The 144179-nt window shown below is 38.3% G+C and overlaps 1 protein-coding gene and 1 long non-coding RNA gene across 3 annotated transcripts; one reads left to right on the top strand and one right to left on the bottom strand.

The window, feature by feature from the left end:
- Nucleotides 1-16997: 16997 nt before the first annotated feature.
- Nucleotides 16998-31450, bottom strand: SLC38A2 (solute carrier family 38 member 2). 2 transcript variants are annotated; one of them, XM_020973699.2, is made up of 16 exons: nucleotides 31155-31450; nucleotides 29154-29436; nucleotides 28797-28878; nucleotides 28548-28663; nucleotides 26456-26529; nucleotides 26275-26367; nucleotides 25972-26053; nucleotides 24046-24128; nucleotides 23373-23431; nucleotides 23075-23248; nucleotides 22630-22709; nucleotides 22406-22506; nucleotides 21308-21432; nucleotides 20798-20942; nucleotides 20588-20685; nucleotides 16998-19975 (listed from the first exon to the last, which is right to left on the bottom strand). In XM_020973699.2, exons 2-16 carry the CDS (start codon nucleotides 29273-29275, stop codon nucleotides 19877-19879), a joined length of 1533 nt encoding a protein of 510 aa, XP_020829358.1. In that variant the 5' UTR covers nucleotides 29276-29436; nucleotides 31155-31450; the 3' UTR covers nucleotides 16998-19876. The 2 variants fall into 2 exon arrangements, with proteins under 2 accessions (XP_020829358.1, XP_020829357.1); XM_020973698.2 differs by lacking the exon at nucleotides 31155-31450 and adding an exon at nucleotides 30610-30948.
- Nucleotides 31451-43826: 12376 nt separating this feature from the next.
- On the top strand, nucleotides 43827-109763 carry LOC110199018 (uncharacterized). Its single transcript, XR_002321906.2, has 3 exons — nucleotides 43827-44397; nucleotides 102523-102587; nucleotides 109131-109763. It is a non-coding gene; the product is annotated as an uncharacterized LOC110199018 (long non-coding RNA).
- Nucleotides 109764-144179: the final 34416 nt, after the last annotated feature.

The following is a 144179-nucleotide window of genomic DNA, read 5'->3' as shown; positions in this document are numbered from 1 at the left end:
TCTCCCCTCTTCCCCTCCACTCTAAAAGCTTTTTCTTGCCTCTTTTATGGGAGATAATTTACTCCATTCTACCTCTCCCTTTCACTTTCTCCGCATGTTTTTTCTCTCTCCTTAAATTTATTTTTTAGATATCATCCCTTCATATTTGACTCACTCTTGTGCCCTCTGTCTATATATGCTCCAACTACCCTAATAATGAGAAAAGTCTTGAGTTACAAATATCATCTTCCCATGCAGGAATGTAAACAGTTTAAACTTATTAAGTCCCTTATGATTTCCCTTTCCTGTTTACCTTTTTATGCGTCTCTTGAGTCTTGTATTTGAAAGTCAAATTTTCTATTCAGCTCTGGTCTTTTCATTAAGAGTGCTTGAAAATCCTCTATCTCATTGAATATCCATTTTTTCTCCTGAAGAATTATACTCAGCTTTGTTGGGGAGGTAATTCTTGGTTGCAATTCTAGCTCCCCTGCCCTCAGGAATATCATATTCTAAGCCCTCTGATCCTTTAGTACAAAAACTGCTAAATCTTGTGTTATCCTGACTGTGGCCCCACAATACTTGAATTGTTTCTTTCTGGCTGCTTATAATATTTTCTCCTTGACCTGGGAACTCTGGAATTTGGCTATAATATTCCTGGAAATTTTCAGTTTGAGATCTCTTTGAGGAGGTGATTGGTAGATTCTTTCAATGACTATTTTACTTTCTGGTTCTAGGATATCAGGGCAGTTTTCCTTGACAATTTTTTGAAAGATGATGCCTAGGCTTTTTTTTTTTATCATACCTTTCAGCTAGTCCAATAATTTTTAAATGATCTCTCCTAGATCTATTTTCCAGGTCAGTTGGTTTTCCAATGTCACATTGTCTTCTATTTTTTCATTCTTTTGGTTTTGTTTTACAGTGTCTTGATTTCTTATAAAGTCATTAGCTTCCAATTGCTCCATTCTAATTTTCAAGGAATTATTTTCTTCAGTGAGCTTTTGGACCTCCTTTTCCATTTGGCCAATTCTGCTTTTTAAGATATTCTTCTCCTCCTTGGCTTTTTGGACCTCTTTTATCATTTGGCCTAGTCTGTTTTTTAAGGTGTTATTTTATTCGGTATTTTTTGGTGCCTCCTTTGTCAAGCTGTTGACTTGTTTTTCATGTTTATCTTGCATCACTCTCATTTCTCTTCTCAATTTTTCCTCTACGTCTCATACTTGATTTTCAAAATCCTTTTTGAGCTCTTCCATGGCCTCAGACCAATTTATATTTTTCTTGGAGGCTTTGGATGTAGGAGCTTTGACTTTGTTGTCTTCTTCTGAGTGTGTGTTTTGATCTTCCTTGTCACCACAATAATTTTCAGAGTTTTTTCCATTGTTTCTTTCTTTTCCCAGACTATTAGTTGATTTTTAACTCTTTGTTAAAGTATGGCTCTGCTTCCAGGATGGAGTATGCACTGTCCCAAGCTTCCGGGGTTTTGTTCAGCTGTTTTCAGAGGTACTTCTAGGGACCTGTAAGTTTTCAGTTCTTCTAAGGTGGTATAATCCAAGGAGAGGTATTTACTACTTTCCTGGCCTATCCTCTGGTTTATGAATGACCACAAGCACTCTTTTCTGCCCTGGCACTGTGAGGAGGGTTCCAGCTACACTGCTACTGCAAGCTCGGCTATGCTAGTGCTCCTCTTCACCCTGGGATTGCCAGCCAGGACTGTGATCTGGTTCTGAGTATGGGCAAAGCAACAGAGTCCTGCCTCAGTGCTAGCAAAAAGACCCCTGTAGTCTCCTTCTGACCAGCTGTTTGACACCCTTACCATCTATGGGCTGGGAGCTAAAGAAGCAGCTGCTATTGCTGTTGCTGATTTAGTGGCTCCCAGGGCCTGCTCTTGGTTTCCTGGGACCAGGGCTATGCTGGCATGGCCTAGGCTGAACTGCACTTCACTCTCCTCCAGGTGCAACAGATTTTTCTTACCAAACTTCCAAGTTATCTTTGGTGGCTATGGGCTGAGATGTCTGGAAACTGCTGATACTGTCAGTCATTCAGTCACCCTGAGGCGTCTTCCAGGTTTGCTGGGGCCAGATCTGTGCTAGCGTGGCCTGTGCTGGACTGCTCTCTTCTCTCACCTTTCCTGCTGACCTTCCAAGCTGTCTTGGGCTGGACCTATGACTTTTGATGATGATGAAATATTCCCTGCTGAGTCTATGAACATACTGATTGTGGTAGCTCCAATAGATTGACCTTATGTCAGCAAGACTGAAAAGGTTTTTATCAAGTATACTCACCATCAGAATACTTACATCCTTTCTACCCAAAACGTATTTAGCAAGGGTAAAAATAGCCATACTATCAATCTGAACATTAAATACAATTCTTTTTAGAAACTTCAGGGATAAATTTTAGATACCTACACTATCTCGATAAACATACCCCCAAATCATATTTCTTTCTGGAGGCCTTCCATGATGCCCCAATCAGACCCTGTGGTTACCTGTTAGTGAATGTAAGTGCACCCAAAGAGTATCAGTTGAGAATCAGCCTTTTTGAACCAGACTCTGTGTGTGTGTGTGTGTGTGTGTGTGTGTGTGAATACACATGTCTGAGAAAATGTTCAAAGAAATTTTAAAGAGTTTAGCACCCATAGTCCTAAAGAGGATGGCAGAGGATGAAATGGATAAATAGTGTCATGGATGCAACAAATATGAGATAGGACAGACTTCAAAGACAGAAGAGTGTGGTGTACTATGGTCCATTTGGTCACAAAAAGACATATGGGACTGAACAACTGAACATACTCTTCTCAGCCTCATCATTTGCAACTATACCATGAAATATTTCAACAAAATCTGAGCCTGCTGAAGCAGTATGTGTCAAGCCTGCACAAAATCGGCCTGTAGGCCACAAGCAGCCTGCCAAAGGATTTCAGGCAGTCCACGAAAAATGTAGGGGATGTAAAAGAAAGTAAAGATGTAATGAGTGTTTTGTCCGTGCCCCACTTAACCAGCCTTCCCTAGTCACTATTGTGTCCATCAGGTAACTTGGCGAGTGGCAGCCACTGCACACCCTCTCCTGTTTGTCACATGACCCACAGCAACCAACCATTATCAGTCTGTCTTTAGTCTCAGAGCAGTGCGAATCATCTTTTTACTATGTTTTCAATCATTTCTGGCATTGAACAAGGACAGAATGTGGCCACGTGCCAACGTAACTGACACCTGCTATGCGATGAGTGATAAGAACACAAGGGCTTCTTTCCCTGCCTCCTTGTGTGGCTGTCTTCTAAGCTACATGAGTGTTTGGTGCTTTCTCCAAGGTCAGTGCAGTATTTCTTTGTATGTGAGCAGTTGCTGTGGAGATTTTTTTGGTTCTAACATTAAAGTTTTTGGGGTGACTTTGTAAAATAGGTGATAAAAAGAAACAGAAGATCCAATCAGAACATAAAGTGTTTGATCAGAAGTGGAAAATAGATACTTGTTTACTCACATAAGAGACAAAATATGTGCTGTGTTTGCTGAGAAGTAATAGCCCTTCTGAAGGAATACAATCTCTGCTGACTTTTCAAATCAAAATATCCTGACTTAAGCAAATTGGACACCAATGAAAACAAAGCATCCAAATTACTGAAAAATCTCAGTGGGGAACAACGATTCTTCAAGAAAGTAAACTCAGAAAATGAGGTAGCTACTAAGGTTAGTTTTCAGATTTCTGAAGTAATCAATTTCAAACATGATTCTGGAGTATGATAAACTGATTGCTGACAAGAAGTGTAATATGTCCCATTAACTGAATGTAAACAGTAAGAAAACCTGAAAAATATATTAAAGCTTGTACCACTTAGCCAAATAATTTTTTAACATTAATGTGATTTCATGATAACTATCTTAAGTAATAAGTGTAATTAATTGATATTAATTGAAATTTCCTTTTTTAAAAATATGGTTTATTTGTAAAATAATTCAATCATTAATCATACCTTTACTTGGAAAGTGAGCTGCTAAAAACCTTTCTGCAGCACAAAGAAGTTTAGCCTATTTTAATTTTGGCCCCTACCTACTGCCAAGTTGTGCAGGTCTGGTATATGTCCTTAACAGAGAAAAGTTAGATAACCTGGTGTTAGCCATCAATGAACTCATTCTCAGCACAATGAAAGGCAGTAACTTCACCCTGTTGCCATAGAAGATACATATTTTTAAAAGGCAGTAAAAACTTAAGCAAAACCTGGATATCAATGGTGTCACCCTTAAAACCAAGAAATAGTTGGTGAAACAATTGAAATTTCCTGGAAGTGCTGTTGAGTTTTGACCTTCCTCTGGGCACAAGTCTCTTGACCAATTAGTGATGGAATACTCATAGAAGGCTATATCTGGTTCTCCATTACTAGATGGAAAAACTAAGGCATAGGCTCCTACTCCCCAAGAAAAAGCATGATCACTAACATAATAATAGTTGAATTCTGATATACAAGACACCTCACACTGGTCAAACTTAAAAGATTTTGAAAAGCTTAAGTATTATATGTCACTGATTCAGAAATATCTCACTTATGTCCCCAAGGTTGAACAAGAAAAGGACACCATAAACTTTTTTTTTTTAACCTATTGGGGATAACTCTATTGAGCTAATCCAACAGATGCTGGATGGAACAATATCTCCTAACTTGTATACTATGAATGCCACTCCAGAAAAAAAAAATATGGAGTTGCTTATTTACAAATTACAACACAAAGATGTTACATGATGGACTGAACAGGGATCATAAGTGGGAGTTTCATCTAGGGTCACTAATCTGACACATTTGGTCAAGCAGACTTGCATAGCCAATGTCCTCTCTGAAGGGTGAACTGTTTTACTGAGGGTCCTAACAGAACTGAATATATTATCTTTTATCATTGGGAACCCTACTACAGAAATCAGTTATGTTGTCTGAAACTGAAGTCACCTATATATATGGCATCTCCATATGGATCTCCATAAACTGGTGTCCCCCATATTCTCTCTGAAGAAGAGGTGACTGCTGACCAGGTCCAAGACAACTGTCATGAGGGATGAGACTGAGGGAGGGGAACTCAAGGGAAGTTTGGCTTAAGCTCTAAATAAAGATTGGTTTCTTTTTACATATAGTCCATAGTGTATTTATTTATTTATTTGTTTGTTTTCTTGGATGGAAGAGGAATCTGTATTGATGAGCTCAAGAGAGTTGTTTTGGTCAGAGATGAAAGGCAAAGGGTTAGGGAGTGGGAGAGAAGAATTCCATTAGGCATAATAAAATTTGTGACTGATGAGAATGCTTTATTATCAGCAGAGGTGAAAATTTTGAGAAGAAAATAGTAGAGACCCCCATCCTGTGGAATGATATGGTGTTAACACAGTGTTTCTCTTATAAATTAAATGACCATTTGGCCAATATTATCACTGATGATAAAGGTAAAACATACAATGGTAACCACAATGGTAGCTAACCTCTCTTGGAGCTGTCTATTCTGAAATGCAGTGTCTTCAACATTTTTTATTAAGAAAGGCAATGACTGATTTTGGAAAGCAGGAATCTTTGGTAAAGTGTCTATAGGAGTCAAAAAATCCCATTACACAATTTTCAGAAGGTTGATTTGTAAATCCCAGTGCTTTCCAAGAATAACTTTTCTTTTAGCAAGGGGTCACTAGGTATAAACATTCAAAAATCCTCTTCATATTTGGAGATGGTTTAATCAAATGGTTGAAGGTTGTAACATGCCTGTGATCTGACTAATATATACTAATTTCCCTGACATAGCTTCTTTCCTCTATCCATAACGTGGGGTAGGACGAGGCCTCTCCTTATTCCTTCCTTCAACAAGGATTAGCTTTTCCTAACAGGGGACAAAGATGTCCTCAGGACCTGATTGGCCACGGTTCCCCAATGCAGCTTCCTAGTCACTTAAAGATATAAAAAGTCCTACCCATGGGCATTTGGGGCCCCTCTGACTTGGAAGATTTCTGAAGACTGTGCAGGTCATCTTGCCCTTCTACTATATCCTGCCCTAATTACTAGACACAGTTCTGTATGGAGATGAAGGAGGCACTGTATTTTTGTTGAATAAGATAAATTAAACCTCTTTTAATTGTACAATGACTTTTAAGTGCCTCATTTCATCCCAACATCCAGTCTGAACTAAAGTGAGCTACCTTCCACATTTGGTTTTCTAATAGCAATTGGGGACCAGATGAGATGAACTTGTGGTTGCACTGCAGTTGAGTTAAGGGAAGGGACCTATAAATACAAAAGATGGCAGAATACCATACAGTCCCTGGTTACAAGAGTTCTGCTGAATATATATGGGGAGTACTTTCTGTGGGACAGAAAGCTGGCTCCCATTGTGACAAAGGAATTGGCTCAGTGGGTGCTAATGATTCCTGGGAGGGTAAAAAAAAGGCAAATCCAGCATTCCCTGATCATTGGCTGTCAGTACAAAAATGAAAGTAAACTGGACCAGTGCAGCTTTGTGCAATTAAAAGCTGAGGGGCAACTAATGGAGCTGGTGGCCACAGAGGTGAAAGGATCTCTCCTGATGGGGGTAGGGACTGAGAGGCCCTATCCAGGAACCAGCCTATGGCCCCTGGGGCAGAGGTTGAGGTTCCTGTTGAGATCAGAGCCATGAGACAGGGGAATAAGAGTGAACCAGAGGGACAGACTTGGGAACTCCCAACAGTGGTAAGAAAACACTGGGAAGGAAGAACACTGGGATTCTGGGAAGATGGTGGAGTAGGTCAGAAAATTCTAAAATCTCCAGATTTCCCCCACAAACAAGACAAAATAGCACCTCAAGCTGAATGTAGAGCAGTAAAAATAAACAACAGTTGGGGCAGAACAGTGATCCTCCTGGGACAACTGGACAAGATCCAAGAAAAAATCTCAGGATGGAAGTTTTGTCCCTGAAGTGTAAACACCTCCAGGATAGTTCCACTGAAACAGCAAGCAGTGCTGTTTAGCCCTGGGGCTAGCTGGATTGGGAGGTAGCCTCAGCCCCAGGTACAAGAATTTTCACTTCCTGGACAGTGTGGGGAGTCCTGTGTCTGAGCAGGGGAAGATTAAGGGAACCTCTGATAGCAAAGGGACACCAGGCCGAGTTGTGTTGCCAAGATGAGGCCCTGGGTAAGAAGGAACCAACATTTAGTGAGTACAGAATCAGTGGGGTAGGGACACCACTGGCTGTGGGCACTCACAAGAGGGTGGACTTCTTGGTTTTAGTTACAGGCCAGAGAGAAGAAATGAAGGAGGATCTAAGGTCAGAGGCACCATTCTACATACCCTACAATTAGACGTGATTACAATAATAAGTGGCTACAAATTTAAAAAAAAAAAAAGATGGCTAGGCAAATGAGAAAGAACCCAACTTTAGAAAGTTACTATGGGAATATAGAAGCCTGGATTTCATCTTCAGAGGAGGATACTGAAGCAAAGGAGGTCTCTCCTACCCTAAAGAGTAACATTAAATGGTCACTTGCCCAGAAAGAATTCATAGAACTTTAAAAAGACTTTAAAAATCAAATTAGAGAGAATGAGGAAATTTTAAAGAAAGAACAGGTCAAGAAAAACAAGAAGATTATGAAAAGAAAATCAAAAAAGAGATAAAAAACAATAATAATCTTAAGGAAGAAAACAATTCCTTGAAAATTAGAATTGGGCAAGTGAAGACCAGTGAGGTTGTAAGAGACCAAGAAATAATAAAACAAAATAGAATGAAAAAATAGAAGAAAATGTGAGATATCTCAAAGAAAAGCAACTTATCTGAAAAACAGATCAAGAAGAGAAAATGTAAGAATAATCAGACTACCTGAAAGCTACAATAAAAAAAAAAGAATCTTCATACAATAATACAAGAAATAATTAAAGAAAATTGTCTTGAAGCATTAGAAAAAGAGGGGAAAGTAGGAATAGAAAAAAAAATCCACTGACCACCACCTGAAAGAGATCCTATGAGGAAAACCTTCAGGAATATCACAGTCAAATTCCAAAACCCCTGGCTTAAGGAGAAAATATTATGAGCAACAAGAAAAAAAACAAAAACAATTCAAATATGGCGAAGCCACAATTAGACTCACACAAGACCTAACAGCAATGACACTAAAAGACTGCAGGTCTTGGAACACCATATATTGAAGAGCAAAAAAACCAGGGTTGTGGCCAAAAATATCGCACCCAGAAAAGGTAAACATAATCCTGAATGAAAAAAAAAATGGATATTTAATGAATTGCCAGACTTTCAGGATCTTGTTGCAAAAATAAAAACTGAACTTAAAAGAAAATTTAATGTACAAGATCCAAGAGAAATATAAAGTACACATCGAAGACTAATTACAAGGGACGCAATAAGGATGAACAGTTTACTTTTTATATGAGGAAATGTAAAACATATATTTAAGGTTGTTATTGGTGATTGAGTAGTTTGAAAGAAAGATTGGAGTAGACCTGAATATGATGTGATTCTAGAAAGTAAAACCATTTAGGAAAAGATAAAAAGAGTAATTATCTTATACAAATGAAGTTCAAGAGAAGGAATTGACAGAGGAATTAGATGGGGGAAGAAGGCTGGTGGTTCTAGAACCCTACTCTCATTGGGAATGGGTTAAAGAGGGAACAATACATACATATTTAGAAGGGCATAAAAGTCTTCTAAATTCAGAAAGAAATAAAAGGCTAAGGGGATAGGGAATGGGGAGAGGATAAGGGAGGGATTTTGAGACAGAACCCTACTCACATCAGATCTGGGTTAAAGAGAGAATAATATATGCATTTAGAAGGGAATAAAAGTCTTCTAGGTTTATAAAGAAAAAAGAGGGTGAGGGAATAGTATGGTGGGGTAGAAGGGTGTCTGGATTAATGGGAATGAGATAAAGATGGAATAACATATATATTTGGAAGGCTATAAAAGTATTCTAAATTCAGATAAAACAAGAGGGTAAGGGGAAAGGATAGGGGCGGGATAAGGGAGGGATCTTTGAGGGGTAGGTTAAGTAATAGGAGGGCAAAGAAGTGGATAGAAGTAAAGCAGAAGAGTCAGGAGGGATGTAAGGAAGTAAGAGATACAAACATAAAATAAAGATCAGGAGTAGAATTTATTAGGGAAAACTTATTAGGGGAAAAAAGCAGGGGTAGTAATCGTGACCTCAGATAAAGTTAAAGTTAAAATAGATTTAATCAAAAGAGAAAAATAGGGAAACTACAGTATATGTCAGTTATGTTAATCAATGTTTTTAGACTATTTAAAATAACTAGACAGTATAAGGTTGGAATATTGCTGGGGCGCATGAAATGATGAGTTGGTGGACTCAGGAAAAAATGGAAAGACCTAGACTCAGAAGGAAGATGCTATCCATTCTCAGAGAAACAGGACAAACAGGTATAGTAAAGTCTTACATAGATGTGTATGAGTGTATATGTCTATACGAGTATGATTATACATATACAAGTACATGTATACATATGTAAGTGTATGTATGAATGTGTATATGTTTGTGTGTGTATGTGTATATATATTTGTATGCATATACATGTATATATCCACATATATAGGCATATGTTTATATGTGTGTATGTGTGTGTGTGTGTGTGTGTGTGTGTGTGTCCATGCATAATTATAGCCTTCTTGGGCCGATACTCTATCTACTGTGCCACCTAGCTGTCCCCCATCTCCAATTATTTTTCATCAATCCCTAAGTAGGAGAGGAGGAGGTAAATGGTGGGAGTATCAGGGCTGAGGTCTGCGAAAGCAATAAGGTCAAGAAGGTAAGGGGATTCATGAATAGAAAACAGTGTAGAGTTGAAATAATATTGGTTCAAGATTAGAAAAGGAAGGAAGAGAAGTCAAAGCAGGGATAATAGAATGAGAAAATACTGTGGAATGGAGAGACTGGCAATCTGGATGAGGGTGAAGAATAGGATTACAAGGTGTGAAAGTACAGGGGGAGATGTGAAATGATACAAGGTTGTAGACAGAAGATAACAGAATTTTTAATTAAAGAAGTGGAACACATGAGTAATGGTGAGATCCAAGGTGTGAGTGGATATGTGTGACTGAGATATATTAAAGGAATAGGTCATGAGATTTAAGGAAGCTGAGAGGAATTGAGAGGGTAAGGAGTTTGAGGGAGCAGCAGCAATGTAAATATTAACATCTCCTAGTATAAGAGCAGAAGTTGTGGAGGAGAAGAAAACAGCAAACCAGCTAATGACCTTGAGAAAGGAGGGGAGAATGACCTGGGAAGTTAGTATGCCGTAACCACAATTTAGATGGGGTGAAAATTTCTTCCAAGAAGAGATTGCTGCATGATGGAGGTAAAGGGAGAGTCTGGAAGTGGCAATGAGGAACAAAGTGTTCCAGCTCCTTCTTTAGGACCAGTGTGTGTGGGGGGTTTGGGGTGGAAGTGCGAGGGGTGGGGGTTAGGAGTTTGGGATGGGAGGAATGAGAGTATAGCCATTGTTGTAATGTAGAGCATGCCCAGGGACACACTGTCATTTGGGTAAGTCGTGTCCCAGTGAGGGTTAGTAGATAAAAGGAGTGTGAGAGAAAGAATTCCAGGATCAATGGGGAGTTCCTCACTGTTAATAACTTTAGTAAACAGATCGTGACTCCATCAAATGCCGAGGCCTCCCATACTAGCTCATATACTACTGCTTCAACTAGGCTATTGCAACCCTGCCTATAAGGACTTGGATCCTGATTTCAGTTAGCTCCATGCTTTATGAGAGGCATGTGCTATTGGACTTTAGCAGCTATTAATTTGGTAATGGGATGCCCTGAATGACGGAGGTTCTGGTAAGTCCTTTTAGTGCGCTGAGCTTTTGGGTCCCATGGAGACTTAAGGGATTGTCATTCAGTCATTTCAGTCATGTCCAACTCTTTGTGACCCCATCTGGGATTTTCTTGGCAAAGATACTGGAATGGTTTGCCATTTCCTTTTCCAGCTCATTTTACACATGAGGAAACTGAAGCAAACAGGTTAAGTGACTTGCTTAGGGTCACACAGCTAAGAGGTATCTGAGGCCAGATTTGAACTCAAGAAGATAAGTCTTCCTGATTTCAGGGAGCAGCACCCTGTCCTATCACCTAACTACCCCATATTCTGTATAAAGGACAGATAAGTAGATAATATTTTCGTCTATAATGAGGGGAAGAGTCAACACTGATTCCTGAGAAATAGTTATCTTCTTGCCTATGTGGCTTGTACCTTGGAGAGAATAGGATTGATAATTACATGCTCTTTTCTTTGATGTTAGTACCAATGGAGGAATTTTGCTGATGCCTCCTTCTGCACAAAGTTCTTTGTGAGGTGTGTCAGCATCCACCAGATATATCGTGATCCTGTTGAACTGAGCAAATCAGGTTGTTCATGTTTATGAGAATGGCAGAGTTTGGGTAGTCAGCTGGACATGGGGAATATAATGCTATGATATGGTGAAATCAGGGTTGCCCATTTCCAAAAGATCTATCATGTCACAACCCAATGCAGTAACCAAAAAGCCTCCAACCAATCGGCTGTTTACATTGGCCCATTTTCCCTATCTCAGGGCAACAGGTTTGCCTTTACTGGAGTTGATACTTACTCTGGATATGGCTTTGCTGGGCCATTCAAGACTGTCAACACTGAACCCATCGTCCAATCTCTCCTAGAACATATATCCTTCTTCCTTTTGGGCTATCCTGCACAATTGCCTTGAAACCAGCATCCACTTCACTGTGAAGGAAGATGTACTGACAACATTTGAGTTTTCCCCCTCCTGTACTCAGGCAGCTGGTAATATTGCTCTTGAAATAATAGTTTTGTTTTCATGCCTAATTATTGGGGTTCAGCATCCCATATGCTAAATGCTGTGTCTTCAACACATCAACACCATTCTAGGAAATGACAGGACTCTCCATTTCTGAGTTTTTATGGATCCAGCCTCCAAAAAATCGTCCAGTGTGGATGGACCGCTTTTCTCTTCCTCTGAGTGAAGTCACCTGGATCTCAAGGTAAATCCCTCCCCCACCTTGTGTTGCCCACCTCCCCCCCCCCCAACTCCATACATCCTGGAGAAACAGCTCAGATCCTCTCAACTGGAAGCTCTTTCCTTGGTTCATAGTTACTTCACAGAAAGGGCCTGTGAGATCCTGGAGGTGGAATTTTTTGGAAATACTTTGCTTTCTAATCACATGGGAGATATTAAACTGTCTCTGATCAACTATGGTGAATGTGAATTTACCTGGAAGAAAGCAGATTCTTTAACTGACTTGGTGGCAATCCTGAGTCTCTGGATGAAGGTGAAGGAGAGTCCTTATTACCCAGGCCCTGCAGAAGGACAGAGTCCCTCATCAGAGACTTCTAAAGAAACAAAGATTTGGTATCACCCTTCTTACCTCTCTTCATAGGGTTCCCAAGGAGAGGGAACTTCTAGCTAGCAGGTAGGGGTGGTAGAGGGCAAGTTACATGCAAGAGACTTATGACCCACTCATCACAGCAGCTTTTCCAAACCTTTTCATCCATGGCTCCCCATTCTTACCTGAGGACTTCTCGTAATATTTTACTGACAAAAAAATTAGGCCAATCGAGCTCTTCATCTTACATCTCAGATGCTTTCCCCTTCTTCACCCCTGTCTTATGTGAAGAGATGGTCTTTCTCCTTACTAGGCTAACCCCTCTACACGTACAAGTAATCCCATTCCTTCTTATTGTCACCAGTAGATTGCTGCCTCTATCATTCCTATTCTAAACACTTATTTTTAATATTTCCCTGTCAACTTTCCTACTGCCTGCAAACAAGTCCAATACTTGATTGTTTCCCTCATCCTCAAAAAACCCCTCGCTTTATCTATCATATATATCTTTTGACCTTTGTGGACTGTGAGATCCAGGTGACTCCACTCAGAGGAAGAAAGCAGTCCATCCATACTGGACAATGTTTTGGAGGCTAGATCCATAAACTAAACTAAAAAAATGCCCTCTACAGCAGAAGCCTCTATTTTCTCCCCTCTCACTTTCTTCTTAAGTCCTTACAATCTGGCTACCAACCTTATCATTTCTCCAAAACTGCTCTCTCCAAAGTTACCAATGATCTCTTAATTTCTCAGTCCTCATTTCTCCTCAACCTTTCTGCAGCCTTGGACACTGTTATACTCTTTTCAACTTGATACTCTCTTCCCTCTGGATTTTGGGATACCATTCTCTTCTGGTTCTCCTCCTACCTGACTGCTCCTTATTAGTCTCCTTTGCTGAATCCTCATCCAGATGAGTTAGAGGATTCTCCTCCTCTAACCTGAGGTGTGTCCCTCCAGGTTCTGTCCCAGGCCTTCTCTCCCCTCTATACTACTTCATTCGGTTATCTATTCGACCTATATCCTACCCCAACCTCTCTGCTGACCTCCAGTCTTGCATCTCCTATTGCCTTTCAGACATCGTAGACTGGGTGTCCAGTAGACATCTTTAACTCAACACGTCCAAAATTGAACTCATTATCTTTCCCCTGAAGCCTCCTTCTTCCCCACCTTCCCTATTACTATAGAGGGCAACACCATCCTTCCAGTTCTTCAGACTCACAACCTAGGTGTCATCCTGGATCCCTCATTATCTCTCACTCCCATAATCCAATCTGTTGCCAAAGCCTGTTCATTTCACCTTTGCAACATCTCTCAAATACACTCCCTTCTCTCCTCTGGTACCCTCATTACCCCATTCCCGGACTATTGAAATAGCCTGTTTGGTGGGTGTCCGTCTCAGTCTCTTCTCATTCTACCATTCCAATCCACTCTCCATTCAGCACCAAAGTGATTTTCCTAAAGGATAGATCTATGTCACCCCTCTGCCCAGCCCCTCCCATAGACTCCAGAGGCTATCACTTCCAGGATCGAGTATAAAACGCATTGTTATTTGATCTGGCGCCAAAACCTTCCATTATCTAGCCCCCTCTTACCTACCTTTCCAGCATTTTTATACCCTACTCCCTGCCATGTGCTCTTTGGTCAAATGACACCGGTCTTTCTGCTGTTTCGCAAACAAGACATGCCACCTCAGCTCTGGGTATTTTCTCTGGCTGTCCTCCGTGTCAGGGACGCTCTCTCTTCAACTCCACCTATCGATAATGTCCCTGGCTTCCGTTAAGGTGCCAACGAAAATACTATCTTTTAAAGGAAGCCTGTCCCAATTCCTCTTAATTCTCGTGCCTTCCCTCTGTATAATTTCCTACTTATCCTACATGTAGCTTGTTTGCACATATGTCTGCTTTTTGTCTCCCTTATTAGATCTGAGGTTTTTTAAAGGTCAGGATTGTCTTTTGCCTCTTTCTGTAGTCCTAGTGCTTAGCACAATCCCTGGCACATACTAGATAGTTAATGAATGCTTATTGACTTACTACTCTCTGACTAATCCTCAGTCTTTCAGTTTTCTGGCTACTTCTCCATTGCCTAAAAACATGGCTCTCCCCCAATCTCAAAAAAACCCCTCATTTGATCACTCCATCCCTGTTAGCATCTCTGCTGCTGCACTCCTTCAGGAGACCATCACATTATTTCTTTTTTCTCCTTTTACTAGCAAAAAGCTCCTTCCTTCATTGCTGCCTCTTTTTGCATCCCCAAATCAGGTTTTTCCAGTAAGGACTCAGCGAGGTACTAACCTTGCCCTGTATTCTGGACTAGTTTTTCTCCTCAAAGAAAGGAAATCTGCTCTGGGTCCCAACTGGTCCAGGAGATGAAGGCTCAAGCCACTGACACAGCTTCCTGTTCCATGTAGGGTATTAAAAGGACAGCCAAAGAAGAGTTAGTGCTCCCCTCAGACTTGACGCACTGCCAAATGAATACACCTTTCTGACAGGATGCATTTCCATGTGGAGGCAGATTTGTGTTTACATCAAACACCCTTTCTATTTTTTTTTTTGGTTAAGCAATGGGGTTAAGTGACTTGCCCAGGGTCACACAGCTAGTGTTATGTGTGTGAGGTCGGATTTGAACTCAGGTCCTCCTGAATCCAAGTCTGGTGCTCTATCCACTGCGCCACACAGCGGCTCCTCTATTCTTTTTTAATGCTATGGTCAAGAAAATGTTTTGTTGTGTTGGATAGTTTAATTTCATTTCAATTTCAAGGTGGTTGAGCAGGTACCACAGTGTGAAGTAAGAATCCTTCACCTAGCATGTGCTTAGCTGTCAGATAGCTGTGTCTTTGTGTGTGTGGGTAGAGAGGGAGGACTGTAAAGAGATGTTCGGTTATTTCAATTGTGTCTACTCTTCATGACCCCATTTGGAGTTTTCTTCGCAAAGATATTGGAGTGCTTTGCCATTTCCTTTTCCAACTCATTTTACAGATGAGGGTCTGAGGCAAAATGTTAAGTGCCTTTACCAAGGTCACACAGCTAGTGTGAGGCCAAATTTGAACTCAAGAAAAATGACATTTCCTCACTCCAAAACCAGTACGGCACCACCTAGCTGCCCCTAGTTTGCAGAGATTAATCCACTGACTTGAAAGTCACTGAAATCTGATATCTTAACACTTACTACTTGATTTTCGTTCTCAGAGGTGAGGCAAGACTACCTACAGATGGGTCTACAGGTGGGAGAAGTGCATGAAGACCTTTTTTTCTCCAGCCCCCGTCACCACATGACACTTGTTTCTTTTTAGTTTTTCCTGAACTAGGTGACCAAATGTTCAGATACAACTGACATTACAACTCTGTAAGATTAAAGAACAAACGACCTGCCCTAGGTAAGGAATAGAACAATTTATTCACCAAGAACACCATACCCATAAGTAAACCTGGTGGAACTCCACAAAAGGACTCCCAGCATTAGGGGAAGTTTTGTAGCAACCACTTTTGAGTTCACTCCCCAGGGAACTGAATATACATAAATAGAGGAAAGTGTGGAAGGAAGATCTGGGGGGATATTTTCATACTTTAGTTTTTGTTATATCTTCTCAGTAAATATTCCTTGGCTTAATAAAGTCTGTAGAGGCAGCCTGACAATTTGGAAGCATGCTTAAAAAGTGACTAAAACGTCCACAGCCTTTAATTCTAGAAACCCCACTTTTATGGATACATGCCAATACAAAATACAGAAAGCCCCTTGTATAGCAAAATATAGTCACTTTTAGCAGAGAACTACAAATAGAGAATGTGCCTGTCAATTAGGAAAGGTTAAACAAATTGTGGCACATAAAAATTACTATGGCATAAGAAACTGTAATTAAAATTCAGAAGCATAGTGTCACATTTATGTGCTCTGATGCAGAGTCCAGTAAGTACAACCAGGAAAACAAACAATTGCAATGTAAAACATAAATAAGAAACTGAACCACTGTTATTAGGAACAAGTTTGGCCCAAGCTCAATACACTTTCCTCCCTGCACTACAGTGACAGTGGACAATAGGTATGGTGTATCACATGTGATTTAAACATATCTGCTAACAATTAATTTCTTTAGCTAGCCATTTATCAGACATAAAAGAAAAAGTACATAATGACAAATGAAAGTACATGCTTTGAAGATGAACTATGCCAGCTGCCAAACAGAATTTTTATCATAAACCATAGAATGGGCATTAGGTCTACAGAAATTAATTCAACAGTAGATAATCAAGTAATTCACATTTCCAGTAACAGTTTTAGTTTTCTTCCCCCCCCCCCCCTTGCTACAAGTGATGGAAAGATAGCTAGGTCTGGAGTTAGGAAGACTCCTTTTGAATTCAAATCTGGCCTCATTGACTAGCTATGTGACCCTTGTGCAAGTCACTTAACCCCATTTGCTTCAGTTTCCTCATCTGTAAAATGAGCTGGAGAAGGAAATGGTAAACCACTCTATTATCTTTGTGAAGAAAACCTCAAAAGGGGTCACAAAGAGTCAGACACAGCTAAAACAAATGAACAACAAATGATGTGGGATGGGGGAAAAGAAGGAAGAATATATTTGGAAATTACAATTAAAAAGGCATCGATAAAAACTAGATTTTTAAAAATCTACAACCAAATTAGATATATTAATATCCTGACAAACCCATTCCTACCAAAATAAAACATATTTGCCGATTAAGCACATATTTATTTTAGTTTATTTAAAACATACAATGTTTCATTGAAACGGTGAAGCACTCTTTGCCAACAAACCATACCTGAATTGTTGGACCTTACAGTACAGTGAGTATATACAATATGTACAGATTTTTAACACCTGGGTAGGAAGGCCTTTTTCAACAGATCACACTTGTAACTACTGCATGTTAAAAAATAAAACCTCCATTAAACAAAAATGAATCTGCTCTATTTTAATTTCTTGAAGGTTTTTGATTTAAAAGAGGCTTGTTTATTGCAAATACAATTTAAGTTTTAGTACGTGTTCTTACACAACTTGGTAGCTCATGTCATTGTAATTGTCCCTATGCCAATTTTTAGGGGGACGATACTTACAGAGGCATACCATCGTAAAGAAGGAATAAACTAAGAAGAGTATGTACATTTAAACCCAATACCTGAACCTGTATTATATACAACCTATTTACAAATATATACCGACACATGATATATGTACAGAGTATCATAAATATTGAAAAATATGTTAGCTTTAATGGATTAATGTTGTTCTATAAATTATATTACAGTTATGACTGAAATATCTGTGGAAGACAGTAATGCAAAAACAAGGTGACAAGACAGTGGTTTAATACTGAAGATTGCTCATTAATGAGGATATGTTTTAGGAACCTCAAAGGCAGACAGGTTAACTTGTAGGAAAAATCATGCATTGGAGTACAGCCTAGCCAAGTGGTAACAGCCAAAGATGATGGGGGAGACTTCTAACATCCTTCTGTTGTAAGAAAAGGAATTGTTATTTTTTTCTGTATTTTGCTGGGGGAAAAAAAAAACCCTAAAATGATCTCATTGATTTAAGTATGAGATATGTAAAAAAAAAAAATATTCACATGGCATTCCTCTACAATTTTCAGGTGCTAATTTTGCAATTATTTCCAAGAGCTCAAAGAGGAATGCCAATGATGCTTGGTTTGAACTTGGTTTGAACAGAGTTGGGCTCTGGAAACCACACAGAGTAGTGATGGCCCACTCAAAAATATATAAAACAAAACAGTGCATATTCTCTAGATTGTACCTACTAACTTTAAATACAAAATTAACCCTTGGTCTCATTCGCTATATCACTACTGGTTATCTTCCAGTTGCATGAGATCTATAAGTTATAGATGTTTGTGGTCCATAACCTTACCAGTCACACAGAATACATAAGAATGCTGAATGACATAAACCATGCCTGCCAAATTCTGACTCTTTCCCAGAACTGAACATAGTTCAGTTCAAGAGAAAATTTTTCAGTCAGATAATCACAACATTTGCTTCTCCCAACCACTAATAGAATTACATAAATTCAGGTTTCTAGACATTATGCCAAATGAGTATAGTACCACAATTGTTTGATAACATATTCACCATACACCTTAACACACCATAAATGCGCTCTTAGAAGCCAGGTTTAAATTCACATTTTTCTCTAACTGGGATCAAAATGAAACAAGTGAACATGCAGAACCACAAGAGCTTCTTTATACTCACACTGCACTAGTTTCTTTAGCCATTGATCAGACATAAACAATTCTAAAGTGAACAAGTATGAGATGACGATCCAGTGCATATGAGTTTAAAGAAGCATCACTGCATGAGTATCCTAATTGTCTGTACAAAGAGAACTTGTATCATAGACCAAATACTAGTATAACACAGGTATTAGGCCTCTAGTGTAGATAAGACAAGAATAGAACTAAACAATCATTAATCAAGTAATTCACACTTCCAATAGTGGATAATGAGAAATCCTGTTAGTTCAGAAGTTTCTGAATACAATGGTTAACACCTACAAGCAAGCAGATCCTAGTCATCCACTGCTGTAAGTCATTTGCAAAGAGCAAATGAATTTTCAGTTGACTGAAAAACCTAACCATAGCTGTCAACGTAACTCTAGAAATAGGTGGTGCAACTGAATAAACCCTGTTTTACCCAATTGCACTATTTGGTACCTCAAATTCTATATATTAGTTCTTTATTTACCATAGAGATATTTGTTTCATCACCTTCCATTTTAATGGGGATAAGTCTTTAAAAATTTCATAATTTGAATCTTCCAGGTATGGGAGATACAGGAAGAAGGAACACAAAAAATAGACTTAATATCTGATTTGGGATAGAACATCAATTAACAAATGTTTACTAATTATACTTTTTAATTAATGGAGATTTGAATGAAATCTATGTTTCTAGTCAATGATATATCTTTGTTCGCATTGGTTTGAATGTATAATTTTCTTTAAAAATTACTTGTTTTGGATTAAAAAAGTATTTGGCTTATTATGCCTATAAAAAGGCAAGTTAATTCATAATACTAATAGTTTTAAACACTAATGAAATGTTTTTATTTGGTCTACTGACCTTATCTGGATAAAGTTCAAAAAAGCAATTTCTTAAAAGTAAAATAGTGCTTTTGAAGTCTTTGTATTTTTGGTACAAAAAATAATAGTGTTCTCTCTAATGGTTATTTCAACACTTCACTGCAAATTAATAATTATTTCTTACATCAAATGGTTCCATTAGGCACATTCAAGTAAAATCATAAAATATCCAAGTTAAACAATGAAAAAAAGCCAAACATGTGGCTTGATAAAAGTTAAAGTTGTCCATTCTCTGGAATGGAATAAAATTGTCACTTCCCCTAGCAGGAGACTCATGTGGTATGTTGTTAATTTCCATTTCTTTCAGGCAGAACAGCTTCTTAAAGAGTTCATTAATTCTGCACAGGAAATAACCAGCAAAAAATCTGCATTGCAAAAGGAAGTGAAACTGCAAACATAAGTGAAGTTCCGTTTTAGTAGAGAGTTGACTGGTATTCAAGTTCGCCATTATGACAGCTAATGGCCATCTGAAGAGGCATTGTGGATCCAATCAAGAACAATCAAAGTCATGCTTCCAATCATTACAAAAATGCCACTTAGCAAGAAGAATACAGCCTAGAATAAAGGAACATTAATTCAAAAATTGGTCAGTAAATCTAGAGATATCCTTATCAAGTGAAATCTACTAAAAAGGGATCTGGTTATCACTGCTAGAAACATTTCTATAATTTTCTACAATACCATAAAAAAAAGCTTTAACTAATTAATAAAATTTTAACATCCTCAGGAGGCCTTAAGAACTCATCACCATATAAACTTTGAATTGCCAATAAATCATACTTTTGAGAACTACAATAATCTACAGAACAGATGAGGAAATTTTGAAAAACAAAAATTAAACCATGTTCTCAGAGGCAAAGTTAAATGACTTTATCCTAACAATTCTTTATGATTGCTAACACTCTATTCACTCTTTTATAAAACCATTCCTTTCAACTATCTAAGGTTATGGCTGGTTACAGGATGCAAGCCAATGAACCAATTATTTTACCTAGAAGTAATAACAGTATGACAGAATAAGAGAAACACACATTTGAGCTTTTCCAATGAACTGGCTGCAACCAACAAATTAAATTAATATCACTTCAAATAGCTTCATTTTATTTTGGATCAATCAGTCCGGCTATAAGCAACTAGTATTGGGTAAATTATTTTTTCCTTACTCACCCCAATCTTCTGCACAGATTTCATTGATTCTTTCTTTACCAGTTTGATATAAAAAGCAGAAGGCAGAATAAAAATCAACATGGCAGCAGCAGAGGCACCTATTTACAAAAACAAAGTGTCCATAAATTAAGTATTAGCATGTCGAGTGGTTATCAAAATCACACTTTCTGGTAACTAAAAAATGCTGAACCGATTTATTTTAAAACTTACCAATGAAACCAAAGATATCTCTAATGGTTGGGACAAAGATGACAAGCAAATTGGTAAATCCCAAGATGGACACAGTAATAAAACTATGACGCCACCAGCTGAAATCCTTTGCTGGGCACAACAACTGAATGAGTGAACTCCGAATCTATACACGAAAGGAAAAAGAGAATTGGCAGAAATACAAATAAGCTAGTAGAAAAAATAAGCTAGTAGAACAAAATGAAATCAAAGGAATATGAGAGAAAATGAAAATATTAACTACTTTTCCAATCTTTTTGCTCCCTCGGAAACTTGAGGTTTGCCTTGTTTCTGATCATACAAAAATGCCTCAGGCTGAGAAGTCTATAGTTTTGTTTTTTTTAAAAAGTCTTTGTAAAAGCAAAATAGCAAAAACTTGGGAATATTTAACAGTTTAACTTACGTATTTAAAAGGGAGAAAAGCCACACCAAAAAGCTCAAGTTCACATAAAAAGAGATTCATGATTACATTACTGATTCAACAATACTTACTGGGAAAATCACTACAGGTACTGTCAGTGTAACAGCTATCAATACTGCCAAACGGACGATGAGAAGAAGAATATCAGTACCCAAGACTGCAGAGTAAGTATGAAGCAGTTCTGGTTCAACATGTCCTATGAGGAAGATGAAACAAACTTAGGTCATGATGTGTTTTCAGAAGAATAAATCTGTCCATTAGATGCTCGAAATGACTTCAACAGGATCTGTGGACAAGTAACTGAGCAGTATTTGGCCCCAAAAGTTGGTAGCTACTCACAAAACAGGGCTGTAAGAGGCCAATAAGATTAATCCGGAATTATGTAGTTAATACAATTAAAAAAACATTAAGTGGCACATTTTCAAAGAATCAAGCTTAGATTTAGCCACATGAATTCCATTAAAAACAACAGGAGCCAAGTGGCTAAATCTTAATGCTTGGCTTAAAGTACTTTGGGGGGGGAGGGGAGTGAAGGGTGGAAGTATAGCTAAGCTGAGTTGGAAAAAGTCCCTTTAATTTAAAAGGGATTCTATTTAATTTGACTGTTAGCAAAAGGATAATACACTAAATCTGTAGGGTCTAAATTGCAGGATAAATTATATTATCCAAGAGGAAAAAAACCAAACCTATTTTAGGCATGCACCTTCAAACATGACAAAAATGTCATGTGAAAGAAGGATTAGATTTATTCTATGTTCATGTGAAAGGGGTTACTACTAGGTCCACCCTCCCTAATTTTAGGGCAATATAATAAGGAAGAGCTTCTTAATAATCAGCTATTCAAAAATGGAATGAGCTGATTTGCTGGGTAATTAGGATGCTCCATGACTAGCAGAGCAGGAGAGAGCTTATTGGAGACCTTCAGTACATTCATGCATGATACAGGGAAATTAGGGATTAGATCAGACATCTTCTAAGATCTTTTCTGAGTGGGATTTTATTATTCTGCAGTAGATCCAGTAATGCAAGTTCTTAGCTTTAAAATTTATTTCTCTTTGGGGTGGTGGGACTTTTGAACGCTGTATTTTTTGATGCTGGACTATAAATAAGGATCAATTTCACTGTTAACTAATCAATGATTTTTTAATTGTAAACTGGACATTATTTACCGTAAAATGTCAAGTATCCAAAGATGGCGGCAAGCAGGTACATGAGAAACATGGCAAAAAAGGAAATCTTGGACACATTCATCATTCTTCTACGACTTCGGCTATTTAATTGAAAGGAAACATGCAGATAGATCTTTAGCAATAAAAATGCACAGTAGGTTACCTTTTCCCATTTTTCCACTTTTGCGTGTAACAAATCAGTATCAAATACATAAAATGCTTACCCCTTCAGTTCTTCATAAATAGGAAGAATGGCAGGATGGCAGACAAATGAAAATGTCAGAATTGGCACAGCATAGACAGTCTGAAAAGCAAATATAAGAGGACCGAACATAATGATGTGATTAGCTCATCAATAGCTACTGAGGAAATACAAAGCTTAATTTATTTTCTTATTCACAAAACTCTAGAATTCCTTATCCTTCCAACTTGTTTACTATGTAGGTGACAGCCTAATTTTTCTAATTTCTAATCCTCTGTATTTATTTAAAAAAAAAACAACAATGCTTTCTATACAATTCTCAATAACTAATTAGTTTATCTAATCATTATTTAAACTATACAACCATGTTTACTCTTCTGATAAATATAGTTTCAGTCAAAAGATTTTATTGCTCTCTTAACTGTATACTCAGGCTTTTAAGAAAGAAAAAAATTACAGAAAGTTACCTGTGAGTTGAAGATAAAGTACCGTGGTTCGCAGGAGTCATCACTAGTCATGTTAAAAGAGGTTTCTGGTGAAGATGTAAAAGTTGCTGTCAAGTGCATCACCGTGCTATTTAGTGTCTCATTCATCAGTGTAGCTTCAAAAGGACAAGAAATTTGAAATTTCTTGCACATCACCTAACAATAAAATTATAGAGGTTTTATATTTTTGTTACTCTATACATGACAAAACATCATAAAGCAGCCCCATCTGAAAAGTGATACCATACATGATGCAGCTCAAAAATAAAATTATACCTACCACAATCAGAAAGAACACCATACACAGTAAGGAAAAGCCACTTGTATATCCTAGATATCCTGCAAGGGCATGGAGAAGGAAATGAACCTTTAGAGGAGATGTGTTTCAGACAAAGGTATTTTCTAAGATAAAAAAATCTTTAACCAAAAAAAAATAACCCCTTACTTTTGCTATTTGTGAAAAGGCTAAGTACTAGAGTTCACTAAAACATGGATATATTTTGTTAGTTTAGAAACTGGATCTGAAACCCAAGAGTCTTAACAAATGTAACTTAGTTATGTGAGCAGTGTTTTCAAAATTAAGAGGCTATAGTTTAAGAATTCTAAACTGCAAACAACTCAATTTCAAGATAAAAACTGAAATGTGGTTAGGACTAGGGAGTAGCATTTCTTATGAAACCTGCCAAGCAAATATTATTAAAACTAAACACTGAAGAGAAAAGCATCCTAAAATTGACTGAAGTCTTCTCTTATACACCACCCAGTAGCACTAATCTTTCAAAGCCCCAAAACTGGTCCAATCTTGATCTTTAACATACTACGAATCCCTAGTCAGATGCTAGGCTTTCCTGGGAATCCCTCTCCACCTTCTCCAAGTGACAGGGCTGTTTCTAGGTACCAGAAACAATTTATAACTAATGATTTTCCTAAGTGTTTAAGTTAGGATTACTTACCTAGATTTCTCAGCAATGACAAAGGAAGAATGAGCACCAACGATACCAGCAAAACTAAATAGTCACCATTCAGGTACCACTCTCTGAATAAAAAGAAAACAGTAATGTTCAAAACTGGTCACAAATGAATATTTTTTTCATCTGGCTCCTTTAAAACAAAATGCCTACCTCAATTTTGTGAACTTTAAAAGAAAAAACCTGAAGGACAAGTTTGGAAAAGCCTGTTCCTTTAAGGCATTATGGGAAAGTTATTCTAGGGAAGAAAAAATAATTACTATACTTCGCTGTAATAGAGGACTATATTCACTTAGTTGAGAAACTGGGTCTGAAACTAAGAGGGTTAACAGTACAACTTTTGTCCCGCTGTTTATTCTGGGAGCACTGCCAACTAATTCATAACATAAAATGTTCCTTAAAGGCTTGATACTAACGCCACAAACAAAGCAGCACTGTTAAGCTATCTTCAAGCACTTTTACAGAAGATTATACACCAACCTTGTCATTACTTTGGCCTGCCATTTTTGAAGTTGGAAATAAGTAATCTTAAAAGACTTTCATTTACAAGAATCTTTCATTTGTTAACTAATAAACCCAAACATTTCAACAAGAAAATATTTCCACACTCGGGGAAAAGGTATACATAAGCATGAAGCAAGAGCTCAAACTATTGAGAGGCTTACTCTTAACTCAAACAGCATAAAATTTTTCCTAAGCTTATAGGAAAAATTTATATTAGATCTGTTTACTGTATACTATGGGTTGTCACATTTCTATTGGAGCATCAGAAAATTCTTTCAATAACTTAATTTTTTTAACTAAAAAAAAAATACTCAGACTCAGCTTGTATTATCCTATATCATTCCAAGAATTTTATTTCTCTCTCTTGAGATGTTAGCATATCATAGAAAACTTATTTCAAGACTTAGGTTAACAACTCAAGTTTCTGAAAATTTACCACTTGCCTATCTTTTCAAATATTTAAATCTTACAGAATATTAACACAGAATGTATTACTCAGAGAAAAAAAAATTCTTCCCATGTGCACTTTAGATAACACAAGCAAAACAATTTTACTAGAAGAGGCAGTCCTCCATAGCAATAATCAGCACCTAACAAGACTGCCATTCCTGATATTCTCATTTTTCACAACTTCAAATTCTAGAGAACTGATTATGCAGCATATTACTTTGGACAATCAAAAACTTCAAACTTAAACACTGTGTTGGATTTAGTTTGTGTGCTAGAATACATATAATATGAAGTACCTATTAAAATAGTGTTGTCTAGCTTATATGACAACTACCACAACAGAAAAAAGTTAGAGTCTAAGAACTAGGGTGAATTTATTATCCATACAATTAAGTGGCGGATTAAAAGTTCTCAACTCATTTCAGTTCAATCTACTAGGGGGCTTTTCTAGACCATATCCAATTTCCTCATGGAAATTAGATGGTAAATCATAAATGTTCATGTTATAGCCATCTTTGCTGAAATTTATCTATCCCATAAAGTAATGATGCCTAAACAGAAATGGCATTTTACCATGGAAATTAATACTAGTAATTATGTGATAACTTGTGGACAAGCATTAAAATATATCTGGGCCCTAAAAATGCACTTAGTTTGAATTTTCCATTGTTTTCAACTTGTTAAGTGTTATTAAAATCAGGTTCTGCACATGCATAGCCATTTTAATACCAGCCAAAGAAACTGGAGACTTGCTACAGGTAATAAGAGTAAACTTGTGAGTCAAAACAATAAAACTTAAAGTTTCATCTGAGCTTAGTAGGAAATATAATGTAAAACCAGACTCAATTCCTGCAATTTTACATACTACATTTTTAACTTTAAAAAAATCCAAATCTCTATGTTGATTTTTCTTTTTAAGTCTATAATGGTTCTCTTATAAGTTATCTTAACACCTACCCTTTATTGTGTTCAATGCTCATTAATGCCTGGATCACCAATGGTAATTCATATTTCACTATGAAGAGGTAGCTTGACATAGCTAGAGGAAAACAAAATTATACCATTACATGTCTAGGAATCTACTATAGGGTACAAGTCATCAAACGGTGTCGATATTCAAATACCGAGGAAAGGTGTGCTAGGCCATAAACTGGGGTGGGGAGGAGGAGGGAAGGAAAGCAAAGGACAGCTCTACCAAGGAGGTTAAACCAATTTCAGTTAGAACACAGCAAGATTTAAATGACTTTTTAGAGCCCTTACCTCCAATGTTTTGCATTGTAATGGACCCAGAAGCTGCAAGTTTTCCAGCCATACCAAATGCTTTATGTCCTAACTGCTCATATAATAGAGACCCTGTAAATTTAAACACAGAGTTATAAATATATATTTTAACAAAGAATAGCTATAATTACCTTGAAAAAAATTAATAATTCTACTATACCTCCTTCATTAGCTGTCTTCAAAAGGAGATGAACAGAATACAGGGAAAATATTGACACAAACGTCAAAAGAATTCTGGTAAAAGAAAGCACACTCAGTCAGCTAATCAAAAAGTATAATCATATTTACATACTGTACAGAATTTGGCAAAACAAGTACACTTCTTTTATCCATATATGTGAGTGACGCATGCTTGCACACACATACCAATTACATACAAGAAATAAGATACCCATTAATGGGAGATTTTTGCAGTCCTTAAGATAGGACTGGTTATATTTTCCGTGCTAAACTTAATACTGTCCTTGAGAATTATATATTCACTTTTTCCAGCAGTAAGAATGAGTCTTATTTGTGCCTGGAACTCAAACTAAAATTTATCAAGGTAAAGACTGTCCATGATATTGCCATTTGCCCAAATCCTTCCTCTTCCCCTTCACTTGATTGGGCAGGGGGAAAAAATGCTGAAGAAGGAACTTTAGCACTGAATTTGACAAAGAACTTTCTTAATGTCCCCTACTTCTTCCTTGAGAGCAAAAACCAGGGACAACAGTTTAGTCAAAACAGACTTTCTAAACAGACTACTAAAGTAGGTATGATGGAAATCTGTTTCCTTTGACTTATGCAATCCCAAAGAGCTGGTTATGAATCTATATTTTTCAAAATTGAGGGGAACCCACTCAATCTCACTGATTCAATATATTTTTAGATGTTTTTGAAATTCTATCATTCCTGAACCACTAAATAAGAGATAAATTTTATAAGAGTACAAAATATAAAGTGATTTGTTTTCCAAATGGTTTTTATTTTCGGTTTTCATTTTGAAATGTAACAACTTCACTGGCAATACAAATCATATTTTTATAGTCACCAAGACTATATAAGAGTGCAGATTACCCAATCAGACTTTGAGCACTGCATTATGTATATACACACAGGTATGTACATCCACCCACCAGCATATCCACCCATACAGATAGACAAGGACAGGGACACACACACCCCCTCCCCCTTCTAAGTACCACAAGAGATCAATATATAACAATGATGTCATCTAAAATAAATCGAAGTGCCAACAATTATATAGTTACAAATATGATGCTCTGAAAAGGGCAAAGAAGCATTTAGCAAGTGACAAACTTTATGATATAAGGTTTGGGGCTTTTTTTTTCCTCCTTGCTCCTCTCTATTTAGAATACCTACCAGACGATCTTAAACTGTGGTATGCCCCTAATGAAATCAAGAGACTCTTAGAGTTTAGGGTGTTTTGAGTTTTAGGCCAGTGAAATTTTAACCCAAAGCACAGCTTTGCAAAAGTTAATTTGTTCAAAACATATTTTCCAATCAAATAGAAAGTTTTAGGCCAGTGAAATTTTAACACAAAGCACAGCTTTGCAAAAGTTAATTTGTTCAAAACATATTTTCCAATCAAATAGAAAACACAAGAAGACCGTGTCATAGTGTTTATGGTCAAACTACAAGAACACTTGTTTGAAACAATAAGACAAATACATATTGTAGAAGTTACAAAAACCAAGTCACTTTACTCCTCTGGATTTTAGGCTATAGATCAATCTCTAGAGCCCCTTCCACCTCTAACATTCAGAAACAGCCGATTCCAACTGGGACAACCTTAAGATAAAGTCAATTACACATTCACTATCTATTCTGACAAAAGGTGGCAGTCTCCAAACAATCAGAACAAATTCTATCGTATTGAAAAAAACTAGAATATTTCATTTAAAGCTGTCTAGATGTGTAAATATGATCACATCTTGCTCATTAAAAGTAGTCCATTTCTTAAAAAACTTAATACATGGTTAATACATTTGACTAGAAAAAACAGGAATAAACAAACATAGCAACAGCATAATAAAGTCCAAAGATGTATTATATATTCTGGACTTATGCCTTCAATAACTAGAACATACTCTAACTTAAACCACCTTATACAAGTACTGGGACATCATTATAATAAAAAAGATATTTTTGTTTTTTCAAAGGATCTTCAGATCCTTTTAAATGAAACTACAAAAAGTTTATTATGTTAATTATGCAACATAACTGAATATGCTTTTTTTATAGATACTTACACAAAAAGGGCAATTCCAGTGTTAGCCATGGCATAAGAAAGCCCAAGGATTCCACTGCCCACAATAGCATTGCTCAGGTTAAATACTGACATACCAAAAGAAGTCGTACCTGGATGCTGTCAATTCAGAGGAAAAATAGAAACCAAATTAAAAAAGAAAAATAGCACTAAAACTTTGAAATCTAAGTATAAAGCTATTGGTTTTTTTTGCCCAGAATGACACATAGTTTTTCTATTGCTTTTAACTTACAAAGTCTGTTTCATACTTCTTCTTTCCCAAATTCGATTCAAGCAAAAAGTTTTGATTTTCAGGATCCATGTCCACATAATGGCTGCAAGAAAAATTATTTGAAATGAGATTGTTTTGTAACAACCAACCATCCCAAATATGCCAGAACATTTTTTATTTAACACAAAAATATTATGTAGATCATTCATGCAAACAGTTACTTCAAGGGGAAGATTAAAAAAAAAGACAAATATTTTCTCTGTACTAAATTTCACTATGGGAAAGTGAATTCCCATATCCCTCCTTATGGAACTTCTCAAACAAGAATCCCTGGAAAGGCATTTTGAAAAGAAAGAAAAATGTTGAAGTTCTCCTGACCTCTTCTTCATAGCAGCTTGTTTGGTGGGATATGAATAGGTGAAATCATTGCTGTTGGAACTGTAGCTACTGCTGTCTTCATCTGGAGAAATGTTAAACCTGCCCATTTCTGCTTTAGTCATGATAGGATGTAGGGCGAGGAGAGTGTAGAGGAACCTGTCTTAGTTTTGTACGAAGTCAGTGGTCCCTTAAGTTCGGCTCCCTCTGTTTATGGAATCAACTCAAAGGTTCAGCTCAGCTCCTTTTGTCCTTTGCGGCTGGGTGCAGCGCACACTTGCCCGGGCTGGGGAAGGTAAAAGGGAAACGTCAATACTGCAGTGGTCTCCTAGGCTGGGTCACGTGGCAAGTTGCTGCCGCTGCTGCAGCCGCCGCTGCCGGGGAAGCTCATCAGGGCTGATTCATCCTCAGCCAGAGGAGTGGAAAAGTACCAGAAGAGAGAGGGGCGGGGGAGCTCGAGGAGGGAGAGGAAAAGTACAAGACACAGTCTATGGAGGAGAACAAAGATAATCTCCCACCACTACACACTAATATGATTCATCCTCAAAAAGGCAATACCCTCATGCTCATGCGGAATTTTATAATTACATCAACCCAAACTGGATCTGCCCAAGAAGTACTCTTGGGTTTTTGAGGGTTTTTTCCCCCCTATTCTCCCCCTTGGACATCGATATATAAGGGGTGTGTGAAACACACATTTCATACTGTCTTAGGTGTTTGCAATTTTGGTGGCCTCTAACCATCTACTTTATGATGTTCCAACCCACCCCACCCCCCACGTACTTTGCTGGGAACATGTGTAAGATTGTAGTATAATCTATGGTAATATAATTTACTTTCAAAAAATCAACTAACCAAAAGTTCCCATTCGTTTTTTAATAATGAAAAAATGCTCAAACAAAATAACTCCCGAGCTACACAGGCAGTAAAGGCCCCGTCTGTTTACACATTTACAGGAACAGGGTTCAAACACGACAGCTTCCCGGCCAGGCCTTTTCTACGCCAGGAAACTGATGCAATATTGATCGTCGATTGTCACACATCCTCCGACCTGCATTTCCTATCGCTCGCCCAAACCTCTATTCCCCAACTGCCCATAGAACCTGGGGCCCCAGGATTTAAAATGATAAATGCAAATTAGTCACAAGACCGCTCCAGAGGGATCACTAGCTTCGGGACTCCCCTCCCCCTCCCTTAAAAAGATGCAGCAGCAGCGGCGGCGGCTGCCTCCCCGCTTCTCCCCTCCCCCCCAGCGCCCAGAGGCTCGCGAGCCTCGGGCTGCCGGCCTTCCGCGGCGACCAACGCCCGCCCGCCGGCCAGGAAGAGGCCCAACAATGACCGCCGACAGGCAGACGCCGAAGGCGAGATTCCCCAGGCTTCCCTCGACCCTCCCACTCACACCCTTCTCCCCCCCCCCAACTCTGCCTCCTTCAGAGATGATTCAGCTAGGGGTTATTACCTTAGATGATTTCGGGGGTTCTTTTCTCTAGTTCCAAATCTCACCGAAATGGTTTCGCCAATTAATTCTCAATGAAACCCCAAACCGTAACACAAAGAACTACAAACGGCCCAAAACAAGAATCGAGCGGAAAAAAAAAAATCCTGAGTCCCCACCCAAATCCCGAGCGGTCCAGAAAGAAAACGGAGCGTAGGTAGGTGTTGGCGGGGCTGGGCGGACGCGTGGTGGACGGCGGGGCCGAGGTGGACTCCCCCGTAACACGGACAAGCTCGGAAACAACGTCGCGCGGCTCTGAAGAATTTCTCCGAGCTCCGGGTTATAGACTCGAAAGTAAGAGACTACGTCAGCGGGAGGGAGGAGACAGCCGCCCAGAGCTCTCCTTTGTGTATCAACACCACCTGAGCTCCGCCCCCGCCCCACCCACCCCTCGCCCCCTCCCCAGCCCGGCCCAATGGCCTGCCCGCCCCTCGCCACCCGCTGCCTCCTTCGGGCTCTCCCTCCTGTCCTCCTGCCCTCCGGGTCCCCCAGCCCTTTCATTCCCTTACCTTTTCTCCGTATCTCATCCGTTCCTTCTTGTCATAGGAGCTCTGTGACCTGGAGCTCCACCAGCTTCTTTCACAGAATCGAAATATTACACCCAAACGCTTCCCGTTGATAGTCATTTTCGACCGAAATTAAGTTGCTATTATTCTCCAGATCCCCTTTCTTCCAAGTCTCTAGCAGCAGCTTTCCAACACCTCCTAACCTGTTATTTAAAGAAATAGACACATACTGGTTCGTCTGGATTTGGGCGAGGGAGAAGGAGAAAGCAGAGGAGCAAGAGGAAGAACTTGACCAACAAATTAGAAACCTAGACAAGGTGTCTTGTGGGCTTCTCATTCCTCTCTATGAAGTATTGCATCATACTTTTGTCTGTTAACTTATCACCTCTTTCCCCACCCTTTTCCGTTCATTTAAAGAGGTTTTCCTTTTTGTTTTTTTTTACTCGATTTGTTTGAATTGGGATGTTTTTCTTCCTTCCTAATCATCTCTATCTGACCCCCTTTTCTTTATAATGGTCCTACTAAGGTACAACCCCCCACAGGTACCTGCATTTTGGAACAGGAAGGTCAAGATTCTCAAGGTTGGAAGATAGTAGAACCACTTAGATCTGACCAGTTGCTCTTTCTCTTTGAACCTTGGGAAGCTAGGGAGAGCACACAAAGATGGTATTTACTTTTAGAAAGGGGTGGTTCAGCAAGAATAATTGGTATAAAATATTCCCACCCCAGAAGTCTGTAACACACTTTCCTACAAGCACATATAGAGTCTGGGGTAAAGTGGGCTCAATCGGAGAATATATATGGTAAAGGGGTAACTCATATACTGGTTGCTGGAAGTCCTCTTTCATTCCTGGGGTGCTCAAGAAATTTCCTTTCAGCATGATGTAGCTTCTTCATTGGGCTCCTTGTGGAACTAAAGCACACTGCAATCAGATGTTTCAGGGTTGCCACTAGAACACTGATGGGGTAATGGGAAGCCCAACATCCTTAGGACCCTTCAAAGTTCAAAAGGTCCTGGCACTGGGGGAAGGGGTTTGAAGAGACCTAGGTGGAAGCGTCTCCTTACTCAGGCAGTTCCTTCTCAGAAGTTTGCTGAAATGCTATCTCTCCAGGCTCAGCTCTCGCTTAGAACTTGCAGATTCCAGCTATTTTGATGCTTCATCAAATCCTTCAACAAATTAGAACACACTTTTCAGTCATTTAGATTCATCTAATAGGTTCCAAAGACTTTTCACACTGGCTTAGGATTGAGATCCACTAATTGATTAAGCATCTTATCACTTATGTTAAATGGGGTGTGGTCATTTGTTTAACTCAATCACCTTACCTTTACACAAATATGAAAGTACTATTTAAATGTGAATTATTATTACAACTTAATACAGTACTTTATTATATATTATGTCTCTCTCTCTCTCTCTCTCTCTCTCTCTCTCTCTATATATATATATATATATATATATATAGTCTTGATTTCTCATTGTTTCATATAAGTCTTCTGCTAAAATCTCCTCTAATACCTTACTATGTTATGGAGATGACCTTAGGAAAAGCACTCTGGGTTGAAAGCATATGTGGAAAAAGTGATGGAGTTCTGGTTTCAAATCCTAGCTCTTACTACTTACATCACTGTATGACAAAAAAAAGTCACAATATGACTTTGGGCAAGTCATTTAACCTCCTTTGGCCTTAGTTTTCTCATTTGTAAAATGCTGGGATTGGTCCTTAAGGAATATTTCCCACTAAAATCTTATGCTATGATATGCCTTAAGCATGATGAAGCTTCACAAATTTTAGCTATTTTGTTTTGACCACCTATTGGGTTCCATTACAACACATCTTAAAGTCAGGAATCATTTGAAAAAGCTGTATAGCTTTGTCCTTTTGTCTTTTTCAAGATGATGAACACACATAAATTGGGCTGGAAGTTGGGGAACTTTTTTTCCTTGACAGTCATTCATAATTTTGACAGGGTCATTTTGAGGCACAACTCCTTATTCAGGTATTCTAACATTGTGTTCTAGAGCATCTGACTCTAGCTGACTTTGTGCTAGAGTGCATGTATAATCACCTAATTTCTAGCAAACTTAACCAATGAGTACCAAAGTGTATCTGGTCAGAAGCACTACAGTTTTATCTGATTCCTGAGCACACTCAAGATAAAGATTATCACCTTTAATGTCCTAGCAAAAAAATAAATGTATTCCCCAAAATACAGGCCAGGCTTAATAAATGTGATCTGAATTCAAAGGAATAAGTTATCAAGGAAAATTCTCAAGCATTTTTTTAAAATAACCTATGAACTTTTCTTTATTTTTCTTGGATAGTGTTAATGCAGTTTTGTCTGAAGAAGAAGTGTAAGATATTTACCAATGCTGGAACTAATTGTTCTTTTCCACTTTGTGTGAACAGCTATTCTTTAAGATGACTCTTAATTCCCATTTGGTTCAATACACTGAGCTAATACATAAAGTATTTTCTCAGTGTACATTATATTGATAGGGCTCTAGTATTTATGTACCCATAAGTCTGAAGGCTTGTGATCTACCACTATTTCTGGTGGCCCAGCCACACTTCACTTTACTTCCCTGTCTACAACCTTATTCTGATTACTGCCTTGCCTTTATTGCATATATTCTTCCACCTCCTCCCTACCAAATGTAGTTTTTGTTCAGTCTTTGTGACTCCATTTGAGGTTTTCTTGGCAAAGATCCTACAGTGGTTTGACATTTCCTTCTCCAGCTCATTTTATGAATAAGGAAACTGAGGCAAACAGGTTTAAGTGACTTACCCAGGGAAATACATTTGGTGTCTAAGGCCAGATTTGAACTTAGGAAGATTAGTCTTCCTTACTTCAGGGGCCATTGCTCTATTCATTGGGCCACCTAGCTGCCCCCTACCAGATCTAGAACCAAGATCAAATCTGTTCTGCCATTGCTTGTAGAAGGAATGTGTTAGTCTACTTTTTCATGGCCCCAGGGATGTTTATCCCTGGAACCAAAGTGTCTCTTTCTGGTCACAACTCTCATATTTGTACTGTCTCCCTCATTAGACTATAAATTCCATAGGGAAACAAACTGTCTATTCTTCTCTTGTATCCATAGCCGTTAGTACCATGCTTAGTACATAGAAAAGGGTTCATAAAATTATTTTCCTTCACCCATTCTTTCATTTCATTCAAATGCAAACAAACACCAGGCTAGGTGTCAGGTGCCATAGTTTCTAGAGATGTTCTATTCCAGATAGCTATATGCCCTAAGATTCTTAAACTGTTTGTGTCGCAATCTGCTAATATACAAAAATGGGGCTAATAATGTCTATCCTCTCCAACTAAGGGTACTTGTTTTTAGTTGAAAAAATTTGGTAATACCAAAGAGACAACAGGTTTCCAAGAGCTAGGGAAAAAAAAAGCCTCAGCACTAGGGTAAGGAGGACTTTACAATCTCTATAGAGACACCCACCCCAATGCCAGAATAGTCACTTCACAGGACACACTATATTTAGTTCTTCAGGTTCCAAATAGCGAGAAACAAACATAATGCAAAAATAATAGGCCAATATATTATCATATAAATTGACAAAAAAAGCATGTATCACAAGAAGTCTAAGATGTAAATTCAAATTCAATACATTTATTTTATTTAGGCAGTGGGGTTAAGTGACTTGCCTAAGGTCACACAGCTAGTAAGTGTTATGTGTCTGAGGCCATGTCCTCCTGAATCCAGGGCCAGTGCTATATCCACTTTGCCACCTAGCTACCCCTAATACATTTATTTTAAAACTTAAAATTAATCCATAGATCTTCATCCTGCTGTTTCTCCAGGATCCCCAGTAACCCAGCCAGTCACTATAGAAGTATGAATGTCAAATATTCTGTATCTCTATCTGCCAAAGTAAGGACTGAATCTTAGGCGAGCCCTCCAAGCTATAAGATTCTCTACATCCTTTTGTGATAAAGTAATAAAAAAAAAGATCTTCTAATAGGAGTAAGAGATGGACAAAAACAAAAGTCACAGGAGACAAGTAATCAATTAAAGTGAGGTGGAGTTACAAAAAACATTTTTAAAATTTAAAAGGGGTGATATAAATTCAATCAACACTCAACTTTGCACAAATTTATGGCCTCTAGACCTAGATAACAGAGCGTCTGAAGTCCTAGTGATGTTGTGCTAAGACATTTGGGGCACCTTGTATAATTGATCTGATCTGCCTGCTTTCTCCAAATTTATTTTCTTTAGTGCCATTTAAAATTCCTGTGTACGTGCCTCAGGGACGGTAATGTTCAGGTCTAATGTGGTGGTTCCACTGTCTTTGATGAACAAAACAGCTTGTTGTAATAACCTTTGCAAATCTTTTTCATTTCTCTACTTTCATTCTTGAATGCCCTTGGGATGATTTTGCTTAATTGTACAGCTTGCCAAGCCTTCTTTAGACTGGGTTGACTCTCTACTGCTTCCCTCTACTTTATGAGATTATACTGCTCATAATTATTTATCATCCTTCTTCAGAAGATTTTTCAGATGAGTTGTATTCTAATCCAGTGCTACCTTTGGCAACCATCTGTATTTGGCAAGGAAGTAAAATGTTTGCTAAGTTGTTTTCTGGAGTCTTCTGGCCTTCTTTTTGTAGCAATTAATTTATATGGCTTTAAAATCTGGAAGAAATTATTATAGTTGGTGTCAATGTCATTGTAAATTTCCCATTTTTGATTTTCATTATGGATAGGGATAAGGACTGTATAAGGTATAAAGTCCTCATTGTCACACTAATGAAAAATAGGGATACCATCTCTGTTTGTCTTGCTTTGGACTATCTGGCTTGTCATAAAGGAAGCCTTTGCAGTTCTATGCCTTGTCTTGCTTTTCCTTGACAGTGAAATTCTTGAAGTTTGTTTTTTTTTCTCTATACAAAAAATAAATAGTGTAAAACAGCAATCAGTTTTTTTTATTGTATAATAAGGCAAAAATGTTATGTTATCAAAACATTTCTTTAGCTTCTAAAGATTGACAATGTTTCTTCACAACAAACTTGTGAGATTCATAGTGAAAGCTGTATTATCCTCAATTAACATATGATGAAACCAAGGTACAAAAAAGCCAAGTGAATTTTCCACAGGTGCAAAGCTGGCATGTCAGAGCTAGGACTCATATTCAGGTATTTTTGACTCAAAGACCAGGCTGCAATCCACTATAACATGCTGCCTCTGAGGATTATAAGGATTTAGATTTGGAATAAACCTTAGAGATTATCTAGTCCAATTCCTTCTAAGTAAATTTATTCATTTCTCATCAAGCTGCACCCTGAACCTCTCCATTATGTCCCAGAAACCTCTTCATCCTGGAAGATCATTTTTGTCCTAAAATTTTCACCTCAGAAGAACCTTCCTCCCAGAGGCTTCTCCTGATCTGATGACTCCTCGAAGAAGGTCCATTTAAGGAGGGTGCTGGCCAACCATCTCTTCATTTCTATAGATGCTGCTCTTGGGACTTCTCCATTGGCCTACCCCCTCAAGGTATTTTCATCTTCCTTTTATATGTAGTCTTCCCCCATTAGAATGTAAGTTCCTTAAGGGTACTTAAGCCTTCCCTTTTGCTCCTATTTGGACACATAGTAAGTACTTAACAAATGCTTGTTGACTATAGTTTTTAAAAAAATGTGGCTATTATTAAACAACTTTTTAGTGGTTTGTGAGCCCCAAACATTTAAATATAATGTTAATTTATCTATTGAAGTTGACACCCTAAGCAGCACAAATAGTATAAGTGACATAGAAAAAATTAAATAACATAAAATGCGGTACTCTTCCTTTGGATTTTTTGGACACAGATGCACCTACCCCTCCCTCTCGTTTTCATGACTGACCCACCTATTTTTCCATCACACATTTCCTGGATTGCTATTTTCTCTTCTAATCGTAAGATCACAGATTTAGAGGTAGAAAGGATTTAGGGGCTATCTAACCCAACCTCCTCATTCAATGGATGAAAGAGAGGTCTATTAATAAATAGCAGAGCTAAGATTTGAATACAGGCCCTCTGTGTCTAAATCTAGCCTTCTTTTCTATTGTCCTATTCTGCTTCACATTGTATTTAAGTCACCTTTGGTCATATGTTGAAGCCTATATGTTTCTGTTTTGGTCACCCACAGTTTAATACTTCAGAAATTGTAGTTATTAAAGATTCATATTCCCTATAGCATCACTGGAAAAACATTTGTGTGAACTCAGTAAATCAATCATGTGTTAAGTACCTACTGGAGACCAGGTATTGTGTTAGGTCCTGGAGATAGAAAGAAAAAAAGGAAAAGTGTCTCTGCCCTCTAGGTATTTGCATTCTAACATGGGAAACAATGTTAGAACACTTACAGGTTCATGGTTATTATTGTTCATCCTTTGTTCTCCAAAGAGGACCAATGACATCACAAGGGTATTGTCTTGACTTGTGAGTGGACTGGATTTAAGTGAGGCAGAGCTGTGCAAAGGCATCAGTCTCACCCTCTCCTTCAGAGTCACATGAGTCCAGTGGAAAGACATGTCAAGATCACTGGTGATGGCATAGGATGCAGTGGAAAAGGGGCAGCTAGGTAGCTCAATGGATAGAGCACTGGCCCTGGAGGGCCTGAGTTCAAATCCGACCTTGGACAGTTACTAGCTATGTGACCCAGAGCAAGTCACTTAACCCCTATTGCCTCCAAGCAAAACAAAGCAAAACAAAAAGGATGCAGTGGAAGACCTTGGCCCTTTTAAGCTAACCTCTTTCCCAGGTCTCCATTTGTCTGAGGCAACACCCATTCAGTGATTAGGGGTTGGTAAGAACTGATTCAAAAGATAGCCTAGTTAGTCATCATGTAAGCCTGGAAGGGGAAGACCTTCAGAGTTTCTGGCCAGAACAGAAAATAACTGCTGTTTACACTTACTCTAAGCCATCAAAATCCAAACAATAAACAAGAGGTTTGGGCTGGACCTACTATTGGCTAATCCATGAAAGCCAGAATGATTTGGGTTTAAAGGCATAGTGGGGGGAACCAGGAGGGACCTTATGCAGAAAGTGGTGCTTGAGCTGAGTCTTAAAGGGAGCTAGATGAGGGCGAGCATTCCTACTATAGGGATAGCCTATGCAAAGGCACAGAGATGGGAAATGGGAGTATCATGTACTAGGGACAGCAAAGAAGACACAATGGCTGACCTCTAGAATATACGGTGAGGAATAATCTGTAAAAAGACTGGAAAAGTAGAATGAGACAAGTTTGTATAGAACTTTAAATGCTAGATAGAAGTGTTTCTATCGAATCCTAATAGGGATAAGGAACCACTGGAGTTTGCCGAATTAGGGGGATGACATGGTTAGACCTATGCTTCAGGAAAAATCACTTTGGCAATGTGTGCTGAATAGATTGGAGTGGAGAGAAACTTAAGGCAGGAAGACCAATTAGAAGGCTGTTACAATAGTCCAAGTGAGTGGTAATGACAGCCTGAACTATGATGGTGTCTGTGTGGAGAGGAAGTGACTGTGAGAGATATTATGGAGGTAGAAATGATGATATCTGGCAACCAGCTATTGGGACATATTGGAGTGAGTGAGAATGAGGAGTTAAGGATAACAACTGAGGTTGTGAACCTGGGTGACTACAGCAGAGGGCCCAGGACAGAGCTGAGGAGCAGTCAAGCAGGTAGGTATAAGGAAAACTAAGAAAGATCAGTGTTACAAAAACACACAGAGTGGGGCAGCTAGGTGGCACAGCAGATAGAGCACTGACCCTGGAGTCAGGAGGACCTGAGTTCAAATGTGGACTCAGATACATAACACTCACTAGTTGTGTGACTCTGGGCAAGTCACTTAACCCCAATCGCCTCTCCCCCCCAAAAAAAAACCGCAGAGAAAGGAATATCCAAGAGGAGATGGTAGTCAGCAGTTTCAAATGTAATATGTAAAAATATAAGTTCTATCACAGAACAGCTTGGGATCATTGAAAGTGCAGCAAATTTACCAAATCCAATCTATCTTGCTCCTTCTCTTATTCAATACTGGGTCCAGAATTGGGAGAACCTAGATGAGAAATGGATAGGATGAGAATATTTGAAGAGTTATACTGCATCCCTGGAGAAATTACTCATGTAGATGGATATGCTGAAATATTAAAGTATAATAAATGCCAGTTTTATGCTGTTAATAAAAAGTGTTTATCTTTCTCTGTTTGTGTGTGTCAATGTGTTGGTAATGCACATAGGCAATACTTATTCTATGATCTTATTTTTGACTTAACAGAAATTAATACTGATGTATTAAATGAACATATACACACATATGAATACATTTGATGCTGATATATTCTCTCTACTTAGAAATCAGATGCAGATGATATTTAAGAAACTGCAAGAAGCATTTTGGACATTATATTTCAATTGCTGGCATTAAGTTTGTATTACCAGCTTTTTTTCCCAAGGTCAATGGATTTTGTATCTAAGGGATATTTAGTGAGTTCCTTTATTTCAATAAAATAATTTATTTGCCCATTCATTATCCATGCCTGATACATTTACTGACTTCTGTAGTTTCTTGCACTAGTTCTTCAACGTACTATGAAATTTCACTTTTCTATGTTGAAATCTGAGCATTTTTAGTTTTTTCTCAGTGGAGACACAGCCTGTTGTAGTAGAAAGAATGATGGACCTGGATCCAAATCCTGCTTCTGACACTTAGTAACTCTGTCACCATGGGCAAGTTACTCAACCTCTCTGGGTCTCAATTTTCTCATTCACAAAACAGGCATTAAAAACTCTTATTGACTGCCACCTCACTGGACTGTTGTAAGGCTAAAATGAAATAACGTACATAAAAAAGTATTCATGATTACTAGGGTATTTTGGCGTTATGATCGTAGGATTTAGAGCTGGAAGGGACCTTTTGTCTTGTTCAGCCATGGCCAACTTTTCCTGACCCCCTGTGGGTTTTTCTTGGCAAGAATACTTATGTGGTTTACCATTTCCTTCTCCAGCTCATTTCAGAGATGAGAAAACTGAGGCAGTGTGAACTGACTTGCCCAGGGTCACAGAGCTAGTAAGTGTCTGAGGTTGGATGTGAATTCGGGAAGATGAGTCTTCCTGACTTCAGGGGCCAGCACTCTATCTACCTACCTAGCTGCCCTGAAGGGACCTTACAGTCTAATAAAAAGATCATCCTTTTATTTTCAGAACCTGAGATATGATTGCATTGTGAGAATTCTTTCACTCCATTCAAGAAACATTTAGGTACCTATCATGTATAAGGATGTACAGGATACAAAGCTACAGAAATACTTTCTCTCTGGTCTTGCTAGTTTTCTTGCTGCCTAGATCAGAGGACATGTCCTGTAGGTCTTAACTCTTTCAGATCCAGAACTCTTACTTTGACCTCAGTCCCCTCCTACATGCCTCATGTGGCTTCCTATATTTTGGCTAGTTCCAGCCATGTTTCATTTTTATCACCAGCAGTCTTGTCAGCTGCCTCCCATACCCTCCATCTAATCCTTTTCCAGTACTGCTATTCTTACTGGAAAGAGTGTCATCCTACTCCCTTATGGCTTTACTCACTCTCCTTGTGACTTTCCAAAACAAAACATCCCCCTGGCCACCACCCCTGTGTGTGTGTGTGTGTGTGTGTGTGTGTGTGGTCTCTCTGTGATAGAATATAAGCTCCTAAATGACAAAGATTGATTTGTTTCTGCATTTATATACTTAGCACAGTAGTAAGCAATTAATATGTTTGTTTATTTGTTAATGCTGTTCTTACCATCGAGGAACTTAAAAGTCTAGTGTGACAGGGGTTTGAGAACTTGGAATTTCTAGTTCACCAGGACATCGGTCCCCATTTAGGACTGAGAAGCAACTTGGAACTATCAGATATCTTGGAGCAAAAAGGCAAAAATGAGTTATGCCCCAGAGTTCTTAAAAAGAAAAAACTGGGTTCCTACCCTGACTAGAAACAGAACCTAGAAACTACTGATAAACTCTCTTGGGAGAGTATAAGATAGTAAGTATATGACATAAAGTGGGGTTGCTAAATTTGCATTTTGGATTTTCACCTCAATTTGGCACTGCCTAAACAAACTTCCCCAGGTCCATGCTATCTTGCAGGTCAAATCAGGATTTGGTCTCATCCTCCTGAGGGCAGTCACTTTATTGGAAACCTGGGGCCTCCTCTTTAAGAGCCAGTCATCGATGACTAAGGGACCCAAGATGTCCAGCCCTCTTGAACTCACAAGGTTGCCTTCTTGGCTAGCACTTAGGATCCTAAAACAAAGCAGAAAAAGGGGGGAGGCACCCAAGGCCCAGGCTCAACTGTTCTTGTCGAGGCCCCTTGCTCTAGCTGCCACATGCTTGAAATTTCCATTTCTGCCAAGGTAGGAGAAAGAGCACCAGTTGCCTCCTCCACCCCTCATGGGAAAGGGTGGGGTGAGAGAGAAAACTACTTGCCACATAATGAGTAGAAGGAAAAGAAGGGCTGAGGGTGGATCATTCCTTTTTTAAGGTGCACTGAGTCATTACCTCTTCCTGCTTCAAGGCCAACATAGAGATGATTTCTTAAAATGCAGTCTTCCAGTGCCACAGAAGTCCTCAGAGGTTGCTAGGGGAGCTCTGCAGGCCCACCTTTGAAAGCTCCCTGGGGTACAACCCCTGCTACACTTGCTTTGTCAGTTTTCTCTCTCAAGACAAATAAGAAATTATTTCACCTCTTTTTTAAGCAGCTCTTGAAAGTGAAAGGAAGGTCTTTATTATTTCATGATGTTATATACAGTATAAATTCCTTCCCTCTCTGCTCCAGGACTTTTTTCTTATTATCTCTTTGCAAAGAGATAGGGCATCAGAACAATTCTTATCACTGTCAGGAATTCAGATTATTAAGTACCTTCTGATGCAGGCTAAGAACTAATTTTTGATTTCTCTTCTAAGGGGGAGAGAACAGAAGAGCTAAATATCTGCAGGAGAGATCCTCATTTTTATTGTCACTATGTACTATATGCTAAACACTCAAAAACAACTTATAAGAAAACAAAAGGGAGTATGTTTCATACTTTTCATGCCATTGAACAAATAGCAATAAGATAGGAATTAGAAAAACTTACCTTATCCATATCACAAAAATGTTGCCATTGTAACTTGTTTTTGTAAGATCCTCTTGAGCAAAAATCCATTTTAAAGTTATTTTGCTGTTCTTACTACAGTACTGAAAGTCATTTTATTTTGAGATGTTCTGATAAAAAGTGTGCTTTTCTTCCTCACCTCACTAAAATTTTTTTTCTCAAATGCTCCTACCTTTTAAAAACAAGATTCACTTTCTTAGAAAAGAAGCCATAGCACGATTTCATTGTTTTGTTCCTCATTTTCAGTGGTTCCTTACTACTTACTTTATACTGACATTCAAGTTCTACCACAATCTGTCCCTAACCTACCTTTTTTAGCTTTATCTCCAACTAAACTTTTAAAGAATACTACAGCCAATCTGTAATTTCTCTTAACGTGCATTATGCTTCCCCACCCCCATAACTTTCCCAACTCTTTCTCCCACCAAGGAAGATTGATCTGGCATGTCATGGTTTACCTTTTCATGTTAAAAGAGAAATGACAGCAGTACCATGACACCCTTCTCCCCACCCCCCTTTGTTTTTCTCAAAGCTGAGCCTATTCCACAAGAAAATTACATTTTTGGCGTTGCTAGTCATTTCTGGATCTTTCTTTGCCTAAGGCCAGAAACCGGGAGTAGTTTTATTATCATTAACATACCTGCAATTCTTGTTCCCTAAAAGGAAGCCATGTATTAATATGGTTTGGATCTGAGATCCTTACTCAGGTAAAACTCCCACTGCTTTGGCTGAAGTCACTGGGACTTTTGCCAAAGTTAGACTGCTGCATCCCAGCCCAAGTGAACTCCAGGTGGTCTTCCAAGAACTTTGTTGTCCACTCTTTGCAGTGACACCCTGGGAAGTCTGTTTAACCTCCCTGGAAAAATCTATTAGTTTTTGTTGGGTTTCGAATTGAGTTTGCATAAAACACAAATGACTATCTCATATCTTACGATTTAATATGTGTGGGTCTCTTGCAGTGTTTGGACAAAAATGTTGCTGTCACAGGGAATTCTTGTAAACAGAAAAATAAATTGAGATAAAGATTATAATTAAAGGGTAGGAGAAAAAGCTCCATTATTCTACTGTTTGAGACCTGAGTTCATTGGTATAGAAAATTTCCAGTGGGGAAAGGTTATTTAGTCCTAAAGGCGGATCTGCAACTGCTCCGCAATTTTGTTAGTTATCTGGGACCTTGAAAGGTTAATTAATTTGCACAATAGCATCAAACTGCCAGAATTTCAGTGACGAAACTTTAAAGAACATATGTATTAAAAGCAGATCAGAAACAAATCCATTTTGGATCACCTTTTCAGTTTCTCCAACACTGTGTCCCCCTCCCCGGCATCAGTTAAGACCGGGGCACTACAAAGTGCCCCTTGCGGATCCCCAGCGGTCACTTGCTTGGCCAGAGGCAGGCCTCATCGCCCCGCCAGCCGCAGAGAACCTAGGCTCAAAGACAGGGAGGGCCGCCTGGCCCAGAAGCGCCAGAGTCGGGGGCTCGAAGCAGGATGGGGCGGGGCGAGAAAGACGAGCGGGGCAGTGCCGGAAGGGCTGGGACGTTGGAAGAGTGGGTGGGGCCTGCGGGTGGCTAGCCAAGACCTTCAGAAAATTTCCACTCCCGGTGGCGGTCCCAGCTGCAGGCCCTCCCTTTCCCTCCTTTTTCCGCACGTTCATGTGACCCGTGACTCAGTGGGCACCGCCTTATTGCGTCTGGCGGCGGGCTAAGGGAGGGGAAGCGAGTGTGCGCAGAGCCAGCGCTTGAAACGGGTGGCAGGTTGGGGCGGTTTGCCGCAGCTGCCGCACGCCGCGGACTGCTCCGTAGCGCCTGCTCTTGGAGAGGCTGCTGTTGCCATGCGCGCCCGCACCCGCCGGAAGAGAGCGCGTGACGGGAAGCCCTAGCGGGCCCTGCAAGGTCAGGAGGAGACTGTTCCTGGCGAGGGTATTAAGGCCTCGTAGCCTGAGATGCCAGTTCAGGACGGAGGCCGTTGAGCCAGAGGACCTCGGAAGCGGCCTAGCAGGGAGGTCGTGCTGTGGTCAGGGTCTGTGTTCGGCCCGGCTTCCCAAGGGTGGAGCTTTGGCAAGACTTCTGCTGCACTGGGGGCGGCCCGACATTCTCCTCGGAGTGATTCCTTGTGGAGTTCTGAGGGTATGAAACCCAAGGATTTGTGAAAGACGAGTTAAACTCTAGAATCCCCAAAGAAAGTACCTTGGGCTGCAGATATGGAAATTGACCCGAAAAATTGATTCAAATTATGTTCCCAAACAAGCCTTACTTTCTCAGTAAGAATTTAAAAATCAAGATAATTGATTAATCATTATAACCCTGATTGCTCTGACCCCTTACACTGAACATGACCACTCCAGGAAAAGTACAAATATTGATTTTTTTCTTTCCTTGTTCTACTACCAAAGTCCTGAAATATAGTTTTTTAAACATAACTTTCTTTAGGAAGTAAACAATATAATCTGTTCACTGCACCACCAATCTGCCCTTACATTTCTAATTAGAATATTAATAATTGGAATCATTAGCTTACAACATTTATCTTTTCATAAGAATTATTGTGAACTGAACTGTATACTGAACCATACAGAGCCAAAATGACTCACTCTAAAATTTGGATTACTGTTATAGCCCACCTGACCACTCCTTACAGTTTCATGTCCCAGTCTAACCTCTCATCACCACTTGCCGGGTTATAGCCATAAGGCCTTTAAGTAGTGCAATGGATGGAGTATCAGGCCTGGAGGCAGGAAGTCCTGAATTAAAAAATATACTCTCAGACACTTACTAGCTCAGTGACTAAGCCCACCGTTTAACCTGTTTGCCTCACTTTCCTCATCTGTAAAATGGGGATAATAATAGCACCTATCTCCCAGGGTATAAGGATCGAATGAGATAATAATTGTAAAGTACTTAGCACCATGCCTGGCAACATAGTATTTGTTGTAAGCACTATGTAAATATTGCTTATTAATGTTATTAGTCTCCTAGTTGGTGTCCCTTTATCCAGATCTTCCCTTTCTACAATCCATCCTCTATATAGCTGCTAAATTGATATTTCTAAAGAACAGGCCAGAACATGTCATTCTTTTGCTTAAAAAGCTTTAGTGGCTGTCCATTGCTGTTAGGGTCAAAGATAAAGTCTCCTATTTGGCATTTAAAAGCCTTCACAATTTGGTTCCTGCCTATGTTTCTGGGCTGATTACATATTACTTTCCCCATGCTCCAGCCAAACATGCTATTCTCCACATGGGACATGCCATTTCCTTTCTCTGTGTCTTTGCACAGGCTGTTGTCTCCCATGCCTGGAATTCTCTCCCTCTTGACCTCTGACACTGTCTTAAAAGTTTCGAGAGACATAATTTCTGGGTAATTAATCACTTTATTAATAATGCTAGCATATTACTAATAAAATGAGTCAGCGACGCTCTCAAATGCTAAAGACTAATCATGGTGGTGGCTACAGAAGAGTGGATATTCCTGAGGTTGGCAATGAACTCTGATTAACAATGAATGAGAATGAATATTGCAATGAAAGGTACACTATTCTAATGAGGGGCTGTTGGGGGAGGGCAATGGGGGACAGGAAGGGATATAACTTTGATTCTGTCATTTAATTCTAAATTGCCAAGTCTTGGGCAATCTAATCAAAGAATTTATCCCCACCCAAACCTGTGTAGAGCACAGTGGGCTTCCCCGTCAGAGTGGGGTCTGAACAAGATTGAGGAGAAAATTAATTCACTGTCATTATAAGCAATATCCTTCAGGGACTGAACAACCAACAGACTTCTGAAAAACTTCTCTTCCTAACTCAATAATTAGGGTTAGGGTTATATGCGAGAGAAATAATCTTTTCTGTCACCTGCAAGCCTCAGCTCAAGTGGCACCTCCTTCAAAAGGCCTTTTATGATTCCCCCAGTTTTCACCCCATTCCAAACCACTTTACATATGACCTATATTTACTCATCTGTAAATATATTTTAAATTTCTTAAATTTATTTTTTAACATTCTTTGCCTTTTAAATTTTGAGATCCAAATTATGTCTCTCCCTGCCACTCTCTCATCCACTCACTGAGAAGGCAAGCTATATAATATCAATTATACATGTGAAATCATGCAAAACATTTCCATATTAGCTGTAATTTTTTTAAAAAGCAAGAAAAATGAAGTGGGAAAATTATGCTTTAATTTGCACTGAGTTCAACAGTTCTCTTTCTGGAGGTGGATAACATTTTTTCATCATTAGTCCTTTGAGTTGTAGTGGATCATTGTATTGATCAGAGTAGCCAAGTCTTTCACAGCTGATTATCCTTAGAATATTGCTATTCCTATACACAATCATCTCCCAGTTTTCACTTCACTTTGCGTTAGTTCATATAGGTCTTGCCATATTTCTCTGAAATTACCGACCTCATCATTTCCCATAGCACAATAGCACTCTATTACAATTATGCCATAACTTGTTCAGCCATTCCATAATTGATGAGCATCCCCTTGATTTCCAGTGGTTTGCCACTACAAAAGAGCTGATATAAATGTTTTTGTACATACAAGGTCTTTTTCCTTTTTATCTGATCTCTTTGGGGTACAGACCTAGTAGTGTTATTACTGGGTCAAAGGGTATACACAGTTTTATAGTCTTTTGGGCCAAGTTCCAAGTTGTTTTCCAGAATGGTTGGGCCAGTGCACAGCTCCACCAATGGTTCATTAGTGAACCTGTTTTTCTCTGATCCCTGCCAGCATTTGTCATTTCTGAGTGGTGTGAGGTGGTACCTTGGAGTTGTTTTAATTTGCCTTTCTCTAATCAACAATGATTTAGATTAATTTTTCATGTGATTATAGATAGCTTTAATTTCTTCTGAAAACTGCATTTTTTGATCTTTTGACCATTTATCAATTGGGAATGGCTCTTATTTTTATAAATTTGATTCAGTTCTATACTCAGTATGTATATTTGATAAATGAGGGCTTTATCAAAGAAACCTGATATAAAATTTTTTGATATTGCTTCTTCATTTATAGTGTCTTTTAACAAATGTAATTTCCCTGATTATCCCTTTTAATTAGGTCTTTTGCTTTGTTTTAGATCATGATTGCTACCCCTGCCTTACCTTAGTTCAGCTGAAGCATATTAGATTCTGCTCCAACCTGTTACCTTTACTCTGTGTGTATCTTTTCTATTTTATGTGTGTCTCTTGTAAACAACATATTGTTGGATTCTGGTTTCTAATCTATTCTGTTATCTGCTTCAGTTTTGTGGGTGACCCCATTCACATTCATGATACTGTGTATTTCTTTCCATCTCTCTTCTTCTCCTCCTCCTCTTCTTCCTACTCTCTGTGTTTGGGTCTGTCTCTGCTATCCCTCCTCAAAATTCTATTTTGCTTCTAACTATTGCCTCCCTTAATTTGTGCTCCCTTTTATCACCCCTCCACACACTCACCCCAGTCCCTTATCCCCTTTTACTTCTATTTCCCTACTGGGTAATTTACATTGCTATACATAACTGAGCATGTATATACATTCTCCCTCTCTGAACCAATTCTGATGAGAGTGAGGTTCAAGCATTGCCCACCCCCCCATTTTCCTCTCCACTATAAAAGTTCTTCCTTGAGCACCTCTTCTACCTCTCCCTTCCCTTTTCTCCCAGCGTATTCCTCTTTCTCATCCCTTCATTGTTTTTGAAAATCATTCCAACATAATTTATTCACTCCATACTGTCTCTCTAAGGTAAACTTCTTTTAACTGCCCTAATAATAGTTTTTAGGAGTTATATGTATCATCTCATATAGGAATGTATTATGGTTTACCTTTTTATGCCTTTCTTGAGTCTTGTGTTTGAATGTCAAATTTTCTATTCATTCTGATCTTTTCAACAGGAATGCTTGAAAGTCATCTATTTCATTAAATATTCTTTTTCCCCCTGTATACTGTTTTGCTGGTTAGGTGATTTTTGGTTGTAATCCTAGCTCCTTTGCCTTCCAGAATATCATATTCCAAGCCCTCTGCTCCTGTAATGTGGAAGGTGCTAAATTTTGTGTGATCCTGACTGTGGCTCCATGGTATTTGAATTGTTTCTTTCTGGTTGCTTGAAATATTTTCTTGGGGTACTGGAATTTGGTTATAATATTCCTGGAAGTTTTCATTTTTGGATTTCTTATAGGAGATGATCAGTGGATTCTAGTTTTCCTGATAATTTCTTTTTTTAAATTTAAAATTTTAATTTATGGAATAAAACAAGCATTTCCACAATATAGTACAATTAAAAAAGATAATTATCATGTAAATTTCTTTTTCTTTTTTTTCTTCCCTCCCCCCTCCCTAGAGAAGGCTACCATTAGACACAGATAGATATATACATGTAAAATTATCCTATACATGTTTCTATTTATCAGTTCTTTCTTTGGATGCAGAGAGTGTCTTTTTTCATATGTCCTTTATAGTTAATTTGGGTATTTGTAATAGGCAAAATAACTTATTTGCTCAAAGTCGTTCTTAAAATAATATTGCTATTACTGTATACAGTGTTCTCTTGGTTCTGCTCATTTCAGTCTTCATTATTTCGTTTAAGTCTTTACATGTTTTTCTAAAACCATTGAACTCATTTTTTATAGCTTAGTAGTATTCCATCACAGTCATATACCACAACTTGTTCAGCCATTCTCCAATTGATGGGCATCCCTACAATTTCCAGTTCTTTGCCATTTCTTGAAATATGATGTCTAGACTCTTTTTTGCTCATTGCTTTCAGGTAGTTTCCAATAATTCTTAAATTTTCTTTCATTGATCTGTTTTCCAGATCAGTTGTTTTTCCAGTGAGATATTTTATATTTTCTTCTATTTTTTCATTATCTTGACTTTGTTTTATTGTTTCTTGATCTCTCATGGAATCACTAACTTCCACTTGCTCACTTCTATTTTTTAAGGTATTATTTTCTTTTGTGAGCTTTTGTACTTTTTTTTTTTCCCACTTGGCCAATTTTGTTTTTTAAGGAGTTCTTTTCTTCAGTGAATTTTTATACTTCATTTTTCATTTGGTCTTTTCTGTTTTTTTAAAGTATTATTCAGTTTATTTTGTGACTTTTTAAATTTACCAAGCTGCTAATTCTTTTTATAATTTTACTGCATCACTGCCATTTCTTTTCCTAATTTTATATCTACCATTCTTATCTCTTTCTTTACCTCTTCCAGGAATTCTTGTCGGGTTTTGGTCAAATTAGCATTCTTTGAGGCTTTATTTGTAGCTGTTTTCACATTGTTATTTCCTTCTAAGCTTATGGCTTGGTCTTCCTTGTCAGCATAGTAGCTTTTTATGGTCAAATTATTTTTGTTATTGTTTGCTCATTCCCCCCGCCCCTTCTTGAATTTGAACTTTATAACTTTATGTTAAAGTTGTGCTCTGTTCACCTGGGGGTAGAGAGGCACTGTACCAGCTTCAGGCTTTTTTTTTTTTTTTGGTGCTGCTGTTTTCAGAGCTCATTTTGAAGGTCTGAAAGTTTTTGTTCCTTCCAAAGTAGCGTTATCATGGGAGAAGTATGGTCATTATTCTTCTGGTCTGCACTCTGGTCTTTACTCAGGAAGGGCCCATGGCCCTCTGAAGCCATAAGCACTAACACTGTCTTTTTCTTGGAATTGCAGCCAAGATCCTTCTACCTTGTGACCAATTCCCAACACTCTTCTATACCCTGAAACTTTGGCCCAGAGCTGTGTATAGGCAATAGAGTTGCCAATGAGGGCCACCTATACCCAGTGCCAGCAAAGGATTCCCTGTTATCTTTTTCTGACTGGTTGTCTAACCTCCTTACTGTCTCAGGACTGAGAGCTGCTACTGCTGCTTCTAATAGGGGAGACAACATGCAAACAAATATAGACAAAAGCAAGCTACGTACAGGATAAAGAGGATATAATTGATAAAGGCACCAGAATTAAGAGAGTTTGTGAAAGGCTTGTAGTAAAGGATAGGATTTTAGTTGGGACTTAAAAGAAGCCAGTGAAAGTGGAGTTAAGGAGGGAGAGCATTCTAGTCATGGAAGTGAGCAAGAGAAAATGCCCAGAGCCAAGAGATGAAGTGTCTTGTTTGAGGAATAGCCAGCAGGCCAGTTTCACTGGATTGAAAAGTACATAGTAGGGAGTAAGGTTAAGAAGACTGGAAAGTTAGGAGGGGACTAAGTTATGAAGGGCTTTCAGTGACAAACAGATCATTTTGTATTTGATCCTGAAGGCAGTAAGAAGCCACTGGAGTTCATTGAATAGGAGGATGACATGATGTGACCTTTGCTTAAGGAAAATAATTAGTGGTTGAACGAAGCATGGATTGGAGTGGGAAGAGACTTGAGGAAGGCATTCGCATCAGCAAGCTATTACAGTTGTCTAGGTGTGAGGTGATGAGGGCCTGAACTAGAGTGGTAACAGAGTTAGAGGAGAGAAGGGGGCAAATTTGAGATATGGGAAGGTGAATCTGGCAGGTGTTGGCAACATTGGTTGTGGGGAGTAAGACATAGTGAGCACTTGAGGATAATTCCTAGATCATGATCCTGAGGGACTGAGGGGTGGTGTTGCCCTCTGTAGTAATAGGGAAAAAAGAATGGGGGCAAGGGAGGATTTAGAGGAAAAGGTAATGGGTTCAGTGAGTTTAAGATGTCTACTTGACATGCAGTTTGAGTTATCTGAAAGGTAGTTGGAGATGCAAGGTCAGCAGAGAGTTTGGGGTAGGATTAGATAGATTAAGAATCATCAGCATAGAAATGGTAATTGAATGCACAGGAGCTGATGAGATCACCAAGTGAAGGAGGGAGAACCCTTCTAGGACAGAACCCTGAGGGACATCTACAGCTAAAATGTCCAGCAAAAGAGAGAGGGAAGGAGTGGTCATATAGATGGAAGGAGAGCTAGGAGAGAGTGGTGTCTCTAGAGAAAAGAGTATCAGGAGGAGAAAGTGATCTTCACTCTAGTCCAGGGGAGGGGAACCTGTGGCCTCAAGGCCACATGTAGCCTTCTAGGTTCTCAAGTGTGGCCCTTTGATTGAATCCAGACTTCACAGAACAGATCCCCTTAATAAAAGGATTTCTTCTGTAGAACTTGAACTCAGTCAAAAGGTTGCACCCAAGGACCTAGAAGACCACATGTGGCCTCACAGCCACAGGTTCCCCACCCCTGCTCTAGTCCATCCTCCACACAGCTGCAAACCATATCATTCCTCTGTTCCATCAACACATTCCTCTGTTCCATCAACACAGTTGGCTTCCTATTACCCCTAAGAAAAGATATAAGCTTCTTCAGTTGGCTTTTAAAAGCTTAAAGAATCAGTTTAAGCATCATTTTCTACATAGTCTTTCCTAATCCCCTCAACTGTTGGTCCTCCTAACCTGTCTTGTATTCTTTCTCTCTCTTTATGTATGTGTGTGTGTATACATATATATATATCTACATAGGAATATATATATATATATATATACACACATATATATGTGTATTTATATATACACACACACAAATACATATGTATGTATGTATGTGTGTATACACACACATATATATTTACGTATATATACATTGATAGATAGAAAGATGAGGGTGGAGGTCATCCAGATTTTCATTCATTGGAGGTATGACCTAGGTGTGAATAAGACCAAAGTATCATCATTGAATCAGTCCATTAATTGCTCAACCCCATTTAAAATAACTATCTTAACCAGGTAAGAACATTTATAATGAATCAATAAATCAATAGCATTAGACTAAGGTGAAGAAGTCCTTGAAAAACCAATGATTGAAGAGATGAAATTTAATCACGTGTCACAGTAGATGTGTTTGGATTTTCTGAAGAAGGTCTTGCTCTGTGGATGTTGTATAAAAGAACAAGCTAGTTTGGGATCATTTTGCTACTGATAACCCCACAAAATACCCCCCAGGAACAGCTGCTATTCCCACTACTGACCCAGGATGGGATTATCAGAAGAGTGAGGATAGGGCAAAGAGAGACCACACAGTGATTTGCCTGTTAGAAGGACTAAGAACTGCATTTCAAAAGCAAGTAAATTTTTAAAAAATTAAGGAAATTACTCAGGGAGAAAAGGAAAACCCTGCCCTTTTCCAAGACAGGCTAGTAGAAGCTATTAAAAAGTATACAAATTTAGATTCTGACTCTATAGAAGGGGCAACAATCCTTAGGATGTATTTCATTAATCAGTCTGCCCCAGATATTAGGAGGATATTGCAGAAATTGGCAGTGGGACGCCAAACACCTCAGGCCCAGTTACTGGAGATCGCCTTTGGAGTTTTTAACAACAGAGACTTAGTAGCAGCAGAGGAAACAAAAAGAGGAGAAAGGGCTAGAGACAGAGAACATGCCCAATTCTTGGCTGCTGCCATGGCCAGATCCAAGGGTACTCCTGACAACTCTGGCAGTGGGAAAACCTGCTTTCGATGCCAGGGTCACTGCCAGCAGGAAGCAGTTTCAGAAGCTAAGACCTCCACCCCTTACCCCAAAAGAATTTGGGTTCATGTTTGTTTGAGAGGGTCACTGGTACAATAAGTACCCCTCTAGGGCGTCTCCTTGGAGGAAGCCTGTCAACTCAGGCAATGAGGGCTACAGGGAGGCTCACTGGTCCAAGGAATACCCCTTCAGGGCACCCCCCCAGAGAGAGCTCCCGCAACCAATGCCTCTGGGACTGTGCCTAAGATGTGACCAGGAGAGACATGGAGGAAGGATTGTCCTCAAGGTACCCCATCCTCCAGTTTTCTCAAGACTGGGAATGACGGGGGAGGCTAGGGCTTTGTAGCACTCTGCTTTTTCCATAGCTCTCAACCGAGCCCTGGGCAAAAATCAAGGCTGAAGGTAAGGTTACCCGCTTTATCATGGCTATGTTCTCTGTTCTCTGTTTTAACTAATTGCTCTGGCCCTACTTGAAAATTAAGGGATGTTGTGAGACATACCCTCTCCCCTGCCTATTTGAGGATCTGTTGTTTGAATACTCCCTCCTTATGCTCTCCTCTTGCCCTGCCCCTTTGTGGGGAAGGGACCTGATGGTGAATTTGGAGAGCCAATCTAGTTAAGCCTCCCATATCCCATTTCCCTCTGTTCACCAGAACTCCCCCTGTTCCCCAGAAGTGTGAGATGGTTGAGCTAATTGTTTGGCATCAGGGAATTATGTCAAGCAACTTTTCATAATTTGGTTACTGCTAAAATAATTTGATTATTGTTGGTTATTGTTTTGATGTGTAAACTTGCCAGAAAGCTTGGTTGGGTTTTGTCTTGCTGAGAATTTGCAAGTATATAGAAATAATTTCTAACTATTGGCTTTTTACACCAGGACAAATAAGTTTGAGATGTAAATCCTGGAAAAGTTTTTCTTAAGTTGTGATTAGTGAAACTTGCTGTTTGAAGTAAAAGCTCATGGGATTTTATTTTTATTTGTCTGATGGATCATAATAATCCAGCGATAATCAATAATCCGCCATTTTGAGAGATATGCCACAAGCTACTCAGAGAAGGTGATACTGGTGGGAAGTCAGCACTGGGAAAAGCTGAGAGGATAATTTTAGCCTCAGTCTAAGATGGGATCCTCCTGGCTCAGTTTCCCCATTATGTTCCTTTAAAAGGGAATGTTAACCACCTGGCTATTCCTGAGTTTGGCTATGAGGTGGATTTGATACTGCATGATTGGAAAACTGAATTATCTGAATCCAAACAGAGCTAAGGATGTTTTATCCTCTCAAAGTTGGGCCCTAAATCTAGTCCCTGCTTTATATCTGGGCCCTGCAGTTTTTTCTGTTAGATTTGTTTTCCAGACTATGGGCCATTCACCTACAGTTGGTAACAAACAGCGAGTACCAGCCAATGTTTCCCCAATGACTCCCTGGATAGAACCTTTGCCCGGTTCTGATGTGGTTTAGAGGTTCAGGGACCCCAAAATCATGACACGTGGGTCCTGCCTGAAAGAATTCAACCCAAATCTTCTTTCAGCCAAAAACAAGGTTTATCGAAGATTCACCATATTAGCCAGACTCTTAAGGAATCTGAGCATCTATGGTCTATTGGCTAGATTGTGAAAATCTGAGCAGTGGCTAAATTATAAGAATCAGAGCATCTTAATGGAGACAAGATGGATCTCATATACCGAAAGTCTGTGGGAGGGATTTCGGAGTGGCCAAGTAGTTTGGGGTGACGGGAGAAGGGTCCTAAGGAGATCTGGATGGGAGTGGCCAGTAAACTGGAGTGATCAGAACTCCTGGGACCTGGACAATGGAGCCTAGCTATGATTAAGTGTGGGAAATGGCCAGGGACCATAGGGAGGTAAGACAATGGAGGGGAGTTTGGGTGTAGCCACAGTGAAAGGCCAGTTGATGGGATTATAGCCTCAGGCAAACACCAGAGATTTGGCCATGTGGGAAAGTCCAGGGTTTTTCCTTTCTGGGGCCCAGATCCCAACCCCATCATTCCACCCTCAAACAAATGGGACCCAAACTCTTTTGGAGTAAGAGATGAAGGTCTCGGCTTCTGAAACTGCTTCCTGCTGGCAAGGGGTGTAGAGCTGTCCCTGCCTTGAGGGGGTCCCAAAGAGGAGGTTGATTGGATTATGACCCCTCAGACAACTCAAAATAAAATCCTTTGAGCTTTTACCTCAAACAGCAAGTTTTACTAATCACAGTTTAGGAAAAACTTTTCCAGGATTTACATCTCAAACTTAAATTTGTCCTGGTGTAAAAAGCCAATCATTAGAAATTTCTATATACTTGCAAATTCTTCTCAAGTCATACAACCCAAACATGCTTTTTAGCTCATTTACACATTAAAACAATAACCAACAATAGCCAAACTATTGTAGCAGTAACCAAATTATGAAAAGTTGCTTGACATAACTAATACAAAAAGTTCACCAATTTGAAACTTGAAACAAACCCATTACCAATCAGTTGACTTCAGTTTCGTTAAATTCATTTCCAAATTACTTTACAGATAATCGGCATCTCGTCTTTAACAGTTAAAACTACAGATTTAAAGGAGCATGCTTACCCAAGTTCAGAGGCCAGCTTCTTTACCTTGAACAGGATGTGCTGAACCTGGGTGATGCTTCCAGGCACAGGTTGCCCCAGAGCCCAAGGCCATTGCCAGTGGGGCCCATGCTGTAGCTGCTGCCCCTTCCCCCTCCTTCCTTTCTCAGGTGGGGGAGGGTGAAATCAAAGGTGAGGGGTAAAGGGTGAAACTCTCTTTTCCTATGAGAGGGGTTAACAGATACCCTCTTGACTCAAGGGAAGGGAGTGACCAGGTTGTACGGGTGTTTCAAAGCTCCTTAATGATCAATCACAAAACCTCCAGAATATGCCAAGATATTTTTAGCTGTTCTAACTTTCCCTGTAAACTCCATGAAGGAGAATTCAGAGGTGCAGAGGGAAGGGAGTAAGTAAGCCTCAGGGAACCAAAAAGCAACTGCAGTTTTCCCCAATTCCCTAGCTGAGGGAATTAATGGAATTGAGCATGCATTTCTGGTTAGGGCATCCGTCCTTGTCCTCTATGCTGCGGAAGGAGTACCCAGGTCCATGGCCTTGAACTGACTCAGTGGACCGAGAGCCTGAGAGCGTCAGGCCGAATGAGAGACTGCTTTGTAACTGTCTGCCTGAAAAGCACCTCCAAGCCTTGATGCTTAGAGAGCAACCCTAACCACAGAGCAGGAAAGGAAGGGGTGGGAGCTTACATACCTTCCAGTCTTGGTTGGAGAAGAACTTGGGGTTAGGCATTTTCCCCGTATGGGCTGCCAAAATGATGTAGTTTAGGGGCTCAGGGGTACTGGGACCCCAAAATCACAACACACAGGTCTTGCCCAAAAGAATTTGACCCAAGCCTTCTTTCAGCCAAAGACAAGGTTTATTAGAACATAGTCATATTGGGCAGACTCTTAAGGAGTCTGAACATGAGTGAGCAGCGGCTGGATTAAGAATTTAAGCAGTAGCTAGATTATAAGAATCTGAGCAGTGGCTAAATTTTAGGAATCTGAGCAGTGGCTAGATTATAAGAATCTAAGCCTCCACTATTCTGCCATCTTGACTCTGCCTCTACACCTGGTAAAAGAAGAAAATAAATCCTTTTTTTTTAACTTAAGCTGAAGCATAACAGATTGTGCTCCAGCCCTTTATTTGAACTTTGTTTGTGTTTCTCTTTCAAGTGTATCTCTTGTAAACAACATATTGTTCAATTCAGACTTCTAATCCATTCTGCTATCTTATTTATATTATGGGTGAGTTCATCCCATTCACATTCACAGTTATGACTGTTAACTGTTCATTTTACTCCATCCTATTCTTTTCTATGTATCCTTCTCTTTTTCACTCTGTGCCTTCCTCAAAAGTCTGTATTGCTTCTGACAACTGCCTTTCTTAACCTACCTTTCTGTTTATCTACTCCCCCTTTCCTTTTCCCTCTACTTCCTTTTAGCCCTTTTTCCTCCTACTCTTCTGTTGGGCAAGATGAATTTCTGTATCCAGCCCTGTGTGTGCGCATGTGTGTGTATGTACGTGTATATGTATGTATATATGTGTGATCTTTCCTCTCTGTATATATGTGTGTGTGTGTGTGTATATATGTATTTGTGTGTGTGTGTGTATATATCTTTCCTCTTTGAACCAGTTCATATGAGAGTAAAGTTCAAGCATTGACTGTTCTCCCCTTTTATTCTCCTCCATTGTATAAACTCTTTCTTGTATGTCCTTTTCACAAGATAATTTTTCTCATTCTTTTCCTCCCTGTTTAACCTTCAACCTTTGTGATTTCTCACTCACATTTAATTTTTATGCTTCCATTGAGTTCTGTGTTTGAATGTCAGATTTTCTATTCAACTCTGGTCTTTTCATCAGGAATGCTTGAATGTCATCTATTTCATTAAATATTTATTTTTTTTCCCCTGAGGGATTATATTCAATTTTTAGAGGTAGGTTATTCTTAGTTATAACCCTTGCTCTTTTGCATTCTGGAGTATTATGTTCTAAGCCCTTTGCTTCTTTATAGTGGTTAAATCTTGTGTGAGACTATCCTGGCCTGGGAACTTTTGACTTTGGCCGTCACCTGGGAGTTGTCATTTTGGGATTTCTTCAAGGAGGTGATCAGTCAATTCTTTCATTTTTCTACTTTGCCCTCTGGTTCTAAGATATTATGGTAGTTTTCTTTATAATTTTTCAACTATGACATCCACACTGTTTTTGGTCATGGATTTTAGGTAGTCCAATAATTCTTCAGTTATCTCTCCTCAATTTATTTTCCAGGTCAGTTGTCCTTTGTATGAGATATTTCACATTTTTTCTATTTTTTTTTCAGTCCTTTGACTTTGTTTTATTTTTTTCTTGCTTTCTCATGGAGTTATTGGCTTTTACTTGTGTAAGTATAATTTCTAAGGAGTTTCTGATTTTTATGGAGGTATTTTCTTCAGCATTTTTGGGCATCCTTTCTCCCCCCCCCCCCATTTGGTCAATTCTGTTTTTAAGGAGTTATTTTCCTCAGCATTTTTCTGTGTCTCTTTTACCAGGCTGTTAAAATCTCCTTTCATAATTTTCTTGGATAGCTGACATTTGTTTTCCCAATTTTTCCTCTATTTGTATGTGTGTGTGTGTGTGTGTGTGTGTGTGTGTGTATTCTTTAAAAATTTTGTTTCTTTAGCTCTTCTAGAAATTCTTGTTGGCTTGTGTTCAATTTACATTTTTTTCCTTTGAAGTTTTGTTTGTAGATGTTTTCAAGCCATTGTTTTCTGAGTTTGTGTATTGAGCCTCTCTGTCACCATAATAGCTTTTTTTGTTGTTCAAGTTTTTTTTGTTTTTTGTTTTTTGTTGTTCTTTGCTCTTTTTTCCTTGTGTTAGAGTTGGCTCCACTCATCTCTGGGAATAGGGGAGATTTCTGACCTGAGCCTTTGTCTTTTATGTCCTTTTGCTGCTTTCACAGCTCAGTGAGGGTCTATAAGTTTTTAGTGCCTCTAATGTGGTATGATCCAAAGAGAGGTCTTCTCACTGTATTTCTTTTTTGAGGTTTCATCTTTATCCATGTATGTTCCTGCTCACTGGAGACTGTGCCTGTTCCTCTCCATCGTGGAATTGTGATCTTGAACTGAGTAATGAGCAACAGAGTTGCCAGATGGCACCCTTTTCTGCTTCTAGTGTTAGTACAGTAGTCCCCTGGGATCTCTTTATGATCAGTGTTCAGTCCCATTACCATTCTGGGGTATGTTACCACTCCCCATTATTGTTGCCACTGCCATGGCCAGGTATTTCCACCACCACTCATGCTGCTTCTGCTTCTTGCTGTGCAAGAAGCCAACCCCTGCTGAAGTATCTCCAGACTTTTTTTTTTTGGTGTTCCTAAATTGCTCTGATCTGGAAAGATGACTCACAGTGACTTTTAATTGGCTTTCCTGTCCAAAATGTGTCTGTTTGATGCATTTTTTAGTGGGTTTTTTTTCTTGGTAGAGGGCATAGGGTGGGGTTTAGGGTTGGGAGAGCTTGGAAAAATTTGCTTTCACTCCTGTATCTTGATTCCACCCCCTAATCTACATTATTAACATTTTCCCTATCATTTTCTTAAGTCTAGACGATTGACTAAACAGTAAATCCTGATTTGTAACATTTGCCAGTTTCTCAGGTATAAAATGTTTATATTGTAAATGTAACAATCACCCCTCAGATCTTGTACTGGTTGGCTCCAGCTAACCCATAGTGTAACTGTGTTTTTGTTAGGGGTTAGTTGTATAAGATGAAAAAATTCTGTCGGGCTGCTGAATAGGAGAAGGATTAGAATTCTTACACCATATTCCCTTAGCCTCCATCTTTGAAATGTAACAATCCCCAATCTTTTCTTTTCCTATTGCATTTTATTTTATTTTTTCAATCAACGAAACACCTTCTGTCCCTTTTCCACTTCCCCCAGTTGAGAAAGAAAGAAAAACATAATCCTTCTTCTCTTTATCAGGAGGTGGGCAGCATGTTTCATCATTAGGCCTTATAATTGTGGTTGGTCATTATGCTGATCAGAGTTCTTAATGGTTTTGAAGTTGTTTGCCTTTACATTATTGTTGTCATTGTACAGATTGTTCTCCCTATTCTGTTTACTTTCTATCAATTCATATAAATTTTCTCAAGTTTCTCTGAAATTGTCACCTTTTCTTATAGCACAATAGTGTGCCATTACGTTTATATACTGACTTGTTTGTCCATTTCCCAGTTTTAAGTACCCCCTCAAATTTCCATTTTTTGCCATCTTAAAACTAGCTATAAATATTCTTCCATATCCTCAGGTTTTTTTTTTCTTCAGCCAGAGGAAAAGTTTATTAGTGATAAATCACATTGACCAGGTGACGCCCGTAAAGATGAGCGGGCATGAGAGGTTCTCAGCCTTGTGGGCCTGAGATTCTCAGCCGGGTGATGCCCGTAAAGACAGAATTTGTTTTTCTTAGGATTAATCCCTCCCTTAATCTGTCTGCCCTCTAATTCCTCCTTTCCCTTTCTTGTCTTTCGTTCTTGTTATTGTGTTGGGTAAAACGTATTTCTGTAGGTGTGTGTGTCTTCTTCCCTTCTTTGACCGTTTTTCAATCAGTAAAAATCCTCTTTCTCTCCTTTTCCCTGTACCCCCAATTGAGAATGAAAGAAAAACAAAACCCCATTTATAAATATGTATAGTCATGCCATTTCTCGGCCCTATCTAATTAGACTCCCTCATTTCACCTCTGATGATGATGGGTTCAAAGGGGATATTCATATCATTTCCTATATTAGAATGTAATCAGCTTATCCTTGCTTCATCTTTTAGCATTATTCATTTGTGTTTACTGTTTTATGTTTGTCTCAATTCTGTGTTTGTACTTAAGAATTTCTATGTAGCTCTGGTCTTTTCATGAGTAATACTTAAAAGTTTTCTATTTCACTAAAGGACCATTCCCTCCCTCACCCTTACCCCTCAAAAGATGATACTCCATTTTGCTGTGTAAGTATTCTTGGCCGTAAGCCTATATACTTTGCTTTCTGGAATAACATATTCCAAACTCTCTACTCCTTTATAGAAGTGGCTGCTAAATTGTGTGTGATCCTTGATACTTGAATTCTTTTTTTCTGGCTGCTTGCAGTATTTTTCTTTGACTTGAAAACTCTGTATTTTGGCCACATAGTTCCTGGAAATTTTCATTTGAGGGTTTCTCTCCATGGGTGACTGGTGGATTCTTTTTATTTCCACTTTGCCATCTGCTTCTAAGAGATCTGGCCAGTTCCCTTTAAGATTTCTTGAACAGTGACGCTCTCTCTGTCTCTCACACACACACACACACACATAACATTCAGGTGGTCCAATGAGTCTTAATATTTTCCTCCTTAATGTATTTTCAAGGTCAGTTATTTTTGCTGTGAGATACCTTATATTTTTATCTATATTTTTAGTCTTTTGACTTTGTTTTAATATTTCTTCTTGTTTCATGAAGTCATTGACTTCTTTGGTCCATTCTAATTTTCGGGGAGTTTGTTTTTGGATAAGGTTTTATACCTTTTGTGTCAGCTATTAATTCCTTTTCCAAGTCTTTCTTCCATAGCTTTCATTTTTTTCTCCCAATTTTTTCTTCAAGTACTTTTATTTCATTTATAAAAACATTTTACATTTTTTTTGTCTTTTGGTTCATCTCTTCCAGAAATCCTAATTTAATTTTTGTCTGCGATGTGTTTTTCTTTGAAGCTTTCTTTACAGGTATTTTAGAGTTACCTTCTTTTCTCAAGGTTTGTATCTTGAGCTTCCCTGTCACCATTGCAGCTTTTAAATTGTGAGATTTTTTTTTTCCCATTCTATCAGCCTACTTCCTGATTACATACTTGAAATTAGGGGCAAGTTCTGTGCACTTCCAAATATTTAGGCTGATCCTGTCACTGCTTTCTTGGGGTATCAAGTGTTGTGTTATTCCAGGCTCTCAAGGACAGCTCAGGCTAGGGACCAGCAGTCTTTCAGTGTTTTCAGCACGGTCTGATTCAGGGCAAAGTCTGAATGCTGACCTCTGGGTCAGATCTCTACAGATTCCTGACCTAAATCCTTCTTCTTTTTTCCTCCCATTGGATGCTATTCATTATGCTTGGCTCCCACTCAGGTCAGGGTCTCCTGTAGCATTGCTAGAGCAGAGCAATGGAGGTAGGCAGTATGACCTGAAGCAGCAGCTTTTGCATCCCAGAAAAACTACTGCCTAAAGCATAGGTTCTTAACTTATTTTGTGGCAGTCTGATGGACCTCTTCTCAAAATAATCTTTGTTTCCTACATTAATAATTGAAGGAAGTATTAAAATTCAGTCAGAAGTTAGTAAAAATGAATATAACAACCCTTGCCAAAGGGCTTGTTGGTGACAAAAATCCCATGGGATTTGTAGTTCTTTGCAAGGACGGGTAGGGAATACAGTTAAAAGAATGCTGGCCCCTGGAGTCAGGAGGACCAGAATTCAACTGTGAGCTCAGCTCCTTACTAGCTGTATGTCCCAGGGCAAGTCACTTAACCCTGTTTGTCCCAGTTTCTTCATCTGTAATATGATCTGGAGAAGGAAATGGCAAACCAGCGCAGTATCTTTGCAAAGAAAATCCCAAAACAACAACAACAACAACAACAGTAATCAGTTTGGGAAAAAATAAAACTAATGACATCTGACCAGACCAATGTCTCATCTGCCTCTTAGTCTGGTTGTGGTAAATGGAGATGGGGGCAACCTCAGTTGTGCTCCACACTTGTTCATATAGATATTGACAACTTCCATGCCTGTGCATACCTCATGTCTGCACTTTCATCTCTCCCAAGACTTCCTCATTAGGGAAGGTAATATCATCTGTTTAAGGAATAGTCTTTCAGTCTAATTTTGGCAAAAACAAAAAACAAAAATGCAAGGATTTACATCCATCTACCAGGTTTCATCCCAGCTATTCTCAATCCTTTTAGTTGAGATGGTACTGCATTAGAAAGGTCACTGAACTGGAATTTAGGAGATCTGAGTTCTAATCAGTTTTGCCAAGGAAATAGCTCTGTGAACTTAGGAAAGTCATATCAACATTATGATCCTCAGTTTCCTCACTTATGGTCGCATCATTCTGTGATTGTAAATCATTTTTAATGCATTAGAGAACAGGTTACTTAAAGATATTCTTTGACAAATCCTTCTCCTAATTTAACTTTTGTCAATATGAATATTTATACAATAGTTATACTTAAAATATTGTAATAAAACTGTGACTTTTCCACATTGTAACATTCACTTCAGATATTTGGCTCTATTTTCCACATTCATTCACCAAATGTTTATTGTCTTCTGTATGCTCAATGTTACATGCTGGGAGGGATAAAAGAATAAATAAACCATGACCCTACTGTTGGTAAAGAACAAGTTCCAGGCAATTTGGATTTTGTTTTGTTTTTCTGTTTTTAAATTTTATTTTTAATTCTTGGTTTCGAATTCTCTCCCTCCTTCCACTCTTTCCAAATTCATTGAGAAATCAAGAAATATGATACATTTTATACAAAAGATATTTCCAAATTAGTCATATTCTCTGCCCTCCCCCCCCAAAAAAAAAGCAAGAAAAAGGAAGAGAAAACAGTGCTTCATTCTATACTCTGAGTCCATTAGTTCTCTATCTGGAGGTGGATAGCATTTTTCATTATGAGTTCTTTGGAATTGTCTTGAATCACTGTATTATTAGAGTCTTTCATGGTTGGTTTATCTTTATATTATTGTTGTTACTGTGTACCTTGTTGTCCTGTTATACTCATTTCACTTTGCATCAGTTTATATGTCTTCCCACGTTTTTCTGAAACTGTCTACTTCATCATTTCTTACAGCACAGTGGTATTCTATCACATTCATGGGGTGGAGAGTGTGTTCAGAGAACTCTGGTTTGATGGCTGCTGAGCCCTTTTCAGGGCTGCTTTCTGGCTTAGATATCCATCTGATTCACCCAGCTATGAACTGTGGCTCAAAGAAGCTGCAGTGTGCATAGCAGCCACACTCCAGTAAACCATTTTGGCAGATGCGGTAAACCAGGTTGAGGGTAATTGAGGGGTCTCAAACCTTTAGGTGAGTTGGGGGGTGTCTACCTCAAACATGTGAAGATTTGCCTTGGTGGAATGGGCAGATGAGAACAGTTTGTCCCAGTGGCCATGAAGGCAGCTGAAGCAGGTACCGTGGAACAGTTAGAGCTGGTTAGACATCAAGGATTCCAAAGTCATCTACTGTATCATCCCAAGCCATCACCAGTTGTCTTGATTTTGTCTTGCTTCTGTACTCCAATGATTTTGGAAGAGAGAGTGAGGTTGATGACTTAAGCAACCCTGCCTCACTTAAATCTAATTTATACCCAAATCAAAATACTTTACCCATACCATTTTACCATTTTTATCTACCTTAAAGCCCTGTAGTGACAGGAAAGTGATGAAGCAGCAGGTGTGGATACACCAGGAGCTGTAGTCACAACCCTTCACACAGGCAACCTAGGCTACAGAGTCATCTTTTCACTGGACCGAAGCAGTAGTGGGATTCTGCAGCTCCCTTCATGTCTGAGCAGTCTTTTTGAAGGACCACACTGCTTACCTCCTGGTGTGAGGAAGGGACTAGAAAAGGTTCCCTAAAAATTGTCTGCTTCACCCAATCCTGCCCTCCTTACTGTGGCAGGTGGAGATCCTACCCTGTGGTCAAAACACAAAAAAAATATGAAAACTTTTGCAAAGATGATTCCACTCACCATCAGTACATGAAATATGTGCATGCTTACGGACAACACAAAACCCAGTAGACTTGAAAGATGAACAGCTCTTGCTGTGAGAGAACTCAATACATATCACCTCCAAGTAGCAGTCCTGAGTGAAACAGAGCTGGTAAATAAAGGCCAGCTTACCAAACTCTGAGCTGGACATATTTTTTCCAGAGTAGCCACTGTGATGGGGAGTGCTGTGAAGCTGGTGTAGATTTTGTAATCAAAACTAATCTAGTCAACAAGCTTGTATGCCTACCACAAGGAATGAGTTGTCACTCATTGCCACTTGCAGGAAAGTGCCACACCACAATCATCAGTGCCTGTGCTCCCACCATGATGAACCCTGATGAGGTCAAAGAAAAATTTTATGAAAACCTGGAGACCCTCATCATCACTGTACTGAAAGAAGACAAATTTATGATTTTGGGTGACTTTAGTGCAAGAGTAGGTATAGACTACTAATCATGGCAGAGAATCCTTGGGAGGAGTAGAGTCAGGAACAGCAACAGCAGTGGTCATTTACTACTGAAGACTTATGTGTCTCATGACCTTCTCATCACCAACACTGTCTTACATTTACCTAAATGCAATAAAACTTCATGGATGCACCCTGACAGCAAACATTGGCATTTAATAGATTATGTCATTGTAAGGAGAAGAGACAGGATGTGAAAGTGATGAAGGCAATGTGTGGCACACAGTGTTGAACTGATCACAGACTTATCCTCTCCAAGTTAAATATTTGTGTTCAACAGAAGTCTCAGCCCCAAGGCAAGATGACTTCAGGAAGACTTAATGTCACAGATTACAGCACTTCTATGAGTGGTAACAGTTCATTGCTAACTTGGAGGGAAAGCTGAGCAAACACACAGTTGGCAACAGTGAAGCAGAAAAGGAATGGGCAGCTTTCAGAGGTTTGGTGTACAACATCACATTTACTCATCTGGTCCAGAACACTTGCAAACATCGTGAATGGTCTGACAAAAATGATAGGGAAATTCAAAAGCTGCTAAGTGAAAAATGAGAACTCCATGGTGTTTACCAGCAGGATGGTTCATCTGTCTCTAAGAAGGCAGTGTTTAACTCCATCAATAGTAAAGTGCAAGTGAAGCTTAGGTTCTTAGCAGGGTTCTTAGCTCAGTAAGAAGGAAGATGAAATTCAGTTATATTCTGATAGTAACAATCCAAAGCACTTTTATGATGCCCTCAAGTCTATTTATGGTCCAGAGACATATGGTGCATCTCAACTACTCAGTGCTGATGGAGCCACATTGATTAGTGATAAGGACATGATCCTGGAGAGATGAGCTGAACACTGCCATCGTGTTCTCAATAAGCCATCATCAATCAATGCTGCAGCCATTGACTCTATACTTGAAGTCAATCCCTCTCTAGCTGAATTTTTAAATGAACAACAGGCTTTGAATGCCATTGAGCTCCTTTCATGTGGCAAAGTGTCTAGTGCTGATTCTATTGCTGCTGAGATTTACAAGGCAGAGGGTCCACTGATCATACAAAAGCTGACTAAAATTTTCTGGGTTATATGGCAAGAGGAGGTTTTCCCCCAGGAGTTCAAGCATGCCTCATTGTCCATCTCTGTAAAAAGTAAAGGAAATAGATTGTCCCATGACAATTACAGGGGGTTCTCTCTGTTAGTCATTGCCAGTGAGATTGTTGCCAGAGTCGTCCTTAATAGGCTGATCCTTCACCTGGAAGATGGTTATCTATCTGAGAGCAAGTGTGGCTTCAGAAAAGGTTGAGGAACAATCGATATGGTCTTTGCTGCCTGCTAACTCCAGGAGAAATTCCAGGAGCAGAACAGAGGTCTGTACACAACATTCATCAATCTGACCAAGGTGTTTGATACTCTCAGTTGTAAGGGCTTGTGGAAATTTATGGCAAAATCTGGTCACCTGGAGAAGTTCATTAATATTGTACATCATTTTCATAACAACATTCTTGCATAGATTTTGGAGAAAAGATGATGCTCTCCCGATTTCCCAGTCACCAATGGAGTGAAGCTAGGATGTGTGCTTGTTTCCATGCTTTTTAGCATGAGGACAAAAATGACATCAAGGTCAACTACTGCACTGAAGGTAAATTATTTAACTTGAAAAGGCTATTGAGCCAAGGCTAAAGTGGAGGGAGAGTTGGTGCATGACTTTTGGTTTGCAGATAATTATGCACTCAATGCAGCCTCTGAGATTGAGATGCAAGAGAATAGGTTTTCTGGTGCTTGTGCTAATTTTGGCCCAAGAACACGAAGAAAACAGAGGTTTTCCACCAGCCAGCACAACACCATCCACACATGGAACCATCAGTTACAGCAGATGGAGAAATTTTGAATACTGTGGATAAGTTCACTTACCTTGGCAGTGTACTTTCCAGAGATGGTCACATAGATGAAGAAGTTGATGCACACAATGCTAGAGCTAGCTCAGTATTTGGGAGGCTCCAAAGGAAAGTGTAGGAGAGAAGGGATATTAGATTGCCTACCAGACTGAAGGTCTATAGAGCCATTGTGCTGACCTCATTGTTGTATGCTTGTGAAACCTGGATGGTATGTCAGTGTCATGGCAGGAAACTGAATTGCTTCCATGTGAATTGTCTTAGGAGGATTCTGAAGATCACCTAGTAAAATAAGGTACTAGACACTGATGTCCTTTCTTATGCTAAACTGCCAAGCATTCAAACTCTACTAAAGAAAGCACAACTTCAGCTGATTGGCCACATTGTTCAAATACTAAATGTACATTTACCTAAAAGAGTATTTTACAGAGAACTCAACCAAGGCAAGTTCTCACATGATGGTCAGAAGAAGCAATACAAGGACACCTTCAAGGTGTCTCTGAAGAACTTTGGAATTGATTGCATGACATGGGGGATACAAAGAACTGCCCACCATGGTGTGCCCGCATCCAAAAAGGCACTGTGCAGTAGCTCAAAACAAATATGAGATGTGCAAATTGCCATTCCAAATGTTTGTCTGGATTATTTGTGCCTGACCTGTTGTAGAGCAAGCCTTCCAAGCTTGTATTAGTCTCATCAGCCATAGTCAGACACACTGTACCTTGACTCCCACATAGTGATGTCATTTTGGTCCTCTTTGAGAATGAAAGATAACAGCCAATCATTCTATTACATTCATACACCATAACTTGTTCAGATGTTCTCCAAGTGATGGGCACCCCCTCAGTTTCTAATTCTTTGCCACTACAAAAAGAGCTAATATAAATATTTTTATACATATAAATCCTTTTTCTTTGATCTCCTTGGAGTTTGTGACTACCAGTCTTTGGTGTCTCAGGGAGGTTATAAACTAATCCAGCTATGCAAGCAAATTCTGTCCCTATCTCAATTACACCCAGCATCCTCATATCCCTTCCCTTTCTTCCCATAACCAGATCACCACTCTGGGTCAGTGGCTAGTGTTAACAATCTTCTCCTCCCCTCATACGTAACATTTCATTTTTTTTACTGGAGGTGATGCAGTTTAGAGGTTCAGGGGTGCTGGGACCCCAAAGTCACAATATGTGGGTCCTGTCCGAAAGAATATGACCCAAGCCTTCTGTCAGCCAAAGACAAGGTTTACTAGAACGTCTATCATATTGGGCAGACTCTTAAGGAGTCTGAACTTTAGTAAGCTATTGGCTAGATTTTAAAAATCTGAGAGGTAATTTCTTTCATGCTCCCCTAACTTGCTTATATCACTCTGTATGTCTAAGTCATGTTCCCATTTTGAGTTTATCTTGGTAACTTGTGTGAATTGTTGGTCTGTTCCTAATTTCTAACAGACTACTTTCCATTTTTCCCAGCAGTTTTTGTCATATAGTGAGTTCTTGCCTCAACAGCAGGGATCTTTGGGTTTACCAAACACTAGTTTACTATATTCATAATCTATTGCACTGATCAACTGCTCTATTTCTTATCCAGTACCAAATTGTTTTAATTATTACTATATTTTATTATAGTTTGAGATCTGGTATTGCTAGTCCCCCTACCTTCACATTGTTTCATAAATTTTCTTGATATTCTTGAACTTTTATTTCTCCAGATGAATTTTATTATTATTTTTCATAACTATAAAGTAATTCTTTGGTAGTTTGATTGGCATGTAACTAAATAAGTAAATTAATTTTAGTGATATTGTTATTCGTTATTATTATTGAACATCCATCTTTTTTTCATTTTTGGTTAAGCTCAGATTTCTAGAGTAGGTTGGTTACTCAGGGCTGCATCCTGAGCTTCAGTGCTTTTTGGAACAATTTATTTCATTCTCTCCTGTGTTTTCTGGTGGGTTTAGAATAGTCTTGTTTTATCTGAATTTTCTTTCCTTTGTATTTGAAGGACTTTCTCTTGATTGCTTTCAGAACTGGTTTCTGCATTAAATAATTAAATTTAACCACCAAGTATCTTGGGGTTTTCAATCTTTTAAAAAATTTTTCCTGGAAATAATTTATGAACTTTTTCAATTGGTATTTCCTTTTCTGTTCTGGGCAATTTTCTTGTATTATTTCTTACATTGTTGTTTTGGTTTTTTTTTTTTCTGTTGTGTTTTCCTGGGAGATCTAAGATTCTTAAGTTTTCTCTATGCATCCTGTCTTCAAGAACAGTATGTTTTGTTTGGATAGAGAGCATTTTTTTTAAACATTATTTTTTTTTTCTTCTTCTAGATTGCCTTTCATGTCTGTATGTTTGCATTCCCAACCAATTGTTCTTTCTTTTGTTTCTTTAGTGAAACTTACCATTGCAAAGTACAGTTTTTCTGTTCTGCCTGTTTATTTGTTTACTTTGCTGTGCAGTCCACATATTCTGATTTCAGAATTTTCATTTATTTTTTAAACCACCCAGGAATAATGCGTTGTGGTTCCATGTTCTACTTAGATTCAGGTTCTCTGTCTCATCAGGTGCTGGATCATTTTCCTTTGTTTGGCAGTATTTATTCATAGACCTGGGGGCTATATTTCCTTCTGTTGTTAATTATTTCCCTGTTAATTTATATGTTTATGTTCAAGGTCTTTGAAGGGTTTTTTTCTTCCTGAGATATTTGGGTAATTTCAGTTTTTTCCTCTTAACACTATCAATTTGATTTTCTCACCCTTATTTTTCCCTGTTTCTTACTTTCTGACTTTCCTCTAGTGAGGCTAGTTTCCCTCCTTTGCTGGGCAATTCATGGTTCACCAGCTTAGTTCTTTGCTCCAAGTGGCTTCTAGGGGGACAGACCTGGCTCCAGTTGAGTGTTGGACTCTTTGCTAACCCTTTTAGTGGAAGGCTACATGGCCCCTCCCCCTCCATCTCCCTCCCACTCCCAAGCGGTGCCCTGTCCTCATTTCCTGCCTCAGTCCCTCTGTTCTTCGGATCTCTGGCCTGGCACTGGCAGTTCTATGGGGCTAAGTAGAACTGGACTTATCTAGAACATATGTAAGGAAAGAGTGAGCTCTGTGTGTAGAAAGGGGCCCATATATGGGAGCTGTCATTGTGTGACTCAGAGGGATACAGAATAGAAATTTCTAGCCTCTTTCCCTCCACTTTTTTCCAGAGTGGTCTGTAATTCATGCCAGGAGGGAAGGCAGGAAGTTGGGGCTGGAAGTCACTCTGTTCTTCTCAGAAAGAAGGGGGTACTGGTTTAGAATTATATCTAAGTCCTTAAATACTATTAGTATAGGGGACATGATTGGGTTCAATGTAGCTTCTCTTACTTTGTCATTATTATTGTGGAGAAGGGGGACCCCAAGATTTATGTGTAAATCTTGACCCCTTTCCCACCAAATAACTGGTTTCACAATGAGCACACATAACAGATAACAAAAACAAAACAACAAAAAACCCATTTATCCAAATTGGTAGCAAAACAAAAATCAGAGAAGGCATACACAGGAGAATATATAAGATAATACAGGTAATACAGAGTGGAAGAGTTTTCCCATTGGGAGTGATATAACTCAGCTCAACCAAGAAAGAGTTCTAGATCTCATCTAAGGAGAAACTCCCTGCAGTCTCTAGTGTAGCAAGCTGGGAACAAGGATGATGGAAACTGCCAGCTCCTCTCATGTCTTCCCAGAGTCTTTTTCTTTAGCAACCTGAATTGGGATGGCCTCTTCCATCTTCTTTCTTGATGCCAGAAATGCCCAAAGTGACTCACCACTTGAAGAGTACTGAAGAAGACTTGAAGCTTGAAGAGTCATCAAGGAAACCATAGCTTGACAAGTCCAGAAGAGCTCCAAAGAAGGCTGGAACTCTTCTTGCTCTTACCAGTTCTGCCCTGCCCTCATGCAGAGCCACGCATTTATCTCCACTATATCAATGAGGAGGAAGTCCCATACTGATGGGCTTTGGGACAGGGGTTACACATGTTTCTATTGGGTTGATTTTTATAGTTTGGGACTCCACGGTTCTATAAGAAGAGGGGATGGCTGAGGGTATGGGTTTGGATACTTTTTCAAACCTAGACATGTCTATTAACCCTTTTACTGTTTTCCTTAACCTTCCTGTAGAGATCTTTTGAAGCACAGAATAGTGCTATCATGTTGGTTGCTGTGGTCCCAGCAGACTTTCATAGCCCAGAACCTAGATATCCGTGGCCCTGGAAAGAGAGAGGAATAACTGAGTTGTGGGGTTGGATTTTGTTGGCAAGCCTGAGTCAGATGCTTGGGTCTCCTAGTGCAGCCTTGTTGCTAGTAGTACAGTGAGGTGGGGGAGATGGTGCTGAGCAAGTTCAGAGTAGATGTCAATTCATATACCTATATGATTTCATATGTACATATATATAAATTATATATATGAATTATACACACATATGTGTGTGTATGTATGTATGTATATGTATATGTATGTGTATATGTATATGTATATGTATATGTATATGTATATGTATATGTATATGTATATGTATATGTATATGTATGTATTTAACCTTTTGGGTTCCAGATATCCTAGACCATCGAGATACCTAAAGTTGCTTTATCTTTGGTCTACAGTTTCTGTTTTGGAAAGGTTGGAAATATCATGGTGATCAGAGAAAATGTCTAGTCCTCCATCTTGCTGGTCACAAGACATAGAAGGAAGCAATCATTTCTTGCTTGCCAAATCTAACATACTTTTCTTACTCCTCATCCTTGAACTTTATGAAGTCTTTGACACTGTCCATTGTCCTCTTCTCCTTTATGTTCTCTTCTCTATAGGCTTTCATGACAATTCTTTCTCTCCTGGTTCTTTTCCTTGTCTGGAGTCCCCCCAGGCCTAGACTAGCCTAGACTAATTTCTCTTCTTCTATACTATTCTACTTAATGATTTCATCAACTCCCATGGTTTTAATTATTATCACTATGCAGATGACTTTCTAAAGATACAAATAAATCTATTTATTCAGCCCTTACCACCAGTCTTGCATCTTCAGCCATCTATTTTATATCTCAGACTGGATGTCCCATAGATATCTTAAACTCAACATGTCCAAAATGAACTCATTATTTTTCTTCCCAAACCTCCCCTCTTTCTAACTTCTCCTTTACTATGAAGGGTACCACCATCTTCCCAGTCACCCAACACAGAAGAGATCTAAGTATCACTCTCTCTCTTGACTGTTCACTTTCTTTCCCTCCATATCCAATCTGTTGCCAAAGCCTATCAATTAAAAATCAGCCCTCATAACATCTCTTACCTTTTTCCCTCTTCTAACACTAGCATCACCCTGGTATAGGCCCTCATCACTTCACAACCTAGACTACTACAACAGCCTCAAGTCTCTTGCCACTGTAGTTCATTCTCCACTCAGCTGCCAAATTGATTTTTCTAAAACACAGGTCTGACCATGTCACCCTTTCCTATTCAATAAACTTCAATGGCTCCCTATTTCTTTTAACATAAATTATAAAATCCTCTCTTTGGCTTTCAAAGCCCTTAATAAACTCACCCCTTCTTACCTTTTCTTATAACCTCCTCCCTTCCTCACCTCCCACATACTCTTTGAACCAGTGACATTGGTCTCCTTTCTCTTCCTTCCACAAGACACTACCTGCAGACTCCATTCATTTCCACTAGCTTTCCCAGGCTTTCACCATGCCAAAACATCCTTCTTCCTTATCTCTCTGCCTCCTGTCTTCCCTGGCTTCCTTTTAAATCAAAACTGAAGTCTCATCTTCTGCAAAAAGCATCTTCCAGTCCTCAATCTTGGCACCTTCCCTCTAAGATTATCCACAATATAACTTGTTTGTACCCACTCATCTGCGTGTTGTCTCCCTCTTTAGTCTGTGAGCTACTTGAGAGCAGCTGTTGTTTTTATGCCTTTCTTTGTGTCCCTAGCACTTAGCACAGTTCCTAATACACAGTAAGCATTTGATAATTACCTTCACTGCAACTTAAAGTCTTAGAGTTTCCTAGAACACTGAGACACTGTGACTGTAACAGAATACACAGCCAGTATGTGTCAGAGGCAGGATTTGAACTTAGAGTTTCCTGCCCCTGAGTGAGGCTGGCTTTCTATTGACTCTTGTCATACAGTTTTTGAAGGAGGTGGAAGGGGGCAACCTTCCCCAAAACAAACAAACAAAAAAAGGAATCCGTTAAACTTTTTATCTATTTGAAATTTTGTTCAGGGTCAGCCTAACCTCCTTCATTCCTGTTGTTTTCTGCCTCCTTATTTCTCCCTTATTATATGGTGCTTTGCTTCTAGAACACAGAATTTATGTAAATGTATTCTGGCTATATTTTATGGGCTAGCCTGGGAAATTAACAATTTAAAACATTGTGTCAGTAGAAAATGTCATTATTAGTTTCAAGGAACCAAGTTTCACATTGCCTTTAAAAACATAACCCATTCAAAAGTGGAAAACTTATGTATTGTAGTTCATTATAAACAAATATAAACCATGTAAATGCTGCAATAAATGGGTCAGGAAATGAAACATTTAATGTTGTCAAGCAATAACTTCTCCATGTTATAAGTATTCATTTACTATGTCAAATGTGTAAAACTTTAATAAATGTTAGAACTCAAAGCAATATTCATGGGCTAAAAATTGTATTAAAACTTTAAAATGTATATTTATTTTAAAAATGCTTTAATGGGGGAAGGAAAAACAATTTGGGTATTGTCACCAGCTTTTTTTTTGTTGTGCCAATTTGATCCTAATTAATGAGATTGTTTATGGTTTTCTTATTTGTGACCCTTATGTATTGCTTCCCCTTCTTAGAATATAAGCTCCTCAAGGGCAGAGACTGTCTTTGCTTTTGCATTTATATCCTGGTGCTCACGGCAGTATTTGGCACATTGTATGTGCTTTTTCATCCATTTATCCATCCATCCATCCATCCATCCATCCATTCATTCATTCATTCCTTTGCCATCTATAGGATCTCATTCTTCTAATGATGAACATATTTTAGGCTACAGGTTTCCAAGACAAAGCACATTACTGCCAACATGATTCCTGAATAAGATGTTCTGGACTTTGGACCCATAGTAAGGTTATGTCCAGGACACATACCCATATTTCAGTGGGGGGTGAACTATGGTTGGCTATGTTAGAGATTCTTTACGCAGCAATTCTAGGATAAAGTGATTCCAGATGGGCCATCAGCAAATACTAGGGTACTTGTGTTTTTAACCCATTTAGCTAAATCCACTTTTGTAATTTGGGAAAGAAGAGAATTTTATTAGACAGAAATGCCACCTCAAGGTCATTTCATAAACTTAATTCCAAACGAATCATAATTTGTAGTATATTCAAGGTTAGACAAAGAAAATATATTTAAGAAGCATCTCTTCATCTTATGGGTTTAGTTTTGACCAAACTCAAGTTGTGGACGCTTTAAAATAAACTGTTCTTCATTTTGAAGATTGTCAGTGTGACAAGCCAGGCAGACCTGGATTCAAGTCCTGCTTCTGTCTTATGATAATTATTTGACCGTGGGCAAGTCACTTAATGTACTTTATGCTCCAGACAACTGTCTGTGACTATAAGTGACAGAGGACTTTGAAGTTTCTGCATTCTCTATATTTCATGAAATCACAGATCTACATAAAAATTCTGAAGATTAAATGTTATGGGATATGAGGTAGATTTTAGTTCCCAGTTGAATTTTTAAATTCTCTTTTTACACAAACCAGAATATTTTCAGTTGGTAAGTAGGTGGCAGGTAGGTAATACAGTGAATAAAACACCAGGCATAGAGTCAGGAAGGCCCAAGTTCAAATCTAACCACAGACACTTACTAGCTGTGTGACCCTGAGCAAGTAATTTAACTTCCATTTGTCTCAGTTTCCGCATCTGCAAAATGGGGACAATATAACCTACCTGTTAGGGTTGTTGTGAGAACAAAATAAGATAGTATTTTTAAGTGTTTTGCAAACCTTAAAGCACTATATAAATGCTAGTTAATATTATCTATCTACTAGGTATAGGTATAGTCTTAATGTCAACTATTTGATAAAGGAAGCTTGGTGTAGTGGGACAGATACAAGACCTGAAGTAAGAAGACCTGGGTTTGAATCCTGGCTTTTTCACTTACTAGCTATGTGGACAATTCAAAATAATATTAAAAATGTTGCTCAGTGGACCTACCTCCCCTCCCCAAATATACAAGGCGTGATGGTGCCCCAAAAGTCTTCGCATAGTTTTAAGCTAGTAGAGCTTTAAGCTATTAAAAGCTTAAAAACTGTTAGAGTTCTAAACTCCACTAGCTTAAAATTGCACTGACTTTTGAGATACCTTATATTTTTCTCTAGGTGATCATCACGTTGGCCCCCCCTCTTTCTGGCTTTTACTGGATTGATTTGCTTTTATGATCGAATCATATGGTTTTATAGGAGAACAATTGGAGATTATTACCTTTTACAATGGCCTACCAGAAGGCATGTGCTATCAGTGGTTTTGCTAATCCATTTGTTTAAGCGTGTAACTAGCCATGTAATAGATACTTGTCTAGAATTGTTTGGGGCTGTTCTTATTGGGTTATGAGGAAAGGCACTGCAGTAGATGACCCTTTAAGGCCCTACTGAACCTCATGGTTCAGTAAATACAGACTAAAGAATATAGCTTCTTAGTGTGTGGGACGGTGACCCTAACCCAGATGAAACTCAGAGACTTCTCAAGGTGGAAAGCAAAGGTTACCTTTATTACAGTCTCGCAGGATGGCTGTCTGCTCCTCTGGTTCACCCAGGAGAGAGAGACCTGCGGGCAAAAGAAACGGGATTATGTACCCTAACGCAAACAAGTCCCCACCCACCACTATCTCTTATTCCCATTGACTGGGAGGTGGGCTTACATTATGGGCACAAAATAGTTTCTTCCTATCCCCTTCTCCCTTATCCCAGAGACAAGAGAAAGGTGGGAAGCTAAGGGCAAACAGTTCAGATTGGGGGCAGAGTTTACTCTTTCTGTTATGTGCTTAAAAGCAGGGTCTGAGCGGGGGAGGATTTTGAAAGTAATAATTACGAATTATTGACCTTTGAGGAGGCTTCACTTCTAAGAGTTCATCTCTCACATTAGTTCTTTTCAAAAAGTTATAAACCATTGTTTTTCAATACTGTTAATATTTATAGTCACCATAGTGGGCTATTCATGCCTACAAATGTGGGTCCTTGCAATTTAAGGTGATGATGAAAGGTAAAATGCATTTTATTTTTATTTTGAACACATACTGTTATACTGTGTATAACATATAAGGAATGGTTTCATAATACATGGTTTATGGGGGGCTTCTTTTTTTTTCTTGTGAGTATGCCCCTTTTAATATTATCACAGCCAAATTCTTCACTAGAAATTTAATACTTTAGAATCACATTAAAATTTGGATTTCAACCAAAAATAGCAGTAAATTTTGATTCTTGGATTTGGACTGTATCTAGATTTGTGTAACAGTAATAGTGAGTCTAAATGTTGTAAGATATATATCATATAATATTCCCTGGCAAAGCAAGTATCATCATAAAAAGGCATTTGAAAGGACTTTGTACAAGTAAATGTTTGAGGCCAGATTTGAACTCATGAAGATGAGTCTTCCTTACTCCAAGCCTGGCACTCTATCCGCTGTGCCATGAATAAGTTTTCACTGATGTATAATTACTATTCAGTATTACTATGTTGAGAATTTATTTCCCATTTGTCTTATTTTGGTGGTTTTCCTTAGTTAGCCAATAATGGTTATAAAGATTCTCAATTGCTTAAAATGTAAATAATATGCATACTATGTATTGAGAACTTTGAAATTATTTTTGATTAAAAATACAAAGGGAAAAAACAATTAGAGGATATCTCCTTGTGCATAGTTAGGTTGAGGCAGTATGATAAAATGTCATTAATTCTCAAATTAATTTTACACACTATGCAGTTAATAACAACTGCCGTGTATATAGCATTTTAAGTTTTGCTATGCTCTTTATATTATTTGACTTGATATTCACAAGGACCCTGTGAAGTAGGTACCACAGGTATTATTAGCCTTTTTAATAGATGATAGACTTAAAAAGGTTAAGTGACTCGCCTATGGTCACATACCTTGTAAGTATTACAAGTAAGATTAAAACTAAGGTCTCTTCTGACTCCTAATCTAGTACTTATGTTACCATGCTATACTGTCCCTCAATACCAATAAAAATACCAACAAGTTATTTTATAGCATTAGAGAAAACAATAACAAAATGTATGTAGAAAAGCAAATGTGCAACAACATTGAGGGGAGAACTAGATATCTTTAAAGTCACAGCTCTAAATCTTATGATCCTATGAATTGTAAAAAAAAATTGATAAATGGCATTGATGAATCGATAAAGGCATTCACCCTGCCAGATGGTAAAATATATAATAAAGTAGTGATTGTCAAAGTTGTGCTTTACAGAATTAAAAAAAAACACACAAAAAATAGATCAGTAGAACAGAATTATGGACTCCAGAAATAGAGCCAAATATATACAATAGATAAACCCCAAATTACAGAATATCAGGGAAAGGAATCGTTCAATAAAAATGGTTGGGAAAGTTAGAAAGCAATGTGGCAATCCACATCTCACACTTAGTATTTATGATCATAAATTCCAGTTGTATCAATGATCAAAATACAACAAATTTAGAAGAATAAGAAATATTACATTTATCCTAGCTATATAGAGTAGAACAATATGTTCGTTGAATAAATGGAAAAAAATTATTGGGAGAAAAAAATCAGATTATAGGATCACAGAATTTCAGAGTGGGAAAGGAATCTTCAGTCGTCTTCAACCCACACCCTAAAAGATCCTTCACTGCAGCTTGCATGTCAGAGAGTCAATCAGCTTCTGCTTGAAGACCTCCAACCCCATATGAATATTTTTTCCAAATAGTTTATATAGTATTGTAATTAATTGTTCTTTAAATGTTTGGTATAATTCACTTATAAATCCATCTGGCTCTGTAGATTTTTTCTTAGGGAGTTCATTGAGGGCTTGTTCAATTTCTTTTATTGAAATGGGATTATTTAAGTATTTTATTTCCTTTCTGTTAATCTGGGCAGATTACATTTTTGTAAATATTCATCCATTTCACTTAGATTGTTAGATTTATTGGCATACAGTTGGGCAAAATAGCTCCTAATTATTGTTTTAATTTCCTGTTCATTGCTGGTAAATTCAACTTTGCATTTTTGATAATGTTTGGTTTTCTTCTTTCTTTTTTTGAAATTAAATTAACCAAAGGTTTATTTATTTTATTGTTTTTTTCCCATAAAACCAGCTCTTAGTTTTATTTATTAGCTCAATAGCTTTCTTAACTTCAATTTTATTAATCTCTACTTTTATTTTCAGAATTTTTAATTTGGTATTTAATTGGGGATTTTTAATTTGTTCTTTTTCTAGCTTTTTTGGTTACATGGTTAATTTATTGATCTCTTCTTTTTCTATTTTATTCATGAAATCATTAGAGATATAAAATTTCCCCAAGAATTGATTTGGCTGTATCTCATAAGTTTAGGTATGTTGTCTCATTATTATCATTCTCTTGGGTGAAGTTATTGATAGTTTCCATGATTTGTTGTTTGACCCACTCATTCTTTAGGATTAGATTATTTAGTTTCCAATTAATTTTTAGTCTATCTTTCCATGGTCTTTTATTACATATAATTTTTATTGCATCACAATCTGAAAAGGATGCATTTAATAATTCTGCCTTTCTGCATTGAATTATGAGGTTTTTATGCCCTAATACATGGTCAGTTTTTGTGTATGTGCCATATACTGTTAAGAAAAAGGTATATTCGGGGCAGCTAGGTGGTACAGTGGATAGAGCACTGGCCCTGAAGTCAGGAGGACTTGAGTTCAAATCTGGCCTCAGACCAAACACTTGATACATACTAGCTGTGTGACCCTGGGCAAGTCACTTAACCCCAATTGCCTAAAAAATAAAAAAAGAAAAAAAAGGTATATTCCTTTTTATCTGCATTCAGTTTTCTCCAGAAGTCTATCTTATCTATCTTTCCTAAAATTCTATTCATCTCCTTAACGTCTTTCTTGTTTATTTTGTGGTTAGATTTATCTAGTTCTGAGAGGGAGAGGTTGAGGTCCCCCACTAGTATAGTTTTGCTGTCTATTTCATCCTGTAACTCCCTTAACTTCTCTAAGAATCTGGATGCTATACCACTTGGTGCATGTATGTTTAGTATTGTTATTACTTCGTTGTCTATGGTACCTTTTAGCAAGATGCAGTTTCCTTCTTTATCTCTTTTAAGTAGATCTATTTTTGCTTTTACTTTGTCTGAGATCAGGATTGCTACCCCTGCTTTTTTTACATCAGCTGACATATAATATATCTACTCTAGCCTTTCACCTTTATTCTGTGTGTATCTCTCTGCTTCAGATGTGTTTCTTGTAAACAATATATTGTAGGATCCTGGTTTTTAATCCATTCTGCTGTCTGCTTCTGTTTTATGGGAGAGTTCATCCCATTCACATTCACAATTATGATTACTAACTTTGTCTTTCTCTCCATCCTATTTTTCCCTCTGTTTATACTTTTCTCTCTCCTTTCTCCCTTTCCCTTCCTGCTTCTGAACACTGCCTCCCTTAATCTCCCCTCCCTTCTATCAGCCCCCTTCCCTTTTGTTTCCCCTTTCCCCTCTTACTTCCCTATAGAGTGTGATAGGTTTCTATAACCAACTGAATGTATGCTATTTCCTCTTTGAGCCAAATCCAATGAGAATAAGTTTCAAACAGTGCTAATTCTGCCTCTTTCTTTCTCTCTACTAGAATAGGTCTTTGTGCCTCTTCCTGTGATATAATTTACCATATTCTGCCTCCTCCTTTCCTCTTCTCCCACTACAATCATCCTTTTTTCCCCACCCCTTAATTACTTATTTTTATCATTACATCAAATTCAACTACTCCCTCTGTCTATGTATACCCCTTCTAAATGCCGTAATAAAGATACAGTTCTCAAGAGTTACAAATATCATCTTCCCGGGTAGACATGTAAACAGTTTAACCTTATTGAATACCATCATTTTTCTTTCTTTCCTGTTTACCTTTTTATGCTTCTCTTGAGTCTTGTGTCTTGTATTAGGAGATCAAATTTTCTGTTCAGTTCTGGTTTTTTTGTTTGTTTTTTGTTTTTTAATCAAGAATGATTGAAAGTCTCCTATGTCATTGAATATCCATCTTTTCCCTAGAAAGATTATACTCAGTTTTGCTGGATAGTTGATTCTTGGTTGTAATCCAACCTCCTTTGCCTTCCAAGTTATCATATTCCATTCCCCATGGTCCTTTAATGTGGAAGCTGCTAAGTCCTATGTAATCCCAACTGTGATTCCATGATGTTCAAATTGTTCCTTTCTGGTTGCTTGTAATATTTTCTCCTTGACCTGATAATTCTAGAATTTGGCTGCAATATTCCTTGGAGTTTTCCTTTTGGGGTCTCTTTCAGGAAGTGATTGGTGAATTCTTTCAGTGACTATTTTACCCTCTGGTTCTAGGATGTCAGGGCATTTTTCCTTGATAATTTCTTGAAAGATGCTGTCCAGGCTCTTTTTTTTTTTTTGATCATGGATTTCAGGTAAACCAATAATTATTAAATTATCTGTCTTCAGTCTGTTTTCTAGGTTAGTTGTTTTTCCAATGAGGTATTTTACATTTTCTTCTATTTTTTCATTCTTTTGCTTTTGTTTGACTGATTCTTGATGTCTTATAGAGTCATTAGCTTCCACTTGCCCAATTCTAATTTTTAACAAATGTTTTCTTCAATTAGGTTTTGTACTTTCTTTTCCATTTTTGCCAATTCTACTTTTTAAGGAGTTCTCTTCAGTGAGTTTTTGTACCTCCTTTTCCATTTGGTCAATTATACTTTTTAAGGAATTGTTTTCTACAGTCAATTTTGTTTCTTCCTTTTCCAAGCTGTTGACTCTCTTGCATACCTTATTTCTTTTCTCAATTTTTCTTCTACATCTCTTATTTGACTTTTAAAATCCTTCTTGAACTCTTCCAAGAAGGCTTTTTGGGCTTGAGACCAGTTCATATTCCCTTTTGAGATTTCAGGTGTGGGTATATATTGACATTGTTGTCCTCTTCTGAGTTTGTGTTTTAATCTTCTCTGTTATCATAATAATTCTCTATGGTCAGTATTCTTTTTTGCTTTTTGCTCATTTTGTTTGCCTATTTTGTGGCTTTTAAAATTGAGCTCTCCTGCTGGAGCACAAGGGGCACTTCTCAAGCTTCTTTTGTTGGGGTTCAGGGGCTTGGTCACTAGCTTTGTTCCCTGGGGCCTCAGGTGCCAGCTGCTGGAGGTTTTAGGTGTCTGGAAGCTTACCTGGTACTAAGCTGGGGTCCTAGTGGTGGGTGTCTGGTGTGTGCTAAGACCAGGTGAGGTTTTTCTGCATTTCCCATGAGCTGTGCTGAAGCGCACAGTCTATGTGAATATTTATTTTTAAAATGTTATTGATATATCTTCTTTTTATAGTGCCTTCATTTTAAATAGCCAAAGCTTTTTGTTAAGTGATTGCTATGTGCTAAGCACTGTGCTAAATACTGAGAATACAAAAACAAGGAAGCAAGACAGTGCCTATCCTCAAGGGGCTTATATTGCAATGGGGGAAAAGAACACAGAAAAGGAAGATAGATAGTAAGGGTTTATAGGAAGGTGGCAAGCAGAGGCATGGTGTGGACGAGTCTGGGAAGTAAAGACAAGCAAGATAAATGAAAGCTCATCTACCAGTGCTAGGGACCCTGGGGCAGAACATAAGGTTGTGGTTAGATGGAGAAGAGGACAGTTAGAGTATAAGTGGCATTATGAGGAGATGGCTGAAAATAGCAGTGTCCTAGTTCTGAATGTTATTCCTCCCTCCTCCTCACCCAGCAGCCAACCCTTGTAACTATTTAATACACTAAGGGGTTTACTATCTCAGAGCCAGGCTGCTATATCTCCTGTTTAGGGGTTCTAAAACCATCTTTGTGGGATTGAGTATGTCTCTTTTCTAATGTTATTGACTCAAGCCCCCCAGTGTTGCCCCCACCATTGGCCACCAGTGACTCACTGGTGGTTCAGTTTCTTCCTAAAGTTGAACATCTGATCATGTTCAATCTTCCCCTTTATCTCCCTGTACCCCCAACTCAGTAAAGCTGTGGCTCTTAATACATCCAGCATCAAATATAAAATCCTCAGTTTGGCTATTCAAGGCCTTCATAACTGAACCCTTCTGACCTTTTCAGTCTTCTTACACTTTATTTCCCTCCACATACTTTTCAATCTAATATTGTCCTTACACAGGATATATTCCATCTCCATTTCTGTGCATTTTCATTGGCTGTCCTCTGTGCTTAGAATGTTCTCTTTCCTCACTCTTATATTCTGGTGTCCCTGGTTTCCTTCAAGGCTCAGATAAAATCCTACCTACTGCAAGAAGCCTTTTCTGGTCCTCTTTAATGGTGGTACCTTCTCTCTGAGATGAGGTCCATTTATGCTGTATGTATTTTCTTTGTACACAGTTCGAGGAGGCTAGGGAAGCCAGTAGGTAGAGAAGGGAGAGCACTCAGGCCATGGACCCCAAAGCTGATAGAATGTCTTGTCTGTGGATTAGCAAGGAGGCCAGCGTCACTGGATTGAAGAGTGCTTGGCAAGATGTAAAGTGTAAGAAAACTGGAAAGGTAGGAGAAGGCTAGGCCTTGAAGGGCTTTGAATGCCAAATAGAGCCTTTTTTATTTGATCTTGGAGACAATGTGGAGCTACTGGAATTTACTAAGTGGTGGTAGTGGGGCAGAGTGACATGATCTGACCTGCATGTTAGGAAAATCTCTTTGGTGGCCAAATAGAGGATGGATTGGAGTGGGGAGAGACTTGAGGCAGGCAAACCCATCAGCAGATTATTGCAGTAGTTCAGAGGGGAAGTGATGTACCATTTTGATGGTAGTGTCAAAGGAGAGAAAGGACTGAATAATAGAGATGTTAGGAAGGTAAAATCTACAATCTTTGGCAGTAAAATGAATGTGGGGCAGGGGACAAAGTAAGAAATAGTGAGACATATTGGACATTTAATAAATAATTGCTGCCTTGACAAACCTAAAAATTCATAATTGAAGTAGTCTGCTTCTACTGTTCTGTCCATTCTCCTCAAGTAGTTTAGGCCCAGACCTTGATTTTCATACTTTCTCTTTTCTCCCCATTTATGATTCACTCTTTGAAGTTTGAAGTAGTTTTGCTTGTGATTATTCTATGCTACTAACTTGCCTTGACTTTTGTTCATTCATTCATAAGTGAGAAAGAGAAATAGCATTTAAGCTGGGGATTTACTAGCATTGAAAGGTCCGGTAGATATTTTGATGACTCTTTTGTGCTGCTAAGTCTAGATTTGGACCTAAGTAATCTTGAAAATATTCCCATGCTAAAGATATGTTTTAAAATTATAAAGCTTTTTTTTTTTTGCAAAGTTGACTTTTCAGTCGATGTATTTTATCTCTAGATATAGATTCCCCTTTTATCCAGATGAGTTTTGGGAATAAGTAGGTTGCTTAGATTACAAGGGCAGAGAATTTCAATGGACCCATACCTAGAAAGGAACCCCTCCATGCAGCTTTGCTTGTGAGTGAGGAATTTTACATTTTTGCCTTCATTATTTTCTTTCTCAGATGTTTTACAATACCTATTTTTCTTAAATATAGAAGCATTCAGTATTGTGATTCTGAAAAACAAATTAAATGCTTCAAAACCACAACCTTAGTGTTTTCTATATTTTTGAACATGGTATAGGAAGTTTTAATTAAAAAAAAAATTCTGAACCTGATGCCAGAAAGGAACATTATAAAATACAAAATAAAACAAAGGCAAGGATTATATGTGAAACTATGAATCTCTATTATGTATAGCTTGTTTTTTTAAAAAACATACAATAAATGTAATATGTTACTTTTGGACTTGTTCTGCTTATCCATGTTTCCTTCTGAACTTCCTTCTTTTCATTAAAAAATATTTAATGATGCTCTATACCATTTTTTGGCAACACAATAGCTAGCTTTTCTCTCCCCAGCCAAATCTCCAACTGCCAATTAAAACCTGTGTAGCCAATAATCATAGTCAGGCAAAAAAAAGATCCACACGTTGGTCCAAGTCCAAAAATGTATATCATATATTGCAATGTAGCCATTCCTCAACAGATGAGTGCCTTCTTAGTTTACAATATTTTGGTACTATGAAAATATTTGCTGTAAATAATTTGGTACATGGGTCTTTTTCTTTTTTCTTTAATCTCTTCGAGTATTGTATCACTGGATCAAAGGGTATGTACCATTTAGTAACTTTATGAATATAGTTCAGAATTGTTTTTCAGAATGACTGGATTAATTAATATATAACTTTACTAATAGTCCATCAGTGTGCCTGTATTCCTACAGCCACTCCAACAATTATGATTTTCCTTTTTTGCTTTTTTTTTTCCAAGCTAATGGTGTAAGGTTGGACTTCATAGTCGTTTAGTGTGTATTTCTCTGATTATTAGTGATTTGGAAGACTTTTCATGTGGCTGTTGATAGTTTGTATTTCCTTCTTTGAAGACTTCTTACTTGTATGTCCTTTGACTGTATTTAATCAGTTAGAGATCAAGATGCCCAAAGAGATCAATCAAGGAAAAGAATCATATGTAGAAGACTATAGCAGCTTTTACAGTAAAAACAAAACAAAACTGTAAACTAAAGTTATGTTCATTTGGAGCTTATTGTAAACCTAACTTTCAAGATTGCTTTCCAGTTTTCCCAGTAGTTTTTGTTGCGAGTAGTTAGGGTCTTTGTGTTTATTGAACTTTATATTATGTTCATTTGCTTTTGTATGTTGTGTATCTAATCTGCTCTATGATTGACTTTCTTTTTATTTGACTAATACCATAAGTCATAATCACATAAAATTAAAATGATTGCATGAACAAAATTAATTTAGCTAAAAACTAAAGGGAAACAGTTAATTGGGAAATAATCTTTGCAGTAGACTTCTTTGATAATAATTTCATTTCCAAAATGTGTAGAAAATTTACTCAAATTTGTAAGAGTAAGAGCCATTCCCTTATTGATAGTCAAAAGATATGAAAAAATAATTAACATAGGAAGAAAACCAAGCTACAATAGCCACAGGAAAAAAATTCTCTAAATCACTAATAACTAAAAAAATGCAAATTAAAGCAAATCTGAGGCTCTACCCCATACCCATCAGATTGGCAGTGATGACCCATAAAAGGGAAAATGACAAATGTCCAATGGTCTGTGGGATAATAGGCCAATCACTGCACTGTTGGTGGAACTGTGGTTTTATCTAGTCATTCTGGAAATTGGTTTGCAATTATGAACAAAAAGTTGATAAACTACATAATCTTTGATCCTGTCATACTACTATTGTACCTATCCTGCAAAGATGTCAAAGAAAGAGGAAAAGTACCAACATGTACATAAATATTTATAAGATGTGCCCATCAACTGGGGAATGACTGAACAAATTATGTTATGTGACTGTACTGCAAGGTTGCTATTAATGTGAGCTTAAATAATATGAAATTCAATTTAGTGTGAATTATAAAATGGTACTTAATGTGATTCAAAATTCAATAAATGCAATGAATGAGAGCTAGTTGGTGGTTTTTAAATACTGCTGTATCATCATTATTTGCCTACTGTTGTGTGTGGATATGATATGCTGTTGTATACTAATCAGTCAATTAATATTTATTGAATACCTACATGTTCAGGGTACTGTGCCTGTGCACATTATCAACAGTTTAAATTTTTTTTAAAGCTTTTTAACAAAATGGACAAAAGGAAGAATACTTCAGATGGAAATTCTGCCAGCACAAAAAAGGAAGAGACTTGATATAATAGAACAACATGAATGTTGTCATAGTAAGCTCTAAAATAGGATAAGGTATTGGAATGTCTGAATCTATAGTATATAGACAGTTTTAAGACACACAGGTGAAATAAAAGAAAAAGACAAAATTATATCAGCTTTTTGGTTCACAAACAACTACAAGGAATAGAAGTGTTACAGTGGTAGAAATGGAGTGTCTTTTAATTTTATGGATTGACAACTACAATAAAAATATGTTACTCTTAATAAAGCAGCCATTCAGACAAAAGCTTCATATTTAAGTCTGTGAAACAAAATGGAAATGAATTGGATAGTGAAGAAACTTTTACTGCAGGTGTTGGTTGGTTCAATTGCTTTAAAAATTATGTTAAAATTACCAGAGAAGTGGCCATTGCAGATGAGGACATAGCAGCAGCTAAATATGCTGATGTTTTAAAGAAAATAATAGAAGAGAGTATATACACTGACAACAATTTTTTTTTTACGTAGATGAAACAGGCTTATTCTGGAAAAGGATTCTTTCTAGAGCTTAGATTTCTGAGGAAAAAAACAATTTGGATTTAAAGGATTGCCTAACGCTTTTATTAGGAGATTATGTAGATTATGTAGAAGGGGATTTAAATTAAACCCTTGTTTATAGGTCTCAAAATATTCAAGCTCTGAGAGGCTACAGTCATTGATCACTTCCAGTTTTATAAAGGGATTTGTGACTAAATCTGTTTTTGAAAACTGGTTTTCAAGTTACTTTCCCTCTCAAAGCAATACTGACTTAGAAAATATGCCAGGTCATCCAATTACAATAAGTTCATTGTGTGAGAATGTGAGCATGCAGATTTGCGTAGTGACAATAAAAATCTTTGCACCTACTAGAATATGTTTCAATTAATCAATCAATAAACATTTATTAAGCATACACTACTCTGTGCTAAGTACTGGGACTACAGAAAGAGGCAAAAGACAGTCCCTGCCCTTGCAATCTAGATTGCAATCTAATGGGAGAGACAAACATGCTAACAAATACTTTACAAAAGAAGCTATAGATAGAATAATTAGGAAATAATTAACAGAGGAAAGGCACGAGAATTAGGGGGAGTTGGGGAAAGCTTCCTGTGGAAGGTAGGATTTTAGTTGAGACTTAAAGGAAGCCAGGGAGGTTGAAAGAGAAAATAGTTCAGTGTAGACTGCTAAAATATTTTAAACGATTATGACATTTTTGCACATCTTCAGTACAGGCTTATTTTTAGGAACAAAATTCAGAATTTTAAATCTTTGAAATTTTGTTTTCTATAACTAGTCTTTATAGTAAATTTAAATAAGAAATACATTTTTATGTTATTATGTTAAAGAGATAGAAGCTTCTTTAAATATTTTCCATTGCATTTTCCATTATAACTTCAAGTAATATGAATTTGAATGAGAGCACTTAACAGTATTCATTATCCATTCTAATCAGAACCTAGCTATAATTGAATACTATATTGCTCTAAGAAAAGATTTTAAAAAATGCTTTTAGATAAATCTGGAAGACTTGTATGAATTGATGCAGAGTAAAGTAGGCAGAATGAGAACCAATTATACAATAATAACATTGTAAGGCAACTTTGAAGGATTTAAGGATTCTGATCAATTCAACTCCAATAAGACTGGTAATAACTACACTGTCCACCTCCTGACAGTGATATGATGCACTCATAATGCAGAAGGGGGCATATTTTTAGACATAGCCAATGTGAGAATTTATTTGTTTTTCTTGACTGTGCATATTTGTTATAAGGGTTTTGTTTATCTTCCCCCCCCCCCCGGGGAAGGTAACTAAGTGGTTTGGAAATTCTTATTAATTGAAAAATAATAAAATAAAGTTATTCTCATTTGTCTGGTATGTTGAACAGGGGAATGCGACTAATTAGGAGTTTGAAGGAGGTTAAAGAGACATTTAGAACCCCCTCTATTTTGCAGCAAAGATATTTATCTGATAAGAGGAAAGGAAACACTGCTCAGCCCAGTTTTCCTTCCCTGCCCTTTAGCCATACTCTGCTTGACCTGGGAGTGACGATCAAGTCCACTCTATAGGAATGTCTGAGACTTCAAAATCCTTATTATATAACCATTTAGCAAGGAGACTAATATTTGTGGTACGATGGAAGTACCGCTGGTGTCTGAATTAAGAGCAGAGCATAGTGTAAGAAAAAAGCACTCTCTGCTCCTTGCCATAGGGAAATATACCTGGAAGAATTTGTTGGTATGTGTCTGCTAAAATTTCTGGCTCCTAGGTTCGCCTGCCCTGTCCAATTGCAAATAATTAACATGAAATAAGTATGAAATTCTACTTAAATATGCATACTTAAATATTTAATAGTCTGGTAGCATAGTGCATGACACACAGTGAGAACTTAATAAATGCCTATTGATTGACTGGCAAATGCCCTCAGGATACTGAACTGAATGTTACAGTTTAGTTGGAAAATTTGCCTACAGAAGCCTCTTGAGTCTTAATTAAGTGGCTTAAGCATTCTTCCAACATTTTTGATAGATCTGCCAATATCTCATTTAGTTCTAACATGTAGTAGTATTCCTCTAGTCCTTGCTGAAATTTTTAAGCTTATTTCTTCTTTTATGTTCTGTGAGATGATGCACTTGTAGTGCATTTGATTTTCTCAATGGAAATGCAGATTTTACACAATGGTTAGGTGGTGCTTGGAGGAAAGATCCAAAATTGTTAACAAGGCAACCAGATAGTCTTCTAGCTTTGGGAAGCCACTATGTTTTCTGAGATCTAAGGCACTGGTCAACAAAATGGGGCTGGGGCTTTTCCCTGTAGGGTTAGTGATTAGTTAAATCAAAAGGTGGAAGTATGGATTGAATCTCATTCCTCAACCTTACCCCTAAGAAAATTGTGGGCTTATCTAGTATAATTATATCACCCTTTTCAACACATCTCTCCTCTATTCCTTCCCAAGAATGGGCTTTGTGATTCTACCAGTCTTTGGTGTCTCAGGGAGGTTATAAACTAATCCGGCCCAGGTGTCAGAAGTAGCTATGCAAGCAAATTCTGTCCCTACCTCCAATTACACCCAGCATCCTCATATCCCTTCCCCTTCTTCCCATGGCCAAATCACTGCTCTGAGTCAGTGGTCAGTGTTAACAACCTTTTCCCCCTCATACATGACATTTCATTTTTTTTTTCTGGAGATAATGTAGTTTAGAGGTTCAGGGGTGCTGGGACCCCAAAATCAAAACACACAGGTCCTGCCTGAAAGAATATGACCGAAGCCTTCTTTCAGCCAAAGACAAGGTTTGTTAGAACATCCATCATATTGGACAGACTCTTAATGAGTCTGAACATTAGTAAGCTATCGGCTAGATTATAAGAATATAAGCAATGGCTAGATTTTAAGAATCCTAGCATCTTAATGGAGACAAGATGGACCTCATATACAGAAAGCCAGTGGGAGGGATCTCAAAGTGGCCTGGGGCCATAGGGAGGCAAGACAGTGGAGGGGAGATTGGGTGTAGCCACAATGAAAGGCCAGTTAATGGGAGGGGAATGCCAAAAATTTGGCCATGTGGGTTTTTCCTTTCTGGGGCCCAGATCCCAACCCTATCTGAGGAAGAGTGAATAGCACAAGATGAATAGGCAGGAGTGGATTGTGATTACATTATCTTTACCCCCAATACCACTTCTATTCTGAATTTGCCTATTTCTGGGGAGGACATCACCATTCTTCCATTTCTCAGTTTCTTAGTCTCCTTGTCCTTACAATCTTACTCAATAGAAACCCAACAGAAAATTGGGCAGGGGATGAGGGGTGCAAGAAAGCTTTATTGTTGGCATTCAGTTTCAGGATTTGGAGTTGGGACAAAAGCATCAGGAAGAGCCCAGGTCAGGTTGGGCATGAATGGAATGCTGAAATAGTGAATCCCCCTCGCGTAGGATCCTGCCCTTATGTTTCTCAGAAGCTGCCTTGCTGAGAAAGCAGGGTGTCATGAGTAGATCAGGTGACAGAGCCACATCCTGTTCACCAGGATTCTATCCCTCCTCAGACCCCCTCCTTAGTTGATGAAGCAAACCATTCCCTGTTTCCGCACCCTTTCTGTCCTTGGTGCTGGGGAGAAGTTTCTATGCTTAGATTGTGAGGTCCGAAGCCCAGCCAATGGGAAGAAGAGCCAGTGGATGGGTGGGGGTTCTGGTTAGGGTCTATATAAACTTGCTCTGAGCTATGCACACACACTCCCTTGCTGGCGCCATCTTAAGAGACACTGGGTGTGTCCTTTCTCATGAGAAATCAATAAAACTCCTTTTTGCCTTTCCTAAGAAAAGTCTCTAACTGATTATTACAAGGGGGTTCATAAACACCTCACACAGGCAGAGAGGTCCAGCTTCTAGTTGTGTTTCAGGCTATCCCTCTACCAGATTCTCACCCAGCCCAGCCTGGAGGCTCATTTGCTAGTGGCTCTTCAGGAAGTCACACAGTTATGTTTCCTTTTGGCTGGAGATTAGGGTACACAGCTTCAGTAGGGTCAGGGTAGCCTCCATGGTATCCGGACTATGGAGGATAGTATGGGCCCAAGCTCTTTCTAGAAATATTGAAGGCACTCAGTGTCCTCCTGTTTTTCCTTTCCCAGCTCACAGAAAAAGTGTGACATTCCAGGGAGGGCAACATCATCCAGGTCAAAATAGAAAGTCAGGAACAAGTAGGAGGCCCACAAGTTGGTTAGATGGTTGACAGTGCCCCCAGCAGAGAACTTTTGGTGGATATGAGAGACAGAGCTCATGGCATCAGAGGCAAAAGAGTGCTGGTTCTGGAGGGAGACAGGGAAAAGATGGCTTGAATAGCTGATCTCAGGGATCGGAAGGTCAAATGTGAGGGATTTTGGGGTAGAGCAAACCTTTGATATATTTGTTCCAAACACTGCTGAAGCAAGAAACAGAGCCCACATGATGCAGTCAGAAAAAAACTCTGCATTTTCCAAAGTTATTATTGATCTCTTACTAGCCAGATCTAATGGTGCTTTTTTTCAATCTTCATCCTTCTTGATCTCTCTGTAGCATTTGATACTATTGGCCACCCTCTTCTTCTGAATACTTTATTCTCTCAAGATTGTCCTGACACTACTTTTTTTTCTCTTTCTTCTTTTTTTTCTTTTTTCTTTTGGTTTACCTCTTATCTCTCTGGCCATTTATTAATCCCCTTTGCTGGCTCATCAGCCAGAGCATACCTCACTTGATTTATCCATTATCACTTATTATTGTCCTTTATTTCTTCTTCCCTTTTTGTGGCTAAACCACTTGAGAAGACCATTTATAATATGTACCTCTACTTCCTCTTGCTCCTTAACTGTCTACAGAGCTTAGCTTCTGGCCTCATCATGCATCTGAAACTACCCCAAAGTAGTCTTTTAATTGACAAATCTAATGGCTTTTTCTCACTTTTCATCTTTCTTGACCTCTCTGCAGTCTTCAACACTGTTCACCACACTGTTCTCCTTGACACTCTTCTCTCCAGATTTTCATATTCTGGTTTGGTTCTCCTCTTGCCTATCTGGCTACCCCTTCTTACTCCTTTGCTAGATCTTCATTGTCACCTGCTAACACAAGGGCCCTCTTTATCCTGGGCCCTCTTCTCTTCTCATTCTATGCTATTTCATTTAGTAATCTCATCAGTCCCATGGATTTAATTATCATCTCTTATTTAATTATCACCACTATGCAGATGCAACTCTAGCCTCTCTGCTGACTTTCAGTCTCATATTTCCAACTGCCCATTGAACTTATCAAACTGAATGTCCCATAGACATCTTGAACTCAAATATCCACATCTGAACTTATTGTGGTACTGCACCTCCCCCTACTTTCTCCCTTTTTGTCTTCCTTATTAGTGTGTCGAGGGTACCACCAACCTCCCAGTAACCTAGACCCACATTTATCCTTGGCTCTGAGCTCTTTCTCACTTTCCATATCCAACCTTTTGCCAAGGCCCTGTTAATTTTACATTCGTAACATTTGTTGTATACACTCCCTCCCTCCTCTGACACTGCTGCTGCTGGGCAGGCCCTTCTCACCTCACACTTAGATTACTAAAATAGCCTGCTGTTTGGTCCTCCCCGCTTCAAGTCTCTCCCTCCTCCAGTTCATTCTCTGCTTAGCTGTCAAAATAATCTTCATGAAACACAAGTCTGACCACACCAATTCCATCTCACCCCCTATTTATTAAACTCCAGTAGCTCCCTATTGCCTCCAGGATCATATATAAAATCCTTTATTTGGCATTCAAAGCCCATCAGATTAAACTGACTTCTTATCTTCCTATTCTTGCTTTTCATGCCTCACCCTGTGATCCATACTCTGTGATCCACTAACATTATCCTTGCTGCTCCTTGAACAAAACATTCTGTTTCCCAACTCTGAGCATTTTCGTTGTCTGCCACCGTGTGCCTGGAATTCTCTGCCTCCTCTTTTCCACCTACTGGCTCCCTTCAAGTCTCAGCTAAAATCCCAATTTCTATGAGAAGCCTTTCCTGACCTCCTTAATGCTGATGCCTTTCTCACGAGATTATATCCAGTTTATTCTGAATCCTCTTTACATCTTGTTTGTTTTCTTATTATCTCTCCCATCATACTGTGAGCTCCTTGAAAGAAGGGACTATTTTTGCCCCAGTGCCTGGCACATAGTAAGCACTTAATAAATGCTTGTTGATTTAACTCCTGAGTGTGAGTGTATCCTAAGGTTTTGTTCTGGGCCCTCCTCTCATCTTTCTTTATATTCTCTCACTTGTTAATTTCATTTGCTGTCATGGGTTTAATTAGAGATCTATATAACCAGCCCTAATCTTTTCCTTGAGTTCTAGTCCCATCCCCGCACTGCCTTTTGGACATTTCAAACAGGATATTTTGTAGCTGTCTTAAACTGAATATGTACAAAATGGAACTCACTCAGATGCACTCCTCATCCATACTTCCCTGTTTCTGGTGAGTGTACCAACACTCCTCTCAGTAAACCAGATTCTCAACTTGGAATTATATTTGATTTACCACCTTTCTTCTTCCCAAATGTACATTTAGTTGCTGAGTCTTATCATTTCTGCTTCCACAGTGTCTGATAGCCACCACGCCAGTTTAGCATATAATCATCTCTTATTGTATTAGCCTCCTAATTAGTCTTCTTGCTGAGTTTTTACACAGAAGTCATAGTGATTTTTCCCAAAGTTCAACTATATCACACACAACCCCTTCCCACCATTCAATAAATAAATCCATTGACTCTCTCATGTTTCTGGATTCAGATACCCTCCATTTTGCATTTAAAACTATTCAGAACCTGGCCTCTTCCTTTCTTTTGAGTTTTTTTTTTATCCTGTAACACCTCTCCATGCTCTTTATGGCCGAGCCATACTAATCTGCTTGCTGTTTCTCATATAGAATTCTGTGTTTCCTATCTCAGTGTCTTTGGATTGGGGTTTCTTCATACCTGAAATGCTCTTCATCCTATCCTCTAACAGAATCCGTGGCTTCCTTTATGAGTGAACTCAAGTTGGAAGAGGCCTTATCTGTTGCCTCCAGCAGCTGGTGAATTCCCCTCTAAGGCCACCTTCCATCCTTTCTGTAATTACCTTGCATCTGTCATTTTATGCATATGTTGTTTTCTCCTCATACTTCTGTGTGTTTACTTGGGACCAATGATGGTAAATCTGAGCATGCTTTATAGAAGGATAGGATGATTCCCAGCACATGTGTTTCAAAATGAGACAAAGCAGGGCAGCTAGGTGGTGCAGTGGATAGAGCTCCAGCCTTGGAGTCAGGAGGGCCTGAGTTCAAATTCGACCTCAGACACATAACACTTACTAGCTGTGTGACCCTGGCCAAGTCACATAACCCCCATTGCCTAACAAAAACAAACAAACAAAAAAAGAGACAAAGCATGGAAAGCCTAGATGTGTATGGTAAAAATCAGCAAACATAAAACAATCAGCATACCATGATGCCAAAGAAGAATACTATGTAATTTTAAGAGAACACATTTCTTGAGTATGGTCTATCACCTGAACAGTTTCAATGTTGATGAAACCAGTTTATTTTGAGAATGATTGCCAACTACTACCCTTGGCAAGTACCAGTAAATCAAGTACTCCTAAATTTAGGCAGAATAAAGATAGGTTGACTTTAATTGCATGTGCACGTTTTGCAAACTCCCATAAAATAAAATGTTTGCTAGTTAGAAGCTTTCATTGTCTTAGGACTTTCAAAGATTTTACATACACAAGCTTATGGTCCACATGGATAGAAAATACTTTTATTCTAAATTGTTCTGTCATCTTTTTGTATCTTCAGTGAAAAATCATTTCAATAGCATATATTTACTTCAAGGTAATAAGTTTTTATGTCCTAAACGATGTAGAATTTCTCCTAGGGAAACTAAGGTTGGGAATATTTCTACTCTTTTAAAAACATTTAAAATTATATTGTAGTTGTTTCAGTCAGTAAGAAGCCACCATCTCATCTGAATTCCCTCAGCAATAAAATAGATAAATAAAAGAAAATCAAAACCCAATAAAATATGTATAGTCAGTCAAAACAAATTTCCACATTGGCCATGTCCAAAAGCTGTTTGTCTCATTCTACATTATGAATCCTTCACCTCTCTATCATGAGGTGTAGCATGTTTCATCATTAGTCCTCTGAAATTATGGTTGGTCATTATGCCGATAACAGATCCAAGTTCTAAGTTGTTTGTTGTTAACCATATTATTGTCATTATATAAACTGTTCTTTTGGTTCTTTTTCCTGTACTGCATTACTCCATATAACTCTTCTGAAGCATTCCATCACATTTTTTATACCATAACTTGTATATTCATTCCCCAATTTAGGGACAGCCCCTATTCTTTGTCACCTCAAAAAGAGCTATAAATATTTTTGTACATACTTAGAATTTAGAGTTTATTTTGCTTAGAACTAATTCCTTCCTTAATCTACCCTCTCCATAGTTCTCCCTGCTGTCTTCTCCCCTTTATCTTTTATTAACCTGTTGAATGATAGAATTACAGGCTGTTCTTTGGTCTGGGATTCCTGCCCTGGTTATTTCCCTACAGGCTGGGCTAGATGCAAGAATTGAGACTCTGTTCTGCTCCTGGGGTCTGAGCTATACCACTTGCTTGCTTTTGAACTTTCTCTTTTCTCAGTACACCAGCCAGAGCTACCTGCCCAATAACTCCACCCATGTGTGGAGGTCCCCTTCTCAGGCCTCCCTGGATCTGTGACCGAGAGCTGGGTAGTGGGAGACAAAGTTGCCATTTGGTACCTGTCTTCATTGCAGTGCCCAAAGATTGATATAGTGGTGCCCCACTATGATTCTTCTCATGCCCTGGTCACAGGGTATTGGAGTATTGGAGTAAATGTAAAATGTACTCCCTACTGCAGCCCCTAGTATTTGAAGATGTATTTGTCTTTCTTCTTATGCCAAGCTGGGCTGAAAAAACAGATTTTTTCTGGATTTCCCCATCAGGATTCTAGTGCATTTTCTAGATATGTGTGAAGGAGTTTGGTGGAGAGGAGCTCGACTGTCTAGCTTCCTTCAACTCTGCCATCTTTGTCTGGGAATATTTTTACCACATGCTTCTTCCTGTTTCTCTGTTGTCACCTCACATTCAACTTATGGGTAAAGGAGTTATTCAGAATATCAAATATCATGATAGAAGAGATTTTTGTGAGAAATTTGGTATGTCATATAGACACTAAATAGATTCAGTCTTATTGAAATATTAAAGATGTAGCTTTAATTATTAGATACAATTTAGATCAATTCTAGAAGTACAGAATCTCAGTAACTCTTAAAGGACTTTTGGTCTAATCCATATCTAAGGCAAAATTCCACTCTCTATCTTCCTGGACATAAGATCATAGTCTGATGTTAAGGAACTACTGTTGGGATAAAAGGGGTTGTACCCACTCCTTCCCAAACTGTCCTTTTGCTCTGGACCTTTGCATTAGGTCTACACTGGATATAGTGGTGGGGAGCCTTTATTCTCTGACAAGACAGTGCCTGTGCTCCCTTTTTTTCACATTCTGTAGCTCATTTGCATTAAATTGCCACCCCATAAGCCTGGGGAAAATTATTTAAATTAATTATTTAAAGCTTAGGTTTAGACTGACATCTAAGGTTTCCCCCAAAAGGGAAGGGGACAGCATTATGCTCAATGTATGGTATAAATCATGTATAGAACTCTGATTTCCCACACTTAAAAGAAATACTAAAACAAAAAATAATCACAAGTACAAATTGATGCAGCTTAAAACAGTGTTCAATAACTTAACACATAACTACTGTTATAATCTCTCAGGAAGTTTATACTTATATGTCATCAGAACATAAAGCAGTTTTTCAGATTGCTGATTAGGCATTTTACATTTCATCTTAGCTCTTCACTGCCTAACACTTCCCAATGCAGGTCTGTGGGTAAAATAGATCAAACTTGGGCCAATTCATTTGTCAGTGGTTGTCCTTTCCAGTGCAGAAGGTTCCCCTGCTTCTGGCCTGGTCCATTCATTGTACAAACCTCTAAAACTTTCAAGGTTGTTTACAAGCCTAGATTTATCAAACTCATGGGTGATGTTCAGTCACAAAGCAAAAAAGGTAACCAAGGGCTAGATTCAAACTTGCCTAGTACATAATTCTACATGGAGACATCTGAGGGTTATGAGAAAGAACATAGACCATCTCCCCTCTCCCTTCTCCCCTCTCGCTACCTCCAGCCTCTAGAGAGAAAGTATTCTACTTAACACACAAGAGAGATGGAAGTTGTTTCTTTTTTGAATTGATGTACCTCCCAATACTTCTGCTGTCCTGAGGCTTGGGGAAGACCGAGTTTGACATGTCATGTAAAGATGCCAAGCTTTTTCAGGACTAGTTCACTACACACAAGAAGTAACTAGGGAGTTTGTCATCTCTAATGCATCCAATGCTGAATCATACATGTAGTTGGCAGGGGATATCTGAGCATTAGTATAAGATGATGAGATGATAGGTATAGAGCTGGGTGGGACCTTAACGGGAATTGAGTCCACCTCCCTTTTTTCAGATGAGAAACCTGAATCCCAAAGAGTTGAAGTTATTTTTCCAAGAGCACAACAGTATTTAGTGATGGGACTCTACCTTGTGGGCATGCCATCCCAGTTTTGGACAGCTCTGATTATTAGGGAATTTTCCCCTTTACATAACACAGAACAGCTGGTTCTAAACTTAGACATACCTCCATGTGTTCTTCATTGAATGGCCACTAATATATTCTTACCCCAAGCCCTATGTTTTACTGTCCTCAGAAAATGAACTGGGTACAGTTAGGTAGGATTGAGTGCTGGACTTGGAGTTAGGAAGACCTCAGTTCAAATCCTATCTCAGAAACTTACTTACCGTATGACCCTGGGGAAGTCACAGCCTCTGTCTCCATTTACCCACCTATAAAATCAGTATAACCATAGCAACTCTCAGAGTTGTTGTGAGGATAAAATGAAATAATATTTTTAAAGTGCTTTGTAAACCTTAAAACACTATTTAAATGTTAATTATTATTATTATTACTATATTAGGATATTTGAGTATACCATTGCTATTTATGAACCACATCACACACATGAAAGGAGCTAAAAGATTCAGCATAGGGGATAGAAAATCTTTGGATCTCTAGACAAGAACATTTGGAGCCCTAGAAAGATGGATACTTCAAAGCAGACAGTTTTAGTGATTAGCTTTGTAGTCTGCTTATTAGATTTTTCTTAGACTGTGGAGGGGAGGTTAAAGTCCTGCATTATTAAGGATGAAAAGGATCATGAGTTGGCTGCCCATGACTCTAATCAAAGGTTGGAATGTAGTAGGTCACAAACAGGCCTGTATACATTACCTGGGTTTGAGTAGTTGTACAGATCAAATTTCAAGGGAGGAAGTCTCTAGGCTGTAGAGTAGATAGGGTTATAAACCACGTGAGAATTAAGGGATGCTGCTGACCAGTAGCTACTAGAGTATAAAGATTTCTTTGTTTCATACATAAAGGAAGAGTTTCTGCTGGTGATGTGGTCCCTGGCATCCCCATGAGCAGAATAAAAGCACTCAGTGAGAAGCCTTGGCCTGTTTGGACCTGGCAGAATTTTCCACTCTGCAGGGTCTGAACTCACCACTACTTTTCATTTTTTTCTGTGGAGAATATGGGAAACAAAGGGAAAATCTTGGCACTCATCAGAATTGTCACCACATCCTGGCTTTATTTGACAACTGTATCCTTACAGTAGCTAAGGAAATCTTTTATATCCCTTTTTTATACCCCCTTCTTATGCCAGGTCAGTCATACCACTTTGATGTCTGGGTTTAGGACAGCTGCCATCAGCCATCCTATGACACCCACTTAACTGGCACACACCCAAACACACCCACAATGGTAGGAAGAATTAGCACAGACATAAAGTACATTGGTGGTGAGGTAGACACATAGAGAATATATATGTACAAGACAGTTCATTCCTCTAGTACTGCAAAGCCCAGATGTCCTTTTTATTTTCATAGTGTCCTCATTCTACTCCCCCTTGAGCCCAATGTTTCTGCTGGGCAAGTCACTCAGCTGGGTTCTCTGAGCTTTTCTTTCTATATAGTTCATCTCCATATGGACAGGGCTAGCTTAACTGCTAGAGACCACATTCCTCAGAGCTGTGTCCTGGCAGCCCAGATTACTGGGCTTGCTCCATGCTGGGTATAATGCTTCCTACTGATCAAGTAGCTCCAATGAAAGAGATCATAACTGATAGGAGGGAGAGAGGAGAGAGAATCTTACCTCTCTTCCCCCCAAACCCATCCCTCAGTTTCTTCTTTCGTAGCTGGCTTTCCTCCAGACTGTCGGGGGTAATACTTCTCAGAGTTCTTTTGCCTCAGCTATCTCCCAGGATAATATATCCTGCTTTTTAAAAGCTACCAGGGGTGTAGCCTATCTTTGGCCTGCCAATATCTTGCTGCTCTTCTAATTCCATCAGGGAGAACTTTTGTATAAAGGGGCTACAGGCTGAAAACTGTTCTTTGCATTTCACTTAACACATTAACATCTTGGGATTTCTGTTACTTGCCCCTTCTATGATTTTGTTACATGGTCTGAGGGAAGATTTATTATGTGTCCCTACCCCAAAGATAAAGAAAACAAGGGTGGCCTATAAGCACTTTTATTTTTTCAAAGTTATATACTATATATGGATATGTTTTTCCTTCAAAGACACCTTATTTTAGGGATGTGGCTTATATTTTGACCCATGTAATACCAAAAGACATTTTTACTTTTAAAAATTGTTTCAAAGAAAGTTAGCACATCATTGAAATAGGAAAATTCCTATTGTAATCATCCTGAAAAATCAGCCTATAAAACATCAGTTTTATTACACATGCTTAAACTAGTAATTCATCAGCATGTTCAGACTGGCTGATAAGCTAGTCCTCTACTTGAATTTTTTTTTTTTGACTAATTGGCAAGTATGAGGACACCAATGCTCCACTTTTTCTATGTGTGTTATTTGAGTAACCCTCAACTTCCTATGGGCCTTTTTATTTTTTTAAGAAATGGAATAATTACTTTCAAAAATTTTATATGAAAAATAAATGAATGTTTAAAAAAACTTTCTTACAATTGAAAGCATGCTAAGCAGGAAATGAGGAAAGAATCAATTCAGAAATAAACGTAATATAAAAAATAGGCATCAATAAAAATAAAATCCAGCTCAAAAACTATATGTAGTATAGTAAAAATATGACAATCTCTTTTATTAAGATGAAATCCATTAAAACGTAAGGAATAGATATATTCATTCCTGAGTATCAGAAAATATTCTTATTTAACTGAATATAAAGGAATATCTTTATTAAACTGATAACAGTCAGTTATGGAACATTTTCTAAGAGAGGAAATATAGCTATAACAACCCCCATGAAGTGATTGAAGAGCTCCACAGAAAAAGGACATGCAGCAGGAAATTCCTGACTAGTAGTGTAATTTGTTGCATAAATGTGCTGGGAGATAAACAGATTTTCATCATTTTGCTTCTTTTTGCTTTTTAATAGTTACGTAAGATATCATTTTCCTTAATTTATTGGAATTTCATTAAAATACCATTTACTATATAGAAAATAATCCACATCCTACCTCTGCTGTACTACTATGTAAGGGGCTTTAGTTACTAAAATGTCAAAAAAAAATTGTTCTAAGGCATCAGGCCCCTCCTCTTCATTGCTACAACAAATACCTGGTTTCAGACTTTCATCTTTTCTCACCTAGATTACTGGAATAATTGGTCTTCCTGCCACCAATCTGTCCCTTCTTTATACCAAGGCTTGATGTATCTTCCTAATACATTGACTGTTGCTCTATTCAAAAACTTCTAGTGATTCCTGAAAACCACTCCCTATCCCCACTTTTTAATGGTCTAGAAAGGGTATTGGACTTGAAGTCAAGAGGCCTGAATTCTAATACCACCTCTGATATTTACTAATTATGTAACCACAAGCAAGTTGATTAATCTCTTGAACCTCAGATGCCCAATTTGTGAAAATTGGAATATCTGGACTACCGATCTCAGAAAATTCTGAGCATAAAATGAGATAATGCATTAAAGTGCTTTGTAAACCATAAATTAGTGTTATAAACGCCAGCTATCATTATTATTGATTACAAACTCCTTATCCTACATTCAAAATTCTCTGCAACTTGCTTTTCCAGTTCTGTCACACATTACTCCCCATTCACATACTCTGTTTTCCAGCCTTTGCTTTGTATGTAGGTAGTTATGTGATGAAGTGGATAGAATGCTGGATTTGGAGTCAGGAAGACTTGCATTAAAATTCTGCCCCAGATACTTATTTGTGACCTTGGACAAGTTATGTTAGCCTTAGTTTCCATATTTATAAAATGGAGCAACTATCTCATGGAGTTGTGAGGATTAAATGAGATGACATATATAAAGTTCTTTGCAAATCTTAAAGCACTGTATAGATGCTATTATTATTATTGTCATTATAATAGGAACGTAGATGAGAACCTTGCCTCATATTTTATAGAAAAAATTGAGGCCATTCACTGTGACCTCCCTCTTCTCCCCTCTTCCTCATCTTCTATCACTCAGATGCCTTCTGCCACTTTCTCTTTCTTCACCCTTGTCTTAGATGATGAAGTGGCCTTACTCCTTACCAAGGCTAATCCCTCTACCTTTTAAAGATATCTCATTCCATCCCATCTCCTCCAACAGATTGCCTCTTCTCTCATCCCCAAATTTCTTTCTTTTCAAATTCTCCATCTCTACTGGTTCATTTCCTACTAACTACAAACATGTCCATGTCTCTCCCATCCTGAAAAAACCCTCACTTGATCTTTCCATCCCTTCTAACTATTGTTTTATATTTCTTCTGTGCTTTGTAGCTAGACTCAGAAAGGCCATCATCTACAATAGCAGTCTTCTTTCCTCTCGGTCTCTTATAATCTTGCTTCCCACCTTACCATTCCCCCAAAACCGCCCTCTCCAGTTACCCATGACCTCTTAGGTGCCTTTTCTCAATCCTCATTCTATTCTCCTTGACTTCTCTGTAGCCTTTGACGTTGTTGATCACTCTCTCCTTTTTGATACTCTCTTCTCTCTAGGCTTTTGGGATACCATTCTTTCCTGGTTGTCCTCTTACCTATCTGGTCACGTCTTTTAAATCTCCTTCGCCAGATCATCTAGATCATGCCCTCTAACTGTAGATGTTCCTCTGGGTTCTGTCCTAGGCCTTCTCTTCTCCCTTATATTATTTCACTTGGTTATCTCATCAGCTCCTAGGGATTTAATTACCATTTCAATGATTATAATTCTCAAATCTACCTGTCCTGCCCCAACCTCTCTGCTGACCACCAGTCTTACATTTCCAACTTCTTTTCAGATATCTCAAACGTGTCCAAAACTGAACAAATGATTTCCTTCCCTAAACCCTTCCTGCTTCCACCTTTCCTATCACTGCAGAGGGCAACATTATCCTCTTAGTCCCTCGCCCTTGACTTCTTACTATCTCTCAACATCAGTCCCACCCCCCACCCCCAATTCAATCTGTTGCCAAGGCCTGTTGATTCCACCTTTGCAACATCTCTTGAATATGACTTCTTCTTAACTCTGGTACTGCTACCACTCTAGTGCAAGCCTTCATCATGTCACACCTTAATTTATTGCAATAACCTGCTGGTAGATCTGCCTGCCTCAAGTCTCTTCCCATTACAATCCATTCTCCATTGAAACAACCAAAGTTGTTTACTAAAGCACAGGTCCAACCTTATCACCCTTCCCCTTCCCCCCCATCCCTTATTCAGTAAACTTTAGTGGCTCCCTATTGCTCTCAGGATCAAATCCAGAATCCTCTGTGTGGAATTAAAAATCCTTCATAACCTAGCCCCCTTCCAGCTTTCCAGTCTCCATACATTTTACTCCTCACCGCACCCTCTTTGATTCTAGTGATACTGGCTTATTGTTCCACACACTGTCTCTTGGCCATAAGACTTTCTTTGGTCATCCTCCATTCCTGGAAAGCTCTGTCTTTTCAACTCTGCCTGCTGACCTCCCTAGCTTCCTTTAAATCCCAACTAAAATCTCATCTTTTACCTTTCCCGACCCTTCTTAATTCTAGTGCTTTCTCTCGGTTAATTATTTCCTATTTATCCTGCATGTAATTTGCTTTGTTTATATTTGTTTGTATGTTCTCTCCCCCATTGGACTGTAAGCTCCTTGAGGGCAGGAACTATCTTTTGCCTCTTTGTATTACTGGTGCTTAGCACAGTGCCTGGCATATAGTAAGCATTTAATAAATTTTTGATTGATTGATATTCCTCACCTCACCCCATTATATTGAAGCTGTACTCTTCAGAGACAGTTCAAGGACTACATCCTTCATGGATCTTTCCCCAACTTCACCTTCTGGGGTAGGAATATCTGTTTTACTCAGTCATTCATTCATTTGTCTATCTATCTATCTATCTATCTATCTATCTATCTATCTATCTGTCTGTCTGTCTGTCTGTCTGTCTGTCTGTCTGTCTATCTATCTATCTATCTATCTGTCTATCTATCTATTTCTATTGCATAGTGCTAGGCACATAGTAGGCACTTGATAAATGTTTATTGACTATGTTAAATACAAACTACTCTCCCTGTTTAAGAAGTGTCAGGACTCAAAGAATAATTTTTTTATTTTCTGCCTTACTAGGAATAAGGAAGAGCTCCTTGACAGGATGGAAAAAAATTCAAGAAGTCTTTTCAAGACTTGAAAAGGTAAGTGAGAATTGAAATGTCATTTTTACTACTAGTTCTTTCAGTTGAAGGCTAATTTCTTCTCCAATATTTTTCTTTTATGTTAGAGAAAAGGTGAGAGATAGTTTGTCAGACACAGGCTAGGAGAGTCCTTTAGATGTCCCCACTCTCCCAGAAACAGAAAGACAGGATTTAGATGTTTAAACTCAGAATTTCAGTGTTAAAAGGGAATTTAAGTATTATGTAGAGTTCAGACTCCTCATTTTACAGATGAGGAATTAAAGCCCAGAGAGATGGAGGAGTCTGACCACAGTAAAAGTAGCAGAGTCAGGTCTAGAACCCAGTGCTTTGCTTGCTTGCTTTTTTTTTTAAATTCAGTTTTGTTTTCAGTTCCAACTTCTCTACTTTCCACTTCCCTCTACCTTACCCATTGAGATAACAAGAAAAATAAAAACAATCATAAATTTGTATTGTCAAGCGATTTTCACATTAACCATGTCCAAAACAATTATGCTTCCATCTGTATTCTGAGTCTATCACTCTCTGTCTAAAAGGTTGGGTAGTATATTTGATTGTGAGTCTCCTGGAACTGTGGTCAGTTCCATTGTTCGATCTAAGTCCCTAAGTTTTCCAGAGTTGCTTGTCTTTACACCATGGTTATTGTATAAATTGTTCTCCTTCTCTTTGCCATCAGTCCATACAAGTCTTCCCAATTTTTTTCTGAAACTATCCCCTTCATTATTTCTTAAAGCAGAATTGTATTCTGTCATATCTGTAATATACCTTAATTTGTCCAGCCATTCCTAAATTGATAGGTAAGTAATATGTGTTTAGATGCCCTAAACTGGTTTCTTTTTGAGGGAGCAAGGAGGCTATCCCTCAGGATTTGGTTGGTCTGGAGATCTGTGTCTTAAATCACTAGCATGACTTGTCTTCTGAGATATAAATACCTGAATCTATGAAGAATTGATATTCATGGGGTTTCACAAAATTCCTACCACCTTGTGGGATGTCTTTTTGACCTGGCAATACTCGATGACCATGGGTTTGGCTGAGTGATTTGGGTCTGGAGGGAACAGGTCTGCTTAATCAAAGGTTCTGCCCTTTGGGGTCAGGACCAATGGGGAATTTTGCTGATGCCTCTTACTACATACAGTTGTGGGGCATGTTGGTGCTCATCAGAGAGATAATATGTCTTCTGTTGAACTGAGTAATCAGGTTGGTTGTATTGTGTGAATGACAGAGACTGTTCCCTAAGTCCATCATCAGTCTGGATATGGTGCCGTGATGTTATGTTGCAGTGAGCAGGGGATCATACGATTCCTTTAAGGATGAGGTAGCTACTTCTATTCAAAAGACTCCTCAAGTCACCTGATAGACATATGCCCTTGAAAGGTCAGTATGGCATGATGCCAGATGGTTTAGGGCCTGCCTCCACCTGGCAAATTGATTATATTGACCATTAGGGAATCTCAGGGCAAGAAGTTTGTACAATTAATATTTATTCAGGATTTGGTATTGCAGTGCCATTCAAGTTTGCCACAATAACAGCTACCACAAAAACTCACAAAATAGATAATTCTTTTTCATAGGCACTTTTGCACCACTGCCTTAGAGCAGAGAATCCATTTTGCTGCCAAGGAAGTCTGAGATAAATCTAAACACCATCACATCCTCAGGCAATTGGTATTATTGAATACTGGCATGAATTCTCAAAACAGCAACTTTGTCATCATACTCCTTGTCATAGTTTGGATGTATCACTTTCCACAAGCTGTGTGTCATAAAATAGCAGCATCATAGGATGGAAGATAGTTCTCCAGTCTAATAGTTTCTTGGATCAGGTTTCCATGAGGACTTCCCTGATTAGGATAAATTACTTTTAGACATAGTCTCAATTGAACCCCTCCAGCCCTTCCTTATGCCATCTCTTCATGGAATCAAGAAGGTTTTTGCCTACTCCTGCTTCTGGAGATGTCTAGAAAGGGCTTGGGGGACCAATGGGTAGATTTTGGGGGAGGTTTCTTGCTTATCTAATGATATGGGGAGGTGAAACTGCATTTAGATGATTATGGAAAATATAAATTCACCTGGGATAAAGAGTATCATTTAGCCAATGTAAAACAATACTGATTCCCTTAGATGAAGATGAGGGGGAGCCTTTATCCAGCTACCACAAAGAAGGAGGCAGGTACTTAGTAGAGGATTTTAAAGAGGCAAAGATTTGATATCAGTTCCTAATAGAACTCCCAAAAGGAGGGAGGCTCTGGCTAGTCAGCTAGAGAACATTGAATGGTGGTAAGAAAAGAGTCTTAGTGTCAACTCAGGCCCTTCCCATGAAGAGGATCAGTGACCATGTCAAAGGTATGATGTAGTCCCAGTGCTGTCTCCAATTCATTATCACTGCTTTTCTTTGGAAGAAACACTTTGAATTGTCCCTAATGCCATCCACACTGCATAGACTACTTTTTTTAGAGGACTTTTAAAATTTTGGTTTTTAAAAAAAATTTTTCTTTCACTAAATTCCTTCTCTAGGCTCTCCATCTCCAAGGTTAGAGATGCTTATTAACAATCCTGAGGCCATTTTATCAACAGAAAATCCCATGAAGATTTTGAGGACTTTACCACCAAGGAGTGGGATTTGGTAACAGTATCTATTTTACACAGGCTAGACTGGTTTCCCTTTAAGGGAAAAGTGGGATATCCTTGGGATTTGGTTGGTCTTGAGGATTAGAGCTTGAACCAAAGTCAAGGCTTCGTTGTTGCCTGAGGCATAAAAATCTCAGCCTAGGTGGAATTAGGTTTCCTGAAGTTTGATGACATTTCCCCGTTGCCCTAAAGAGATGTTGCCTTGGCTGATGAGGAGGCCAAGAACAGTTTTTGTTTCAATTAATAATTATATCCCTTTTCAGATCTTATTTTGTGTGTATTTATTTTTGCCACATTTTAGGGTTCACATATTTTACTGTGTTCTAATCCTGGGCCCAAATGACTGGCCTGGTCTGAGCTAAACGTAGACCATAATACTCTGTCATCCCAGGTAAGTGATATCTTCTTCCTGAAATTTCTCATAGTACTTTGCCTAGACCCCAACTTTACACTGATCTTATATTTCTTGGTATTACAGTTATGTTCCCTTGTCCAACACCACATTGGCTTGTAAGCTTCTTGAGAACACAGTCTGTGTTGTATCAATCCTTGTATTCTCAGTACCTGATACTGTCTTGCATATAAATAATGTTTAATAAATTTTAAAATTTCATTTCTTAAAATTGAATGTAGTCTCAAATCATGTATGTTAAGAAAGGTGCTGTAGAAACATCTTATGGCTCCACCTCCTCCCATCCTCTCTGCAGAGAATCCTGCCTCATACTTTGCTGAAAAAGTTGAGGTCATTTGCTGAGAGCTCCTTCTTTTCCCCTCTTTATTATCTCACATCATCCAGATGCAGAATATCACTATTGCCTCCTTCATCCCTGTCTCACATAATGATGTGGCCCTTCTTGTAAAAGCATGCAAAAAGTGCTACGTGCAAAAAGTGATCCCATTCCACCTCATTTTCTCCAGCAGGTTGCCCCTCCGTCCTCCTCTCACATGTCTTCAATATCTCCCTGTCTATTTGCTTCTCAGTTTCGTAGAAACATGCCAATATCTTCCCCATCCTCAAACAGGCATCACTTGATCCAACCATCCCCACATCTCTCCTGCCTTTTTTGTGGGTAAGCTTTTTGAGAAGGCCATCTACAATAAATTTAGGCAATTCCTTTCCTTTCTCTCTTAACTCTTTCCAGTCCAAATTCTGACCTCACCATTCACTGAAACTGCTTCCTTTAAAGTTGCTACTAATGCTCTTTTTTAAACCTTTTTTCTTTTAAAAAATATCTGTTTTAAACTTAAAAAAATTAGTTCCAAATTCTTGCCTTTCCTGCTGCTCCTCCCTCACCTGCTGAGAATAAGATGTAGATTATACATGTGAAATCATGCAAAATATATTTCCATATTAGTTATATGCTGAAAAAAAACCCAAAGAGGTAAGAACACTATAATTCAGTTTGCACTCAGACCACTTCTTTTCTCTGGAAGTGGTTAGCACTTTTCATCATGAGTCCTTTGGAATTGTCTTGGATCATTGTGTTTATAAAAGTATCTAAGTCTTTAAAAGTTGATCATCATTATAATGTTGTGGCTCCTGGTTCTGTTCACTTCACTTCGCATCAGTTTATATAGGTCTTCCAAAGCGTTCCTGAAGCCATCTCCCTCATTTCTTATAGAAAAATATTACTCTGTCACAAGCATATGCCACAACTTCTTCAGTCATTCCTCAGTTGATGGGCATCCCCTCAGTTTTCAATTCTTTGCCACCACAAAAAGAGTTGCTATAAATGTTCTTGTACATATTAGTCCTTTTCTCTTTCCTTTGATCTTTTTGGAGGTACAGAGCTGGTAGTCATATTGCTGGTCCAAAGGGTATGCAGTTTTACAGCCCTTTGGGTATAATTTCAAATTGCCCTCCAGAATGGCCGAACCAGTTCATAACTCCACCAACAATTAATTATTTCTCTTATCTCTTTCAGCATTTGTCATTTCTTTTTTTTTTTACTTTTTTTTTTAAAGGCAATTGGGGTTAAGTGACTTGCTCAGGGTCACACAGCTAGTAAGTGTTAAGTGTTTGGTCTGAGGCCAGATTTGAACTCAGGTCCTCCTGACTTCAGGGTTGGTGCTCTAATCCACTGTGCCACCTAGCTTCCCCTAGCATTTGTCATTTCTGATAGGTGTGAGGTGGTACTTCAGAATTGTTTTAATTTTCATTTCTCTAAGCAATAGTGATTTAGAGCATATGACTATAGATAGCTTTGATTTCTTCTTCTGAAAATTGCCTGTTAATATCTCTTAACAATTTCTCAATTGGAGAATGACTCTTGTTTTTATAAATTTAACTCAGTTCCCTATAGATTTGAGAAAAGAGGCTTTTATGAGAAAAATGCTGTAAAATTTTTGGTATTACTTCATTGACTGTGGCTCCACAACATTTGAATTGTTTCCTTCTAGTTGTTTGCAATATTTTCCCTTTGACCTAAGAGTTCTGTAATTTGACTATAATATTCCTGGGGGTTCTCCTTTTGGGACTGGTGGATTCTTTCAATTTCCATTTTACTCTCTGAATCTAAGATATTAGGGCAGTTTTCCTTGATAATTTTAAAAGAATACGATGCCTAGGCGCTTTCTTTTTCTAATCATTGCTTCCAGGTAGTCAGTAATTCTCCTTGATCTATTTGCCAGGGTATTTGTTTTTTTCAATGAGGTATTTGACATTTTCTCCTATTTTTTCATGAGCTTGCAGTTGCCTAATTTTTGTTTTTAAGATAATGAGATATTTTACATTTTCTTCCATTTTTTCTGTCTCTTGATTTTGTTTTATTTTTTCTTGATTTCTCATGGAGTCATTAGCTTCCACTTGCCCAATTCTAATTTTTAAGGAATCATTTTCTTCAGTGAGCTTTTGTACCTCTTTTTCCATTTGGCCAATTCTGCTTTTTAAGAAGTTTGTTTCTTCGGTGAATTTTTGTGCCTTTTAAAAAAACCAAGCAGTTAATTCTCTTTTTATAATTTTCTTGTATTACTCTCATTTCTTTTCCCAGTTTTTCCTTTACCACTCTCATCTCTGAGTTTAACTCTTCCAGGAATTCTTTTTGGGCTTGAGTCCAATTAGCATTTTTCTTTGAGGCTTTGGTTGTAGTTGTTTTCATTTTATTATATTCTTCTGACTTTGTGTCTTATCCTTCTCTTCCACTGTAGTAGCTTTTTATGATCAAATTCTTTTTGTTGTTGTTGTTTGCTCCTTTTCCCAGCCTATTTCTTAACTTTCAACTTTATGTTAAAGTTGAGCTCTGCTCACCTATAGGTGAGGAAGCACTGTTTCAAACTTCAGGCTTTTTTTGAGCTGCTATTTTCAGAACTAATTCTGGGCATCTCCAAGTTTTTGGTGCCTCCAAGGTGATGTCATCTAGGGAGAGGTGTGGTCATTACTCTCCTGTTCTGTGCTTTTGTCTTTTCCCAGGAAGGGCCCTTGCTTCCCTGTGTCCACAAACACTAGTGCTCCTCTTGGCCCTCTGGCAGCCATAAGTACTAGTGCTCCTGTCTACCTTGGAAATGTGACTAGGGCCCCTGCTCCCTTATGACCAACCACACATGCTCTTCTCTATACTCTGCAGCTGCAACGTAGGCAATATAGTTTCCAATCAGTGTCAGCCACACTCAGTGCCAGCACCCCCTCAACCCCCCCCTTTCTATCTCTGGTTGCGAGCTCCTGAAAGCTGCTGTTGCTGTTGCTGCCTCTGAGTGCATGTGCTCCAGATAGGCTCCAGTATCACAGACCTCTCTTACAAACCTCCTAAGTTTTCTTAGGTCAGAAAAATGTCTCACCCTGATCTTTGTTGGCTGTGCTGCTCCAAAATTTTATGTAGGTATTATTTTAAAGTGTTTGAAGGGAAATATTGAGAGAGATGGACTGGGCCACCTCTCAAACCCATTGCCTTTAGAAACTTGCCTCTTTCTTCCTTTCAGATCCTCAAGGGGAGCAGGCTACAATGAGAAATCATCTTCATGGGGGCTATGTGCAAACATCTCAGACACCTACAAAGAGATAAAGAACATTCCTTATCTGGAGGCTCTAATAAACTTAGTTGACTCCCTTAAAAGTATGTCCTCAGAGAACTCCCCCAACCTGCGGAAGTCTGCTAATAGTGGCTCTAATTGGCCCCTTTAGAGTATGCCCTTAGAGCCATTGTTCCTGTGACTCATCAGGTTTCTATTTGAACTTCTGTAACCACAGAAGCTCCTATTCCCTCAAGGCAGGGAGTCATCCAAGTAGCTGTAGCAGTAAAAGGATAATTCTGGAATTTTCTTACCATTGATGGGAGTTCCTGTGTCTCATAGCTCTGATCTCAGCAAGAACTTGAACCTCTCTGTCAAAGACCATAGAATGAGTACTTGACAGTTGTCTGTCAGTACCTGGTACTTTTAGGAGAGATCTGTTACCTGGCATCCATCAGCTCTATTTGCTGCCCCTCAGTTTACACAGTCCCTAAGAGCAGAGACTTGTCTCTCTAGTTACTAAATTCATTGTCCCTGTTCATTTTCAATTTTATGCTGATAGTTCAGCTTATACAGAACAATAAACAACCAGGGAATGCTGGACTTGACTCTTTCTTTACTTTCCAGGGCGGTCTTTTCTAGTACCCAATCCTTGGGAGCAAGAGCCTGCTCCCTGTCCCACAGACAGGAAAGAGAAGGGAATAAGTATTTATGCACTGTGTCCAGCCACTATATTAAGTGCTTTACAAATATTACTTCATTTGATCCTCACAACAACCCTGCAAGGTATGTACTGTTATTATCCTCATTTTGCCGTTGAGGAAATTGAAGTAAACAGAGGTTAATTGATTTGCAGCTAGTCACATAGCTAGTAAGTGGTTGAGACTGGATTTAAACTGATTTCAGGCCCAATTCTCTGTGCACTGTGGCACCACCTAGCTGCCTCTGAACCTCCTAGCTGCCTAAGTAGACTAGACAGGAGTCCTCATATACAAGTAGGAGTATTCTTGCAACCAGGAGCCATTTAAAGGGACCCACATCTGATCACGCCACCCTCAGTATTTTCAGCTCTCTTTTGCCAACACAAACAAAATAGAAACTGCAAGGCCATCTTGTCTCCTCCTAATCTGCTGACTACACTAAATGTTAGGCTATAGTGCAGTTTAACTTTCCTGGAGTCTACTCTTCTTGTCTCTACATGGAAACTTTTCTGGTCAGCAGAGAAAGATAAGTGACTTGTATGGTCTTCAGAAATCCACCAATACATAGTCACCCTAATGCCAACTGAATGTGACTTTTTAAATGCCCTTTGGTGAGCAAGAAGTTGTTGTAAGGGTAGAAGGAGTCAGTCAAGTCCCAGGGGCAACTTTGTTACCTTTTAGGGAAAACTAATTCCCATTGAGGAAAACAAGGGAGCCCTAGTCCAACCACAGATAGGATGTGAAAAATATTATGAAGGTAGAAATTGCAAGATTTGGCAACTGATTCAATATGTGGCTTGAAGGAGAGTGAAGAGTCTAGGATAAGACTATGAACCTGAGAGATCAAAAGGATGGTAGTGCCTTTGACAGAAATAGGAAAGTTTGGAAGAGAGGAGGGTTTAGGAGAAAATGTAGAAAAGACATAAGTTTGGTTTTACACATCTTAAATTTAAGTTTACTGGAACATCCAATTTGAAATGTTATTAGGCATTTGGTCATCCAGAGTTGAAAGCTTGAGTCTAGTTGGACATAAAGATCTGGTAGTCATCTGCGTTGGGTTAATAGTTAAACCTATGGAAGCTAATGAGGTTATCAAGAAAGTGAGACTAGAGGGAGAATAGAAAGGAATCCAAAACTGAGCCTTGCAGAATACCCATAGTTAATGTTTGTGATGTGAATGATGAGCTAGCAAAGAAAGCTAAGGCATGGTGAAGTTAAATGACTTGCCTAGTGTCATAGAGCTGAAGCAGGATTTGAATCCAGATTTTCCTGACTTTAAGTCCAACATTTGATCTACTACTACTACTTACTTTTATTCTGAGTTTTCATGTAGCCATTGAATTTTAGAAAACTGGGGGATAGAGTTTCAGTCAAAATGGTTAAATGAATAGGACCAAAACAACACAATTTGTACCCATGTATTCCCAAAAAGATAACCAAAAAAAAAAACCCACTAGCACAAAAGAGGAAACCCAGATGCCTATAGGTGATTAAGGAGATGTCCTAGCCAGAAGAGTTGTACTGAGAAAGCACAGTACTGAGAGGCCTTCTAGTTAGACAGCATTGGAAATCAGATGACCCCATCTTTTGTCATACCTGACTTGGCCAATCCATCAATGAAAATCAATTGAAGATCTGAATGCTCTACCAAGTAGGCCCTATGGTGGAGGTCTGGGATAGTAGCTGGGACAAAGTTACTACTAAGATAGAAAGGTTGATCAGAGACTCTGAAAATTTTTAACAGCTTGACATGAACCACAAATCCTTGAAGATTTCAAGTATCCAGAAGATATGGGTGAACCTGAGACCTGCCAGCACTTTGCACATAGCAGATGAGAAAAATGAAGAGCTAACAAGAGGACCCCAGGCAATACATATTAGGACCAAACTAGGGCCCATCATCTCATTCAAGTAAGCAGGAGCAATAGGAACCTGGCCTTGACAAAAAGTCTTAATTTAGGAAGTAAAGCTGAAAAGATGAATAAACAGAGGGCATTGATGATAAATAAATTTAACGGATACAGGGACTCTCAGGACACAACCCTGTCTAGACTATTCTACTTCCCTACCAGTAGCCTTGCTCATCTCAAGATTCCTTCACCCTGGGGCCTGCTCTTCTGATTGGTGAGTCCCTGACCAGGATCACTATTTCAGAAGATGCCCTAGCCATGTTCAATTCACTCTCTAGACTGCTCCACTTCCTCACCAGCAATCTTGTGTCTTCCCCACTTTCCTTTTTTAAATTAATTAATTAATTTATTTTTAGTTTTCAATATTCACTTCCGTAAGTTTTTGAGTTTTAAATTTTCTCCCCCTCCCTTCGTATCCCCCTCCCCAAGATGGCATTCAATCTGATATAGGCTCTACATATACATTCTTATTAAACACATTTTTGCATTAGTCATGTTGTAAAGAAGAATTAGAATGAAGAGGAAGAACCATAAAAAGAAGAAATAAAACAAAACAATAAAAGAAAAGGAGAGCAAATACTATGCTTGCATCTACATTCAGACTCCATAATTCTTTCTCTGGATATGGACAGCATGTTCCATCGTGAGTCTTTTGGGGTTGTCTTAGATCCTTGTATTGCTGAGAAGAGCTAAGTCTATCCGAGTCAGTCATTACACAATATTGCTGTTACTGTGTACAGTGTTTTGCTCACTTCACTCAGCATCAGCTCGTATAAGTCCTTCCTGGTTTTTCTTAAGTCCACCTGCTCATCATTTCTTATAGTACAACAATATTCCATTACATTCACATACCACAACTTGTTCAACCATTCCTCCACTTGATGGGCATCCTCAATTTCCAATTTTTGGCCACCACAAAAGGAGCTGCTATAAATATTTTTGTACAGGTGGGTCTTTTTCCCATTTTTATGATCTCTTTGGGATACATCTCTAGAAGTCGTATTGCTGGGTGAAAGGGTATCTTCCCCACTTTTCAAATCCCCTTTCTGGTTTGTCTTCTAGCAGGGCTCATGAGAGTAGGGACTAGAGCTATACTGGTAAATGTTCCCTAATACACATACACATACACATACAACACACTGAGTTTTCTCTACCACTTTCTTAAGTCTAGAAAATCAGCAAAATAATATCTCAAGCCTTGGTTTGAAGTTTTTGCTAATTTCTGATATGTAAATGCTCACACTGAAAATGTAACAATTAGCTCTCTTAAGCTGTTATGACCTGACTCCACACTGCCGATAGAGATCATCTTGTTTTCTTGTATTTGTATCTCCATTACTTATCATGGTGCCTGGCATATTTGTTGTTCAGTCATTTTAGTTGTGTCTGACTTCTCTAGCTCATTTGGCAGATGAGTAAAAACTAAGATAAACAGGTTTAAGTGACTTGCCCAGGGTCACATAGCCAGTAAGAGTCTGAGGCCAGATTTGGACTTGGGTCTTCTTGACTTTAGGCCTGGTGCTCTGTGCATTGTTCCATCTATCTGCCCTGCCTGGAGTATTGTAAAGTACTTAACATGTGTTTTATTTATCTAGAGGAAATAGCCTCTAATCATAGCCTCCATAGGCAGAGCTATTCTAATAAGGTCTATTAGAATTACTGGAAGAGATTTTTTTTTTTAAAAGAGAGGGATTAAAAAGAATGTTATAAATTAAAAGAGAACTCCAGAGGAAATAATTGGAAGGAAATAAAGAGTTTAGTAGAAGTACAAAATCTTGTCAGAGCAATGGACTCCCTGAAAATTAGAATGGATGAAACAGAAATTGATAACTTCATTAGACAATCAGAAATATGACAACAAAATTTAAAATTTGAAAAAAGGAAAAAAATACAAGCCATATCCTATTTTTAAAAAAATTGTTCTAGAAAACAGTTCAGGGAGAGATAATTTAAAATGTCAGACTAACTGAAAACCATGACCAAAAAAATTCAGAATTGGTCAGAACTTTTAGAACCAGAGGGCAAGGAGAAAATAGAAAGAATTTACCTCTTGAAAAACGCCTAAGTGAAAATTTCCAGGAACTTCATAGCTAAAATCCAGAAATTCTAGGTTTAAAAAAATACAACTAATAACAAGAAAAAAAAGCTAAAGTTTAAAATCTAATAAAATAGATAATAACTAGTTAATCTGATTAAAATAGAGCAAATTGCCAACATCAAAAACAAAAAAAAACCGAGAATTCATCACAAATGAAGATTACATAAAGGAAATTACCAAAATTATTTTTGCCCAAATATGTGCCAACAAAATAAGAAAGAGATATATATATATATATATATATATATATATATATATATATATATAATAGACTATTTTAGTAAGAAGAACAAGATCACATAAATTTAGCAATAGAGGCAGAAAAAGCTTTTGACAAACCCATTTCTGTTAAAACATTAAAAACAATAAGAATAAGTGGACTTTTTCTTATTATGGTAAATAGCATATTAAAAAACCCAAGGCCAACATTATATGTAATAATGAAATGCTAGAGGCCTTTTTAATAAGAACAGAGGTTAAACAAGGATATTCATTATCAACCCCATTATTTGGTGTAGTGTTAGAAATGCTAGATAGATCAACAAGACAAGGAAAATAAATCGAGGGAATAAGCATAAGCAAAGATATAAAACTATCACATTTTGCAGATAACATAATGGTCTGTTTATGAAACTGAAGTCTGATTGAAGCAATAATTTCAACAAAGTTGCAAGATGTAAAATAAACTCACATAAATCATTGATATTTTGTTTAGTATTATCAACAAAACTCAGCAGGAATGAGATATGAAATCCCATTCAAAGCAGTAGATTCTTGAAAATTTTTGAGTCCACATAACGGGATACATGCACAGAAATTATATAAATACATCTATAAAGGACACAAACAGAAATGAAGACCAACTTAAATAATTTGAGAAATATTAACTACTCATGGTTTGGTTACCCATATAACAAGAAATTAAAATATTACCTAAATTATTTATTCAGTTCCACACCAATCAAACTACCAGAGGATAATTTTAGAGAGCTAAAAAAAAAAAAAATTCACTGGAAGGAAGAAATGCTTAAGAATATCAAAGGAAAAAAAAATTTAAAGGTAAAAGGTACTAAGAAATGGAGCCTAGCAGTATAACACTTATCAAACTGGACCATAAGACATTAATCATCACAACTCTTTTGTACTGGTTAAAAAATAGAGAAGCTGATTGTTTGAAAAAAGTTGGTATACAATATTCAAAAGTAAAACAACATAGTAACAAAGTGTTCGATCATCCAAATACCCCAAACTACTAGAATAAGAGCCCACTATTGATAGAAAAAATAGAAATTAGTCTGACAAGAATTAAATTTACACTAATGTCTCATACCATATGTCACAGTAAACTGCAAATAGATAAATGACCTAGATATAAAAGGTTATATCATAAAACAATTAGAGAATCAGGGAAGGAAATACCTTTCACAGTCATAGATTAAGGAAGAATTTATGACTGAACAAGGGAGAGAGGATCATAGAAGAGAAAATGGAGTATTTTACAATCCCAATCACATAAAATTGAAAAGTTTTTGGCCAAACAAAACCATTATAGTTCTAATTCGAAAGCAAACAGTTAACTGGGGTGTGTGTGGGGGGAATCATTGTAGCAAATTTCTCAGATAGCCAAGATATATAAGGAACTGATTCAAATATGGAAGAACAAAAGCCATTTTTTATAGATAGTCAAAGGATTTGAATAGCCAGTTCTCAAAGGAAGAAATCCAAGCTACCAACAGCTCTATGAAAAAAGTCCTTCAAATCACTACATCTCTAATTAGAGGATAATTAGAGGTAATGTCAATTAGATAATTAGAGAAATGTCGATTTAAACACCTGGGGATACAAAGAAAGACAAAAGGCAATTCCTGCTCTCAAAGAACTCACACTTTAATGAGACAAAATGTAAATAATTATGTTTAAATGAGCTATAGATAGGATAAATTGGAAATAATAAACAGAAAGGAAGCATTAGAATTAAGGGGCATCAGGAAAGGATTTTTGTAGAAGATAGGATTTTACCTGGGATTTGAAGGAAGCCAGGGAAGTCAGGAGGCAGAGATGAAGAGGGACAGTATTGCGGGCATGAGGAGCAGCCAGTGAAAATGCCTGGAGTCAGGAGATAAGTGCCTTGTGTGAGGAACATAAAGGAAACCAGTATTATTGGATCTGAGAATACATGGTTGAGAGGAGTGGTGATTTCAATTATAGGAAGACTGGAAAGGGAGTGGGTAAGAAGGGCAGGTTTTGAAAGGTTTTGAATTCCAAACATCAGATTTTATATTTAATACTGGAGGTGAGAGGAAGTCAATGGAGTTTATTGAGTAAGGGGGTGATATGGTCAGACATCAGGCTTTAGGAAGATCATTTTGACAGTGGAGTGGAATATGAACTAGAGTGGGAAGAGACTTGTGTCAGGAAGACCAACCAGCAGGCTACTGTAGTAGTCTCAGTTTGAGATGATGAGGGCCTGTACCAAGATGGTGGCACTATCAGAGGAGAAAGGAGGCATAGGCAGAGTAGTTATGAAGACAAAATCAACAATCCTTGGCAACAGATTAGTTACAGGGAGTGACAGACTAAGGTTGCAAACCTAGGGGAGTGGGAGGATGGTGGTGCCCTTGACAGTTAGAGGGAAATTAGGAAGAGAGAAGGGCTCAGGGAGGAAGACAATGAGTTCAGTTTTGGACATGTTGAGTTTAAAAAGCCTACAGGACATCCCGTTTGAGATTACCAATAGGCAATTGGAGATGAGACACTGGAGGTCAGTAGATAGGTTTAGAACTGGACAAGTAGATCTGACAGTCATCTGCATAGAGATGATAATTGAATCCATGGGAGCTGTTGATGTTGTTCGTCCTTCATTCAGGATGAGGACCAACAACGTCAGGAAGAGGATGTCTTGACTTGCAAGTGAGTTAGATTTGAGTGAGGCGGAGCTGTGCAGTCATTAGCCTCACTCTGTCCTCCAGAGTCATCCAAGTCCAGTGGTAAGACATATGTCAGATTGACTGATGATGGCTCTGGACGCAGTGGGAGACTTTGGTCTTAAGCTAAGGTCTTTCTCAGGTCTCAGTGTGTCTGAGGCAATGCCCATTCAGTAATTAAAGGCTAGGTAAGAATTGAGGCAAAAGATGGCATAGTTTGCCTTCACAAAAGAATCAGTCTTTCTCCTTCTATGGGTACTCTGACCATGGGAGTTAATGAGGTCATCAAGGAAAATAACATAGAGAAAAAAGAGAAGACTGTCTAAAATAAAGTCCAATTGTATACTTATTGGTAGTGGGTATGACCAAAATGAAGATGCAGCAAAGACACCTAAGAAGGAGAGGTCAGGTAGGTAGGAGGAAAATCAGGACAAAATATTGTCATGAAAACCTAGAGAGAAGAGGGTATCAAAGAGAAGAGGCTGATCAACAGTGTTGAGAGAAATTATTATTTTTCTATTAATAATGAGGTTTTTTTCCTTCCTTATTTAAAGACTCATCCTTCTAGGTCAGTTTCTGCAGGACAGGGCTGATAAGATTGGTCTAACCCTCCAGAAACCCTCTCCTCTGTCTTGGGCAGGACCCTACCCAACTAGGAGAGCTTATTTCTGATTAAAGGGTAAAGAGAATCTAATCTAGATGAATTCCAGCCCTACTGCTCATCCTTGTCCTGGGACTGTGACTCATGTATGCAATGCAATAGAGTCCTACACCTAGTGCTAGTGATCTCCAAGGTTGGTCTTTGGTTACCAGAGAAACCACTGACCTCAACTTATTGATTATTTGCTAGTCTAATTAATAAATTGGTTATTAATTACCCAGAAACTTTACCTCTCAGATTTTTCATTTGTCTCAGTGTTAAAGGCTACAGATAAGTCAAGAAAGATAAAGATCAATAATTAGATTAATTAATAAAGTCATTAGATCTGGCAAGTAAAAAATCATTAGTAATTTTGGAGAGAGTAGTTTCAGTTGAATGATTAAATCAGAAGCCAAACTGCAGAGAGTTAAGAAGACAGAGACAAGGAAGTGCCTACAGCTGTTATAGATGGCCTTTGAAAGGAGTCTAGTTACAAAAGGGAGGAAAGATATAAGACCATATTTTAAAGAGAGGGGAGAAATGGACACAATAAGCTATTGGAAAGCTACCAGTAGACAGGTAGAAACTGAAGGTAAATTAGATAGTGGAGATGATAGACGGGGCAATCTGCTGGAGAACTATCATTTAAATGAAGTGCTTGAAACATCAGTATCCATGCAGTTAAAATAAGGAGCTGAAGCAGAATTATGCTCAAACAATACATATCTTTTGACCCAGTCATACCACTACTAGGCCTAGATCCTAAACAGATCAAATCAAGGGGAAAAAGACCCATATGTATGAAAATCATCATAGCAGCTCTATTTGTGGTAGCAGAGAACTGAAAATAAAGTAGATGCCTATCAAATGGAGAATTGCCTTACAAATTATGGTATATGAATATAATAGAATATTAAGACACAGTATAAAAAATGGTGAAAGGGATAGCTCCAGAGAAACCTGAGAAAAGTTGTATGAACTGATGCAGAGTGAAGTGAGCAAATCCATGAGAATGAGCCAAACAATAGTGATATTATAAATACAAATTACTTTGGAAGATTTAAGAAAATTATTAATGGGAAAATTATATTCTGTAGGATTGTGTAGTAAAGGCAGGGACTACCTCAGTTCTCCCAAATTCCCCTCCAAAGAACTTTAAATTAATGCCTCAAAACGAACTCTGGAGCAGCAGAAACCAAAAAAAGGGTAAAACAATTTTCGAGCCCAACTTAAGGTTGGTAGGAAAGGTCTGACTCTTTGGGGTGAGAATGGAGTGCAGTCCAGCTATGCCCTGGTAAGCCAGCAGCAGGCCTTGGGGGTGACTGAATCTGTAGCAGCTTCCAGAGCTCTCAGTCCACAGATAAGAAAGGGATCAGACAAATGGACAGAAGGAGATTACAAGGCCCTTTCCTGGGATTGGGTGCAGGACTCTATTGCATTGCCCATACATGGGTCACAGTCCCAGGGCAAGGATGAGCACTAGCATATTAGAGCATGCAGTTTTAGGGGAGCGGGGACACTGGTTACAGCTCCAGGCCAGAAGAGTGCTTGTGGTCTCTTATGTGTCAGAGCACAGACCAGGAGAACAATGACGACACCTCTCTCTAGATCATACCACCTTGGAAGAACTGAAAACTTATAGACCCCCAGAACTAGCTCTGAAAAGAACAACAACCAAAAAACCAACTAACCAACCAACAAACAAAAAAACCTTAAAGCTCAGGACAGTTTAAGATTTCCCTGAAAAGCAGAATTGGTCAAATGAAAAAGGAAGTACAAAAGCTCACTGAAGAAGAGAATTCCTTAAAAATTAGAATTGAGTAAGTGGAAGCTAATAACTCCACGAGAAATCAAGAAACAATAAAAAAAATATTTTTTAAAATGAAAAAAATATAAGAAAATGTGAGATAGCTCATTGGAAAAACAAATAACCTGGAAAATAGATCCAGGAAAGATAATTTAAGAATTATTAAATTACCTGAAAGCCATGATAAAAAAAAAAAAGCTTATAACTAAAGATCTAAGTTATGTTGACAAGAAACCCAGTCAGATCCAAAGATTGATGTAAGGTGTTTTTTTTCACAGTTGCACAACTCAAGCAACCCATACGTCTTATCTGAAAACTGGCCTTGTACTGATCAATCAGTTATTGTTAATATGTTCCTTTGATTGTTTACAGACAGCTGGGGGAGTGGGAGTCCTCTTTTTCTGATTTCAGAGAATTCCACTTGTTCACAATTCCCCTCCCTACTTGGAAAGTCCCTAATTTTTTTAAAATTAGAAATCAGATTATCTAATGTTATATTGTTTCCTTTTAGTTAATTGGCCTTATTTGATTAATTGTTTTTTCACTCATAAACATCTGTCTCACCGCATAGTTGAGATCCAGCCCTAAGCTCAGGAAGGGTCCTAGTCCTTATTTAGTAGGCAATTGGCATACATGGCGTGGTTAATAAATCAAAATGCTTGGGAACTCCAACCTTTGTTTTCTCAGTAATTTCATCTTTCATCCACCATAGCAGGCAACACTTGAGCTTTATTCTTTATAAGAATTGGCTCAAAGAGGGAATAACATATACACTCAGATGGATACAGAAATTTATCTTATATAGGGGAGTTGGAGAAGAAAGGGATAAGAGAAGAGGGGGGCTGATGGAAAGGAGGTTAATTGGGGGAGATGGTGGTTAGAAGAAAAACGCTTCTTTTTTTTTTTTTTTGGTGAGGCAATTATGGTTAAGTGACTTGCCCAGGGTCACACAGCTAGTAAGCGTCAAGTATCTGAGGCCATATTTGAACTCAGTTCCTCCTGACTCCAAGGCCGGAGCTCTATCAACTGCCCCACCTAGCTGCCCCAAGAAAAACACTTTTGAGGAAGGACAGGGTAAAAGGATAGAAAGAAAGCTAAACGGGGAAAATAGGGAGTAATCATAACTGTGAAAATCTTTTTTACAGGGGGGTGGAGCCAAGATGGTGGAGTGAAAGCAGTGACTTGCTTGAGCTCTCCCCCAAACCCCTCCAAATACTCATTAAAAATGGCTCTAAACAAATTCTAAAGCAGCAGAACCCACAAAAAGACAGAGTGAAACAAATTTCCTGCCCAAAACAACCTGGATGAAAGGTATATCGCACTAGGCTGGAAGAGGAGTGCAGCACGGTGGCATGGGTGCAAAGGCCACAGCAAACCTGGAGCAGGCATCAGAGGACTGAATCAAGGGCAGCTGTGGTGGTTTCCAGACTTTGCAACCCACAAATGCCAAAGACAACTTAGAAGGTGAGTAGGAAAATCTGTTTCTGCAGTGCTGAGAGAGAAGCAAGGTGGTCTCAGCTCCATTCCCCAAGCACGGCCTGGGGCGGGGGCTGCCTCCTGAGCTTCTGGCCCACAGACTGAGGGGGAATCCAGTGGCTGATCAGAGAGGGATTGCAGGGATCTCTTTGCCAGTGCTGAGGCAGGAATCTCTTTCTTTGTCCATGCTTGGATCTTGGTCACAGTTCTGGGTGGTGGTCCTGGGGTGAGGAGGAGTGCTGGCGTGGTGGAGCTTGTAGTGGCTGAAGAGAGAAACCCCTCCTCGCAGTTACAGGACAGAAAGGAGTACTTGTGGCCACAGGCCATGAAAGGAGTAAACACCCTGCCCCTTGTCATACCACCTTGGAAGCACTGAAAATTTAAAGGTCCCTAGAAGTGTCTCTGAAAACAGTTGTATTTCCACAAAAAAGGTCCAAAAAGCCAATGAGGAGAAAAATGCCCTAAAAAGAAAAATTGGCCAAATGGAAAAGGAAGTCCAAAAGATTACTGAAGAAAATACTTCCTTAAATATTAGAATAGAGCAATTGGAAGACAGTGACTTTATGAGAAATCAAGACACTGTAAAACAAATCCAAAAGAATGAAAAATTAGAAAACAATGTGAAACATCTCATTGGAAGAACAACTGACCTGGAAAATAGATCCAGGAGAGAGAATTTAAAAATTATTGGACTATCTGAAAGCCATGATCAAAAAAAGAGCCTAGACATCATCTTTCAAGAAATTATCAAGGAAAACTGCCCTGATATATTAGAACCAGAGGGCAAAATAGAAATTGAAAGAATCCACCGGTCTCCTCATGAAAGAAATCCCCAAAGGAAAACTCCTAGGAATATTGTAGCCAAATTCCAGAGTTCCCGGGTCAAGGAGAAAATATTACAAGCTGCCAGAAGGAAACAATTCAAGTACTGTGGAAACACAATCAGGATAACACGATTTAGCAGCTTCTACATTAAGGGACCGGAGGGCATGGAATATAATATTCTGGAGGGCAAAGGAGATAGGATTACAACCAAGAATCACCTACCCAGCAAAACTGAGTATAACCCTTCAGGGGAAAAAATGGTCATTCAGTGAAATAAAGGACTTTCAAGTATTCTTGATGAAAAGACCAGAGCTGAACAGAAAATTTGACTTTCAAATACAAGACTCAAGTGGAACATGAAGAGGTAAACAGGAAAGAGAAATCATAAGAGACTTATTAAGGTTGGACTGTTTACATTCCTGCATGGAAAGATATTTATAACTGATGAGACTTTTGTCAGTATTAGGGTAGTTGGAGGAAAAAAATTATGTGTACATAAGATAGATAGATGGATAGATAGATAGATAGATAGATAGATAGATAGATAGATAGAGGGCACAGGGTGAGTTGAATATTAAGGGGTCATATCTGGAGAATAAAATTAAGGGATGAGAGAGGATTATACTTGGAGAAGAAGAAAGGGAGAGGTAGAATGGGGTAAATTATCTCACTAAAAAAAAACCAGAAAAGAAGAGTCTCTTACAGTGGAGGGAAACAGGGGAAGGTGAGAGGGAATGGCTGAACAAGTTGTTATATACAATTGTGATGGAATGCTGTTGTACTATAAGAAATGATGAGCAGAATGCTTTCAGAACAACCTGGAAAGACTAACATGAACTGATGCTGAGTGAAGTGAGCAGAAGAAGGAGACTAGTGTGAGAGATGAACTCTCAGAAGTGAAGCCTCCTCAAAAGGTCAATAATTCTTTATTATTACTTTCAAAATCCTCCCCCACTCAGACCCTGTTTTTAAGCACGTAACAGAAAGAATAAGCCCTGCCGCCCAACCTGAGCCATTTGCCCTTGGCTTTCCGCCTCTTTTCCCGTCTCTGGAATACAGGAGAAAGGGGGGTTGGGGAGGATTTTGGTTTCCTAGGAATTGCCTAGCTTTTGGGCATTCGGCCCTAAACCCCTCGCCCCCAAGCCCCTTGCCCCCTCTTGATACGTCAGCATCAGGTTTACTGAATGGGAGCATATGTGCTTGGATTGGCTATACCCCGTTTCCTTATCTTTGAGGTTGGAGCTTAGAATGTAAGCCCACCTCCCAGTTAAGGGGATAGGAAGAAACTATTTCATGCTTATAATGTAAACCCACCCCCCAGTTAAGAGGAATAAGGGATAATGGTGGGTGGGGACTTGTTTGCATTAGGGTTTATAAGGCATCTGCTTTTGCGTGCTGGCCTCTCTGTCCTACATGCATCGAAGGAGTAGACAGCCCTCTTGCGAGATTGTAATAAAGGTAACCTTTGCTTTCCACCTTGAGAAGTCTCTGAGTTTAATTTGGGTTAGGGTCGCTGTCCCACACACTAGTGTGCGCAGTAACAGAAATATTATATGATGATCAACTGTGAATGACTTCGCTAGTCTCAGCAATCCAAGACAGTTCCAAAGGAATTATGATGCAAAATGCTATCTGACTTCAGAGAAAGAATGATCAAAGTATGTCTTTTATATTATGTGCATGCCTGCACATGTATAACCTATATCAGATTGCATGTCTTCTCAATGAGGGGAAAGGGGAGGGAAGGAGGAAAAGAAGTTGGAACTCAAAATTTAAAAAAAAAACACCTAATGTTAAGATTACTTTTGCATGTAATTGGAAGAAAATAATCTTTTTTTTAAAAAAAGAAACAATAGTGATCAATGAGATGGCCAACCATGCCTCCAAAGGATCTATGATGAAGCATGCTACCCATCTCCTGATGGACCCAAGCTACAGAATAAGACATAGCTATTTTGAAGTGACAAATGACTTATTTGACAATATTTATTTGTTACAAGGATTGTATTTTTTATTTATTATTTGTGGTGGTTTACAGGTGGGAGGGGTGAGGGGAGCTATTGATAGTGCAGCCAAAAAAAAAAGGGGGGGGTTATTGAAGCATTAAAAAGTACACCGAAGTGAACAAAAGGAAGTTCGAAAGGAAACAGATTTTATAGGATAGCTTTAAAGGAGCATATTGTATGTAAAAGAGGATATGGAGACCTCCTAATGTAAAGGGGAAAGCCTTCAGATAAGAAAAGAGATGTTGCCCTGCATTAGAAAAGGTCTTAGGTTTGAACAGTTCAATTACATATGAAAAGGTCAGTGATACAATGAACCTGTTTCCGAGGAACACAGAGTTTACCTAGAGGTGACAAACAACCTTGAAGCCAAGATTCTGGAAAGGAAAGGCTTCTGCTGATAATAAGCTAAGTGCCATAGCCCTAACTGAAAGCTCTGTAGCACTCCAGCTATAACACTTTGGATGAAGAAAGTATAGTACCACCCAGCCAAGCCAGGAGCTGAAGGTGAAAAAGGCTGTCCTTTGAAGAGCAAACCAGGGAATCCAGTGGATTGACCTGCCCAGTAAAGATACCATGCTCTGAGAAGAGCCCAGTGGTAGCACAGCCTTCCTGGATTGGTCTGGCAGTTACTGTCCACTGGCTGTGTGGACTTCCCAGCCCAGGCCAGCAGCAGCCAAGCCCAGTAAGGAGGCAGGGTAGTCACCGACTGACTTCCTTGACTTGATCCGGGAGGATGCCCCATCCAGCCTAAATACCATATCCTATAAAGACCAAGCCTAGCTGAGCCATCTGTACAGTAGCAATGCAGTGCTCTAAGAGGAATCCAGCTCTGAACAGCAGAGCAACTCATTCATCCCCGTGCCTCATAGCAAATACTGTGAGGACCATCCAGAGAAAGAAAATACTGCAATTTCAGAGTTGTGAGTGGACCATGAGTGTTAAGCTTACATTGTACTTTAATTTTATACTCACTCTTTCCTCCATGGATTTATGTGTGTCCATGGGAGAGTGTACCTCTGGTTTGATGAGGGGGATGCTTTGTAATTACTATTCTTGCTATGCCTCTTTGAATAAATGCCTTTGCTAAAATAACAGAGTCTACTGGATTATTATGAAAGAGAAGCACATAGGTGGGTGCTTCTAAACAACTGTTAGGAGGATAGCCACCCACAGCATTACCCCTAAAACACAGAAAGTAGTAGCAGTCACCCCTTTAGGGACACAGTCTGCTAAAGCCAGTGCAAGTTAGGGGAGTCAGTGTGGCCACTGGGGGCAGGGAGGAAAGTGTTCCTTGAATTTATTATATATGTGTCATATATGTAAAAAGAAAATCAAGCTATATGCAAGAGATTTTCATTTTTATGTGTATTTATGTATGTTAATACAGCTACTTTGTATATGTAAATACCTATTTTATTTGGTATTTATTAAGTTCAGAATAAAAAAATTAAAAAGAACACTGTGCGATAGACTGATGAATACTGTGATTTTTAAGCATACTGTTAAAATTTGAGTGCAGATGGTATATAATGAATGTCCTGGCATGTTTTACTCTCTGTATACTCAGTAAAGACTTCCTGTTCTAAATAAATTTAGCTTCTGGGTTTGCAGTTATGGGGGGAAGAAATAAGCTATATTTTAAGTCCTGGAACCTGTACATTCATGGATACCAAGTCACAAGTTTAATCAAAGATTGACTATACTTCTATAATAAAAAATCATAATTTAATATACTTTTAATCTTCACCTCCAAAGCAATTTAAGCAATAAAGATTAATTTGAAGATCTTGGTATGACAATTTATTTTTAAATGCCCTAGCATTTCTATATTAATCACTACTTAGGAAACACATGCTCAAATGCAAACATCATATTGTCAATTTTATGGAATGGGAAGAGAATATATCTTACTCTGTGACTGAATCAGAATATCTTCCAGACGAATAGGAGAAAGATACCTACTGTTAGGCACATTCAGCAAGATATTTGTCAGGGTCCTAATGCCAAAAAAATATTCAAGAATATAGTGATACTAATAAAACAATAATAATAAGATTGAATTCTGATCATTTTAGCCATGGGAATTAAGGCAGAAATCATCTCAGTACAGAACATCTCAACACATGTCAACATGAGCAGTCAGAAAAGAAAGATGAAATTTTAAAATAAGTATTTTGAGAATGACATAGAATGCAGTAATATGGACCACAGGATTTTTTCATTCTACAAGTACTGCTTATTCACTTGCAAATAATGGCCTCTTCTTTCTCTCAGCCTATAATTCTAACAGCAAGCAGCAACCTAATCTAATCATAGTTTAGAGACAGAGGGAGGGGAAACCTCAGAGGACATCTAGTCCAACCCCTTCACTTTATAGCTGAAGAAACTAGGGCCCAGGAAGGATAAGTGACTTGCCCAAGGCCACACATATAGTAAATAGCAGATGTGGGAAATGCATTGCTCTTTCCTTTGTATCATGCTGTCAAACTAGATCTCTATCTTTTGACATCTAATTTCTCTTGTTTTACTCACAAATACATGCACAGAGTTCTTTGATAATAAACATAAACTTTCTAGACCACAATATTTACTTTATCGCATGTCTTTCCTCCCTAGGAGATACACAGATTACCAAAATGGTAAAAACAAACAAACAAAAAAAAAGGGAAAATCTCATTTTGTTCAGTTTAATGAGTTTAGAACAGTAGTTGAATGAGCAGACCCAAAGAGTGCTGATAAATGGATCCTTGTCAACCTGAAAAGACAACTCTAGTAGAACCCAAAAGATTGTGCCTTTGTCCTAAATTTATTTAACGTCTTTACCAGTGACTTAGATGAGTTTAAGAAGGCATGGTTATCAAATAGGCAAATGGCACCACGCTGAGTGAATAAATCCATCAGATATAAAACTGGCAGCCCCAAAGTTCAAGAGCAGCTGGGCCAATGAGCCAAACCTAATTAAATGAAATTTAATAAGGATAAGAAGGAAGTCTTACATTTAGATTAAAAAAAAAATACCTTCTCAGGTACAAGATTGAGGAGACTAAGCTAGACAACAATTTATGTTAAAAGATCCTCAGGATTTTTTGTTTTGGAACAGTATCATATGAAAGTTAAAAGTTAATGTGATTTTAGACACATAGAATTCAGAATGAAAAAGGTTGTAATTCAGCTTCAGTCTACTCTGGTCATATCACATGTATAATATTATATTCGTTTCTGAGTTCCATATCTTAATAGAGAAATTAAAACACATCCAGAGAAAGGTGACCAGAATGATTAGGGTGATTTGAAACCATGCTATAAAGGGCTTAGTTAAAGAATATGGGGATGGTTGTTGTGGAGGAGATTTAGGGGACACACCATAATTGTCATCAAATATTTCAAAGGCTGTAATGTCAAAAAGGAACTGTATTTGTATTGCGTGGTCTCAGACAGCTAATGGGTTAGAAAGAGACAGACATCAGCTTGATAGGAAGAAAAACTCCTTAACAATTAGGACTGTCCAAAATTGAACTTCAGTGGGAGTTAGTGAATTCCCCAGTGCTGAAAGCAGAGTGTGAATGACATTTTTTCAACCAAGTTGCAAGGAGATTACTGTTTAAGGGTAATAATTCAGATGATCATTTCATGAGTTAGAGTAGATGCCCCGATACTCTTTTCAATTTTAAGATTACACGATTCTTCTTTACTAAAAGAACATAAGTCATAAAATATCATGAGCAAATAGAATACCTATTAACAAATCTCTGTTTATTGAGGAATTATCAATACATAAAAATGGTTATTTGTGAACCATACTAAGATCATCCCCTATCAAAGTGGTTTATAGATTAATACAGTAGTTAAAAGCCTCACTACAAAATCTGCTTTTGGTTACTACTAATCTGCCCTTGTCCCAAGTTTGTTTAACATCTTCACCAACAACTTGGATGAAGCCAAAAAGAGAATATGAGGAAAAGAAGTGGAGGCACCTATCGTAGAAAGCTGTCTCAAGGAGTTTAGCCAGAGAAGGGAGAAGAGGTAATGATGATAGCTAGTAGGAATAGGTGGACCAAGTTAAGGTTTTGGAGGGTGGGGAAGACATGTAGGCAGTAGGGAAGCAGCCAGTAGACTAAATGAGAGAGTAGGGATGATGGAGGTGGCGATCTATTGGAGAAGATAGGATGAAATGAGATCACTTGTACAAGTAGAGGTGTTTACTGTTGCAGGGAGATGGGCGATCGTTATTTGAAACAAGCGTGAAAGAAGAGATAGTGGCAGAAGGCACCTGGATGATGTGAGATGAAGAGGGAAGAAGAGAGAGCTCTTGATGAATGAGCTGTATTTTTTTTTTCAGTCAATTATATTAGGCAATGTTCTCAACTGAAAGGGTAGAGGAGAGTGAGAGATGGGAGTTCTTGAAGAGGGATGAAAATGTTTGGAAGAGCCACTGTGGTGAGTGGGATAGTGACTAAATGGGGAGATGTAAAAATGAGGGCCCATTAAAGTAACGTAACATAAATTTGTAGTGGGCCCAGTCAGTGCAGGTTCATGATTTTCTCCAGCTTTCACTAGTGAATAGGAGCCAAGGCTTTCTACTAGAATGGTGGGAATGATCCAGGGCTAAGAGGTCTAAGAGGTGTCACAGTAGATTGAGCCCTGGGCCCAGAGTCCAAATTAACCCTCAGAGACTCATTGTGTGATCCTATCACTTACCTTCTGCCTCCATTTCCTCATCTGTAAAATGGGGATAAATAATAGCACCTACCTCCCAGGGTTGTTGTGAGGATAAAATATTTTAAGGTGTTTTATAAATTTTAGATTGATATGCAAATGCTAGCTGTTATTATTACTTTTCTACTCCATCCTTTTTGGGGAAGCCCTAAATGTGAACCTAGACCGTCTTTAAATAATTTTTCTCCAGAGTGATGGGGTCTCATTATTGCCCATTTTACCAGCAGACTTGTACTGAGAGTTATGTGAGCAGTGAAGAACTAAGATGAAATGTAAAATGCCCAATCAGCAGTCTGACAAATTGCTCTTATGTTCTGGTGAAGTTGAAGTTTAAGCTTCCTGAGAGATTGTAACGATAATGATGCTATTGAATATTGTTTTAAGTTGTGTCAATTTGTGCTTGTTAATCTTTTGTATTTTATTATTTCTTTTATAGGTAGGAAATAATGTTCCATACCTGATTTATATTGTTCCTTGACCTCATTTCTACTTCTTCCCATGTCCAACCGTTTTTTGGGGAAACCCTAGATGTGAGTCTGAACTTCGGTTTTAAACATTTTTTCTCTAGGGTTATGGAGTGGCAATTTAATGTCAACAAGCTACAGAATGTGAGAAAAGGGAGCCTAGGCCCCTTTTAATTACAGAATAGAGGCTCCCCAGGACTATACCTAGTCTGGCTCTCATGCTTAGGTCCAGAACAGAAGCAAATAACTTAGGGAGAAGTGAGTACAGTGCCCTTTGTCCCAACAATGGTTTCTTAATATTAGACAATGGTCTTATATGGCTGGAGTTAGAAAGGAGTATCTTGCTTTAGAAATGGAATGGACTAGAAACCCCTTCAGGGTAAATGAGTTTCTTTAATTCTAGAATTGATCTGGGTTCTATTTGATTTGAATAGGAAGATATAAAACATTTGGAGGAGGAAGAGGGTATTGAAAGAGGGGTTGAGTGTCTAGGAAGGCAGTTTCACCTATATTACAATTTTGCTTAGTGTTGGTTCTGGAAGTACACTCTCAATTGCTTTTGCCCTGTTCTGTTGACCAGGATCGCACATGGCCTTGCCTACATAGTTACCACTAGAGGAAAGTGAAGATAGGTGAGGGAATCAGTCCCTGGTAAATTTGAGGAAGAATATTAAAAATTTTGTGAACTAATGAAATTTTTGTGGCCCTGAAACTTTTCTGCTATTTTTGTTTTGTTTTGAAAGCTTATCTGAAAGTATAGAACATGCCAGAATTATTTAGCTTGCTTTACTTTTCAAATGTTACAGGAACATTTTGTGCTTATTTGTAAATACTACATTTGTGGATCTTTCCTAATAGTCTGTCAATAGACTTTTGCTCCTTATTGAACTTTCACCTCTCTCTCCCAGATTTTCCAGAAACATCAATCACATTGTTTCCCTCTCTCTCCGTATCCCACTTGTGAGTACCACCATCCTGTGGAATGCATTGGAAATAGTGACCTAAAAATAACCTGTATCCCATGGGGTCTGGAGGTACAGAAAGAACAGGCTGTGGGGTGCCCTTCTCCTTCCCAACTGAGTTCCCATTGCTCAGATCCTACTAGGTACCAGACATCTCCTCCTAGGTGGATGGTACTCCCTCAATTCCCATCCATGTTGGAGCTAACCCAGAGGTCTGTTTATTCTAATACTCAGGTCTACTACTCTATTTCCAGTAATAAGTAGTTACATGGTAACTCACATCTCTTAACTGAGCACAGTCACTAACTATAATCCTCTCAGGAAGATGGTGGACCACTGAACCTTGTCTCTGATCTGACATTGCACTGGGGGTATTCCTGGACTTAATCATCTGCTTGCCACTGTATGCTATAGACCACTGGGCCTTTTCATGTGCCCTACAATTGATCCTTCTTATGTGTATTGTCTCTTCTAATTAAAATATGAACTCAATGAGAGTGGAGACTGTATTGCTTTTCTGTTCATATGCTCAGCATTTAACACAATGCTTGGTATATAATAAGAGCTTAATATAATAAGAGCTTTACTATTTCATTGCATTTAAACATATTGTGGAGGTGGGATGGGTCAGAGAAGGGAGAAGGTGAGAAATATCAGAACTATTCTTTGTTGTGTGAAGAAAGTGAGGGAGAAGTCTGGTTATTTGTTAAGTATTCTGAACTAACTTGGACAGCATTCATGATTTGAACTAATCATAATATCTTATAACCATCCAGGGAAGGGAATAAGCATTTATATAGCACCTGCTATTGTCATGCATTGTGCTAAGTGCTTTTCACAAATTTTTACAAACATTATCTCATTTGAACCTCACAACACTTCTGTGAGGTAGATGCTGTCTCCTTCAGTTGAGGAAACTATAGCTGAGTAAAATGACTTGCCCAAGGTCACACAGCTATTAAGTATAGGAAACCATATTTGAGCTCAGGTCTTCCTAACTTCAGGCCCAGCACTCTATCTCCTGTGCTACCAGCTGCCACCAGACTAAAATGGCCAGATTCTTGAAGTTTTTAAATAGTATTTTTAATCTTGGAAATGAGATATGTAATTTCCTATCCATGCTGAGATGAAGAGCAGATGTCTGGTTAAGCTAGTGTACTTGAACTGATATGGAAAAGCACTGCAGATATATTGTGCATACATATATATTTATAGGTACATGTCCAGATATTTTATTTAGGATTGAATCTATGCTTTCTTTGCTATAGGGAATACCTAATGAGGAAATTCCCTCTATCAGTGCAGATCATCACCTGCTCTGCAATTTATAGTTTTTGAGGGTTGCCTGAAACACTGAAGTTAAATGAGTTACCTGGGTTACAAAGCCAGTATATCACTGACATGATTTTAACCCAGATCTGACAAATATCAACTACATCATGCCATGTTCCTGCTTATATCTAGTCATGTGGGTTCTAAAATAAATTAGGATATCTTTAAAAAAAATTGGAATCCATAGAAAAATGAATTTAATGTACTTTTTGCCCTTTTAACATTTATTTTGTTTGTGTGGTTTTAAAAATGGATATTTGTGTTGAGGGCAGGTCTTTAGAGATTTAAAGAAACTTAATATTACCTTTTTTCCCATTTTTCTTTTGATTTTCAATAAATTTGTATTTTCTGCCCCTCCATTCAAAAGAAAAACAAAGTCCTTGTAACAAATATATATAGTCAAATAAAACTAATTTATACATTGTCTATGTCCATTGTGTATGTCGCATTTTGCATCTTGAATCCATTACTTTTCTGTCAGGAGGTGGGTAGCATAATTCCTCATCAGTCCTCTGGGATCATAGTCGTTCATTGCATTGGTTAGAGCTTTTAAATCTTCCAAAATCATTTGTTTTTACAATATTGTTATTGGATAAATTGACAGTATTGTCTTAACTTGATGATCAAGAGGAGGAAATTTCTGTGATGGGCTGGAGGGATGATGTTGGCAAGTATGGATGGAGTCAATCTTAATTTTATAGTATGATGGACATTTTTGTGGGCTCATAGATATTTTGTAACTAAATACCAAGATCCTTCAGGAATGATGAGGTTTTTCCTCTTCTTCTTGCCAGATTTTCAGTATCTTCATCTCTATGATACGCATCATTTTGCTTTTGTTCAAGTTTGAGTTTATGCCTTCTAATTTACCCTTTAGGCAGTAATTCACTCAGGCATCATTAGGCATTTTATTTATGTCAGGCAACATAACTCATGATGTATAACATAACCAATATAACCCATGACATATAATTGGCTTTTTATGTGGACAGATGAAAAAAACAAATAAAAGAGGTACAAATTCAGACTGCCATTCCCCTCTAGGATTTTGGTCATTTGAGGAAAAAGAAGGGCAACTACTCTTTCTTAACAAATACTTTTAGTTCTGGCAGTACCTTATGTTTCAAATGTCCAAAACAGATGGTAGGTCCAGAAACAACAGTTTGAATGAATGGCCTCCCTCCATGCTCTGTAGAGACCAGTGTTATTTCTGAGCCATAGCCAGCTTTGAATTATGATGAAAACAGATCCAAGATCTTGCTGGAGTTCAAGCTGGTGTTGAAGTTGGCTAATGGATCATTCCCACCAATCAGTTCCTATAGAAAATAAAGCCTAGATCTGAGGGGTGTTCAGTGGAATGTCGAGATGGTTTTTTGTTTTTTTTGGAGAGAGCTTAGATTGTTGACATTATACTCTTGGCACGTTGGTTCATTGTCTCCAAGGAGATTATCTTTTCTACTTAAGATTAAATTCAGCAGCCATGGATTCAGGTTACAGCTGTACTCAATTGAAGATAAAGATGGCTGTGAATCTAGCTAAATGTTCAAATGTATAAAAGTGTCTAAACTGCTTACAAACTTTGATTGGAGTCACTCTTGAGAAATGAAGAGAGAAAACTATTAGAGTAACAGCAAAGTTCTGGGTTTATGTGCAGAATTAAGGAGTTTTTTTCAATTAGATACCTGAATTTAAAGGAAGCTAGGAGCAGAGTGGAAGAGAGGCCCAAGTTCAAATGCGACCTTAAACATTATTAATAGGTGTGTGAATCTGGATGAAAGACCATGGACCTCATTTTCTTCATCTGTGAAATGAGTATAATAATAGCAGCAGTCTGCTAGGCTTGTTGTGAAGATAAAAGGAAATATTTGTAAAACATTTTACAAACCTTAAAGCATTATGTGAATGTTAGCTTCTACTGCTATTGGAACTGGAACTATCACTACTGTTATGTTTCTATGGGAATTAACCTGAGTCTATCAGAAACTATACCAGAAGATTAGTAGGATGTTTTGATGTTCCTTTAAATCTAGAGCATAGCTATCACGAGAAATCTTTTTGCTAATTATGGCTGATATTCAAGCAAGCCTTTCATAAGTAGAATTGTAGTCTTGGGCTTTTTAATTTTATTACCATTCATTTAAGGATATTGTGAAGGAAGATAAATAATTTTTCTGAAGTATATGTGTATAAGTAAATGTCAAGAGACGGAAGTAGTTTGTCCAGGCCAGTCAAGTCAACAAGTATGTATAGAGCACCTGTTGAAAATGGTATTGTGATGGGCACTATATAAAATCAAAGTAAAAAAACAGTTTTTGCTCTTTATAGCTATAAAAAAGAAATACAAGGAAAATAATTGTGTGTCGATACAGAAACAAAAATATATTTAGAAAAATGTCATTCCTTTTGGAGGGAAGTTTTGCTTTGCATATATGTATGGATTTTAAAATATGTTTTAGTGATATATTTTTTTAAAAATTCCTTGTCACTTTCTTTCCTGGTGATTCCCATTCCTTCAGATCTAAATAAGGACAATATCTGTTTCCTGGGCTCCTGAAATTGTTTGTATAAGGGGTGTGTCGCCATTGTATACATCCACATGTGTTGCTTAAATAAGGCTTTGAATGGTAGTAGAGATCTTTGTTAGATACCGCAAGAATCTTGCCTCGCCCTTTCCATATGTGATTTTGCTTCTTGCTTAGAGGGGCCATTACATTAGCTGGCTACCCCCCTTTCTTCAGCCCTTCAACATTGGTAGGCTAGGAGAAATGATTTTTTTTTTTCTTAGAGTCAAGCTATTTTCCTAATCAATATGCTTTAAAAGGGAAACATATCCTTGGTTCCTTTCCACCAGTCAGTCAGTCAATGAATATCATTTATTAAGTGCCAACTATGTGCCCGTTACTGTGAAAAGAACTAGGGATACAAAGAAAGGCAAAAAACAGTTTCTGCTCTCACACAGTCTAATGGAGGAGATAATAGGAAACCAACTACATACAAATAAGATATATACACTTTTCAAAGAACCAGCTTTTAGTTTTGTTTTAATTTATATATTTTTTTGTTTCTGATTTATTTCTAATCTGATATTCAATATCATCTCCTTTGTGTTCATTTGGGGTTTATTTATTTATTTCTAATTTTTAAATAAAATTTGAGCTCATTAATCCTTTGCTTTTCTATTTCATTGATATACATATTTAGCAGCATGGTTTTTCCCCTGACTGCTTACCTAAAGGAATTTTAGTCTAATGTTTCATCATTATCATTATCTTTCAGATAATTGCTGTCTCTGTGATTGTTCTTTGAGAGGGGTAAATTAAGATCGGAGGCCTCCTCTAGCAATATTGGGAAGTGAACTTGTTGGGGGTGAATGTTTTGTAGCAATTTTTAGTGGCTTCCAGCCTATTGTCCCCATGGACCAAAGTGATGTGGGAGAGAGTGTGCCCCTGGGCATCCAGAGAAAATGTTTATGCTTCTGTGCTTGCTATATCTTGTCAGTAAATACATTTTTAAAAAAACCTATTTATGTTACTTGGTTAAATGATATTGGGACACTAATCACTGATGATTGATATTGGGGAAAACATATCATAATGGGGATTCAAGTTAATAGCCCTAGAGAAGAACCCCATAACTCTCCAGTCCTAACTCAAGAGCTCTCATCAGATATAGTAGCCATGGTCTGGGGACCCAACTCACCAGTGTAAGTGAGAGTTGGGGTAAGGATCCCCAGAGCTCATAAGGGTTATGTATATCAAGAGGAATAAAGGATGTCATCTCAGAAATGTAGTTGGAAAAGGAAATGGGCTGGCCATATAGCGGAGTGAGAGATACAACAAATAGATAGCCTGAATGTTGTCTTAGTTTTCATTAAATGTTCAGAGGCTTAAAGGAAGACCCGCACTGTGTTGGGTACCTTTTCTATGGAGGAGATATGAGAGGCTATGGGCAAAAATCACAAAACATGAAAAGGCTTGGATGATGTGGTGGGAATAATATCTAAATCCCTTAACCTAATACAAGTTAGCATAGTTTTTCTTTAAAGATATTAAATTAGGAACTCTGGGTCACATGACCAACAAAATGAAGGACTAGACATTTTTTCTGATCCTCACAACTTCTGAAGCCTCTCCAAAATAGAAATTATGCACCAGAACTAAACCAATTCCAACTATTTTCATGGTATCAGACACTAAGAAACCAAAGAAGGTAAAAACTCCATGAACTAGCATCTAACTCATACTCACTTAGCATCCCTTCCTCTACCACCTTCTATGTCATCAGCAGCAAGGCTGCACAAGCAACCTGAGGCCTTGAGTTTGTAGCACAACACAGTTCCACACCCTGACCCACCTCATCCCTTCTTTCTAATGCCATGGAGATTTAAACACTCAGCTGCAGAAATTTGCTGAGGCTCCAATAGCCAACACCACCAGCAATATTCTGTGCTGTAACAGAGCTCTGCAGAGAACTAGAAGAAATGGAGGAGAACATTTGTCTGGTCTTGTAATAGAGTTCAAACTATATATGCCCTGAAACTTATTTTCTCCCAGTGCTGCAGAAATGCAAAGTCCAAATGTCAGAAATTTATGCAGATTGTAATCTAGCAGTAAGGCAATGCTCTGCATGCCTGAGGCAGCTCACTAAGCTTGAGGGAAAGAGGCCAGCATACAGCTGGGGCCAATTCTGTTCCCCACCCTGCCCCCAAAAGTTACTTGGGGGAGACTAATCTTTATACTTTATTTTTTCCTCTCTAAATTATTTATTTAGTTTTTCTCCCCAATTACATGTAAAAACAGTTTTGAACATTCATTTTGAAAATTTTGAGTTACAAATTCTCTGCCTTTCTCCCTGGTCCCCTCATTGAGAAGGCAAGCAATTTAATATAGGTTATGCATACATAGTCATGCAAAATATATTTTCATATTAATCATGTTGTAAAAGAAAACAAAGACCAACAAACCCCAAGAAAAATAAAGTAAAAAAAAAGTATGTTTCAATCTGTATTCAGACTCCATGAGGTCTTACTCTGGGGACAGATAGCATTTTTCATCATAAGTCCTTCAGAGTTGTGTTGGATCATTGTATTACTGAGAATAGCTAAGTCATTCATAGTTGATCATCTTACAATATTGCTGTTACTGTGTACAATGTTCTTTTGGTTCTACTCATTTCACTTTACATCAGTCCATGTAAGTAACCTAGAAAGCTAGGTTTTTCTGAAAGCATCCTGATCATCATTTCTTTTTTTGATTTTTTTTTTAAAGGCAGTTGGGGTTAAGTGACTTGCCCAGGGTCACACAGCTAGTAAGTGTCAAGTGTTTGGTCTACTTCAGGGGTGGTGCTCTATCCACTACGCCACCTAGCTGCCCCTTTGATCATCATTTCTTATAGCACAATGCCATTCCCCAATTGTTGGACATCCTCTCAGTTTTCAATTTTTTATTGCCAGAAAAGAGCTGCTATAAACATTTTTGTACATATAGGTCCCTTTTCTTCTTGATTTTTTAAAAAATCTCTTTTGGGATACAGAACTAGTAGTGGCATTGCTGAGTCAAAAGGTATGCATGGTTTTATAGCCCTTTGGGCATAGTTTCAAATTGTTCTGCATAATAGAATTAGTTCAGTACTCCACCAACAATGCATTAGTGTAGGAAGTTGCAGAATACAAAATAAACAGACAAAAGTCAACTTCAATTCTATGTGATAATAATAAAAATCCATGAAACAATAATATAAAGGGAAATCTCATTCCAACTAATTACAAAATGCATAAAGTATCTGGTTATCAATCTATTAAATTGCACAAAGACTTGTATAGATTCAATTACAAAGTGCCAGGTAAAGAAATAAAAAACAACTTAAACAGTAGGAGCACTGTTGAGTGGTTATGGTTGAACGATGAGTATTTTATGACAATGCTACCAAAGTTGATTTATACTTGTAATGCTATACCAATAAAATGATCAAATATATACTTTATAGTACTTGATGAAATACTAAAATTTATTTGGAAAGACAAAAGATCAAGTCTATCAAGGGGAATGAAGAAAAGAAGTAAAGATGAAGTGACAATAGCACTTATATATGATATGCTATTATAAAATAGCAGTCATTAAAGTCATCTGGTACTGGTTAAAAAACAGAGAGGTAGACCAATGGAACACACTAAATAAGGGAAAACCAGAAACAATGGAAGCCAATAACCTAGTATTCGATAAATCAAAAAACATAAATTACCTAGGAAAACACTTAATTGATTTTTTTTCAAAAAACTGCTGGGAAAACCTGGAAAGCAGTCTTGCAGAAATTAGACTTAGACAAACACCTTATCCTACATGCCACAATTCATTCTAAAAGGATATGTGACCTTATTATTAAAGATCATACTAGCCATAAGAAATGATAAGCAGGTTGATTTTAGAAAAACATGGAAAGACTTTCATGTGAAATAAGTGAAATGAGCAGAACCAAGAGAATATTGTATACAGTAACAGCAATATTGTTCAAAGAATAACTGTGAATGATTTAGTTATTTTGAGTATTATACTCAAATCAACCTATGAAGAAAGATGGTATCCACCTCCAGAGAAAGAACTGATAAATAGATATGTATAGTATAGTTTTATATATGTGTGTAAAACATACATATACACACATATATATTATATATGTATATATATACATATATATGATTTTCACATATATATGGCTTTACATATATATGGCTTTTACATATATATTTATATCCGTGTCAAATGATGGCCTTCTCTAGTGCAGGTTGTGGACGGGAGAGAGGGAGATTTTGAAACTTAAAATGTAACAGAAAATAAAGTTAAATTATAAAATAAAGAAATAAAAAACAAATAGCAAAAAAAGACCATACTATAAAAATTAAAGAGAAACAAATCACACACCTCTCACAGCATGAGTAGATTTATTCTGAACCAAATAAACAATAGAGACAATTACAAAAGATAAAATAGATCACTTTGATTACATGAAACTGAAAAGCTTTTACATAGACAGAATTAATGCGCCTAGGATAAAAAGGGAAGTGGTCAAATGGGGAAAAACTCTTTGTATCAAATTTCTTTGTTAGAGGTCTGGTATCCAAGATATATAAACAATTAACAAATAAATAGAAGACTAATAGTCATTCCAGGGGCAGCTAAGTGGTATAGTGGATAGAGGGCCAGGCATAGAGTCAGGAAAACATCTTTCTGAGCTCAAATCTGGCTTCAGATACTTACTAGCTTTGTAACCCTGGGCAAGTCATTTAACCCTGTTTGCCTCAGTTTCCTCATCTATAAAATGAGCCAGAGAAGGAAATGGCAAACTACTCCAGTATCTTTGCCAAGAAAATCCCAAATGGGGTCACAAAGGGTTGGGCATGACTGAAACAACTTAACAAAAAATCTCTCCATTAATCTAACATCGCTTTAATTCCCTTCCTCTCCTCTCCTTTGCTTTTTATTTCTCTGTTGAGTGCAGTGTTTCTTAATATCCAAACGTGTATATGTGTGTTCTTCCTTCTTTTGACCAGTTCAGATGAGAATGAGGTTTAAGTGTCAGTTGGCTGCACCCTCTTCCTCATTTATATGGATGTCTACCTGTGCATTCTGATTATATAATTCCCCCTAAACTTCCTTTCCCTTCCCCCACCCCTGAATGTATTTCTCTTCCAATCTTTTTTTTTTTCCATTGTTTTCTTAAGATCATTAAAATATATTAGAACCTTCTCAAGGCCTTATCTACTTAGATTCCCTCTATGACTCCTGATGATGATACGATTCAGAGGTAACACATATAATATCTTTCCATATTTAAATGTGAGCAGTTTATTCTTGTGTAACCCAGTTCCACGGCCCATTGATACAGGACTCTCTCCTCACTAATGAAGATCAGTGCCTGGTGCCTGTGTGAGGGAAAGGGTGAGGTAGGCAAGGGTAGGAGAGAGTTCTCTCTGAGTTGCTTCTAGTTTCTTCAAGCTTTGAGTCACTTCAGGCTTTGCAGTCACTTTTGGTGCTTCTGGCTCCTGTCTTTGAGAGAGAAGATGAAAGATGTCAAACTCCACTTCATATTAGTGAAAGAAAAGACTCCAGGAAGAAGCCTACATAAGAGGAACTGGAATTCTTTTTCATAGCCCTTTCCCCAGCTTGTTTCACTAGAGACTCAAGGAACTTCTTGGGCGAGTTCTAGTACACACACTCTCTTGGTTAAGCTGAGTGAGTTACCTTGCTCCCAATGGGAAAGCTCCTTCACTCTTTATTGTCTAGTATATATTTTCATTTGTATACTTTCTTCTGACTTAATGTTTTGCTATTTGGGTAAAAGTGTTTCTTGGCTAGTTGCTATGTGTGTTTATTGTGGAGCTGGTATTTGGTGGGAATGGGGTCATATAGAGCTTGGGATCCTGCTTCTCCCAATGATGAAAAAGTGATCAAAAGTTAACTGGAACCTGAAAACCACATTTCCCAGACTAATGATATGTAAGGGTGATGAATGTAATTCTAGCCTGGCACCCCCTCTCTCTGAGGAGAGTAGAGAGGCAGCCTCTGACTACAACCTTCTGCTTCCCCTCTCGGCAGGAAATAAACTTTCCCTTGGAGAAAGGGTGGGTGGAGAAGAGGCTAGCAATATCTATTCTGCCACACACCAACATCCCCATGCTATGTGTAATATAGTTATCTTGTAATATGTGGTGCCTCACCTACACTTGTTTTGTCCTTTATCATTGTTCATTCATGTTTACCTTTTAATGCTTCTCTTCATTCCAGTATTTGACCTTCAGAGTTTCTATGCAGTTTTTTTTTATCAGAAATATTTGGAAATCTTCAATTTCATTAAAGATCCCTTTATCCCCCCTGTAGCATTATAGTTGGTTTTGCTTGGCAAGTTATTCTTGGCTGTAAGCTTATATTCTTTGCCTTCTAGAATGTCGGATACCAAGTTCTCTGCTCTTTTATAGTGATATCTGCTATGTGAGATCCTAGCTGTGCCTCCTTCAGTATTTGATTTTTTTTCTTTCTGGCTACTTGCAGTATTCTCTCTGTGACCTGGAAATTTTGGATTTTGGCTATGATTTTCCTTAGAGTTTTCACTTTTAGATTTTTTTAAGGAGGTGACTTGGTAGATTTTTTTCTATGTCCATTTTGTTTTCTGGTCCAGTTTGATGGTTTAACTATCCATTTGGGCAGTTTTCTTTTAAAGTTTCTGGAAATATGATATCTAGGCTTTTAAAAAAAATTTTGATCATGGCATTTAGATAGTCCAATAATTCTTAATTTGTTTTCTCTCAGTCTATTTTCCAGATAAGTTGCTTTTGCTATGAAATTCCTTACATTTTCTTATGTATTTTTAGTCTTTTGACTTTCTTTTAATATTTCTTGTTGCAATCATGGAGTTATTTGCTTCTGCTTGGCCCATTCTACTCCCATTTCGGGGAGTATGTTGCTTGGGCAATGTTTTGCACTTGTTATGCTAACATGTTGAATTCTTTTCCAATTCTTTCTTCCATAGCTCATTTCTCTCTAATTTTTTCCTCAATCACTCTTGATTCACTTAGGAAAATATTCTTTTAACTCCCTTTTAACTTTGCTTCATCTCTTCCAGGAATACTAGTGTATTTTTTGTCCAAGCTGTGTTTTTCTCTGATACTTTGTAGATGTTTTAGAGTCATTCTCTTCTTGATTTTGTGTTTTGAGCTTTCCCTGCCACCATAGTAGCTCTTTATGATGAGATCTTTTTTTTTTTTGCTCATTGTTCCATTCTACTTCTCTTCTAAAGATCTGATGTTAGAGCTGGGCTCAGCTGTACTTCTGGTGGGAAGGTTTTGGATAGTTCTGTTGCTGCTTTTTAGGGTGTATTGAATGTTGTCTTATTTCAAGATTAATGGATAGCTGGGGACCTAAAATCTTTCAGTGTTCACAATATGTTCTGATCCAGGGCAATGTCTGATTGCTACTACCCTGGTCTGAACTCTGCAAGTACCTATTCTGTGTTTGTATCTGAACAGTGGTAGACTGCTGCTGGATTCAGCCCCTCTCATCCCCGTGGAAAGCTCTCTTGGTTCAGAGTATAAGAATTATAGGCTCTCCTTTGGCCTGAGATTCCTACTTGGTTATTCTTTTTGCCCATTATATTTGAATTTATTTTAAACTTAATACAAAATAAGAAAAGAAAAAAAACATTGTCATATACACAGCAGAGCATAAGAGAGGATTCAATATAAACAACTTGGTTATTCTTATGTGGCATGGGCTAAATGCTGGAGGTGAGACCATGCTCTGTGCTTCATGTCTGAGCTACTTTACTGCTGCTGCTGGTTTTTGAACTCCCTCCTTTTTCAGTAAACAGCCCAGGGTCTCCCTGCTGAGGAATGCTATTTCCCTATTCACATGTCCTCCTCAGTCCACCCTGGGTCTGTGATCCAGAACAGGATAGTGGTCAACAAAGCTGCTAGTTGGTAACTGCCCTTGTCACAGTAACCCTATATAGGTCTGGTGTTGTACCATTATATTATGGGACCTCCTCTTACCTTGGTGTCCAGCCCCTCCCTGAGTACTAGAGTACTCTACATGTAATGTGCTCCCAGCTACTTCTGTCCTCAGTGTTCACAAACCTTCTTGTCTGTCTCTGTGCAAAACTAGACTGCACAAATGATTCACTATAACTTTTTCTTGATTTCTCCACCAGTTTTTGGCATGGTGTAGGTACATTTTCTAAGTCTCTTTGGAGGAATTTGTGGAAGGGATCTCGCTAAACTACTTACCACTATGCCATTTGGCTCCACCTCTTTATTGGAATTTTTCCAATATATTAATCAGTTATGCTGATTTGTTCCTCTTTTTATCTTTAAAAAAATACTATTTGTTATATAGGATGGTTATCTGGTAGGAAGAGAGGGTGGGATACTGGGGGAAACTATGATAATGTGAAAAAAATCAATAAAAATTATTTTAAAATATTGAAATCATCTTTGAGACTTGAATAGCACAGAGACTAAAGCAAGGATGGGGAACTTGTGGCCTTGAGGCCACATGTGGCCCTCTAGGACCTCAAGTGCGGCACTTTGACTGAATTCAAAATCACAGAACAAATCTTTACTAAGGGGGAGATTTGTTCTATGAAGAACAAATTCAGTCCTTGGTACCTTGAATACAAAACAGTCACCAGGATTTCTAGGTAGGCTATGATGCTTGGTTGGTGTGAATGCTTCCACAGAATGAAGTTCCTGGGATTGATGTGAGTGGGGTGGAGCCAAGATGGAGGAGTACAGGCAGAGACCTAGCTGACCTTTCCCAACATTTCCCTCCCAACAACTTATAAATAATGACTCAAACCAAATTTTGGACTGCCGGAGCTAACAAAATGTCAGAGGGAGACATTTTTCTAGCTGGAGAGTTTTGAAATACTGGGGTGGGCACAGGCTTGGAGTTCAGCAGGAGTATCAGTGTTAGGCCTTGGAGGCTATCAACACAGCAGCAGCAGCTTTGGGCCCTCTCAGCTCAAAGACAGTAAGGAAGTCAGACAACTGGTCAGAAAGAAATTATGGGAGACCCTTTGCTGGCATTAATTGGCACTGTTTAGCAACTCTATTGCCCATAAGAAGTTTTAAGTCACAGTTCCAGGGCAGAGAGGAGTGCTTGTGGTCAATTGCAACAAGGGAATAGGGGTCCTGGTCATAGTTCCAAGGTGAAGAGGAGAATTGGTATTGCCGCTGGAGGAGACCAGGGGCACTTCCTGGTAAAAGACTAGAGTGCAGACCAGGAGAGCAGTCACCACACCTATCCCAGGATAACACCAACTTGGAAGCAACAAAAACTTGCAGACCCTTGGAACTAACTTTGAAAATAGCAGCATGAAAATGCCTGAAGATTAGGAAAGTGCTTCTCCACCCCTGGGTAAACAGAGCCCAACTTTAAGAGAGAGTTCAAAGTCAAGAAATAAGCTGGAAAAAATAAGCAAATGACAAATAAAGAACTTGACCATAAAAGCTATTATGGAGGCAATGAATACCAAGTCACAAACTCAGAAGAAGACAACAATGTGAAAAGAATACAAGTAAATCTTTAAAGAAAAAAGTTAATTGGACCCAAAGCCAGTAAGAATTCCTGAAAGACTTAAGGAAAGTGATAAGGGTGGTAGAGGAATAATTGGGAAAAGAAATGAGACTGATGACAAGAAAATTATGAAAGGAGAATTAATAGCTTGGTAAAAGAACAAAACAATTAATTAATAAAATAAAATAATATAAACAAATTAAAATATATAAATATAAGAATGGAATAAAATGCTCTAGATTGCTATTGATTAGAGAAAGGCAAACTAAAACAACTCTGAGGTAGCACCTCACATCTACCTGAAATGACAAGTGCTGGAGAACATGAGGGAAAATAGGTATATCAATGAACTGTTGGTTGAGCAGTGAACTGGTCCAGTTATTTTGGAAAACAACCTGGAATTATGCCCAAAGGGCTATAAAGCTATGCATACCCTGTGACTCAGCAATACCACAACCAGGTCTTTATCCCAAAGAGATTAAGGAAAAAAGAAAAGGACCTATATGTACAAAACTATTTATAGCAGTTCTTTTTTGTGGTAGCAAAAAATTGGAAATCGAGGGGCTGCTCAACAATTGGACAATGGATGAACAAGTTGGTGCATATGATTATTTTGTACTATTGTGCTATAAGAAATTATGAGTGGGGTGGTTTTAGAAAAAAAAAAACATGACAAGACTTATATGAATAATGCAAAATGGAGGGAGAAGCACTGGGAGATCATTGTGCACCATAACAGCAATGTAATGATGATCGACTGTGAAAGACATGGCTACTCTAATGAATGTTGTTATTTTGTTTTCTTGTATTTTAGCCATATAGTTAGCAGATCAGAAACAGTCATACAATGATAATTATACATTATCAGAAGTAGATTGCGGCCCCTCTATTCCACATCGTTAGGCACTTTCAAATACATGGTTCCAGGACCGAACTCTCATTGGCTGCTCCCTTACTATAAAACAAGTCATAGTGTTATAGATTTAGAACAAGAATGGATCTTATATATCATTTAGTCCATTTCTATCATTTTACAGTTTAAAGAACTGATAGAAAGGCCATGTCCAAAAATATATATCTCAATGTGTACGTT

Source organism: Phascolarctos cinereus, unplaced genomic scaffold (assembly GCF_003287225.1).
Source record: "Phascolarctos cinereus isolate Bilbo 61053 unplaced genomic scaffold, phaCin_HiC Scaffold_1;HRSCAF=81, whole genome shotgun sequence".
In the NCBI taxonomy this organism is placed as follows: domain Eukaryota; kingdom Metazoa; phylum Chordata; class Mammalia; order Diprotodontia; family Phascolarctidae; genus Phascolarctos; species Phascolarctos cinereus.
The sequence above is the reverse complement of the archived record's forward strand: the minus strand, read 5'-3'. Positions and strand labels throughout refer to the sequence as shown.

Coding starts and splice junctions, on each gene's coding strand:
- SLC38A2 (XM_020973699.2), bottom strand. CDS start 29,275: ATGACTAAAGCAGAAATGGGCAGGTTTAACATTTCTCCAGATGAAGAC. Junction 24,129..25,971: donor AGCATTGAACACAATAAAGG/GTAGGTGTTAAG, acceptor CTTTTTATTCAG/AGAGTGGTACCTGAATGGTG. Junction 19,976..20,587: donor AATCTGTGCAGAAGATTGGG/GTGAGTAAGGAA, acceptor CCTTTATTCTAG/GCTGTATTCTTCTTGCTAAG.